The sequence below is a fragment of the Leptodactylus fuscus genome, chromosome 7 (genome assembly GCF_031893055.1).
Source record: "Leptodactylus fuscus isolate aLepFus1 chromosome 7, aLepFus1.hap2, whole genome shotgun sequence".
Lineage (NCBI taxonomy): Eukaryota > Metazoa > Chordata > Amphibia > Anura > Leptodactylidae > Leptodactylus > Leptodactylus fuscus.
Genome location: NC_134271.1, coordinates 50,124,628 through 50,265,643, shown reverse-complemented (window position 1 = coordinate 50,265,643; position 141,016 = coordinate 50,124,628). Strand labels below are relative to the sequence as shown.

The 141,016-nt window shown below is 49.5% G+C and overlaps 5 protein-coding genes across 8 annotated transcripts in view; 3 read left to right on the top strand and 2 right to left on the bottom strand.

Moving 5' to 3' along the window:
• The first annotated feature begins 1,388 nt into the window (after positions 1-1,388).
• On the top strand, positions 1,389-28,606 carry CETP (cholesteryl ester transfer protein). Its single transcript, XM_075280584.1, has 16 exons — positions 1,389-1,521; positions 7,749-7,863; positions 9,146-9,277; positions 11,906-11,976; positions 12,322-12,409; positions 12,919-12,988; positions 14,309-14,369; positions 16,149-16,240; positions 16,857-17,036; positions 18,201-18,251; positions 19,989-20,141; positions 21,598-21,665; positions 23,666-23,708; positions 24,765-24,834; positions 26,996-27,081; positions 28,439-28,606. The coding sequence occupies exons 1-16, from the start codon at positions 1,398-1,400 to the stop codon at positions 28,511-28,513; spliced, it is 1,479 nt and encodes a 492-aa protein (XP_075136685.1). The 5' UTR covers positions 1,389-1,397; the 3' UTR covers positions 28,514-28,606.
• Positions 28,607-37,687: 9,081 nt separating this feature from the next.
• LOC142213313 (carbohydrate sulfotransferase 5-like) lies at positions 37,688-38,833 on the top strand. The gene has a single exon (XM_075281630.1). The coding sequence runs from the start codon at positions 37,688-37,690 to the stop codon at positions 38,831-38,833; it is 1,146 nt and encodes a 381-aa protein (XP_075137731.1).
• Positions 38,834-44,200: 5,367 nt separating this feature from the next.
• PSME3IP1 (proteasome activator subunit 3 interacting protein 1) lies at positions 44,201-52,522 on the bottom strand. The gene is made up of 7 exons (XM_075280583.1): positions 52,431-52,522; positions 51,068-51,200; positions 49,920-50,018; positions 47,688-47,809; positions 45,349-45,485; positions 44,770-44,831; positions 44,201-44,600 (listed from the first exon to the last, which is right to left on the bottom strand). The coding sequence occupies exons 2-7, from the start codon at positions 51,189-51,191 to the stop codon at positions 44,386-44,388; spliced, it is 759 nt and encodes a 252-aa protein (XP_075136684.1). The 5' UTR covers positions 51,192-51,200; positions 52,431-52,522; the 3' UTR covers positions 44,201-44,385.
• Positions 52,523-52,666: 144 nt separating this feature from the next.
• RSPRY1 (ring finger and SPRY domain containing 1) lies at positions 52,667-78,352 on the top strand. Of its 2 annotated transcripts, none has more exons than XM_075281873.1 (16): positions 52,667-52,766; positions 52,915-52,976; positions 56,830-57,310; positions 60,478-60,530; positions 62,074-62,186; positions 64,362-64,488; positions 66,317-66,375; positions 68,060-68,126; positions 68,214-68,345; positions 68,455-68,570; positions 68,686-68,829; positions 69,176-69,287; positions 70,340-70,442; positions 71,990-72,142; positions 72,740-72,844; positions 77,143-78,352. In XM_075281873.1, exons 3-16 carry the CDS (start codon positions 56,964-56,966, stop codon positions 77,237-77,239), a joined length of 1,728 nt encoding a protein of 575 aa, XP_075137974.1. In that variant the 5' UTR covers positions 52,667-52,766; positions 52,915-52,976; positions 56,830-56,963; the 3' UTR covers positions 77,240-78,352. The 2 variants fall into 2 exon arrangements, with proteins under 2 accessions (XP_075137974.1, XP_075137975.1); XM_075281874.1 differs by having other exon boundaries at positions 52,682-52,766; positions 52,918-52,976.
• Positions 78,353-131,571: 53,219 nt separating this feature from the next.
• ARL2BP (ARF like GTPase 2 binding protein) overlaps positions 131,572-141,016 on the bottom strand; it is a 12,966-nt gene continuing 3,521 nt past the window's right edge. For 2 of the 3 annotated variants that reach the window (XM_075280579.1, XM_075280580.1), the window contains exons 2-7: positions 140,101-140,150; positions 137,469-137,530; positions 137,029-137,135; positions 136,106-136,191; positions 135,014-135,110; positions 131,572-133,477 (exon numbers count right to left, since the gene is read on the bottom strand). In XM_075280579.1, coding sequence (XP_075136680.1) covers positions 133,397-133,477; positions 135,014-135,110; positions 136,106-136,191; positions 137,029-137,135; positions 137,469-137,530; positions 140,101-140,138 — 471 coding nt within the window. In that variant the 5' untranslated portion in view covers positions 140,139-140,150 and the 3' untranslated portion in view covers positions 131,572-133,396. Of the gene's footprint in view, positions 133,478-135,013; positions 135,111-136,105; positions 136,192-137,028; positions 137,136-137,468; positions 137,531-140,100; positions 140,151-140,856; positions 140,878-141,016 lie in introns of those variants that run through there. The other variant, XM_075280582.1, reaches the window with a different exon arrangement.

Here is a 141,016-nt window from a genome sequence, read left to right as displayed (position 1 = left end):
TGAAAGGTTGTATTTCTGCTTTTTAATGGTATCAGCCCAATAGGATTTAGATGTAACTGTTACTGGATATGAGAGATCACCTATTTGTGCCTTGATATGGTGTTACATGTTATTGCGCTAGGTTCACACTAGCATTGAAGTTTCTGTCCTTCAGGTCCGCACGGTGACCCAAAAGATGGAAACCCTGTCCACTTAAAAAGTGGTTACATGTGGAAACCCGTGGACCGCATAGACTATAATGGGGACTGCCAAGTTTCTACAGAAAACCAGAAGAATCCTCCTTGCAGGACCTATCCCCCTTCTCAATTTTAAGCAAAATCTCATACAAATACTCCAATTCAAATGTGAACTAAGCCTTAATAATCCTAGTACACCTTGTACAAGCCACTTAAGTCACCGGCAGCCAACCTTATTTGGTTAACAAACCAAAATGTTCTGGATGAGCAGCCTGAGGCCTGGTTCACATCTTTGTTCAGTATTCTGTTCGGGAAGTCCACTTGAGGACCCCCCCAAACAGAATACTGAGCGCATTGACAAGCGGTGAGTTTATGAAAGCATAGACTAGATTATAGTCTATAATGGGGTCCACACAGAATATGTGGAGAGGAAAGTACTTCATGAACTATTTTTCTCTCCACGTGTTCTGTGCGGACAGCGTACAGAAAACACGCGAACCCCATTATAATCTATGAGGTCCATGTGCTTTCATAAACTCACCGCTTGTGAATGCGTTCGGTATTCTGTTCAGGGGAGGGGTGAAACCCAAACGGACTTCCCGAACAGAATGCAGATGTGAACCAGGCCTTAGCGAACTTAACCATCTAATATGACTGCATAGTTCTGAAAGGTGCATACGATGGTGGGACCCATCACTGCATAACTAGACAGGATGGAAAAGTTTGGAACAACTCCTCAATGCTATTACCCCTTACTTCCAAGGAAATGTCCTCTAGACATTTATTACCTTATGAAACATGCCACACAGTCACCAATACAATTCTGGGATATTTTAGATAACCCTTGTGTTTGGCGCAGTACTAACCATTGAATAGGAATGTAATTCCCTGTCCCGTGCCATAGTTCTGAGAATACCTTTCAATGAACTTTCTTAGAGAGAAATTCCTCTGATCCTAAATGGCCTGTCATCATAATCCCAGTTCTTGTTATTTGGTTGTTAACCTTTAGTGAACTGTGCAGATGTGTAAGGTCTTTCTATCTTACTTTGCATTCATTTCCAGCTATTGTAAGTGGATAACCCTGTGCCACTGTCTAAACAGAGAGGAAGCTGGGGATACTGAGAGAAGCAGAATACGGCTTCCTGTGCTTTTGGGATATATGTAACATTTTGAAGTGCAAGAATTAGATTTCACTAGGGTTTTCGGTACAGAAGCATCACCATGTGGCCAGTGATCCTCTTCTCCATCTACTTTCTGAGAATTTCATCAGCCTGTGAGTTTACGCCATCATCCTCCCAAGAGACTGGTATAGTCTGCAGGGTGACAAAGCCAGCAGCGTTAGTGTGTAAGTTATTGCTTCATCTATGGAAACCTTTTCATGTTCCACTTTATAAATTGCTGATTGTTCTTAAAGGGATTTTCCAGGCCCAAATTGATTTTTCATACTGATGACCTATCGGAGTCTAATACCCAAACCCTGCACAGATCAGCTGTTTCAGCAGCCTCTGGGTGTTGGAAGGTGCTAGCGGACAGGGTGTGCATGCAGGACTGCTCACATTCAAGTAGTAGGAGAGGTATAGCAACCCGGACCCCCACAGATCATATAGTGATTGACCAATACTGTGGACAGGTCATCAGCATTGAAAACGATTTGGAGACAGAACACCCCTTTAATGTATAAGTAATGGTATCTATAGTATATTTGGAAAGCTAGAGGATTTTGTAAGACTAAGTATATTAGTAAATGCATTTAGAGATTTATATAGGTTTTTCATTACACTATTTGGCTATAGTTTGATGGCTGCTTTTACGCTGTGTTAGTTGCAATTAGAGCAGATTTGTTGCAGAAATTTCTGCAAAATCATAAATCATATTTTTATTCCAAGAACGTATGGATTAAACATTTCCATACATGAACATATTTTTAACTGTTTCCCACGCATGTCGTACATTTATAGCATAGGGAACGTTCCCTAAAGATCTATGCTGTAATTGTACAACACAGTCATGACATTGGCTCAGGAGTATTAGCTGTAAAGTACAGAGAACTCAGATTCCAGATGCCTTTAACCACTAAGATGCGGCAAACAAAAGTAACTATGGCATCTAAGAGGCTTTATACAATGGTTTACCACCAGTCCAGTCTTCTGCAGGACTAAAAGAACACTAATGACAGCAGTGAATCCAGAATGTCCCATTGACTATAATGGAGTGATCTGATGTCCAATATTTTTTCACAGACATAACCAGACAAAAAAAGTTGATCTATTATGACTTTGAGATTTCTGCTAGGCTCTGAACTGGAGTCTCTGTTACACTATATTCACTTTTTCTGTTTTTACATAGCATAACACAAGCAGTGATCAATTTTTCATAATACTACTACTACTAATAATAATAATACATTTCATTTATATAGCGCAAACATATAAATTGTAGGGTATACAGACACAGAAATTATAGCGTAGCAAATCAATTCACACAATGGGACTGAGCACCCTGCTTGTAAGAGGTTATGAGGTAGAGGGGGTGACACAAGAGGTAGCAGGGACACCATAGGAGGTAGCATTGCTTATACAGTGGTCCAGCCATTTTTGTGATAAAGGTTATTCATATGTTGAATTAGCCGTTACTAGTCAGGTTGCTTTTATGTGCAGATGGAGCCTGTACATATAAAGTTACAGTCCGATACAGCATCATATCCTGTGGAATAACATGGGATCATGAACATAGAAGGATTTGTTTTAGAGATTCTAACTGTGGAAGGCTTTACATTAGGATTTGTGGTAGGCCTGTCTGAAAAGATGTGTCTTTAGTTTGCACTTAAAGCTGTAGAAGTTGGGAGTTAATCTGATTGTCCAAGGTAGCGCATTCCAGAGAAGTGGTGCAACTCGAGAGAGGTCTTGGGTACAGTAGTAGGAGGTTCTGATAATAGAGGATGTAAGTCTTAGTTCAATGAGTGAATGGAGAGCAGGGGTTGGGAGATAGACAGGGTTGAGGGAGGAATTGTAGGGAGGTGCAGTATTATGGAGAGTTTTGTGGATGAGGGTGATAAGTTTATATTGTATTCTGTATTGAATAGGCCAATGTAGTGACTGGCAAATACAGGAGGCATCACTGTAGCGTCTAGATCAGTGGTTCTTAACCGGGGTTCGATCGAACCCTAGGCCATATGTACGATTCATTTTGTGTACCAGTGAAAAAACATACATCTATGTCTTGAATTTGGAAATAAATCATATTTGATTTATCACTAAAGAAGGGTTCGGTGAATGTGTATATGAAACTGGTGGGTTCGGTACCTCAAACAAGGTTGAGAACCACTGGTCCAGACTGATAGATGATTGAATTAGGATGACAATAAGGGTCTTTAATGTATCTCTGGTAAGGAAGGGGAGGATATTAGAGATGTTTTGGAGGTGGAAATGACACAAGCATGTGAGTGATTGTATATGGGGGTGAGTCTTTGAGAGATTCAGTTTTAGATAAAGCAAAGAAATATTGAGACAGCAGAGAGACAGTCACTGGTGTTCTGTGTGGGGGTGATGTCACGGGATGAGGTATAAAGTTGGGTGTCGTCAGCATAAAATATGTCATATTTTTCCATCTTATCCAAATGTAATAGGTCTTATAGTTACCATGGTAACCAATCATAGTGCAGGCACAAGTCAGACAAACTGGTTGTATTTAATGTTTATCGTAAAACGTCCCAAGGACCAAGCCTTCTGGTACCAGCATGCCTTCGCAATGATCCTCTATGAGAAAATGTTCTCCATTATACCTAAAGGTCTAGGTCTGTTGGACTAGAACAGGGGTAGGGAACCTTTGGCTCTCCAGCTGCTGTGAAACTACCACTTCCAGCATGCTCCATTCACTTCCATGGGAGTTCCCAGAATAGCAGAGCCAGTATGCATGCTTGGGAGTTGTTGTTTTGCAACAGCTGGAGAGCCGTACGTTCCCTACCCCTGGACTAGAACATATCCCATGTTATAATCTTCAGCTTGGCCCTTCTGCAGAAGAAGACGTTTATGAGGGTTGTGCAGGACTCTGAAACACAGCTGCTTTCTTCTTCTCAGGAAGTGACCTCATGTCCATTGGTCACATGGCAATGCCACATCTCCATTCCTTTAAAATGATTGGGACTGAGCTGCAGCATGGCCATGTGACCAACAGACATGGTGTCACTTCCTGAGAAGAAGAAAGCAGCCATGTTTTCGAAGTCCTGTGCAACCCCATTAATCAGTGAGCGTGCCCTATGCACATACTCTACTTTGAGTCATAGGTGTGGTGTAGCAGGGCTGTAGAGTCACAGAATTAGCAATGCAACCAGGGACCTATTAAAACTTTTGCAATGGGGCTGAGGGGATTCAAGAGACATCTCTGGGCTATAATGCCACTTTTTTTTTATGCTTGACATCCTCCTATTCTATTGACGTCAGTGCTAGCAGCTATAATATCCATGTAGCTATCACTCAGTATGTAATAACCAAGGAGGACGCCTACTTACAGCCTTGACTCTATGACTGTAGCCCTAGTATACCACTGCAGTGACTCCAGGTATGCTATCTGCATATGGAGTACTCAAACATTTTCTTCAATAAGGCCACGCCGAAGATTTTAACATGGGTATGATCAGAGGTGAACCATGGCCCCCGGAGGGCGGGGCCGAGCGGAGCTATCGTCTTTAGCAGGCAGAGAGCAGGCAGGGAGAGGACTTGCTCTCTGTCTGAGCGTGAGGGGTGGGCGCTGGAGCAGTGCTGCTCCCCAATACACCGCTCAGTGACGGTGACTGGCTTAGGTCAGCAAAAAGCCGCCCTCCCTGTGGCCCTGGCATAGCGCCGCCTGAAGCGGTTGCTTCAGGTCGCCTCATGGTAGGTGCGGCACTGGGTATGATTGGAATACTCTCTAATAAAGAGCGCTATGCTCTCCATTTTGTGGTCTACAAACTGATGACAGGTTACCTTTATTATTTTGTGCCTGATGGACAGACCTTTTCAGCTATTTTGTATTTGTGCTGGTTAAGCATACATATACAGTATGTCAATTGATCGGTGCCAGCAGCTCCAAGGTTATCCAAATAGTCGAAATAGAGATTGCAACACTCCCTTGAATAAAAACTGTGTGCTATTGTGTGGACTGAAATGTCGCTGCACATAAGATAACAAACACAGCTTGTTTTCACTGGACTGCTGTTAGATTCATTGTTGCATCACATTTTCCAGCTAGATGGGGCTTTATTTTTAAAATTTTTACAGTCGTCTTATTTTGGATTTACAGAGTGTGACAAAGTGAAAACAATTAAAGGGGTTTTCCCAAAAAAGACGATGCATGTCCACAAGATATACCACAAATGTTTGATAGATAAGGGTCCTATCTCTGGGACCTGTACGTACCTCTAAAATGAGCCTCTATACTCCACGGCGACCAAACCTGTTTCAGTAACTCCCATAGAAGTGAATGACCGTTACGGAAATGGTGTAGCTCAGAGCTACAATATTCCTGTAAAGCCCGACCATCTGCAGAGTTATGGCAGATGACCCGTCAATCTAAAAAGTATCTTGTGTTACGATGTCAACTGGGAGCATCAGGGGACCACAGGTGCGGGCTTAAAACCCCCTTTTTCCCTGCCTTACCTGTCTATTTTTCCTTCACCGTTTATTTGTGTTGTCAGTAAGTGTGACTCTTCTCAACCTTGTCTTTTGTCTAATGGCCAATTCTAAAGGAATCTTTGGGCCAGTCAAACTGTTCAACTTAGGGACCATAACGGTTTCCCATGTGTTCAGGATAGTGTTACGATAGACTATTTTATACTCACGGCACTTGTTATCTATGTCCTCCAAATTTGTATGATGGTAATAGTAGCCTATACATTAGATCTGTGCAATGTATCCTTGAGCCTACTAATAAAGACAGATGCAGTGTCATATATATATATATATATATATATATATATATATATATATATATATATACTTGTTCGCAAATTCCTAAAACTGTGTCACCAATAACTTTGCTTGCCTAGTCCTTGTCTTAAAGGGGCTCTATCATTGGGAAAAGTCATTATTAACTAATCACATCCTTGCACAGCCTTTAGAAATGCTATTCCACACCTACCTTTTGTATGTAGATTGCCTCAGTGGTTTTTGAATGAGCCAGTTTTTATTCATATGCTAATGAGCTTCCAGCCAGCACAGGAAGTTCCCAGCAGCACTCGTCTCTGCTATTATCTGCTATGTGTGTGTGCAAGCAGGAAGCTGAGTCATTATCAGCAGCAGCAGCAGCCTGTGCTGTACAGGCACATAGGAAACAATAGCACAGAGGGTGCACGATGAGACTTCCGGGGTGCACCAAGAGGCTAATTAGCATATGAATAAAAACAGTCTCATGTAAAAACCTCTGAGGCTATTTACATACAAAAGGTAAGTGCGGAATAGCATTTCTAAAGCCTATGCAAGGATGTGATTAGTTAAAAATGACTTTTCCCAATGATAGAGCCCCTTTAATCTAGGGCCCTTTTAATTCTATGAAATAGGAATACCCAGTCATACAACAGCATGTCTTAGGCCGCAGCAACACGACTGGTGTTAGTGGCCCCTGCAGCATTATTGAAAAGGTGGGCGCAGAAAGGGAAGATACTGCCCCCTCTGTGCGTAACTGTCATCTAAGATTATACATGATAATAAACTGGTTAAAGGGGTTGGCCACTTTCAGACCAATATTGACAAACAAATGTACAATAGAAAGATATATCATTTTACAATACACTTTCTCTATCAATTCCTCTAGATCTCTGCTTGCTGTCATTCATTCTGTTACTTCTAGAGGATAAAACTCCGACCATGGTCATGTGTCTTACGTTCCATGGTCATGTGATGAGCACACAGGTGCACAGCTGATTACCAGGCAGATGTCTGATTACTGTGCTGTGACTGTAACGAGCGGCACCTGTGTACTCATCACATGACCATGGACTGTAAATCACATGACCATGGACTGTAAATCACATGACCATGGACCGTAAATCACATGACCATGGTCGGAGTTTTATCCTCTAGAAGTAACAGAATGAATGACAACAAGCCGAAATCTAGAAAACCGTGAGGAATTGATACAGAAAGTATATTGGAAAATTGTATATCTTTTTATTGTACATTTGTTTGTCAATATTGGTCTGAAAGTGGCCAACCCCTTTAAATCTACCCAGTTACTTATATGTATCAGTATGTAGGACAGTGAGTTGTACAGTGAGTCATGCTCTCAAGGGGTGAGGGGACTGCTCTTGGGCCCAGCAGAGATTCACACATATACGCACCATGTGACCCCTGGTATTTATTTAACAACAGCGTAACATGGCATCCATGAGTAGGAATGATAGGGATCCTTTTTTGTCTCTCTGTGAACTAATGGATTGTGCTGCTGAAATTGAACGTCTTCAGTTGAGGGAAAGGTGTAAGGATCCCATTCACATTAGGTGGTCGGCTTTAGATTAGCTAAACTGTAAAGTGTATACTTTCATCCCAGTGTATACTATCATTATAAATAATCTGACCTCTGTATCATATCTTTTTCCAGTGAATGAGAAGACGTCTGAAGTTATCCAGGCTGCCTTCAGGCATGCATCATTTCCTAACATCACTGGAGAAAAATCTGTCCGTTTTCTGGGGACAGTGACATATGGTTTAACAAAGTGAGAACCCGTTTGACAATATTTAATGATGCTGAAGATGCAACAAAATAACACAGATCCAACCTTTGTAGAGGGATCTCTGTATATGGTTATTATACTGTAAAGACCCATGCCAAAAGCATTCCAATTTGTGTATAAAAGTTCTAAAGTTTTTTTTTCATAATACACAGCTTCTCTATAGAGAAGATCTAATAATTTTGTGTTTTGGTGATGCTATATAAGATTCAGGCCTTCCCAGTGTAGAGGTTAAAGGGGTACTCCATTTATAACAAGTTGCCTCCTATCCACAAGATATGGGATAACTTGTTGACTGGTAAGTGTCTGATCGCTGGGACCCCCACGATCTTGAAAACCGAGGTGCTGTGCACCCCATTTACAACCTGGGAGCCTCGTCCTACAGTGTGTGCTGCTCCATTCATTTGAATAGTGACTGCCGGAGACCGCCAAGTAAGCATTCGGCTAAGGAAGTGGTCCCCATTCAAATGCATGGAAGGGTGCAAAACTGTATGTCCAGATGTATTGTTTGTAACTCTGGTGCAAAACACCCCAGTAAGTTACCATCAGCAAGTTACCCCATATCCTTTGCATACAGGGTAAGTTTTTGTAACAGGAGTATCCCTTTAATGCTCTAGTCTATATCTAAGATTGATTGCACTACACTGCCACCTAGTGGAAGATGCAGATAACTGACATTATAGCTTTGAAACCTGTCCAGATAGTTCATAGTCTATAGATCCTACAGCTGTGGGCTATAGCTTGTCCGAGGAATTGGTTTCCATAAATTAACAGGTGAAGGGTAGCAACTTGCAAACTTCAGAACTTTAGGTTTTACACTTCTTTGGTTTTTACCAACTTCAGGGTATGTTTTATATGTTCCAGTGGCCAGAATTGACATGCACTGTACCAAAATTTAAAATAGATCAATATGTCTCAGAATTTACTATATAAAGTTATAGGATCTTGAAGGGGTGTGATCTGACTGAAATTGAGCCATTTTGATACCCACTTAGTACCAGTCTAAAATGTTGTTTTCCTATCCGATTTCCTTGGACAGTCCTATGTTTCCTCTGTTTATCTTTGTTATTGCAGTATTATTTTGGAAGATCCAGAGGTGACGGTAAGAATCATCCATTGAATATTAGATATACCATAGCTGAGTTTGTCCTTTTAGGCTGAGTTCACATCAGTTAAATTCAATCCGCTATAGGAACAGAACAATGGACTGAAAAAGGAACACATTCTCTCTGTACTAAGAATTCTAACTATCGTGTATATGTTTCAGTATCCAGGTCAGTAATTTGTCTATAGAAAACAGTGAAGTGGAACTTAAGGAGGATGACGCTGTTGAAATCATGATCAAAAACGTGAGCGCATCTTTCAAAGGAACGCTGAACTATGGATATGGGACTTGGTTGTAAGTGGATACATGGCTTGTATAAGACTAATATATAACACTACATTTATCTCAAAGAATTTACATTAGAATAATTGTCAGATTACTGGGAGTCCGACCACTGGAAACCCTAATGATCAGAACTAAAAGTTCCCCTATATGTTCTTTGTCAATGAGGAGCTGGTGCACTTGTGTGTTCAAAGCTCCATTCACATCTGTGGGCCTGTTGGAGGTCAACTACTGGGCACTGAGGTGCACTAGCCCTTCTTTCATATGTAGCATACAGGGGGACTTTCAACTTTTTTAAAAAAGCTTAGCATATTTTACCTGTAGACTTATGTGGGGGAGGCAAAAAACCTCAGAAACATAGTTAAAAATGCATTCTATTCTATGATCAGGTCACGTGATAAGCCTGACCAAACAGATGTGATTTTAGGGCAGTTTTAAAGCTGCTGTAGTTGGGGATTAATCGCATTGTCCAGGATAAAGCATTCCAGAGCACCGTTGCAGCTTGAGAAAAGTCTTAGAGATGGGACTGGGATGTTCGGATATCAGAGGATGCAAGTCTAAGATCATTGGCAGAACTGAAAAGGACGGTTAGGGTGGTAGACAGTAATGAGAGAGGAGATATATGGGGGCGCAGTTCTATGGATGGATTTGTGGGTGAGTGTGAGAATTTTATAATATCAACTGACACAAGGTAGATGCGTCTGTGTACCAGTTTGACAGAAAGATGAGTCTGGCAGCTGCATTCAGGGCACATTGTAGTGGGGGGAGTTTAGTAAGAGGAAGCCCAATTAGAAGAAAATTGCAATAGTGAAAATGAGAGATACTCAGAGTGACAATAAGGGGTTTTGATGTTTCCATGGTGAGAAAAGGGCAAATTCTAGGGATGTTTTTGAGGTGCAGGAGGGAAGAGTGTGCAAGTGTCTGAATAGATGGGGTAAAGGTGAGATCTAAATCAAATGCAACCCCCAGACAGCGGACATGCTGCCTTGATGTAATAGTTAGGGCACAGACAGAATTGGCAATATCAGGGTTAGGTCGGTTAGTGGATGGAGGGGGCACAAGAAGTTGTTTTTATAAGATTCAATATCAGATAAAGAGAAGACATGATGTTAGAGACAACAGAGAGACAGTCACTGGTGTTCTGTATTAGTGCAGGGGTGATGTCACGGGTTGAGGTATATAGTTGGGTATCATCATCATAAAGATGGTATTGAAAGCCAAATCTACTGATGGTTTGTCCAATTGGGACTGTGTACAGAGAGAAGAAGAGGGAGTCTAGACTGACCCCCAAGGAACTCCAACAGCAAGGGGAAGAGTAGAAGAGATCACAGTAGCAAATGATACACTAAATGTGTGGTCAGAGAGATAGGAAGAAAACCGAGAGAGAGTGGTGCCCCTAAGGAGGAGTTGGAGGTCTACAGTGTCAAATGCAGCAGAGAGATCCAGAAGAACAAGTAGTGAATAGTTCCCTTTAGATTTAGCCATCAAGAGACTTTTGAGAGCGCCATTTCTGTACAGTGTAATGCACGAAAATCTGATATTAAGGGGTCTAGAAGAGAGTTAGCAGAGAGATAGAGGATTATGCGGAAATAGACCAAGTGTTCCAGGAGTTTAGAGATGATGGGGAGGTTAGAGACAGGTCGGTAGTTTACCAGCACAGCAGGGTTTTTTTTTTTTTTTCAGTACTGGGGTTATAAGAGCATATTTGAAGGAGGAGGGGAAGATTCCATCTTGAGCGTCGCTGAAGAAAACATGTTTTAGGTGTGTGCCAAGGTTGCCAGTTTCTGTATTGGGATTCTCCGACGGTCAATGGTGCTATTTCATACAGGGTGGTTTTGAGACTCTCATTGTAGTGTTTTGTGGCCAGTTCAGAACAGGACAGAGAAGAGATGGGAGACAGTGATGACTATACTGTGTCTGAGAGGTCCTGTGTGTTTCCAGCCCATAGATTTCTGTATGTGCAGTAGGTCAGTGTTTTGTGAAAAACAAGAGCCTTTGATGGTAAAAGAAAGAAGGTTGTGGTCAGAAATTGGTAGGTGAGCGTTAGTAAAGTCAGAGACAGAACAGAGCCGTAGGAATAGCAGATCAAAGTTATTATTAGAACCTAGCACAAGTTACAGATGTGTCTAACAAACTTGTTGACTGTTTCCAGTAGCAATATCACAATTGCCACTAACAAAATAGAATTGTTAAAGAGTTTATCCCCCTTTGCAATGTTGGTGGCCTGTCCCTAGGATAGGCCATCAATGTTAGATCTGGGATCCCTGGAGATCACCTGTGCAATGTCTGGCAGTAGCTATAGGCCCCATTGATCAGCACTGCAGTACCTAAAGTCATTTCTACACTTTGTGCACCAAGTTAGTAGCGTGTCTACCGGCATACAAACACATTACCAGGAGCCATACTGGAACTGCTGATCTATAAGGATAAGACCATCAAAATTATAAAGATGGCTAACCCCTTTTATATATTTACAAAGTTACGCACCTTTTTAGATAGCTGACATATGAACTGTAAAATAATGTTCAAAGGCAAATTCATCCTTGTTATCTAAATTGTACAGAATATTAGATTTGGAACAATTTTCTAAATATAAGAGATGTTTTTGATATAAAATGTGTTGCTGTCTTTCATTTCTAGTGTTAGTGTAGAACAAGCCATTGACTTTGAAATCTTTTCGTCTACTGATTTACAACTGAACACCAAACTCAGTAAGTGAAGACGATGCAAATACCTTATAATGCCTTATTATTAATGCCATAAAATTGGAAAAATATTTTAGAAGATGTAAATATATATATTTATATATTTATCTGTATATATTCTTTACGTCACCAAAGATTTGTTGAGTTTTACATAATATAAAAGGTACAAACCCTTAACATAAAGGAGTTGGAAGAAACTCTCAGTCAAGGTGAAAGAGGCAGTGGGAAATACTGTATTTTTATCTATACCCTGTAGATGTTTGGGTGGATGATATTACTATATTATCTCCTACAATCTGTGACTGTTGCATTATTAAACTTTGTATTACACTTTAAATTTATGTATTACAGCCTGTGGGAATAACCGCGTTGCTGCGGATACGTCCGACTGTTACCTGACGTTTCATAAACTGGTTTTACACCTTCATGGAAACAAGGAGTAAGCTAAACCACCCCATTCACATGCTGCATGAAAAACCCACAACATGGAATTTATTGCTGCAGGTTTAACCACAGATTTCAATATAGAAAAATGTAAAGGTTGAAAGCCATGGATGGACGCTGAGGCGTTTTACAGCGAATCACATTGACTCATTGCAAAAAAATTGTGCAGTGGATATGTTGTGTGAATTATACCTACAAAAACACAGGCATTTTCCTGTAGGTATAACTGAATCCGAAAGTCCACAGAGGAAACCTTTGCAGACTTTCTATGAAAAGTGCTACAGGAAAAAACTGCAATGTGTTTTCGCCGCTGTTTTTCCCACGGGGCTTTTTTGATGTGGCCTGCATGGGACTGTAACTTCAAATTAGCTCTTGTAGTGTTTTCACTATGTTCAGCCTTACTTTAGTTTCGGGTCTTGGGAAATTATCATAGCTATCTATCTATCTATACATATATATATATGTTTATTAATTTTTTATTTTTTTTTACTTTTTATTTTGCAGGCCTGGTTGGTTTAAGCAGCTGTTCACAGATTTCATTTCATTCACCTTAAAACTTGTTCTTAAAAGTCAGGTGAGGATGACAATCATTGTATTATTTTAATTTGTATGGATGCAATTTTGCTTAACCCTTCGTTCACATCTGCATTCGGTATTCCATTCGGGGAGTCCTGAACGTAATACCGAACGCAACTGCAAGCACTGTGCAGTGAAAGCACATGGACCCCATAGACTATAATGGGGTCCGTGTTCTGGCCGTGTGCTGGCCGTGCACTGCCCGCACGAATCATGCGGACAGAAAATTAGATTGTGAACTATTTTCCTGTCTGAATGATCCCTTCGGAGATCTGGCAGCAAGCACACAGACCCCATTATAGTCTACAGGGTCCGTGTGCTATCACTGGCACGCACTTGCAGTTGCATTCGGTATTCCGTTCGGGGGTTCCTCATGCGGACTCCCCTGGACGGAATACCAACTCAGATGTGAACGAGTTTTGTTGCAGATTCTACTGAGGTTTTTTGAGCCAAAGTCAGGGGTGGATTGAGCAGAAGGTAGAAGTATAAGAACTTCCTATATATTTCACATTCCTCTTGTAGCCATTCTTGGCTTTTGCTCAATAACTACAGCAAAATTTGCAACAAAAAAGCTGCGTTTCTGCAGCAGCTATAAGGTGCAGGCTAGTAAATGTGAAAAAGTTGTTAAAAGCCATCAATAAGTTTAAAAAACGCCTCTTACACATCTGTTATTCACTGTTGTGTGCTTTCGGACCTCAAAGAAACTGGTCACACACTCCATCACACACAATCTCTATGCTCTTTTTAAGGGCTTATTCAGACATGGCTTGACTAAGTCCTAAATAAGGGGCATACCAAGAGGGAGATACCCCTCTATGACTTTTATGTGCCCTAACGCAGCACATTGCTTATTGTACCCCATTATTTTGTATAAAATCTGTTGTATTTCAGGTCAGCATGCAGCCCTAGTTTGACAGTCTACAATCTCATTGCCTCTTAATACAGCCAAACCCCCTCTAAAATTTTCATGAGGACTATGAGTCCATGTGAAAAAAATGACATCATGTCCTTTTCTGGTCCATTTCTCGAACCAGAATAGCTCATGTCAATGTGCTGTCTGAGATTTCCTTGGACTGCACACTCAATACACAATGATCTACACCCATTTTTAATAACTGCCCATGGTTTATGGAGGCTTTGTGAATAAGCCCTAAACTGATGTCTATATAAGCAGCTCTGTAACAGGACAAACCAGTAAGAAGACATCCGCATAGCGTTAATGCTGCGATTCTTGTACTGTATAGGTATAACTGAAATACTCTTTGGCTGTGACTCACTATATAAGGCCTTAGACTTAAATATTCTATATATTTTGCAGATCTGTAAAGAAATAAATTATGTGGCAAACCTACTTGCTGACTTCATCCAAGACAGAGCAGGTATATTTCACCGCCATGTCACTAATTATATTTAATGTATAGCTATGAGACAATAATTCAGGACATATGTACATGGTTTGTACATATCATGTGAAAATCATGAGACAAAATGACCACAATACCTGCATACACTTTTAACACTTACCATAATGTTGACGTATGACTGAGATGATCACATAATAAAATTCTGGGATGTATTAAGACAAGCATTGAATCTAGATCAAGAGAGGTCATTATTCCGCTGTACTCTTCCCTGGTCAGACCACACCTGGAATACTGTGTACAGTTCTGGACGCCTCAATTCAAGAAAGACATCGATATATTGGAGCAAGTCCAGAGAAGAGCAACCAAAATGGTGGAAGGTCTGCAAACCATGTCCTATGAGGAGCGACTAAAAGAACTGGGATTGTTTAGTTTGCAGAAGAGAAGGCTGAGGGGAGATTTAATAGCAGTCTACAAATATCTGAAAGGTAGTCACAGTGCAGAGGGATGTACCCTATTCTCATTAGCACATGGAAGTACAAGAAGCAATGGGATGAAACTAAAGGGAAAGAGATACAGATTAGACATTAGGAAAAACTTTCTGACAGTGAGGGTAGTGAGAGAGTGGAATAGGCTGCCACGGGAGGTGGTGGGCGCTCCATCAATGGAAATCTTCAAGCGGAATCTGGATAAACATATAGCTGGGATGATTTAGGAAAACCTGCACTCGCAGGGGGTTGGACCCGATGGCCCTTGAGGTCCCTTCCAACTCTACCATAAGAATAAGAATAAGACATTATAGGTGATGTGTTGTGTTACAGATTTTACATTGACACCTAGCAGTTTGGCCTTGTTAAGAGTACAGGATTTTTTTTCCACTGTCCATGAAGAAAATGATGGGCCTTTGATATTTTTTAATCTTTATAATTTGTTATGGTTTCTCAGTTTCTGAATTAAAAATATTGGCTACTAAAATCCCTGATAAAAACCATTGTCTACCCAGATGTGGAAGGTTTGTGAAGCTTACTCACAAAAGCAACATAGGATTCCATGGCTGCGGGTTTCAGAGATTGCTGACAGTGCTTTGTAGGGGATGTTACGCTGAGCTCTATGATAACTTTAGATAATCCAACATAAGCATCATTTCCTTGAAAAAGCTATTATTAGAAATGCCTGTCAGAGCCTCCGGGGTCTCCTTCTCCAGGATTGGATCGCTGCCCCTATACAACCTCTTCCTGTCCTACTGCTTTGATGCTGCTTGTCGATTTCCTGCACATGCACCCACTGTTTCCCCTTGGACACATGTACATTGCACTTGAGCCTTATTTGCACCTTGCTGAAAAAGGCTTTTACAAGGAAATGGTGCATTAGGTGTGATGGTGCTCAGCATAGTGTCCCCTACAATGCACAATACCGGGTTTGATGTTGCATTTCTTGCTGACCCGCTACCGCCTAAGACTGCTTTCACAGAAACAATCCATTTTGCAGGCTTTAAAAAAATCAGACCTTATATATTCTAGTGTATTATGTTTCAATCTATGTGCCATCCTTTTTCTTTCAGATACAGAGGAAAAAATAATGTCTCTCACAATTTTTTTCTGAATCTTTTGACTAGTAAAAAATCAGACGTGCGAATGGCTCCGTCACTATAATGGGTCTCTGTACTGCCCATTTTTTTCATGAGACAAAAAAATCATTACATAGAAAGGGCCTTTTGCCTAAGGGCCCGAGGCGTACAGGATAATTGTGTTATATACAGTAACTACTGCAGTCATGTCTTCTCAAATCTTCCTATAGAAAAGTTTCTGAGTCACGAAAATATTGGAGTCAATATTGATGTCACATCTTTTCCGGTTATAAAAGAAAACTACATGGAATCCTACCACAAGGTCAGTGATCAGGGGCATAGGCAAGATTTTTCAGTGAGGGGAATTTGGGGGTGGTGGTGGAAAGAGTATATTGCCCACTTTATTGGCCCCCCTATAATATAGTCGTACTTTCCCTTTTATTTGTCCCAACAGAGTATATTGCCCCTTTATTGGCCCTCATGCAGTATATTGACACCTTTACTGGCATTCATGTAGTATATTGTCCAACTTATTGACCTCCATGTAGTATATTGTCCCCTTTATTGATCTGTACATTTATTGATATGTACATATGTACATTGATATGTACATTTATTGGCTCCCACACAGTAATTATTGGACTATTCCAACAGGTAATGGCTGATATTTGTTAGTCACTGATCCCCACTCCCGTCTAAGCCTACCTCCACTTTGGCTTCAGCCAGCTGCCGGACACTGAACAAGGTTAGGATGTGACGTCCTGATGTTGTTCAGTGTTCAGTGGTTCTAGCCAAAGTCCTCAAGAGAACAGTTTTAATGGTCAAACCTGCTACTTGTGTGCGCCCCATCAGTGACAATACAAGGTCTTGATGGTTAAAGGATTTTGCAAACTACGGTATATCTCATGCAACATTGTATGTCTTCCTCTCTCCTGTAGGGTCACCTGGCCTATAAGAACCTCACTGTTTTCTACAATTCTTCCACATTTTCCCCTTCACTTCTAACAGACCACAGGATGCTCTACTTCTGGTTTTCAGAGCAGGTCTTGGACTCTCTGGTGCTGGGATATTACCTCGATCAGTATTTGCATCTGACTCTTACTGGAACTGAGCTAAAGGTAAAGTCCTTCACACCTAAAATAGTCATTTATCCTGAAATGTGGCAATTTTATACAACTAATAGATCTCACAGAATGATTATTAATATTAAGGGCTCTGGAGTCTGGAAATATTGACTAATATTCCTTGCAGGAGCTGTATTGGCATTTCTTTATTGCCAGATGCAGAAATGGCTGGTTATGACTTACAGAAACAACGATAGTTTTCTATGGCGTTTTTGTGACTAATGCAAAATTAAAGGGGTTGTCTACCCAGACATTTTCTATATTTTTTTTTTACATTTTTTTTATTATCAGAATGTACCCCTTTCTCCCATTACTGATGTGGTCATGTGATCACCAATAGTGGTTCCCGTGATGTCATATATACCTTCTCACATCCTAAGCTTTACTGTCTTGGCACAGCTTCAGCGCTCCTTGATGTGAAATGGCATAGCTCTGCCTTCCTCTACCGTTCTCGGAGCCGGTGTCTACTACGCATGCGTGTAATATCTGCTGTCCATATACAGGAAGAGCAGAGATTTGACCCGTGCAGTAGACTCTAGCACAATGAAGCAGCAACCCTACTGGATCAACACTGTAGGGGATTGTAGGGTTATAGGTTGGACTTGATGGACTAATGTCTTTATCCAACCTCATCTACTATGTAACTATGTAACCACAGGAGAGACGAAGGGGAAGGCATATGTTAATATTAGCCCTGCGGTATTTTGCAGAAACAAGATCTAGATATGGGTTTAGATACTAGTCATAGGTGACAGCAGTAATAGCTGATTTTAAATCTACTTCCATGACTACCTTGCAAGATTTTTTTTAAAGTTATTATTACGTTAAAGTTTGCTACATTTGTACATAATATAGGTTGACTGCAGTCATGATACTTGTTGCATATAACTAGTATATGTTATAAATGTCTGGTAGGTGGGGGACACACCGTATGAGGGAAGAAGGACACATGACACTTATTTAAAAATTCTGGTTGGGATGGCAGCAGTTAAGAAAGGGAGGATAGTAAGAGAGATGAAGAATTACAGTCTTTGGGGTTTTCAGGAACAGTCTAGCAAAGTTTTCAGAAAGTGAAAAACCGTAAAAAATAAATAGATTAAAGCTATTTCTGCAGTCCTATGGTAAATTAAACAAAATGCTTAACTTCCTTGTATTTAGGAAATTCTTCAGGATGATAATGCAAAGTCTCATCAAGAAATCCTACAAGAGGTGAGAGTATACACAGTTATTACAATGGCTATTTAAGACGTTTCCTAATATATATGTATTATCTAATATATATATATATATATGTATTATCTCATGATCGTAATTCACAATGGCTGTAAAATATATTCTACAACAGTGAATGCATTTAATTGGTATGTCTGTAGCTTTTAACTGAATTTAGGGCGGGCCAGTATCTTTACAAATAAATCCTGGTCATATGTCAAGGTCCACTGTGCCCGGATAGACTCAATTCACTCTATTATTTTGCTTACTTATATAACACCATCATATTCCTCAGCACTCACAAGCAGGGCTCACAATGTAAATTCCCTATCAGTAAGTCTTTGGAGTGTGGGGAGAAACTGAAGTGTCTCAAAATCCACTGCCAAAAAGGGCTCCCATTGACTTCAATGGGAGCCGCTTGCTTCTTTTTTCTGCTAGCTAGTAGTGGAAAAAAGATGCGACATGCCCCTTCTTCCCGCAGATTCCGCGGCTGACTCAGCTGCGGCATCCTCAGCGCAAGACTCCTTCCTGATTAGGCCCATTCATTTGGGCCTAATGCGGAGTGGAGTGCCGCAACGGAATACTGGTGTAGCCGCGCAGAATGTTCACACGCGGAATGCAAATTCTGCCGTGTGAACATACCCTAAACTTGCAAGGTAAAGAATGGGGAACATGGGACACTGGGACTCTATCACTAGGGACAATCTTTTTTGGAGGGTTAGTAGAACTTTAAGGGGGTTGTGCGGGACTCCCATGGCTGCTTTCTTTTTCTCAGTAAGTAACATCATGTTCATTGGTCATATAGCAATGCCATATTTCCATCCCAATAAAATGAATAAGATCTATTATTTATTAGCTAATATGGCATCAGTGCTATAACATCTTGAAAAGTTTTGGTGTTTCTGCTTTTCTTTCTATCTGTAATACCATTTTAGGACTGCTGCCTATGCCTCTCTAGTAACTAATTCATAGCAGTTGGTAGAAAAATGGCTTAAAATAATTACTTGCAGCTCCTTACATGAACCATGAGTTACTTTGTCGCAAGCCTCCCATGAATATGGAATAGGGTTATCTCTGTTTTTGTGCAGACAGTAGGTTATTCTCAGTACAGTTTCCAGCTTGTCATGACAACAAAAAATCGGTGAACAAGATCCAGCTCCACTCCAAGGTCTTTTCAAATAAAACTTAGCATTTATTGATGCACTGAATAAAATCCAATCAAAATTGAAGAAACATAAGCACCATTATGGTGTTTCCATTGTTACAGAAGACGCAACTGACGCGTTTCGAGGATTGTTCCTCTTAGTCGTAGCCTGTCATGACAACTGTTGGCCAGTACCGAAGTATATAGACAGAATACAGGGGTGGCCTGCTGAAGGATACGCGTGGATCCCATGTTCACTGGGGTGATGTAGGTGCTTTCACTTTGGGAAGGTTTTTGCTCAGAGCGTTACATTAAATAGCCACCTGCAATTTACTGCTAAAGTACATTTTCCTCTGTCTTGTTCCTCTGTCAATGCCGCCCCTGCTACCTCTTGTGTCACCCCCTCTACCTCATAGATTGTAAGCTCTTGCGAGCAGGACCCTCAGTCCCATTGTGTGAAATGACTTTTCTTGTAATGTATCTTTCTGTCTGTATTTGTACCTTACAAATTGTACAGCGCTGCGGAATATGATGGTGCTATATAAATAAAATTTATTATTATTATTATTATTATATTTTTTATTTTTTAGATCTTCCATAAACATCCAGAGGCCCAAACCACTGCAAAAATATGGAGTCTCACAGCACCGAGAATAAAAATTACACCAAAGGGGACTATTGTTACCGCCTCTGCTGCTGTCCATATTAGTATTCCTTCCTCAGCAGATTTATATTTTGAAACGGTGAGTATAAGAAGAAAGAAACCAATGAAGTTATACACAAGTAACTTAACCCAAGTAACACAATGCCTTTCTCCGAGTCAAATCAGTGCAAGATTGTAAGATACAGTAACCACATATATGGGTTTTCCTGGGTAAAAATATTGTTATAAATATCAGATCGATCAGGGTCTGACACCCAGAACCCCACCGGTCAGCTGTTTCTCTGGGGTAGCTGATGTACAGAGAATGGAGAAAGAAGCAGACTGCTCCATTCTCTATGTAGTAACTGAACCAAGTCACTACAGCTTATCGTCCATCTAAGTGAATGGGGGCCACAGGATAGAAATGGTCCAAAGTAAGGGCTAGGCTAATATTGAAAAAAGTGTGTTAATGCAATTTTACATATAGTGTATAGCGGGCCTCAGTTCTACTGGTGGACCTTAAGAACCATAGTCTGACACTGTCCACCTCCCCCACACTGCAGGAACGGGCCTTAAATAGTATGCCCTTTCCCATGATGGGTATCCCTGGCACCTCCCAGCATCAGTGGATGGCATCTCTAGAGAGCGACACACAACTTCTCCTGCAGTGCAACTCTTATGATCATCTCCCTTCTGCCTATTAAGGCTGTTTTTACACCATAATTAATTTCGGAATCATTTTTAGCTGGATGCAGCAAAAAAAAAAAAAAAAAAAAAATCTGTCGATTCATTTGCAGTTTGCATACGTTTTTGGAAGAAATAACTGAAGGGTTTTTTAGTTGGCTGGAAAGAACTGCAAATTGATGCATTGGATCAACAGATGTCTTTTATTGCGTCCAGCAAACGAATAAACTGATTCCATACATGTAACAAAAATCATGCTATGAACACAGCCTATAGCCATCAAGGACAGAGCAATGACCTGCGCCAGCCCAAGTGACATGTACCAAACAGCATAATACATAGTGCATGTATCAACATAATACAATATGCAATACAACCTGAGTATCAATGGCTCGAGTAAGCCAAGTCATGTTACACTGCAGAGTCCCTCCCCTGCCTATATCCACAACTGTTGTGCGGACTAAGCCAGCTAGTTAAGGTGCGTGTCCGTTCTACCTTACACTGGTATAGTTTGTATGAAACCCTTTACAACACCTTTCTATTCTACTCTATGTAATTGGGCTATAGGGCCTCAAGTCATCAGTGAGTGTCAGGTATGTAAGGAACCTGATGTGGCTAATGCTGGGGGAGTAAAGTATGGGCACCAGGACATTACTGGAGCAGGAGAGGATAAGGAGTTTAATTGTCTAGGTACCTGATACAGGTGGACATGTGGCCACTCCACTGGGACCAACCACTGGAACACAGCAACATGAATTACAGATTGAATTAATTCAGCAAAATACAATAATTTTCCTATTGTTGGCAAGAGGTGTTATCCCTGTAGAAAACTTGTAACATGGCATTTACAGCAGGGTTTATTTTTATTGCAGGAAACTGTTACTACCGTCCAGGCCTCATATGCAGACAAAAAACTCATCTTGCAGCCATCTGATCCTTTGTGAGTCGAATTTCAACCCATACAACCAATGTAACTCCTTATTACAGTATACCTCCATGCAACCATGTATCTAGTCTTGTAATATACAATTGCTTATTACTATGTCAGTAGAATTATGGGAGACTTAGTTAGAGTCTTTATGTCTCATTATCAGTTATTATAGCACCTCCTTATAAATAATAGTCCCTATTTATAAACAGTGCCCCATATCAGTAATAGTTCCCCCTTATCAGTAATAGCCCCCCTCATAAATAATAGATCACCTTATAAAATAATAGTCCATATTATCAGTATTAGCCCTCTTATAAATAGCCCCTTAAACAATACATAATAACACATAAATATAATGCCTGCCTTATTAATAGGCCTATTATAAATAGTTCTTACCTGATAAATAATAGCCCGCCTTATATACAATAAGTTCCTCTAATAGTAGCCCCCTTATAAATAGTTCCTTCCTTATACATAACAGCTCTCTTATAACAATCCACCTTACTGTATATATAATATTTCCTCTCCTATAATAGCACCTTTATATATTTAATAGTCACCACTTATGAATAAGTTTCCCATTTATATATAACAGACAGATAACGAAGACTCTCCCTGTAGTAGATGCACAGGTGGTGCGATGCAGTGACGTTATCACGCCACCTGCGCCATACCGTCCTGTGCGCTACTGGCGGTCCTCTATGGCAGAGCAGGGACCTTTCAGCTCCATGCCCTGTCATAGGATTAAACAGTATCGCCGCCCCCAACACCGGCCCTGGATATGGGAGGGAGATATCAGCTTATACAACAGCAACCTCTGATGCAGTATATACAGTATATATATATATATATTAGACCTGTTCATCTGTGATGAAACTTTATCTAAATGGAAATGCGGCAGGTGTTTTTGACTAGTACTTAGAGGCTCTTGCCTCTAGATGTTTAGATACAAGGCTAAGAATTCCTGTTGGGTGTAATCAACACTAAGCCACTACTCAACATTTATTATGTCTTATTAAGTCTCCACACACCTACATGGTGGTCTCTCCCTAAGGAGTGACAATATCCCCTTAACCTGGTCTAGAAGCCTCTCACCTCTGCCAAGTCAGTCTTCTCTGCGCTGGACTGAAGAGATCCAATGAGATCAAAACAACTGTCCTCGGCTGAGAGACTGACTTGGTAAAATCCCACATCATTGCAGCAAAGGCCTCTGGGAAGGTCGGGCATGATGTTAAAGGGAGCTCCCCCTAGTGGGCAGCCTGACTGAGGCACTGTCTCCCTTATTTACATCATGGGAGACAGATTTGCATATTCTTCCCACAGTCATAGGTTATGAATGTGATCTTTCACCCTGTACTACATGGTCTCAAGTTTAAAGGGGTTGTCCCATCACAGGGATCCTATCTATACTGCTAGTTTATGTGGCTTTAAGACTTTTCCTAAATGCATTGCTTTATCAAAACTGCTTTGTTTGGCTGCTATCTTAATTTATTCACTTCATTGTTTACACTCCGTTTCTATGGCCCTTGGGATTATCTGCTCATCTGTCAAGTGATGTAGCTGCCTTCTCTCAGAAGGGAGAGGGAGGGTCTGGGAGCAGCTCTGAACTGTTTGTGTCTGATAAGTAGCTGATCTTCTCAGAGAGCTCCGGAATTTCTGAGCTCTTATCAGTCGGTTTAATTGAATTCCAGAGATAGGGAGTCTGTTACCTCTGTATGTAATGCAAACTGACTCAAATCCAGCTCTGCTACATCAGCTTCACACTGTGGTAATTCATTTACAACCAATCCCGTGCAAGTGAAACCCCGCCCACCTATGTGCCGAGAAAAGCAGGAAGTGAAGACAGCACAACAGCCTACAGGTTAGTGAACAAGCGTCATGGGAATACCCCTTTAAACAAGGCTTGAACTGAAGTGGAAGAAGCATCAAAATAACAAAATTTACCCTGATGGTTAACTGATGGTTTAATGCAAATTCTGATATCACTTTTCTCTTTCTCTTGGCACTAGTGTTCATATTAAAAATGTCAGAAGCTCCCTGAAGGTTTCTATGGTGAGTATACTATAGAGAAAACTATATTGTTTCTACTAAGTTATATATAGTTACGGTATATACCCAAAAGTAGAAAGCTATCCTGTGATTTTTTATTTTTTTTTATGGGAATAGTATCTGAATCCCAAACACACAGTAAGAATTCAAGGGGTGATGTACATGATGATCTAACGTAAAGTAACTTAAGATAGTTATGTAGAATAGATTGCTCATTCTCGTTCTCTACTGTCAGGTGGGGGGTCATGGAGGAGCAGCCACGGAGGCATGATTCAGTGCAGTCAGTGCTGGACAGTGTCATGGTTCAGAATCATGGCCACTTGCCTCTTCCTACTTGAGACCACGCATTTGACATCAGAAACCTAAATAGCATATTGGGAACCCAAACTGACTGTACTGATAGTTTGAGTACATGGAGGGGGGGGGGATTGAGAAAATATTCCCACTGTGCTGGAATACGTGCCATGGTGCACATATAAAGAATGCCGAGAACTGAGTTGGTGAGGTGGTTAAAGGTCCTTTTTAAAGGCTATATGAAAACAAAGAATGTCTTGGTGTAAAGATTCAATTGAGAATATTCAGTTTACCAATCTAGTAAGCCCCCATCCACTTAGCAGCAGAGGTCACAGCTGACTACTCCGCCATTGGAGTTTCCACTCTGCTGATGTTATCTGTCAGTGTCTTATTCAATAAGTTTTTATTGTTTTATTAACATAGTACAATGTATACAATTAGCATTTGTTACATGTTATTTTAGCAAATTATTACAGCTGCTTGTACATTCTAATAACTGGAGGATTCTACTAATGACTAACAAACAAACTGAATAATGGATTAGGCAACTGGGAGGATCATGAGGATTAGAAGGAGTACTTTTGTGTATGAAACTTTTATCTTTCTAGAATGGAAGAGGAAACTAAAAGCTTCAGATTTTCCATTTGTGTCTTATTCTAAATGATGGTTTGGTTCAAGTGCCAGCTGCTAGGAAGAGTATTTGTTGATATTTCTTTTATCTAGTACCAAGGTTTAGGTTTTTTTAATGTATATCTATGACCACAGAATGAAGAACAGATGAATACATTTCTCGAAATTGTGGTGTCTGAGTTTGGGATTCCAGCTATAGTGAAACGTGAGTCTGAAGTAATAGTATTTGCATGACATATCCACAGAATATTGTAAATGTTTGGTAGATGGAGACCGAATAGAAGAGAAGTCCTTGGCTCTCTACAGTCTAGTCTATAGAATCGGAGACAACACTCCAAGTTTTATACCCACCTGCATTCGCCAATGCATTTAGCCTAAGGTTAAGTCCCAACATTGCTTTTTTTTGTTGCAGTTTTTTGTGCCAAAGCCAAGAACGGCTACAAAAGGATTGTGAAATATATAGGGGGTCCTTATACTTGTACCTTCGGCACAATTCCCTCCTGATTTTGGCTATAAAACGCCCAATATCTGCAGAAAAAAACCTGGATAGCACACTGATCATTTATATGGTCGTCTGCAAGGAGCTTAAGGCCAGGGTCCCACGTGGCATAAATGCCATTGCAGAAAACACATTGCATATAAATATGCACAAGGGAAATGCTGCAATTTCCAAAACGGAATGGTTTTGGAAATTGCAGCATGTCAATTATACTTAATTTAGTGCCGGTGGTTTCCCTATAGGTATAATTGAAGTGGAAACTTTGTGGACTTTCTATGAAAAGCACTGTGGGAAAATCACAGTTTTTCCCAAAGTGAGGGGCCTTAGCTTAAAAGAGCTTTTCTAAATCATTATAAGATAATGGTTCTATTTATAGATTAATATATCTTTGTACTGTATTAGCCAGTGGATATGAAATATAAAGATTGAGTCTCCAGTACTTGATACCTTTTTAATAGCTAACAAAAATGATAAAACAACACCAGTGGGTCTATGTCAAAATCAATTAAAACTTCAATACTTTATTGGGATAGTTTAAAACACATATATATATAGTGATATCACCAAATGTGAGGTGTTAACCCCCAAAGAAAATCATAGGGGCTGTGTATCAGCTCTCATAGAATATTCAAGATTGGTTTATTAGAGTATTTATTCCTGAGGGTTCCCATACGGATGTTTTTCTAAAGTCGCTCTTAGTGTTTTACCAGAGTGTCTTTATCCTCCACCTTTACTGGAATATCAGACCAGTTTAGGGTGGGTTTTGTTCACTTTAACTCCCTAGTCCACAGTTAAAGGGGCTCTATCACTGGGAAAAGTCATTTTTAACTAATCACATCCTTGCATAGGCTTTAGAAAGGCTATTCCACACCTACCTTTAGCATGTAGATTGCCTCAGTGGTTTCTAAAAAAGGTAACAACTACTGAAGACTCAATCTTTATAGATTAATATTAACCCTTTTAGGATAAAGCCCCATGTACTGAGTTGCAGTTGAAAAATTCTGCAGACAAGACTGCGGCGGAAACGCGTTGCGTTTTTTTTCCACCGTTTTTCACAGACTTCCTTACTCTATTATACCTAATGCCAGAAAATCCCTGATTTTTCGTAGGTATATTTGACATGCTGCGATTTACAAAAATGCTTGCATTTGCTTTCTGCTGCAGATTTTTTTTTTTTTTTGCAATGTGTGGATAAAATTAGCCAGAATCCCATATACTTTGCAGTAATGTAAAACGCAGTGGTTTTTTTGCGGCAGCATTACCACCGTGCCCAAAATGCTGCATTTTCACAAAGTGGGGCCCTGGCCTCAAATATTATGTGTAGAATAAGGCTCAGTCAATAAAAATGCAATGCAACATTATTTTTCCTCAATACATTTAGCTAATATATTGAACCACAAAATATATTTGGTTTTAATACAAAGGAATTTGTATTCCTATTGAAATTTGGATATGAGCTAATATATGTCCTAGGTTTGAACTTTCCCATCCTGTTTAGGCCACTTTTACATTTATGGCAACAAAACCATAGTTGGAAGATTTGTGGTTTCTGGTTTTTGTACCCATTCCTAGTTCTGGCTACAAACACAGATGAAAACAAATGTTGATCAAAATCCTGCTGTGTGCAAACCTTACTGTTGGATAATATCAGTCAGAAAAACATTTAGGGTGCAGTAATCCATTGGTCATATAAGTATTGAATATATTTATTAGACTTGTCGTCTTATTAACTTAGTAGCATTTGTAGTACTTGATAGTGATGGGGAGGCCGCACATTTGTATTGAGAAAGGGTGGTTGTCACCTTGTTGCTCTAGAATAAGATGTGCAGATTTTCCGGACTTTAATTTGCTAAGAGTGTTTTTGCAGGTTTGGAGCCAGCATTGACATCCTTGATGGACAGTGAAGGGTTACATCGATTTGAAATTATAAATCCTGAAGTTATACCCTACGAGGTAAGTGCAAAACAATACAGTATGTATTACAGGATACAAAAATGCTTTAGGCTAAGGCCCCATATAAGATAAGATAATCCTTTAATAGTCCCACATTGGGGAAATTTCAGCATGTTACTGCAGCATAGTAACACAGGTACAGGATAATACACAGTAATATAATACAGACGTAGGCACACATATACTGAGAAGAGAAGATATACTAGTAGTCCATAACAGCTAAGGAAAAAAACGGAAGAGAAAGAAGAAGACTCCATGGTCATCGTCATAATCATTAGTTCTCTCCGCGGAGTGATCTACGCGTGGTTTGATGTAGATTAAACAGCCTGGTCGCGGTTGGAAGGAAGGACCTGCGATAGCGCTCCTTCTCACACTTGGGGTGAAGCAGGCGGTCACTTACAGTGCTGCCAAGTGCCATCAGGGTCCCATACATGGGGTGGGATTTGTTCTCCCGCATGGAGGTCACCACAGACAGTATCCTTCTGTCACCCACCACCTGTACTGGGTCCAAGGGGCTCCCCAGGACAGAGCTGGCCCTTCTGATCAGCCTGTCAAGTCTATTTCTGTCCTTGGTTGATATACTGCTCCCCCAGCAGGCCACACCAAAAAAGATAGCTATAGCAACCACAGAGTTGAAGAAGGCCCTAAGTAGTTGCCCCTGGACTCCAAAGGCCCTCAGCCTCCTGAGCAGGTAGAGTCTGCTGTGGCCCTTTCTGTGCAGCGCCTCCAGGTGATCAGCCCAGTCTAGTTTATGATTGAGGATCACGCCCAGGTACTTATAGGTTCTGACTATCTCAATACATAGCCATATATAGCCATGGCGTTATAGCATACTGGCACAGTGGATGGGATTCTGGCTAATCCCATCCAAACGATGTATAAAAATATCCACAGCGGACATGCTGCATTTTCAAAAACATTGCGTTTTGGTAAATCGCAGCAAGTCAATTATACTTACAGAAACTCTGGTGGTTTCCCTACAGCTATAATGGAAACAGAAAGTCCGCAGAGGTTTCCTCTGAGGGATTCTCTATGGACTTTCTGTGAAAAGTGTAGCAGAAAAAAAAATATTTCCACCGCGTTTTTCCTGCAACACTTTTTTTCTGGAGCCTGCTACATGAGGCCTTAGCCTAAAGATTGATTCACTTTGATGCAGAGAATTCCATTCACACAGTCATGGTCAGTGTGAGACATGTGGCCCGGACATGGACATGTTTCCGGTACAGAACATGATTGTGATAAGGCTGAAGGGAGCGCACCATGTCAGTCAGCACATCATATACCATGAATTTTAGGGTAATGCCATTTTATAGAAGAATTATCAATCTCACATAAAGTTTTATTTCCTCTTTTCAAGGGTTATTTAATAGTTCAGCTGGATTTTGGGTTTCCTCATCATTTGCTGGTGGATTTCCTGAAAAAGACCTTATAGAAGATGAAACCAAGACCAGTCTTACCCAAGCATGAAAATGCTTCATCCATGCTCAGACTGTTACACAATGTTTTAAAGGCATAAATAAATAACAGAAAGAATTTGACTATTCCTGCAATTGCTTGAAGTTACACCAACTTCACACCACAGTTTTACAGTCCGACGTTTTTATGCATCGGGGATCAGAACATTGGACTGAAAAACTGACAGAATAACAGACAGAAAAGACATACTTTACATTTGTTAGCAGTGATCATTGATCACAGTGATAAAACAAAGACAGAAGGTTCTTTCCACCTGCAGAAAGGGATTCAGGTCCCCCCTTATTTTTGCAGATGTAACAGTTTAATATAATGAGCATCTCCAATACAGCGGGTCATGTGGGGGGTGTTTGTGGTATGGAGTGGTTAGTACCTATGTGGAGCATGAACAAACGTGGTTGGTCGGGAGAGCTACTGTAATTCAAAGGAAATTATAGCTCAAGTGAAATAGTTAATTCTGGCCATGATAAAAAGTTGTCAGAACAGTGACAAATGCATCTTAGTATCCTGCCCATGGAGCTGTATAGCCACAGATTACTTAGGCCAGTTGCAGATGACTGTGCTGCAACCAGCCTGCTGTAAATTAAAAGCACAGGCTACAAACGGGGATGTCCCCGTCTGCTGCCCTTGCACGCACCTTACTTCTATGCCTCCTTTCATTAAATGAATAGGAGCCACAGATTGTCAGCCCACACTTGCGACTGTGAAATTCACGCCCATGTATACGGGCCCATAGAAAAGAATGGGCCAGTGTGCTATCCGTGAAATACACAAATAGCACACTGACCCACACCACGATCGTCTGCAAGGGGCCTTAGAGTGTGTATGTTGCCTATAATGACCATGTGACCATCATATCTGGAGTAATGAAAGAAGCTGACCTGGTGTGATAATTCATTGTTTCCCCTTTAAGATCACAATAAACCTTTGAGGGTATTTTATAATTTTCTTTTCCTGATTTCCCCTATAACTGTGGTAGATTAGCCCCAATTACAGGAGGAATGCACCGTGTTACTATGAACCGCAGAGCTGATCTGGGTCCTCTAGGGCCAAACAAGGGGGAAGATGCTCATTGAGCAACTTATGTACAGATCAGGAGGGCAGGGGCGATAATAAAATTTAGGGTTTGGCTGAACCTGAAACGTTTGGAAAGTTTTTTTAACTAGAACTGGTTCATTTATCTATGTGAGGCAGCCCCAAATGATCTATATCAGCTGCAGCGGTTAATTTATTAGGACTGGCTGTTCTTCACCAGCCTTAAGCAAGTTCACAGCTGACAACAAGATGCACCTAAATTACTAAGAGGTTCCGGCTTATTAATTCAAGTGCACTCCCATGCACCAGTATTAAAATCTATGGCAACAGTCTGCATTGGGCACCGAGTGTTGGCGTCACAGGAGGCCCCAAAGAAGCATGGAGCAGAGTGTGGAGTGATGAATGCAGCCCACCACTCAGTCCCGGGGAGCCAGTAATGCAATGTACGTGTCCTTCAGTATTGGCCCAGATATACTATTGTGGTTATGACTAAACAGTTGTGTAAACTTGTTGTATCTATTTTGGACTAAAATTTTTCGACATACTAGACATGTGGGTGTGGATTTCAGTAAACAGGGGGTTCTTTAAATGAGCCACAATACGCCAAAGATGCACTAAAATAGTGCTGAAAAATTCTGGCTCAAAGTAAGCCAATAAGATATATCAGATTTATCATCCAGCATCAGCCACAGTGATAAATATAGCGAATTTGACACTTTCTAACGATTAGTAAATCTGGGCATGTGAAGGCCATTACAATAACAGATACAATGTTATATTACAATATATTAACAAAGTTAAGCGCGTCACACACAAGTTGGCTGTTGATCAAATAGTAGCTCAAATTGTCCATATAGAAACTTGCAGAATTTGTTTAAATAATAAAATTCTGCACAGTGTGACCCAATGCTATAAGATGCTATCAAGCTGTATTTCTATTGAAATATGCCCTGCAGACAGAACAAAGCCACTTGTTTGCTACTCTATATACAGCTACCGCCCCTTTCACCTGCTGCCATGTAGTCACAAACATAATCACACAGGTGAATTGGTTGCACCCGAAACATCAGCACTGCCCTCTCCTGCTGCCTAATGTGCCTGTCTATTCTATGTTCTGTGGCCATGGATTTCAGAGGATAGTATATATCTGGGGTCAAGAAGTGGGCAGCCTGAGAAATGATAAAGATCACACGAAGAGGATATTATTCAATGCATAAAAGGTGAGACGTTCAAAATATATTCCCAATTTTGTGCTCCTTATTTGGTTTGCATCCAGTGAGTGGATCTTCAAGGAACAATCTGTCACTCTTATTTATTCTCTTCTTATATTGTGTAATGCAGCTTTAAACAAGTGTCAGCTCTTGTCCATGGGCTATGCCTGGGGTTACAGTGAAAGGTGGAAGAGGTGTCACTTTCTCTTAAGAGGATTTTTAGGATTTAGTAAGTTGCATGACAAGTCAATTATCCTTGACATATAGTCGTGATTAGAGATGAGCGAACACTAAAATGTTCGAGGTTCGAAATTCGATTCGAACAGCCGCTCACTGTTCGAGTCTTCGAATGGGTTTCGAACCCCATTATAGTCTATGGGGAACATAAACTCGTGGGGGAAACCCAAATTCGTGTCTGGAGGGTCACCAAGTCCACTATGACACCCCAGGAAATGATACCAACACCCTGGAATGACACTGGGACAGCAGGGGAAGCATGTCTGGGGGCATAAAAGTCACTTTATTTCATGGAAATCCCTGTCAGTTTGCGATTTTCGCAAGCTAACTTTTCCCCATAGAAATGCATTGGCCAGTGCTGATTGGCCAGAGTACGGAACTCGACCAATCAGCGCTGGCTCTGCTGGAGGAGGCGGAGTCTAAGATCGCTCCACACCAGTCTCCATTCAGGTCCGACCTTAGACTCCGCCTCCTCCGGCAGAGCCAGCGCTGATTGGCCGAAGGCTGGCCAATGCATTCCTATGCGAATGCAGAGACTTAGCAGTGCTGAGTCAGTTTTGCTCAACTACACATCTGATGCACACTCGGCACTGCTACATCAGATGTAGCAATCTGATGTAGCAGAGCCGAGGGTGCACTAGAACCCCTGTGCAAACTCAGTTCACGCTAATAGAATGCATTGGCCAGCGCTGATTGGCCAATGCATTCTATTAGCCCGATGAAGTAGAGCTGAATGTGTGTGTTAAGCACACACATTCAGCACTGCTTCATCACGCCAATACAATGCATTAGCCAGTGCTGATTGGCCAGAGTACGGAATTCGGCCAATCAGCGCTGGCTCTGCTGGAGGAGGCGGAGTCTAAGGTCGGACCTGAATGGAGACTGGTGTGGAGCGATCTTAGACTCCGCCTCCTCCAGCAGAGCCAGCGCTGATTGGCCGAATTCCGTACTCTGGCCAATCAGCGCTGGCCAATGCATTCTATTAGCCCGATGAAGTAGAGCTGAATGTGTGTGCTTAGCACACACATTCAGCTCTACTTCATCGGGCTAATAGAATCAGCGCCAATCAGCGCTGGCCAATGCATTCTATTAGCCCGATGAAGTAGAGCTGAATGTGTGTGCTTAGCACACACATTCAGCTCTACTTCATCGGGCTAATAGAATGCATTGGCCAATCAGCGCTGGCCAATGCATTCTATTAGCTTGATGAAGCAGAGTGTGCACAAGGGTTCAAGCGCACCCTCGGCTCTGATGTAGCAGAGCCGAGGGTGCACAAGGGTTCAAGTGCACCCTCGGCTCTCCTACATCAGAGCCGAGGGTGCGCTTGAACCCTTGTGCAGCCTCGGCTCTGCTACATCAGAGCCGAGGGTGCGCTTGAACCCTTGTGCACACTCTGCTTCATCAAGCTAATAGAATGCATTGGCCAGCACTGATTGGCCAGAGTACGGAATTCGGCCAATCAGCGCTGGCCAATGCATCCCTATGGGAAAAAGTTTATCTCACAAAAATCACAATTACACACCCGATAGAGCCCCAAAAAGTTATTTTTAATAACATTCCCCCCTAAATAAAGGTTATCCCTAGCTATCGCTGCCTGTACAGCTATCCCTGTCTCATAGTCACAAAGTTCACATTCTCATATGACCCGGATTTGAAATCCACTATTCGTCTAAAATGGAGGTCACCTGATTTCGGCAGCCAATGACTTTTTCCAATTTTTTTCAATGCCCCCAGTGTCGTAGTTCCTGTCCCACCTCCCCTGCGCTGTTATTGGTGCAAAAAAGGCGCCAAGGAAGGTGGGAGGGGAATCGAATTTTGGCGCACTTTACCACGCGGTGTTCGATTCGAACATGGCGAACACCCTGATATCCGATCGAACATGTGTTCGATAGAACACTGTTCGCTCATCTCTAGTCGTGATGTGTGGAGTGCGACCAACAGAACTTCACCAATCCAGAAAACAAAGGGATTCAGATTCTGTTCTCACATTCTTTTAACTTAATAGGAAATAAGGAAAATCCAAATGATTGATCTTGTCCTTTTCTGTATTCACCATTCAGGGGTATTCCTCTCTAGCATGTATCTACCTTGGCAGAAGTGAAGCCCTGTTACTCTAGCATGCCTCCACCTTGGCAAACATGTATCCATGTTAATGTATCAATAAAATTCTGCCATTTATGATGTACAATATTGTTTTTGTGGCTTATACCATTTTGTGAATCAGTCAAAATGGCGTTGCAAGATCCTAGTATGTTCCAGCTTTGTGCTCTAATATCCACTGAGGAACTAGATTCTGAGTACGCTGCTCATCAAAATGGCTTACTTCTTTCCGAGCAGCAACAACAACCACAAGAACAGTGTTTTCTTGGCACCTCTCGTTGCACCGGAACAGTTAGCAGGCAATCAAAGCTTATGCGTCAGAATGATTATGAAAGTTTCCGTTGTAGCAAGTGCAAGAAGTGGAGGGCAGCCAAAAATGCTATAATTGAGGGAGAAATCCACGGCGCCTCACAGGAAGATCAGTTGCGTTCATTTTTTGCTACAGTCGCAGCAGATAGCAAGTCTCACACCAAAGTTTTGATCAAAGCTGCGCTTGCCATCATTTATCTTTGGGCTAAAAATCTCTCATAATGTGAAGTATGTCAACATCATAAATGGCCGGCCAAACTTATAATTCAGCATTATTGATAGGTGCCTACTGTTTATTATATAAAACAATAATGCATGTCGGCAAGATGGAGACATGCTAGAGTACTTTTGCCAACGTGGAGACATGCTAGAGCAGGGGTGCTCACACTTTGTCAGCATTTGAGCTACTTTATAACATGTCCAAGTCGAAAGATCTACTACCCACTTCTTGGGGGCCGGGCTGTGGGAGGGACCGGGCATGTGGGCGGGGCCGGGCAGATCGTGAGAGCAGGAGACAGCGGCGTTCTGTGGCCGCCCAGGGATCCCCAATGTCTGCTTGTTCACAGTGCAGGCTGAGAGTTATCTCTGGACACTGGCAGGCTGGAGCTGCGGCAGCCCCGCCTGCCAGTGTCCGTAGATGACTCTCAGCCTGTGCTATGAACAAGCAGCACCTCGGCCCCCTCCATCCCTAAGAGCGGCCTGCAAGTGTCCGGAGTGCTTGTTCACAGCGCAGGCTGAGAGTCGACTCTCAGCCTGCACTGTGAACAAGCAGACAGCGGGGATCCCTGGCTGCATCCCGCGATCGACCCATACGTCCATTGCGATCGACTGGTAGATCGCGATCGACGTATTGGGCACCCCTGTGCTAGAGTAATGGTGCTTCACTTTTGCCAAGATGGATACATGCTAGAGTAATACCCCATTCAGGTCAGTGACAATGTGACAACTTTTCTGGGACTTCTTGGAACAGGTGGGGCATCACTATAATTTATGCCAGAAAGTGGCATAGTGCCCCTACACACAGTGTAATGTTTCTAAAGTGCCCCACACAGTCAAATGCACACAAAAAGTAATACTCATTCACCCCATTCCCCTAGAGCTATGTATACAGTAGGTCTGTATATCAGTATTACATAATGCACACCAGAAGTCAAATGGCATATGAGTGCATATGGTTACATGTCTCAATGCCAACTCTATCTGCACCCTGAGGACATGGATACAATACAATACAATTGTGAACCATCCATTTCAACCATTCAAGCTGAGAGTAATGCTGGCTGTGGCTTGGTGCAGGCCTGTTGAATCAAGCCCAAGACAATACATGTGGGAGGAGAGCTGCAGAAAAGTTATAGGGGAGTGGAGAGCTTTTTTTACTTTTTTTATTTGTAAGGCACAACTTTTGTAGGGGTCACTAAGGGATTATACAGTATAGGGAACACTATGGGAACATGTTACAGTGTGGGGTCACTGGGAAACCTTTAGCTTTGACGTTGCATTCACACGATCTTAAACTGCATCAAAACTGCATAGTAAAAAAACCCTACCATTACATGCAGTTCTTCTGTCTGCTTGAGAAGTCGGACATCTTCACTTGCGGACAGGGAAGGACGGGCACGGAGTGCAAAAGAACGCACCCGATGCCCATTGAAATGAATGACAGGTGTCACGGACACAGCTAGTGTCCGCTCCTAATGTCTGTGACAGATTTTGACCGGACACTAGGAGCGGACACTACCTGTCGGACACCGACGGTAGTGTGAACGCTCCCTAACATATTTTATCTGGGCTAAAAACTATCAAATCTGCTATTATTATTATTATTATTATTATTATTATTATTTGGAACTATTTCTTTAGTAGGGGTGTCCAAGTCCGAAGGGACTGGATAATATCTTGCCATATATTGAACTATATCATTGGCCAGTATAGGGGATCGTTTACAAAGTATCATTGATGTTTTGTATGACGTATGAAAAAATACACTAACATGCCAGTTGTAACATGCAATTTCATTTAGTAAATGCCGTTTGTCTATAGGGAACATGGTAGACTCAGAGTGTGCGTTCTGAAAAAAAAAGTTGGGGACTTTCATGAAAAACTGTCTTTGTCACCATAGTGTTCTGTATTCTGCTGTTGAAAAAAAGGTGAAAACTGAGTTGTGACCGGTTGTCGCCTCATTGTATGTAGTGTTTTTTATAGTGTAGTATAGACCCAGTATGAGAAAACTTTAAAAAAATTCTGTTAAAAATACTGAAAAAATATCTTGATAAACAAAATGTTTTTCAGAGAAATGCAGTGTGAGAAACCAAACTTAAAACTATGGGGTTTATTTATGACGACGGTGCTTTCCACACAAGACTTGATCATCCCTCCCTCACCAGGGTTAGCAGCTAATGGGTTAGGTACACGCCATGTTATAAATTATGGGCATCCTCCAGGGTCTGTGTATATAAAGATATATCTATGACATGGATCAATGATAACTATGATGATATAGTTGAGGGGCCAGCAGCTCCACTACCACCATGCCCCATGTCTGCGTGCCCTTTTTGAAGAACGTGGTATGTGCCGCAGAACTTTGCACAAAAAGTGTAACTTTTTTAATGGTTTGTGTGCCAGTTTTCTGGCAATCTATGGTAAATCAGATCTTATATCTTTGATCAATGACTTATATCCTATGCTGTACTAAATGCTATGTTTGGGCAAAAAAATTTGACCCATTTGTAGACCATGAATGTCATTGACCAAAGTGTATAGTTAGGCAGGGAGTCTGATGTGTCAGATTTATAAGTGGTTTATACTGGATGAATACTGTTGCGTATTTTTGTTCCACCTATTAGTTGCCTTATTTTGGTCCTGTGTAAAAAAAATATGCAAATCTATTCTCCAGGATGTAATTAGGAGAACAGTGCACTCTGTGTGCCGCCCTCTAGAGGGCAGCATCCTTAACATCATGCATGACTCAGTTAAAAAGTCTAATTAATCATGATGCGGATTTAATTGCCAAATTAGTATTTCTATTCCAAAAGGAACAGATTCCCAGCTATGGACAGCGCTGTTTCTGCTTATTGGGCCTCCTCAGCATAGCGTAGGGATATTGATTTGGCAGAGTGAGAGACTATAGACCAGGGTCAGGGGATAATCGTACACATCAGGGAGAGTGTGTGCCTACAAAGGCAGTACGGAGACTTATAAGTCATTCCTGCTCCTCTAGGGATTCTGGGTAAAAAAAATATGCAAATCTATTCTCCAGGATGTAATTAGGAGAATAGTGCACTCTGTACGCCGCCCTCTAGAGGGCAGCATCCTTAACATTTTGGTCCAGAATTTTACAATAAAGTTGGTGCATATTGTCACATCTAAGCCAACCCCCTCTTTGAGTGACTATATGCCTATGGTCTCAAACTTATATATACCAAAATGCACCGAGACGATGGACATCATGCCAAGCCAACATTACGCTTACAACTTGGATTCAATGTATAGATAGATGATGAAAACCGCCAGGTGGAGTTCAGCCATGACTATACTCTACATACCAGTAAAAATTCAATGTTCTGTAAGGTAAAGTAATATTAATCATGTATTGTTAGGCTTGTTGTGCAGAGTTTATTGAAGCAGGTTTTGTTGTTGAAATAGACCATGAACATATTGTCTATCTGATGTCATGGTGACCTGGTTGACAGTTGTAGATGATGGCTATTGAGTACAGTCAGGATTCTACATGGTTCACAGCCAATGCAGATGAATCTACCAGCTCACATTTCACACTACTAGCATTGTAGCTTTAGTTTACACTTCATATTTATTTCAACACCACTTGAAGGTCTTACAGGAAGTTCACTGCTTCAGGTTTATCAGTAGATCCCACCTGCCCATAAGACGGAAGCTTTCATTTCATCATTCAGTAAGGGACAGTCTCCAGAGAAGACTATATAAAGGAACGAATAAAGTTGCAGGTAAACACAGACAGAACTAATTAATTTTTTCCATTATTATTAGATCACTGTTGACCATAGAAATAGTATTTGGCCACGATGTCTTCTGCTGAAGTCTATAGCCATCTCAATGGCAGATGTATCTAAAAAAACAGTTGTAGAGCATATTACAATAGTGATTCTCTAGAGTAATACAGTTCATAACCTATATTTATAGTCTGTGAGATATTATTGGTTGATGGATTTACTTTCTACGTGTTTTTATTTTTTATTTTTACAGTAAGAGGTAATTCGGAGACCATGGCCAGGATAAGGGTCATGGGCTCCGCCTTTGCAGTAGTGATACTCCTTCAAATCATTGTCTTGATTCATTTACATCAGAAACCAAATGTTGATCTTCCAACCACAAACGTTCAGTCAAAGAAGGTTCATCTTCTCATTCTTTCCACCTGGAGATCTGGATCATCTCTTGTTGGTCAATTCTTCAGCCAGCACCCTGATGTCTTCTACTTGATGGAGCCAGCTTGGCACGTGTGGAAATCTTTTTCACATTACAACGCCTATGTTCTTCATATGGCAGTAAGTGATATGGTCCGATCTGTCTTTAAATGTGATATGTCTGTGTTTGATACATACATAGAAGATAAGAAGAATGTTTCAGACCTGTTCCAATGGTTTTCCAGTAAGGCTCTCTGTTCACCTCCTGCATGCAATTCCTTTTCTCATTACATCACTAATGAAACTATTTGTAAGAAACTTTGTGGAGATTATCCGTTTAGTAATGTTGAAGAGACATGTGTCAAGTATACCCATATTGTTGTCAAAGAGGTTCGGTTCTTTGACATCACAATACTGTATCCTCTTCTCAAAGATCCTTCCTTAAATCTGAAAATTCTGCATTTGGTGCGTGACCCTCGAGCTGTTGGGAAGTCTCGTGGACAAACTCTGAAAGCCCTAGCCGGGGATAATGGCATTGTCCTAAATACAAACGGCACAAAAATAAATGACACAAACTACGAGGTATTAGGTAAAATTTGTTCGAGTCATGTTAAGATGTATAAGACAGCCATCTACAATCCTCCTCCGTTCCTGAAAGAAAAATACATGTTTGTCAGATACGAAGATTTGGTGCGAAATCCATTAAAAAAAGTGGAGGAGATGTATAAATTTGCAGATTTAAAGATGACTGAAGAGCTTGCTCAATGGATCCATAATTTAACTCATGGCGAAGGATCAAGCATAAGAGCCAAAGCCTTTGAAACTACTTCAAGAGATGCACTAAATGTGTCTGAAGTTTGGAGAAATGTCCTTCCCTTTCAGAAAGTCAGACAAATACAAGACGTGTGCAAGGAAGCTTTGGCTACTTTTAAGTACCAGTTTATGGATTCAGAGGCAGAGCAGAAGGATATGTCAAGAGATTTTCTACTGCCAATGGGGAGTAAATAACATATCAATAAAACAGGCAATATGCCTTTAAATGACAGGAGTGTAAATGGTGCCTGGAAGCGAGAACATATCAAACAAATGATTTATTCCGAAACAAAACTTGTGCTTGCCATTTCCTATATGGGATTTAGAAGCAGATATTTTTTGATTATTTCTGTAAGTCATGTTCATGGGGGAATTTTGTGACTTTGTCGGTACACCTTTTAAATATCTTTTATACAAATACATTTATATTTAGGTCTCATGTTCAAGGTCATACTATGGTGCAGTACAAATTTGTATGGAAAAAGTTCTATAACAGCGCCCATAGACAATTACCTGGTATCTTCACATGCCCTGATTTTCTATGAAGGTACAGAGACTTTGATAAAACCTCTGTAATATGGAGCCATGTGAGTTACTATTTTGATCTAAACACATAGATCTAAATACATAAAGATATTAATATTAATTTTTAAACATTTGCCTAGTTTCTATATGTACACAACACAGCTAAAGTGAAGCAGTGTTCAGAACTCTATAGCCCTCCGCTGCTTTCCATTTGCAATATACAGTATGTTCGAATGTTCAAAAATGGTATAAATTCGGTAGTACATAAATATACATAAATGACAATGTAAAGCAGATCAATAGTATCTATAGTGGAATCTGTTGGACTTTGTCTGCCCCATTAAATTGATCTGTTGTGATATACTTTAGAATGTTGTTTTCTATCATTCAAATGTATCCTCCCCTCGAGCAGGGGTTAAAAGCAGATGTGAACTTAGGGTGCATTCACATTCCAGTTGTCATGAGGAGTTTTCACTAATTTCTACTCCAAAACTTTAAGTTGTCATCAGTTTTTACCACAACGGTCCATGAAAAGGTAGCGTGGACACCGCAAACCCCATTCCTCCTTTTGCCCAGTCCCAATGCAAGTTAAACAAGCCTGTCACTAGGAGCTGACCTACTAAAAAAATAGTGCAGCTCAATCGGTATCAGAGTATACTAACATTCCTGCCAAGACCCCATTATGGAACAATCTGGGCCTGTTGGAGTTACTTGATTCACCAGGTGCCCAGTCCTGGTCGCAGTATGAGATTCCTTGTTCGGGTGATGGGCATGATCAGGGAACTTTGTGTCCTTTGAAAATCGGAGCTCCTCCCACAATATCCCACAAACTCAATTTTTTAGGTTTTTTTCAGATTAGTCCTCTCTTGACAGTTTCTCCCGGATCTCTAACCTCTTGCTGGGGTACCAGAAACCCCAAGGTCTGATTTCAGGTATCTCCCATCACTTGATTCAAGTCAGATCCTCCAGCCCTGGTGAGATGGTACACCTTTATCTCATGTTTAACAGATGAGGCATCCCAAAATTTTCTGACACCCTCCCACTTAGGGGGCGTTCACACTACCGTCGGTGTCCGACAGGTAGTGTCCGCTCCTAGTGTCCGCTCAAAATCTGGCACGGACATTAGGAGCGGACACTAGCTGTGTCCGTGACACCTGTCATTTATTTAAATGGGCATCGGGTGCGTTCTTTTGCACTCCGTGCCCTTCCTTCCCTGTCCGCATGTAAAAATGTCCGACTTCTCAAGCGCACAGAAAAACCCTACATGTCGGGTTTTTCTGTCCGCTTGAGAAGTCGGACATCTTCACTTGCGGACAGGGAAGGAAGGGCACGGAGTGCAAAAGAACGCACCCGATGCCCATTTAAATAAATGACAGGTGTCACGGACACAGCTAGTGTCCGCTCCTAATGTCCATGCCAGATTTTGAGCGGACACTAGGAGCGGACACTACCTGTCGGACACCGACGGTAGTGTGAACGCCCCCTTACGTAAGGTGGGGTATTTAACCCAGGGTGTCTTTGATGCTCATGAACTAATTCACACTTTGGCATATGCTATGGAACTGTGCAGTTACACAAAATTTTTGTAAAAGGTTGTAGATCTCCTATCTGAGGTTCTGGAGCACTGGTCCCCCTCTTTACGGAGATTTGTTTATTCGGAATACTATTCCAGCAAACTCTGCTTTTCAAACATCCAGTGTGGCCCCTTCCCTTCCATGCGCCCAATCATCAGTTTACACCCAGTTTTTGCACTCGGGAGAAATGGCATAACAAACTGTGAGATGCATTTTTTCCCGTTAACACCTTGAGAATATGTTAATTTTAAGGCTAAATAAATGTAGTACTGAATAAAAATTTTAAATAATAATAAATTTAAAAATATTGTTTTCATTTCCGTGAAATGCTTAAAGGATTAATCAACTTTCCAAATGCAGTTTTGAATTATTTGAGGGGTGCAGTTTTGAAGATGGATGATGAAAAGATGATGCCAATATAAAGCAGAGATAAGGTAGATATAATATTTATTCATGTATTTGGGTGGTGAGACTATGTCTGAAAAGCAGAGCATTTCACATTTCGAAAATTAAGAAATTTGGAAAAAAAAATCCCATTTCCCTTTTTTATAAATAAATACAAACATATTGATCAATGTTTAACACTAACATTAAGTTAAATGTGTCATGAAAAAAACTCTCAAAATCACTTGTGTAAGTTAAAGCATCTCAAAGTTATTGCCATATAAAGTGAAACGACGGTTTTGAAGAATGAAGCCTGGTCCTTAAGGGGTTAAAATAAAAAACCCAACAGAATAAGGAATTTTTGTGTTGGCTGAGAGCCCTGCACGGTATAAAACGTTCCCTGAAGTCTGTCTCTGTCTACAGATCTACTTAGACGGACTAGTCAAGCCTACCATGTTTGATTTAAATTGAGCTGTGGATGTTACTCCATTCCATGGTGAAAATCTGTGACGTTTTTACAATAGGTAGTTTGTGCTATGGATATCAAAATCTGCTGCAGTTTATTGTTTTTCACTCTGATAGATTTTAACAAATATGAAACTTGTTGCTGAAGAGGAAATAGCTAAAGAACCGTGTCAATGGTAAAACTGCAAGTGGTTCTCAGCTGTGCCACAAATAACGCTTCATTTTCACATACTGACACTCACTTGCTGTACAAAGGGTAGGGGCGACTTTAGGTTCTGCCGTGATGCCTCACTGAAGTGTATTGGACAGCAGTGCAGTACCTAAAGCTGCTGCATATCGTATGACAAATGAGCAGCATGGCTCCTGGCATGTAAAAATTACTGGGAGCTGCACTGTTGTAGACCAGATGATCTGCAGGGGTCCCAAGTATTGCACCTCTGAAGATTTAATACTGATGGCCTATCCTAGGGAAAGGCCATCAATATTAGAAAGTGTATAACCTCTTGACACGAAGGCCCCATGTTGCGAGCTACTGCCAAAAAGCACCGCAGGAAAAACTGCAATATTTATCAATGTTGCTCGGGCATGTGTCCCGGCCCTTTGGAAGTCCTCCAATCCCCCCCTACCTCCGCAACTGACTTTGCAAAGTGGAAGACATTAGGGTGATGGAAGACCTCACTGCGTCATTGCGAGATGCCCGAGAGGCCTACTTGGAGGCTTCGACCCCGTGGATTCTCTTTCAAGGTACCCGCATGTATAAAGACTTGGTTGGTTGATGTGCTTTTGTGACTGTTGGTTTCCTGGCCAGAGCTGCTCCCCAATCCCCCCATTTTTTCTTCTTCTTTCTTCCCTGTTCATCCTATGTTTGTCTTATCATAAGGTTTGTACCTATGTGCTTTTGCTCTTGTGCTAGGTGCATGTTCCGTCCATCTGGACAAGATAACATATACTCTGCTGTTACGGGCCGGTATATCTCGGCCCTGTTATACATTTGTTTTGTTTATTGCTTGTTTACCGCAACATTTTTCACAAAATCCACAGAGTTCTCCTCTGCAGATTTTCTACTTCAATCATAGCCATACAGAAAAGGCAGTATGTCCACTGTGGATATATTACTGAAATGTGTGGCTGGGATTAGCCAGGATTAGGCTAAGGCCCCACGGGACAATCCACAGCTGCCGAAAAAAAACGCAGCGGGAACGCATTGTGGTTCTTCCAATGGCACTTTAAACAGAAAGTTTCCGTCCGGTGGGACCCCGGCCTCAAAAGGTTATTCACAGCTCAGTCTTTCATTGCACAGTGTGCTGTGCCGTTCCAGCCTTCAGTTGTCCCTGTAGTTCCAACCTTGTGGTTGGGATAAAAACCATGTCTGGCTGAAATATATGTCCATTTTAACCTAGGTTGTTTGGAGATATTATTATAGGAATAGTTTTCAAAAGGAATGACTTTTGAAATATGGATGTGATATGTTAATGTAATAACTCCATATCATTTAGTGTCATTCTTTATACTATTAAGTATAGGCAGCTAATGTCTGGGCTCTTTGTATTCTGGCATAGGCACTCTGTGTGTTGCAGCATTTTGGGGTTATTGTCCAAGGGGAGAACAATTCGGTAATACAACGTCCAATGGAACTTGCCACAATAATTTTCTGACAGAATTATACAGAATCCAACAGACATTTCCTTCGCCTCTATATTAAACTGAAAAAACATTGATGAACAAATGGATATCAGAAGTCTTTGGGTTACATATTAAAGCTCTATACAGCAGAAATATTGGATGGGCCTGCAATCCACTCATATCTACGAGAACTAAGACTCAGAGGTGCCAAAGGGTTTCCTGTCATATTTTCAGTTTATTTTTGCCTATGGTCAGGATCATTGTGATAACAGGGTGAGATGTATCAGCAAGCTCCTTTGTACCATTACTGGAGGAGTATACAAGTTTTTTGAATGGTATACAATACACAGGACCTTTCACCAATTTGGGCACAGGCAGTTCTATATACTGTTGGAAAGCCGACAGTGCGCTGAATTCAGCGTACTGTCGGCTTTCCCAATCTGTGCCCTGGGTAAAGAGCTATCGGTCCCGGTATTGTAGTTCTTTACAGTCAGAAGGGCGTTTCTGACAGTCAGTCAGGTACGTCCTTCTCCGTAGCAGCGCCTATCGCGCTGTACAGCGTGAGCGGGGAGGAACGTCCCCTCTCCTCCTGATAATACTCGTTTATGGACGAGCACTGTGAGCAGAGGTAGGGGGCGTTCCTCCCCGCTCACACTGTACAGCGCGATAGGCACTGCTTTGAAGAAGGATGTACCTGACTGACTGTCAGGAACGCCCTTCTGACTGTAAAGAACTACAGTACCAGGACCGATAGCGCTTTACCCGGGGCACAGATCGGGAAAGCAGACAGTGCGCTGAATTCAGTGCACTGTCAGCTTTCCAGCAGTATATAGAACTGCTTGTGCCCAAATTGGTGAAAGGTCCTCTTTAAGATATTTGTGCCACATATCCTGTACAAAACTTTATGTACAATGAGAAATAGCATGGAGAAGAATTATAACAGTATCAGATGTGTATGACTGTAGAATCTGTTAAGATAAGCAGCTACACCTTGGTTTACCACGTTTAATGGCTTTACTAAGCTTTTAGGCTTAAAAACGCACTGCACAAAAGAAAAGGTCTGATTATGGGTAGTAAGGATTTATGTGCTGGATAGGAGTCCATGTACTACAGGTGAGTGGATGGTACCACTGCTAGGATTACGGAGATCAATTTTTCCTGGTTTACTGACGATTTTTAAGGTGCATCAAGGAAGGTTCCTGAGCGGAATACGGAGGATACAATCTTTCCCATGTTGTTTATTGTAGCTTCGCTGTCCGAACTGGATTCGGAGTCACTGCTTCCTGAATAGGCGCCTAGGCCCGGTAAGATTCCAATACAGACGGAGGCTGGAGGGCAATGAACTCGAGAACCAGGGATAGAGGAGCTTCCGACAGTGCTAGAATGACTCTCTAAAAACACAAAACACCATGGCAAGTATGAAGCATCTGACAATGCAGCCAACATCACATGAACATACAAAGAAACATAGAGACTACACAAAATATTGTGCCTAATGGCAAACCTGACATTGCTTTTTATTGGTGAAGCAATCTATGATATGAGACTAATAATGCATACCTTTTAACTTATCATGATCCTGTTCAAGCTTTAATTTCTTTGGCCCAGAACTTTCAGAATTACTGGAAAAAAAATATTTTACACTTGAATATAAAAACAAATATTTAAAAAACAAACAAACAAACAAAACTCAGCAATTTTATAGGGCAGTGAGGGTGAGGGCACAAGAGTGAACCTTCACCTGTATTTATGGCATATCATATGGGAATCTCTCTTTAAAGAGAAATATGAGCACTTTGGAGCAACAAGGGTGTCACTGTTGCTCTCATCTCATGGAAGAGTAAGGGTCCATTCACACGGAGGAAAATGGTAAGGAATTTGGTCTGGAATCCGCCTCACATTCAGCACTGAAAAAAGCTTTTTTTTTTTTTTCCACGCTGAAATTCCACACCATTTTCCTCCATGTAAATGGCCCCTTAAGCCTTCCAGCAGCCAATCCCAGTCTGGTATGACAGACAGGACCAGGCTATGTAGATCACCAAGACCTGAGCTCTTTTTGGCCATAAATTAGTGTGTAATTTAAAGTAGCTCAAACATGTGCCTTTATCTATGTGGAAATATCCTAAAGTGCTGCAATACCTCTTGTGCCGAACTGCTCCTGCCAGCAACTTTGACTGAGAAAATTTATTCTTGTTGTCGCAAGGTTTGGTCAGAGGTTTCTTCTCAGCGTCCCTCTTCTTATGCTCTGTAGATGTGGCAGCTACTGTCCGTGCATTGTAGGCCAAGATTATTAAGGATGTAACGGATTGTATAAGTGAACTTATACTTGTGAAGGATGCCAGCTTGTGCCTGTCTTCATCTTACATTCCTCTCTCGGGCGCTTCTCAGGGCTCATCCCCCTCCTTGCGGAAAACTTATTTATAATGAGATGAAACTTCTTGTTCATGCCTTATCCAATAGTTATATGCTAAACATTATGTAACAACTCTATACCTAATTATGTTTTGTTAATTATACCAATCGCACGCTTTGTCTATGCAATGTATAACCAAAACTACAATGAACAAAAAAAACTCACCATCCGCCATTAAATACCAGAATCCATATTGGTCATATAATCGTACCTTGTGGCTATGTGTGTTTCTCTTAGCTGGCTCATATACCATTTGTACTCATTTGAACTTCATTACAGTGATACTTAGAGTGGATTGCGCTCACATACCTGAACCCCTTCTGTAGATGTTCCCCAAAGCTCTGCCTCTCCTGTTGTTCATCTACACTCTCAGCCTTAGCCAACTCATACAATCTCACGGTTTTCAATTCCTTCGCTACGCCAATAACACTGAAATATAGCTCTCTGGACTAGATGTTACCACTAGAGATGAGCGAGTAGTGAAATATTCAATTCGAGTAGTCCTCAATACTCAACTATTTATTCAAATATCGAATCCCATTATAGTCTATTGGAAAAAAAAATAAATGCTCGTTTCAGAGAAATTAAAATTCAACTAATTGGAGTCACCAAGTCCACAATGACACCTCAGGAAATGATGCCAACTCCTCTGGAATGCAACTGGGACAGCAGGGGAAGCATGTCTGGGGGCATCTAACATGCCCAAGTCCCAGTATTATTATTATTGCTGCTGATTTAACCAGCCAATGACTGTATACGGGTTTTTTTTCCCCCCAATGCCTACCTTGTCCTGTCCCACCTCCCCTGCATAGTTATTGGTGTAAAAAAAAAAAAAAAAAAGCGCACCAGAGAAAATGGGAGGAGAATCGAATTTTTACTGTGTTTACCGCGTGGTATTCGACTGAGTACGAGTATTTCGAATACCATAGTATTCGATCGAATACTACTCGCTCATCTCTAGTTTCCATTCTGTTGTCCAGAGTATCTAGCAGCCATAGCTCATCATTTTTTGCTCCCCACCACACAGCCCCCTCTACCAGACCCATCTATCAAAGTTAGCGGGACCACATTTACCCTAGTCCCACAGGCCCCTCTACCTTGGGATAACCTTTGACTCTGACCTATCCTTCAAGCCACACATGCAAACTTTCAACATCTCCCGCCACTCCTTCCTCACCCAAGACTACAAAAATGCTAGTCCACGCCCTCATAATCTCCCGCTTAGACTACTTCAACACCTTACTCCATGGCCTCCCAGCAGATGTTCTTGCCACCCTCCAGTCCACCTTAAATTGTGCAGCTCACTTAATCTACCTCTCCCCCCGTTCTTCATCGCCTGCTCCCCTCTGCTAATCCCTTCACTGACTACCCATCACCCAGCGAATAGAGTTCAAAATGTTCACACCGACATACAAAGCCATCCACAACCTGTCCCCTCTATACATCTCTGACCTAATCTCCCACTACCTGCCCACGCGTAAACTCCGATCCTATCAAGGCCTCCTACTATGTTCTGCTCTTATCCGCTCTGCATACAAATGTCTCCAAGACTTCTCCTTAGTTCTACTTTGAGGCTAAGGCCTCGCATAGTGAAACGACCTTATAAAAAACCCATAACACACCACTGAAGAAAGAAAAAAAAAAAAAAAGGGGAGACATTTTTTCCACAGTATTTTCCATTGCACTTTTGCTCAGGTTTTTCTCTTTTTCTTCCCCTTTTATACCTATAGGTAAAACACCAGCTTTTCCACCTGTATAATTGGCATGCTGCGATTTTCAAAAACATGGTGGTTTTTAAAAATGCAGCTTTTCCGCAGCAGATTTTCTTCTGCAACTTGTGGTTGGAATTATCCAGAATCTTTGCAGGTACTGTAAAACGCAGTGTTTTTTGATGCGATGTTTCCACAGCGGCTAAAACGCTGCATCTTTGCGACATAAGGATTATAGCCTCAGGATGTTTTCTTCAGCGCTGTCAGTAGGCATATCTAAAAATTGCTCTGCAAATGCCTTATTCTCACTATATTGCAAATTGAGCCTGTCAACCATACAGCTTATGAAAGGATATTCTAAATTCATTTAACTCCTTATTTTCTTCATCTCTCCTTTGCTTTTCCAGCAACTCCTGTTTCCTTGAAACTTCATTAAGAAAGTCTGTTTCAGCCACGTCCAAGCCTCGGACCATATTTTCTTTAGAACAATACAAAAGTATGAGAGATTTATTATGTACATCATTGTGACTTATTAACTTTTCATATCCTATATACTCGAGTATAAGCCAAGGCCCCTAATTTTACCACAAAAAAAACTGGGAAAACTTATTAAATCGAGTATAAGCCTAGGGGAAAAAATGCAGCAGCTACTGGAAAATTTCAAAAATTAAAATAGATAGCAATAATATTACATTAACTGATCACTGATCTTTACATTAAAAATGACTTGATAGGGCTGCAAATGCAGATACATATAGGACAGGTATAGGACCTGCTCCATAAGTTCCAGCTCTTCAATTTGGCCCGGACACACAGCTGCAAAAGCGACGACATCTATGTGTACGGGCCCATTGAAATATAATAGTACAGAATTTTATCCACCATTGCAGATAAAAAGTCTGGTCATGTGTATTACAGTTTAGTAACTCCATGTACCTCAGGTTAATCGCAGTTAACCCCATCATGTCCCTCACATTACCCCCCTATGTGCCTCACATAAGAGTTAGGGTGCATTCACACGGAGTCTACGCTCAGCTGATTCTGAACGTAAAACATGTTCAGAATGAGCGTGTACAAAGCAGATCCCATTCATTTTGTATGGGAGCCGGCATACGTGCACTCCCCATAGAAATGAATGGGCTGCTTTTTTCCCCTATTGCTTTCAATGTGATACGCGCGTATCACATTGAAAGCAATAGGGAAAAAAGCAGCCCATTCATTTCTACGGGGAGCGCACGTATACCGGCTTCCATAGAAATGAATGGGATCTGCTTTGTACGCACTCATTCTGAACGTGTTTTACGTTCAGAATCAGCTGAGCGTAGACTCAGTGTGAATGCACCCTTAGGGTGCATTCACACTGAGTAAACGCTAGCTTATTTTGTAGAGTAAAATTACACTTGTAAATTTTGCTATTCCATTGACTTCAATGACATTTTACAGGCGTATTTTTACAGGCGTATTTTTTACAGGCGTATTTTTTACAGGCGTATTTTTACACTTGTAAAAAAATATCATTGAAGTCAATGGGATAGCAAAATTTACAAGTGTAATTTTACTCTACAAAATAAGCTAGCGTTTACTCAGTGTGAATGCACCCTTACTGATAGAGATGAGCAAGTAGTATTCAATTGAATACCTCGCCGCCATAGGAATGCGTGTAAGGTATGCGGACAGCAAGGGGTTAAGCGCATCGAATATTCGATGCGCTTAACCTCTTGGTGTTTGGCCGCTTAACCTCTTGGTGTTTGGCCGCTTACACATATTCCTATGGCGGCGAGGTATTCAATTGAATACTACTTGCTCATCTCTAGTTACTGACATGTGAGAGACATGGAGGTAGTAATTATTACATTAAACCTTATTAAGGCACTTTATCATTACCTCCATATGTCTGACATATCAGTAACCCTAATATGGGGCACACAGGGATTAATGTGAGGGACATGACGGAGTTAACTGCTATTAATGTGAGGCACAAGGAGGTACTGAAACTAAATTAAGAACCCCAAATGCCTGACATTACTAGGAATTGTAACCCCAGTATGCCACCTCCCGGGCACAGCACTGCAAGGACCTGCATAAATTAAGTGAGGGGGGAGTGTCCTATGTCCCCCTTCACTTAATTTATGCAGGTCCTTGCAGTCCTGTGCTGCCTGACTCGAGTATAAGCCGAGGGGGGCTTTTTCAGCATAAAAACTGTGCTGAAAAAGTCAGCTCATACTCGAGTATATACGGTAATTTGTCATGTTAATCATTGTGGATTGTGGAATGGCTTCTCATCTGCAGGCTGTCAGGGTATGCCCAAAGTTTTCCAGACCTCACTGATCAGAAGAACAGGGGGCGTCTTAGCTGAAGATGGCTGAAGTACAGCAGTTAGCCATCTCTGGCATTCCCAATGAAATGAATGGAGTAGTGCAAGCGCTGCCTGACAACTGCTCCATTCAAAACGCAGGTCAAAAGTTCCCTGTTCCTTAGTGTGTGTGTAGGTCTGAGTGGCTAGGCTCCCACTCATCTGCAAGTTTTCTCCTATCCTATGGATAGGGAACAAATTTCTTTCAAGGGAATACCAGCAAGACGGTTCTTACTGAATTTAAACTGCTCTTCATATTCCTGTTGTTTTGTCTCTTTCTGTTCCTGAAGCTTCTCATATAAAGACCGTGTGTCATGTACTTCCTCTGGGCACTCTGGCAAAAATATTGAAAACAGAAATACAAATAGTGCAAGATCAAATACAAGGAGAAATATCACAATAAATGTTATTTAACATCAACATTGTCATTTTGTTTTCATATTTGAGGAGTGTTACACTTTTTTTCCCTTTTATCCCAGGAGACTTAAAGGGGCTGGCCCAGGATAACTAGAAACTCCTACAATAATCTAAACACCCCCCTTCCTCCTACTTTCTAAATAACATAATTTATCAAAAATGGATAGTTACCCATATTTTCTGATTATTCGGTGACGATCCGTTTCCCCATTTCCAGAAACAAATCATTACTACTATGAACAGAGCATCACTACTCAGCTACTGCTTGGCCGACGTGTTTCTGTGCGGGCAAGGAGGAGTATTGATGACGTTCCGTTTCCAGAAACGGAATATCATTGGGAAATCAGAAAATGTGCTTGGGGCAGTCAAATGACCACCCTAGGTATATGGGAAATTATACATTTTCTTTAAAAAGGAGTACATTAGAAGTTAAGCAGTGGGAGGAGGTTTAGCTTAGAGGGCGTTCACAATACTTGCGCCCCTTATCCATCTGCCGTGTTAGATAGGGACAGCTTGGATAAGAGGACAGCTTACCGGTGGTCAGTTTTAAAACCTATTCATTTGAATGGATTTTAAAGCAAACCGCTGGTGTCCCGGGTGTGAATTTTTTTGTTTATCCCGGACAACCCCTATAACTTATGTATGTAATGGAGAGAGTTCTAATTTAGGATCTCCTAAATGAGCAAAGAAGTGCTGTAAGAGCTAAGAATAACTCTTCCTCACAGCTGGGTAAAACACGGTCGCCTATTGATTTAATTAGTTCTGCATGAGACATTTCACAGAATTATACAAGTGATGAAAAAACTTCACAGTGAGAGCTTCTTTATGGCAGGATTGCATGAGAAAGCAAACTAAACAAAAGGGGTCATTCCTTTAAAATCAAAATGAGAAGTCCAGTTTTGTTTTTACTCAGAGTCAGAGTACCCCTTTAATGTAAGCATCAGTTATTTTTCACTTTTTAAGTACCTTCTGGATCTTCTGGCTTCCGAACTTTTTCCCATTCTTCCTGTCGTTTCTTTCGTCGTTCCTCCAATTCTGATTCTGTCACAAACCTTTTGTTCATAACAAGGTCCCCTTCGTGTCTGTCCATTTTGAACACCTGCACGAAAAAAAACCCAAAACAAAACACAAGCTTGGTTTTTCCCTGGAACGGTCATGATTTGCCATGAAAATAAGAGCCATATCCATGGAAAAATTTACACTGTGTCTGAATATTTACAAGTATCATTTAGGGAGAAGGGCAAAACAGGAAGGGATAATATTAATTCCCTCAGGCTCGGTTCACATCTGTGTTGGGTATTCTGTTTGGGGAATAAGACTATAAACAGGTCCGTGTGTTTTCTGCATGGTCTCTGCACAAATCATGCATAGTTCATGAAGTACAGATGAAGATCAGTGCAAGTTTTGCTCTCAACTGTTTCTGCCAGTCCCGTAGTCTTTAAATGAAGAAGTAGTTTGTATATTCAAGCACTTTTCCAGATATCTCTTCACTGCGGTCTTGCTGTATGAAGGATCTGAAGACTTTTAGTTACTGGTGTGGCACTTATTTTTTTTGATCAATGATAATTTTGTATGTGTGTTTAAGGTATGTTCCCACTAACAACACGTGGACTGGAGCTTAGTGTCCGATCACGGGGATCCTAAATGATCAATGATCATGATAATAGATATCTGAAATCCCCTGGTGGCCATGCAATAGGGTGCTTGCATGGCCAACACTCCATTCACCTCTATGGGACTGTTGGAGTCAAGTCACAGGCGTATACTGAAGCTTGTGGGACTCCATACAAAATCTAGAACGGGGCTCCTTCCTATCTTGTTCCATTTAGAATAATGGTGTATTTTATGTGTCCCCTTCAGAGTTGAGAGCCTGGTAGCAAGTGCTACTGCTGCGCCCCCTATAGCTATGTACATAGCTCAGTCAGTTACATTGTAGTCACCATGCATGTGCCCTACCACTCCATTCACAAACATGGACCCCATTGTGATCCGATCTCTAGGTGGGAGCCCTCTCATCCTGACCCTCATCTATATATGGGTGATGGGGCTGGAAGTGGGAACCCCTTTCCCCTGTGTAACTAGCTGGGGTAGCTGCTCTCCATAGGAGTACACACACACTAAACACACAAAGAGGATAAAGTTCGTGTTCAACAAACTTTTCCAATCTTGATCTACTGGAACTTGTAGTTCTACATCGGCAGCCACAGGCTGACTACACACACAGGATCTGCAAGTACAACGGCACTTATTACCCCAAAACTCCCCAAGTCAATGTGCCGTACCCCGCAGCCCCTCACGAGCTCCCCTCCACAGACACCCCTTACCTTACCAATGCCTTTCTCTGCTCGGCTCACTCTCCAACACAGTCCACAGTATATCCGACAATCCTTCTAGCCAATTATCATAGGGCTTACTGCACTGCCCCAACCAATGAAAACCTTCCTTCCATTGCCCAAGAACCAACCAGAACTCACCTGTCTATAGACTCCAACCAATCACAGCACGTCTAAAGAAAAATGGCCGCTGCGGCTTCAGGAGGTGTGAGCATGCGCAGAAAATACAACTCACTTCCCGGCTTGTCGCGTCATGATTGGCCTTATTTTCAGCAACAGAGAGAGGAGAAGGAAACAGGAAGTGCGCGTTATAGTGCGAGAGCCTTATAACGGTAAGGGGGTTCTCTGTACATACGTATTGTGCTCGTATACATTCTAGTAATGGAGGGGAATGGACGTGTGAGCCGTAGGGGTTGGTGTGTGCAGCAGTACATGACATGTGCCCAGCCTATCATTGTGTCTACCTGCTTCTTTGTCCAGCAGATGCAGCGTGAGATGTGAGGAGAACAACGCCAGAGGTTCCCATTGCTACAGAAGACGTGGTGCGTGCACCTTATATGTCTGTCCTGTGTCTGCCGCCTGTGTGGATAGAACAGGTGCCATATTACACAGCACCTTGTATTGTATGCTGAGGATGGGCAACCTGTGGCTTCCACCTGTCATGTGCTTGTGACCTGGGCTGTGCTGCTCCTTCACTGACAAACTCTGACAGTGGCTTGAAGTCTAAGGTTGTCTCCTTGGTACCTTGATGCCCCATTTCTGATGGATGCCATTTTAAGGGCTAGTAATAATAGTGCCACATAGGGGCCCTTACTAAGAGCAGAGAGATCCCTTCATGGCCACAAACTGATAGGGCAATACAGAGCTAAGCATCATTATATGGATATGCAAAGCAGTCTTAATGAATTGGGGGTGGGGCCTGATCTGACAGGTAGGTGTGACACAGGTAGAAGCCATAAATGTCATTCACTACTACAAGGGCCATCATTGGGCGGCAGATTTAGAGCATTTGTTGCTAAGTAGGTGAATGGGGCAAATAATTCAGTTCCTCTTGCAGATCCATACACAGCACTGTTATTGATCTGAAACGCATCTGTGTGACCTGACAGACTCTATTAATGGGATAGAAACAGCTGATTAGTCTGTCTGAACAGTCATAGCCGACAGAATGACTAATGCAAATGGATCACCCTCTGTTTGCATTTGTCACCATTTGCTCTAATGTTTAAAGAAAAAAAAGGAAGTTTTTCTTTTGTCTTGTTTGTTATTGTATTAAGCAGAAAATAAAATTGTGTCCTGTGCGGTACGAGCCCTAGGCTAATACCATCTCTACTAAGATGCGGTCCATGTAGGTTAGCGCACCCATAATGAATTGTAGCTGACTGCGACTCTTTTATTTTAGTACGGTATATCTCTGATCTAATAATAAGGAAAGGGGCCCCTTTTTTAGAAGTTATGGCTTACTTTAAATTATAAGGCTACTTTAATTAAATGAATGTAAAAATCTGTGCAATATATCTTGTTAAAGAAATGTTTTCTTCATCATTTATTAAGCTACCCTCCGCCTTCTTATCTTCACTCGTTATCTGTATAACATCTGTAGCGTCACACAGAAGTCTATGGAGAGGGGATGATGAGAAGGTGACTACTTCTAGATGATTTCTAGCCTTATTCTGTTCCGTGGTAATGTGTTCTCTTGTGTTGAATTTCAGCGCTGAAAAAAAAAAAAGCCTCCTATTGACTTCAATGGGTTCTGCTAGCTTTTTATTCTGCTAGCAGAACCCATTGAAGTCAATGGGAGGCTTTTTTTTCAGCCCTGAAATTCCACACCAAATTCCTCACCATCTTCCTCTGTGTGAATGGACCCTTAAAGCTAGAACTATTTCACTCAGTGTAATGAAGAGAGCTATAAAGTTGACCTGGAGTTGTCCTTTCCCTTTAGAAAGTGATCATCACAAAGTATTAACTATGGGGCTGTCGCTGCCCTTTAACTTCCAATTCATTCCTATGGAATCTGACTGATCTGTGGAGCAGTTGACTATAGCAATCACTGAGATAGAGGTCTCCTTTCATAAATTTTTATGGAAAGAATAAAAGTTTTCATAAAGACTGTTTGCGTCATTAGAAAAATACACATGACTCTGTCAACCGTGCGTAGATTAAAGGTCAAAGAGTCAGGATTAAGCAACCCAACGTTTTGTCCAGTAACAAGTGATGCAAAATAAAAAAATAAAAACCATCAAGAATGACCTCAGTCTTCTAGCAGTACCCTTACCCACTACAACAGGTTATGGTTGGGTTCACATCTGTGGCGGAGACTCAGTCACAGTGTCTGCTGAAAATTGGCAGACGAAAAAGTTCAGTAAGTTTAACTCCTCTGTCTGGCAGTTTCAGTATAACTACAATGGGGACCATCTGTCACCATTAGTGTCCATTGTTTTAGTGTTCTGTGTGTCTGTTGTTCTGGTCCTCCAATAGACCAGAACAGCAGACACCCGGGTACAAATGTGAATATAGCCTAATTGGTATCAGAATTATAACGTGGATAAGACATGCAAGAGGGGATACAGATTAGATAAACAGAGGGATGAGAGAAGAAAGGATCCCTACATGTGGCTAGAAGACTCCAAGCTAATTAACTCTATGTTGCCAATCTACAGGGACCATACTGCTTCAGATTTAGAATCTGTTATAATGTTAGTTGTTCACCATAATCGATTTTAGCTTATTTTTGACCAGGCCTAAAGCCAGTGGCAAAACTTTCCATCTCCTTGCTATTACCAGTTTATCTGCCAGAAAAATATTATACCGTAGGTCAGTATTTTACTACCACTTTGCACATCTAAGATTGGAGAAGTATGAAGGGCTTGCTATGGGTTTTTAGTTAAATTAACACCGGTGACCGGTATAATGAAATGGTACACCTGTGTCCAGAATTGCCATACCATAGATCCCTCCTAGCAAATATAGTCCATGGACCCCCTTCCTATTCCCACATTTCCTAAAATATAGTGGGGATGCATTGGGGCACATATGAGACCACCTAGACAAGTACCAATGCAGGAGAACCTCCCAGACTGCCTCAAATATGGTCATGTTGATGGATATTCTGGCCATAGTTTCAACCATATGGGTCCAGTCAGATAAATAGTGTCCTACCCCCTCCCACTTGAGCATATATGGCAACTTGCCCAGGGAGACAGATGAGATGCCATTGATGGTCAAAATGAATGTGACTGAGCTGCAATATGGCCATTTCACCAACAGACACACCTTCACTTGCTGTGAAGAAGAAAGCCATCGTGTTTTCTAAGTCATGCACAACCTCTATTAGGATAGGCCCTTATTTTAGTAAAAGAGAACCACCCCTTTATTATCTAAAGGGAGATTCAGTCAGATAAATTATTCCTAAGAAGCGCTAGTATATTGTGCATTAAAAAAAGGTGGAATTTAATGAACATGGCCCTCAATAGAGTCAAACCTATGAGGGATCCATGAAAATGGGTGTCCCTTGGATGTACACTGGCATGAAAAATGTCCATTTTTATAGGTCTGATATTAATGAGCTATCCTAAGGATAGACCATGGATGTCTGATCTTGGACAACCCCTTTAATACATTAAAGGAGAATAAAAAAAAAAAAAACTTATAGGGGTTTCCAGGAAAGTAAATAATGACTTCTCCTTAGGATTAAAGATGAGCAGTTCCCCAAGCGATCAGCTGTTTGGTGAAGCTGTAGTGTCGGGTGGGCTCTGCAGCCTCTTCAGTACTTGTCAAGCACAGCACTGTATATTTGTGCAGCCACAGTGTTTATTTCATCTCGCCCTATTCACTTGAATGGGAGGTCACTGTGAGGTGGAAGCAGTGATCTGCCCCTGCAAGCAGCCGATCCTCGGGTGTTCTTTAGTTGATGGCTTATCCTAAGGATGGATCATCATAAAAATAATGGCCAGTCCCTGCGTAGTGGCTAGGTGCCTGGTCTGCAGCTCAGCTGTCATTAAAGTAAAAATAAAATCTGGACTATCCCTTATTTTTTTTTTTTTTCTATCTGAGAAGGTTCTAGTTTGACCACTAGCAAAAATGGCAGCCACCTTTTGTGTATAAGTCATTTGTCCTATACCAATGAGTGATGCCTTAGTTACCCAGTAGTAAAAAATTCCTTTTATTATGTGTTACTATGGCAATGGCATGTTTATTTTAGCTGATTCATAAGACTTGCCTTCGGGAGTCCTTTACAGAGTTATTCATTGATGTCATCACATCCAGTCAGAAATGGCAATGGTATGATACACTACATTCATGTACATGGCTGGACTTTGTAATAAATGATGCTTTATATATTATTGCACAGGGAATTCTTCTTCCACTTGGACTAACACTCTCTCATCTCTCCAGATCTGTATTGGGGACATGGATCCTTGTCTGAGATAATGTTGGGCACAGGACATCTCAGCACTTGAAGATTCCAGAGGAGGATGGAGAATAGTTGGATTCCAGATCATGCAGCTGCAATATGTACAGCGTTCTAGATGATTGTGCTTGCTTGGATTGCATTTTACGCTAGCAGAAGCCTTGTACAAGGTTTTCTGTCGCACTTTGGGCACCATACCGTTCATTTAAATGAACATTCTGGGACCAGTAACATGGGGAACAATTGTGTATGCAGAGAAGATAGTGAAGTGGAGGACAATGTAGACTCTCCAAGTCAACAAACTGAGAACCGTATTGCACCTGCTAGTGAATCTAGGAACCGTCCAAGAGACCCAGTAAGACCTCCTCGAAGAGGAAGGGGACCACATGAGCCACGGAGGAAAAAGCCGAATGTGGATGGCCTGGTGCTGGATACTTTGGCTGTCATTAGGACTCTTGTAGACAAGTAAGTTGGGGTTTGTCTCCTGGATCTTCCTTTTCTTTTCACATTCTGCTTATACTGATCAGGTCTTTGGAGTCAGATGGCTTATAACACCGCATTGTGTTTCTTTAATCAGTAATTCTAGATTTTCCGTCTTGCTGAAACTGGCGAATGAGATCATTATTCTTAAAGGGGTTGTCCACCTTTTCAATGTCTTATTATTAAAATAAGTCTTCAATGTTAGGTTGGTGGTGTCCAACTAGGGCTAGGGGTTTATTGGTTTGGGTTTTACTTGGCAGTTTCGGTTTGGAAGTGTTCAGTCTGAATAAAACTTCAAATATTGTAATAAGTGACGTGAACAAAGTCATGGAAACACCTGAAATCCCTTTTATTCTTTATGCAGGATAGGTGAATGGTGCTCTATAGGCATGCTGAAGCCTCCTAGCATGCCAATTTTTAGCTGTTCTTGCTGCCTTTCTCTTTTCAGCACTGCCGCCTTAGAACAAATATCATTGGTATTGAGGATTTAGAATTTGGCCTTTTGATATATTTAAAAAAAATGCATTTACCAATAATTACAGTTGTGGCTGTGCCCTCCCCAATACAGTCAAATCTATATGTTCAGTGATGATTAGTCTTATGGTATACTGTTCATGGGTGGGAGTCCTAAGGGGACGTAGTAACTATCCATACACTTGTGTTCACATCCCCAATTCCATAACCCTACTGAGGACAAGCCCTACATATCCTCATGCCAGATAAGCAGACAGTTGGCTGTGAAACATCTAAAATATTATTGCCAATACAGCAACATATATCCTAATTCGTTTTCCCAAAATAAATGTGATTTGGGGTCATCAGAGGACTTCGGCATTGGGAAATAATCTCTCAGAAATGTTGGCATCAAGCAAATTGATTACAAAGAACTAATTGAAAAAAAGGTAATGCTGACCAGGCCACCCAATGCAGTGGACTGGAGAGCGAGCAGTCAATGTCCTGCTGTAAAATGTAGCAGAGTTAACCCATCTATAGATGTATGGCATGCATGCCAGATCCAATGTGCGGCTAAGCATCCCTTCCATCCTATATCACACTGCCACTGCCCTGCCAGCAGGGGTCAGCAACCATCGGCACTCCAGCTGCTGTGAAACTACAACTCCCAATATGCTTCATTTACTTCCATGGGAGTTCTAAGAACAGCAGAGCAAGTATGTATGCTGGGAGTTCTACACTCACCGGCCACTTTATTAGGTACACCATGCTAGTAACGGGTTGGACCTCCTTTTGCCTTCAGAACTGCCTCAATTCTTCGTGGCATAGATTCAACAAGGTGCTGGAAGCATTCCTCAGAGATTTTGGTCCATATTGACATGATGGCATCACACAGTTGCCGCAGATTTGTCGGCTGCACATCCATGATGCGAATCTCCCGTTCCACCACATCCCAAAGATGCTCTATTGGATTGAGATCTGGTGACTGTGGAGGCCATTGGAGTACAGTGAACTCACTGTCATGTTCAAGAAACCAGTCTGAGATGATTCCAGCTTTATGACATGGCGCATTATCCTGCTGAAAGTAGCCATCAGATGTTGGGTACATTGTGGTCATAAAGGGATGGACATGGTCAGCAACAATACTCAGGTAGGCTTTGGCATTGCAACAATGCTCAATTGGTACCAAGGGGCCCAAAGAGTGCCAAGAAAATATTCCCCACACCATGACACCACCACCACCAGCCTGAACCGTTGATACAAGGCAGGATGGATCCATGCTTTCATGTTGTTGACGCCAAATTCTGACCCTACCATCCGAATGTCGCAGCAGAAATCGAGACTCATCAGACCAGGCAACGTTTTTCCAATCTTCCATTGTCCAATTTCGATGAGCTTGTGCAAATTGTAGCCTCAGTTTCCTGTTCTTAGCTGAAAGGAGTGGCACCCGGTGTGGTCTTCTGCTGCTGTAGCCCATCTGCCTCAAAGTTTGACGTACTGTGCGTTCAGAGATGCTCTTCTGGCTACCTTGGTTGTAACGGGTGGCTATTTGAGTCACTGTTGCCTTTCTATCAGCTCAAACCAGTCTGGCCATTCTCCTCTGACCTTTGGCATCAACAACGCATTTCCGCCCACAGAACTGCCGCTCACTGGATGTTTTTTTTCTTTTTCGGACCATTCTCTGTAAACCCTAGAGATGGTTGTGCGTGAAAATCCCAGTAGATCAGCAGTTTCTGAAATACTCAGACCAGCCCTTCTGGCACCAACAACCATGCCACATTCAAAGGCACTCAAATCACCTTTCTTCCCCATACTGATGCTCGGTTTGAACTGCAGGAGATTGTCTTGACCATGTCTACATGCCTAAATGCACTGAGTTGCTGCCATGTGATTGGCTGATTAGAAATTAAGTGTTAATGAGCAGTTGGACAGGTGTACCTAATAAAGTGGCCGGTGAGTGTAGTTCTACAACAGCTGGAGTGCCGAAGGTTGCCTACTCTTGGACTGAAGGATATGTCAACTGTACGCTATCCAGTCAGGTTTGTGAATGAGTGAAACAAAATTTACAGGGTTGACGTCGCCTATAAATAGGGGGTGTGGCATAAACAGGGGTGTGGCATAAAATGGTTCATTAACTGTAATCATGGTAAAACGTAGGGTTCGGCGATTATGACAGATATCAAAATCACAATTGATCAGACATTTTACTTTGATTACGATTAATGGACGTGCCCCTTTTCAGATATGTTTTGGCAAGAACTTGCAATTTTGTTTGGATGCATCCGAACCGGAACTGCTATTATACTCTAGGGTCTAGATTCACACGAATATGGTCCAAAATATTTGAAAAATATCTATTTTTTTTTGGTCATATGAATAGCCCCCGTTCACAATCAGGGAATTTAAATGCATCGATGTGTCTATTACTAAACTTTTATGCATGGCAAAACCATCCGAACCCTGTCCTACCATCCTGCTAACTCTTCATCTTTGGAAAAGTATAAAAACTTTTATGCAGCATCTGCTCCTGTCTGATCTCCAGAATATTTCTGATTCATCAACGTTGCGTTTGTCCAGAGACACCCCTAGTCCATGCCCCATTGACTTTTTGGTATTGATGAATCTTTAAGATACTGCATTTCCTTTCCGCATTTTGTTGACAAAAAACCAAATGAATGTTTGTAACCATTGCTTTTCAGTGACCAGGAGCCCCCATATTCTATGATCACTTTGCATGAAATGGCAGAAACAGGTACTTATTTTTCTGTTGTCGCATTTGTTTTTTATTAGTTACTTTTGGTTACCTGGCGTCTTAAAGGGGAATTCTAGCCAGATTAATTTTATGACCTGACATCTGCAGTGTCCTATAGAGAACTGCAGCCTATTCCGCACTGGTCAGAGAGAGCGCCATGTAAGTTGTACTGTCAGCACTGACTACCCAGTCTAACAGGATGTACAAATACATATATCATTTATTAATAATCACAATGGTTACAGATTAGAAATGAAGCCATTGATCGTAACACTGCAATGGATTTCATGCATGTTTTATTGCCTGCAAGAAGAAATTCATGACCTGTATGTGTATCTTCCCATATTACAGTTAATTCTCTTGCATGACACATTAGAAAGACTTTGAGTTGTTCATATTCAAACATTCTAGTACCATAAATGCACCAATTGTCATAAAGATTGTGATGTCAGTGGCCTATGTCCTGATGAAACATACGCTTTGCACTCCAGGCAAATTGATACCTTGTTATACCAAGGACAGGCCTAAGACTGTGGAGCGTGGCATAAGGATTCTGTGAACACCAAATAGAAGTTCCTTGTGTTTGTCCAGGATTTTCTGACCTATCCTATACCTGCACGATACGGGGCACAGAACTAACTGCTCTATGATCTGTGTTGTCACAGTACAGGTATCAAAGGCTGATCAGTACGGGTGCCGACTGTTGGCTTCCATCAATCAGATAATTAAGGCCTATACGAAATCCTAAATCCAAAATCCCTTTAACTGTTATCACTCAGTCCAGGTCGGGTTCAAAAACAGAAATGAATGTTATTTCCCCTTTTTAGGAGCCATTTGCTTGCAAATAAAGCCTTAGATCTGTACTATGTGAACTTAAGCTATTTATAGCATACCTCCAATTCTATTGAATAGCAAAGTGAATGTCAAATAAGCTTTGTTTTATATCTTATTGAAGGTAAATGCTACCTTCTCTTTTTAGCATGTTCTTTTCCTCCTACTCTTTACTTTGTCTGTTATTACTGTCTGTGTCGCCTTCACCCACCACCCTGCTCCATAGACTTTATTGCTAGAAGTAACTCCTCCATATCCACTTTCTGGATATATTGTATTAGTAATTGCATCTGAATGATAATAGAAACCTTTTTCTATAAAAATGTATAATACAGAGTTTCTAATATTAACCTGTAATGCTCATTTTTGGAAAGTTTCTGTATAATTGGAGGTATGCTTTAATAAAAATATATATATTGCTCCCATTGTTAAAAACCTAACTTAGTCTATTGCCTACCACAGAACATAACAGTTCTTTTTATTGGAATATACTTTAAAAAGTGCTCCTGTCCATGTACATTAGGGTTACGTGCTTGTTATGGTGCCACCTGAGTCCCTTTTGGAGCATTCACCTCCCTTTGTTGTATCCTGGGCACAGTGGGGTGGAGGAATTATAGCCTTGCTATATACTGTATATAAGCTGTATAATGTCTCTGCAGTGTTTGCTCCTCATTTGTGTTATTACTCTGAGCTCTTTGCTTTCCTATGACAGATAGTGGCTGGCTGGATGTGGTGCAGTCCCTCATTAGAGTCATTCCATTAGAAGATCCTTTGGGTCCAGCTGTCATTACATTGCTACTAGATGAATGTCCGCTGCCAACAAAAGTATGTGTCATCTCGTTATTGTCAGCCTTGAATAAATCATTGCTTGTACTTTAATGATAATAAAACCTGCTCGGGGACATGAGTGTGCCGTAATCGCTCTATAAAAACAAACCAGAATACTAGATGGGAGATGGAGGGGGAAATCTGGAACTTTTTAATATGGGTTTCACTTCCAGCTATTTATGTCCTAGAGACCTGATAAGTTTTGTTTTCATGTTATGATCGTTTTTGGGACTTTGTGTGTTTTTCAGTTTAAGGCTTATTTCCCTTTTGTAAAAAAAATGTGTTTTGCTTTCTTTGTAAGCTATTAATAATAATAATAATAATAATATTATATCCATTTCATGGACTTTGAACATTAAAAAAAATGGATGCGTGAATAGTTGCATTGAAATGAATGGGGGTGGGAGATTTAGGTTTAATCAGAGTTTATTAAGGGTTTTTCGCATATAACAATCGGGGGATTTATCAAGTCCAGCATATGGTAAAGCCCAGTGATCTGGCATAAATGTGTTGTAGAGAAGGCTATCCTACTCCTACCTTTCATTCTTTGCTTCTCCCACCGTTTCTGCAAAATTCAGTTTCTTCTCTTATGCAAATTAGGATCATGGAGCGTCGTGGACATTCCTCCAATGCTCTGAGCACCCCCCGCGTCATAACTCTACACCACCCCTTTTATGCTTCTGATCACTCCCCTCTTCCTCTTGGACAAAACTTCCGCCATTCACAGGCATCTGACACAGCACTGTTCCTATGTAAAATATCATGCATGCGCAATCTGCTCTACAACTTCAGGTTCAGGCAGAATTAACCGTGCATGCCTGAGTGTCCATTTTTTGGTGATCTGCCAAACACGTGTACTGTAGTTCTCTGGAGGACTGAGCATGCTAGGATGGCTTCACTTCACTTCTGGGTGTAGGGAGGTACTGAGCATGCAGGTGAAAGATTCCTCGTTCTCCTGTCCCTGGGAAGGAGGTGTACCATGGGTGTTTGTTCATTGAGCACCTTAGATCCTTAGATACTGTGGTGAATGTTGACCGCAGCACCTAAGTGGTTTTACACAGTGGGGAGGGGAGGAGTATAAGTAGACCAGGTTTTTTTGTTTGTTTTTTTCCTCCATTTTAATGGAGGGAAAATACACACTCTTGGTATTGCCACATCCTTAATAATCCCTAAAATAAACTTAGCACATTTATTGTACATAATAAACGCTATAAACCGTACAATTCAGATGCCAGATTTTATTTTTTTTGTTCATCTCTCCTCTCAAAACAAACAAACAAAAAGCCAGTAATAAAAACTGATCAGAAAGTCATATGTACCAAGAAAATGCAAGGTCTTATTGAAGTAAAATTTATAAAAGCTAGAATGCAGAGGGATAAGATGTTACTGGTTTAAGGCTACAGTTCTAGGTCAGTAGAACTAAGTTTTCTTAAATTGCTATAAAAGTACATTTTCAAAAAGCAATTGATAATAAATGATATAACTTTTATTTTGAAGCCAGAGTGGGTATGTTTTTACCAACTCCATCTCCAATGCCACCTGAACTCCAGATCCATGCTTTGCATGAAATGCTGGGGCTCTTGCTAACCTGGAGTGGGCTGACTTTTGCATTTTAGTAACCATAGTATATCAAGACCATTCTGTACAATCAATGGAGTATTCAATGGTTTCCTGTCACCTTCTGTCAGAGCTTTCCTGAAGCCTTCACCAGGCCTGACTGCCCAAATGGTATTGTCATGAGCATGTACAAATCTCGCAAGAAGCAAACCGTTTCAGGGTTATTTATATAGGGTATGGCTTAGGTGTGCCTGGTTTCCCAGTACAGACTGCAGTGGTGGAGGGCTTATACTGCAGCCAGCTATCTTACAGCCAGACAGGTCAGATCTGGGATAAGATTGCAGATGGCTGGTCTCCTGGGACATAGCTAAAAGATTGAAGATGGATTACAGGAATAGAGTAGATGAATAAAGGACTTCATGCTATTTTTCTTCTGTCTTTTGTGTTTCTCTTTAATGAGAATGTATTGTATCAGCAGCAGTGAGCCTTCATATCAAATCCATAGCCCTGTGATCTAGTTGCGGTCTACGTCCATAGTCTGAATCTTAGAAGTTGACTTGATGCTAAGAGACGCCACTTGTCTTACAATTTGTTAATGAGCCATATATTTTACAGGATGCCCTACAGAAGCTGACAGAGAAATTAAATCTAAGTGGGGCAACGGCGATCCAAGATGCCAGTAATCCTGCCAAACACCGGAACACAACTGCTGTATTAGGATGCTTGGCTGAGAAATTGGCAGGTGAGTGTTTATGTCCTTACTAAACCCAGAGAACACAACTTAATCTGCCCTTAATTCATCTTACTCCCCTGTCCTTACATGTCAGGAGATGGTTGGGCAGATACAGATGTTTCTTGTTGGCTATAAAGATTACAAAATCATTGCAAAATAAAAACACAACCCCCCCCCTGAAATCCTGAATGTATGTAACTTGCTAATTGCTATTAGCTAAAAGCTAATTGGTCGGTATTGATCACTAGGACCCCCAGTACCCTTGCACTCCCCCCCCCCCTTTCCTTCAAATGAATGTAGAAGCTTTATCCCAAAGCTTAAAGGGAAAGTCTCTAACATTGATGGCATATCCTGGGTGTCAGTGATTCTTAGTATTGTTTACATAACTTTAGCTGCACTGCTAACTTGATGTACAAACTGTAGCATAGTTTACTATAGAACAGCGGCTTGAACTATGTAAACCATATTAAGAGCCGTGCTGTTGGGGTCCTGGGTGTCAGACCCTCCCTCGCAGATATTATATAATGTATAACCTACTGCGGATAGGTCATCAATATTAGAAACTGGATCACTTCCTTTAACCGCATTTTTTTTTCTTCTTTTTATAGAATATTTTCTATTGACATGGCTGTATGAGGGCTTATTTTTTGAGCGTCAATCTGTATTTTTCAATGGCTTTTTAGGGATGCAAATAACTTATTGATAAACTTTCATTAACTCTATTTCTGCCATAGTTGTTTGCATTATAAATTTAGTGCCATTCACCATGCAGCATAAATACCTTTATATGGGTCAGTGTGATACATAAGGTTTTAAATATAGATGCAAATCCATCAGGTTCAACATGTCTTTGCTGTAGGTGTTATAAGAGGACATCAATTAATACCACGTTAGGGGACAATTCCTTTCAATTTCCAAATTTCATAATAATCTTTGGATCAGTCTTCTATCTCTCAAAATCTGTTTTCTGTAAAAATCGAAATGAGGATTAATTGTACAGTTTACCCTGATTACAAATAACGATAGTCCCCTTTGTACATTCCCCGCCCCCACGTATATGTCATGCCATGCCACTGAATTTTGTTTTCAGTTATTCTTATATCAGCAATCTTCATTAGATAATCTATAGTTAGTGACCTATCCCTTAGTCAGTGTGAGGATGTCATGGAGGCAAAATAATTGTAATTATCAATGTGAGCAAGTTCACACCCATTGAGCCGTCTTTCAGTTTTGGGTATTCTGTGATCATTTGCCCAGTTCAGTTTTAAGAAATCTATAGAGTTTTGTATCGGCAGCAAAGACTGACTTTACTTTTTTCCTATTCACAAGATTGAGACTAAGGAGAATTGGTCTTAACACCGATTCTTATGTTACCCCACTACTGATTTTAGCCTATTCTGAATATACTCTATGCTTTCTGGGTTTCTTTACCCATGTGTATGTATAATCCCCTAGTCCTCACATCTGTAGGTTTAGGATAAGGCTGTTGTGTGGTGCAGTATAAATACTTTTGCAAAATCTAGGTGTATCACATCAGCCACGTGACCAATATCTAGATTTGTACTTGTCTCCTCATAGAAACATTTCTGCAACAAATGATTATCTTGTGATACAATGTTAAAATATAATCTAAATCTATAGTTACCGTGTGACTACTATGCATGTAGGCTGCCTCCCCTGACTATCTGAAGCACTACTAGCTAGGGTTGTGCTGGATAAGCTTTATATCTTTAAGTTATGCTATAAATTTTAAATCTGTTGGCGCCATCAATTTTGAAAGGATGGATTACTCCTTTTAAAGTAAAACATAAATATATACTTTATTTATTTATTTTAGGTCCTGCTAGTATCTCTCTGCTTGGTCCTGGTATATTGGAATATTTGTTAGAAAGTCTGGTAAGTAAGCATGGATGCTAAGTGCAAGGATGTGATGACATGGTAGTGTAATGATTTGCATGCAGTGTTTGTCAGTGTTCTTGGTATAACTATTTCAGTGTCAAAGCACGTCTTCAAGTGAAGTCTTAGACTGACTCTTAGGACTGGTGCTTAAAGGGTACCTGATTTTTTTATGAAAAGTTGAAATATGTTCAGGGTCTTTCTAGGCAGTCTGTTCTATGACTGTATAAGGGCTAGTTCACACGGGGCAAGTGACCGCGTATTTTGGTCCTGATTTTGAAGCAGGAAGGCGTAGGCCCGAATGAATGGGTCTAGTCTGGAGGGTGCTGTCGTGAGGCGGTCAGCTGCGGAATCCGCCTGAAGAAAGGGCAGCTCGCTTCTTTTTTCCGTGAGCAGGAATCAACCGGTCATGGAAAAAAAGTTTAGCGGTCTGCATAGAACTCTATTGTGAGGGGGCGGATTTTGAGGTGGATTCGGCGTCAAAATCATCCCCCTCTTGCCCCGTGTGATCGAGCCCTAAGCCTTCACACATAAGTATCTTATCAGTTTTTCTGCTGCTAATCACTTCATGGCTGAAACACATTTTACATTTGTCTCTGAGGCTATTGGCATGTACAATAAGGGGCAGTCTGCCCCCCCATCCACTACGGATATTGTTCCACTATACTGACTAGAGTAACTATGAAATTGCCAACAAATACCTGAGAAAAGCCCAAGGGAAAAAGCTATGAGCACAGTCAGACTTGCTTGCTGTCTATGAGTAATATCCCATCTGTAACCACACAAGCAGCCAGATTCACATGCTTCATGAAATAAGATTAAAGAGGACCTTTCATCAAATCGGGCCCATGCAGTTTTATATACTGCTGGAAAGCTGACAGTGCGCTGAATTCAGCGCACTGTCGGCTTTCCCGATCCGTGCCTGGTGTAAAGCGCTATCGGTCCCGGTACCGTAGCGCTTTAGTGTCAGAAGGGCGTTTCTGACTGTTAGCCAGGAACGTCCTTCTGCCTCGCGGCGCCTATCGTGCTGTACTGTGGAGCGGGGAGGAACGCCCCCTCCCTCTGCTCACACAGCTCGTCCATAGACGAGTGTTATCAGGAGAGGGAGGGGGAAGTTCCTCCCCGCTCCACAGTACAGCACGATAGGCGCTGCTGGGCAGAAGGACGTTCCTGGCCAACAGTCAGAAACGCCCTTCTGACACTAAAGCGCTACGGTACCGGGACCGATAGCGCTTTACACCGGGCACGGATCGGGAAAGCCGACAGTGCGCTGAATTCAGCGCACTGTCAGCTTTCCAGCAGTATATAAAACTGCATGTGCCCGATCTGATGAAAGGTCCTCTTTAAGTAGTTTGAGAAGTTGGTGACCATTTAAAGCAGATGATGCTTAGTTCTCTGGGAACCAGCGTGCTGTAGTATTTCAGCTAGAAGTTACAAGGCATGGTAGAACAAAGTACTGTTGATGTGATAGAAAGCCCCTATTTCATTCCAGCACCTGTGATTCTGCTTCTCTCTCCCTTCCTCAGCCCCTATAAAATTCTATAGATATGTGTAATCAGATTCATATGTGACCATTTATATCTTATTCTAAAAAAGCTGGGTAATTGCCCATATGGCTGCTAGAAATTCAAGTATAAGATTCCTGTGACCTGGTTTGTTGAGTGTCTTGTTTTCTCTGCTCTAGAATTTCAGATTTCATCCCATGGTCATTCTGTTTGCACTTATTGCACTGGAGAAGTTTTCACAAACAAGTAAGACCTCTTCTATGACTAGGGGGGAATAAGTGGGGGTTATGACTTTTATATCATCATTGGTTAATTGCTGACTTATTCTTCTAGGTGAAAATAAAATGACTGTTTCCGAGTCTCATATAAGCGACCGTCTTCTCCTGCTTGAGACGTGGACAAATAACGGCGACTTCTTAAAGCGTCAGGTGGGCTTCTGTGCCCAGTGGAGTTTAGACAATTTGTGTAAGTGGGTTTGACGCCCTGTAATTCTCATATTGTAAATAATATTGAGGGAGTAACCAGTGTATGTTATTCCACCAATGAATCTGTCATTAATCTGGTTTTGTTTCAGTTCTAAAAGAAGGGAGACAACTGACGTATGAAAAAGCAGACTTGGCGCCTATTAATGCCATGCTGAACAGCAACGATGTGAGCGAGTACCTCAAGATTTCCCCGTATGGATTAGAAGTAAGGATTCTATTAGCGGTTGTAGAAAGAGTTGTAAGAAGAATAGTTTTCATGTTTTATTGTTGCATTAGCTGTCCCATATGCAGATGTCTTGTACTAATCCTTTTTCCTGCAGGCCCGGTGTGATGCTTCCTCCTTTGAGAGTGTTCGCTGCACGTTCTGTGTAGACTCTGGTGTTTGGTATTATGAAGTAACTGTCATTACCTCTGGAGTTATGCAGATAGGATGGGCGACCAAAGACAGCAAATTTCTCAATCACGTAAGTTGTTTTGCCGATGCAAAGGACACTTGGGTTCTTCACTGCAGCTCTATTCACTTTCTGCCTCCTCTACTCTATGGTTTAAGAACCATAGATGTTGGGTAAAATTGGGCAATGTTTTCTACTATAAACAAAAATAACCATATATGGGGCTACTAATAAAATTTGGAAATGCTAATTCATTGCAGAGCAGTTAAGTATTTCAGTTTACATGAAATTAAAGGGGTTTTGTGGCCCGGCTGCCAGAATGGGAAAGCGTTCTACATTGATGTCTGACTGAAGCTTGCAGCATTACTGGCTATATGGCTTCTAACCTTCTCCCACTCTGTTTTATGTGTTTATGTAGGAAGGTTACGGCATCGGGGATGATGAGTATTCATGTGCATATGATGGCTGCAGGCAGCTGATCTGGTATAACGCAAAAAGTAAAGCTCACCAACATCCCTGCTGGAAAGAAGGTAAATCTCCTGAAACAATACCTTGAAACATTTTACATGGCCTCCAAGCAGCAGAGATGGTGGTATGTGGAAAGGCCAGCAAGCTGGGGAGCCGAATACTGCAAATGATATGGGCACGTTTATTAAAAATACAGCTCTTGATGCCATGGGAGTTGCTCCGTGCGTAAATGTTACAGCTGCAACTAATGCCATACTATACATTCCCCCATGTATAAACTGAACTTGTCACATCACATAACCCATAAAGCTAAGGCCCCATGTTGCGGAAACACAACATTTTTTATTTATTTATTTATTTATTTATTTAGCAGATTTTTGAGCCAAAGCCAGGAGTGGGTTGAGCAGTAGGTAGAAGTAGCCATTCTTGGCTTTGGCTTATAAAAAAAAAAAAAAAAAACGCAGGAAAATCTGCAACAAATAAAAGCGGTCGCGGCTTTCCCCTCCTATGTCGGCTCAAATGAATGAGCCGACACAGGAGGGTGCTGCCGCTAGGTGGAACCCGCGGCCCAGAGCGCCACGGTTTCCGCCTGAAGATAGGACATGTCCCTGCTTTTCTCCGCTAGCAGCAGCCCGCCGCTAGCGGAAAAATGAAGCCCGGCGGTCTGCATAGACCACCATTGTAAGGGGGTGGATTTTGAAGCGAAATCTGCTGTCAAAATCCGCCCCTTTGCCCACGTGTGAACGAGCCCTTATTATATACCATTCTGACGTGGCATCCAGCTCCTGATCAGACCCGAATGAATGGGCCTAAACCAGAGCGTGTCTTGATCTGTGGATGCTGCGGAAAGATAGGTCATGTTGCTTCTTATTTTTGCTACTGGCTAACTGGGGGGGAAAAAAAGCATGCGTCTCCCATTGAAGTCAATGGGGGCCAGTATTACACTCGGATTCTGCGTCAAAATCTGCATGCAAAAAAACTGTGTGAACATATAGTCAATCTCCCCTTGTTTTTGCTCTATTGATGCAGCTGTATTGCTTATAAATTTACATCTTCATATTGTATACAGTATCTTTCTATTCCTTTATCCTCACATATGTGTTTTGTTTTGTAGGAGACACTGTTGGCTTTTTATTGGATTTACATAAAAAGTTAATGATCTTTTCTCTTAATGGGAACCAGCTTCCACCTGAGAAGCAAGTTTTCTCTTCCGCCACGTAAGTGCTTTGCTTTCTTCAGGATTCTCATATAGTCAAGTCACATTATCAGGAGTACTGGCTGTGTTCAGCACAGACAGTAGTTAGATGGGGCAGGGAGTGACTCAGTAAGGTGCTGGTAGGTTTTCTTGGGTATCTGGAGACATGCTGTCTGCAGTGCATCCCACATTTGTTGGTGGGTGTATGGGGGGAGGATCTATATAATGAACATTACAATCAAAGTGGTCCCAACTGGGTTCAACAAAAAAAAAAGAGAAACTCCGAGCAGCACATCGTGCAATATGGCCAAAAGGCCGCTCACCTTGTGGTGTTGTGAGATAGATCTAACTTGGCAGGCGAGTGAAGCAGCATTGCTGAAGCAATATATTTAGGAAAACTCTTGAATTTACATAAGCTAGCAGTATAGATGGGATTTTTGAGATGAAAATACCCCTTATACCCTGAAATGCTGGAACACCTGTGGGATCCCTCCTATTAGTGTGGGACAGTCTTAAGGTGATATCTGGACACAAACAAAAGGCTGGCCCGCAGATAGTAGGTGACAGGAAGTGGCTTAACGAGCTTAATCTGTTCTTCAATAGATTTGACTCCAAGCCAATGGTCCCTTCACCAGCATGTCAGTCAACCCCCCTCACCTCACACACCAAGACTCAACCCCCACCGACCTGCTGTCAACCGCAATCTGACTATCTGATCCTCAAGGAGTCTCAGGTGTGTAGGGAAATCAAGAGGGTTAAAGCAGACAAGGCCAGAGGACCTGATGGAATAAGCGCAAGAGTTCTTAAAATGTGTGGTGACCAGCTGGGTGGTATCATTACACACATGTACAATATGAGTCTAAAGCTGGGAGTGGTGCCTCAACTGTGGAAGACATCTTGTGTGGTACCAGTACCAAAGAAACCCAACCCGATCGACTACAATGACTACCGACCTGTAGCAGTGACATCCCACCTGAAGGTCCTAGAGAGACTGGTCCTGACACACCTACGCCCCTTAGTGAGCTCCGCTCTGGACCCCCTCCAGTTTTCCTATCGGCCGGGCATTTGGGTAGATGACGCCATCATCCACCTTCTGCACAGAGCTCTCTCTCACCTGGAGAAACCCGGGAACACTGTGAGAATAATGTTCTTTGATTTCTCCAGTGCGTTCAACACCATTCAGCCAGGGCTACTGAGGGAGATGCTGAACCTTGGTGGTGTGGACCATCACCTGTCCTACTGCTCTATATTACTGTCCCTCTGTCCCATTGCTTAGGGGCCTTTATCTAGAACAGACAGTGAAGCCCTGGCTAGAGATGAAATTCTCCTAAAGTCTTTTTCTGCCATATTGTAAAAGAATAAAACGCAAATATTTTCCTAAAGCTGGAGCTGTAATGCAGAATAAGACAAGCCGCCCTACAAGGTGCGGTGATTAGTTTGATACTGATTTTCCTGCGGTCAGACACCGTTATAAATAATATATGGAGTTCTGTTCTCCCATAGTGACTGCTATGTGCTCTATGTAATACAATTTGCATTGCTAAGCCTATTCTGTTCTCTTCTCCTTAGGTCTGGGTTTTTTGCAGCAGCAAGTTTCATGTCATATCAGCAGTGCGAGTTTAATTTTGGAGCCAAGCCCTTCAAATATCCACCCGCAAATAAATTTAGCACTTTTAATGAATATGCTGTGTTGGCTCCTGAGGAAAAGGTCATTTTGCCAAGGTAGTAATGTGTATTCATCCATGTAAATATTATACCAGGTCTACCATAAACATGCATTCTTGGGTGAGGGGAGAAGGGATTAACCTTATGGCGGTGGTCTCTCTCCAGCAGGGACAAAGGAATGGGCATGGTTACACTGGTACACATTAGCCTCTTCAGGACAGTTTTCACTTATGCTTACAGTGTTGCCATTCTAATTTAGGGGCAGTTCATTGCGGCAGCCAATCACAGAGCTCAATGGTGAACTCTACACAACCAACATGTCACAGTAGACTTCAGCAGTGGTGTTCCGTTTGTGTAGTGGGGACCATTGCCCTCAAATGGTGTATGAGACATCAGCATTGCCAGAGTGCTGGCACCAAAGCTTACCAGGCAGCCAATATGGGAATTGAAGGGTACGTTTGTTTGGTTGGTTTTTCCCACGTAGTCCAACACTTTGCTGTATTAAAGCAGTGTTTTAGATGACCTGGACACAACCATTAATGTTCAAACTGGATTATTTATTAAGGAGTTAAGAGCATGGTCTTCATAAGTAATGATAGATTCATTCCTTTTTTTCTTCTCCCTCCCCCCCCCCCCTCTTTTCTCTCTCCCCAGGCACAGACGCTTAGCACTGTTGAAACAAGTCAGCATTCGCGAGAACTGTTGTACCCTTTGCTGTGATGAAGTCGCAGACACAGAACTTAAGCCTTGTGGGCACAGGTCAGTCACTTCACCTGTGAGAGACCACATTGGTTGGAAACTGCCCGGCAGAGGTCCAAATTAAAGTGACAGTCATTACAAAGCTAATATTTTGAGAGCTGAGGGACAATAATCTACCAAATAATCATAGTTCAGCTTCAGAGGTAGGGGGTAAGATTGGCATTCCTCAGCTTGCCTTGCTGATACTTCAGACTGTTGGTCACATGACCAACTTTGCTCTACTCTGGACTTGCAGCTGATGTAGAGCAGAGTCTGTGACCTCATGAGGACTTCCAGACCTCCTTCTGTTCCCCTGTGCCCAGATTAGCTTTGCAGAGTTCAATAATCTATACACTAAGCATGGATACATTTTTGTATCCCCACATGATCCCTTTAAAGCAGGGGTCTCAAACTTGCGGGCCAACTGCGGCCCAAGGGACGATAGTTTGCGGCCCCTGCGCAGCTCCCTGCATGTCCCGCTATGTCCCTTTAGTCAGTGTTTTACTTAAAATTTCCTCCGATCACTCCCCCACTCTTATCATAGCAATAGAAAGTGATTGGTGGAAAGCTAGATGGAAGGGGGACATGAAAATGGGGGCAGATGAAGGGGGATATGAAATTGGGGGCAGATGAAGGGGGATATGAAATTGGGGCAGATGGAGGGGGGACATAAAAATGGGGTAAATGAAGGGGGATATCAAACTGGGGAAGAAATGGTGGGGAGAGATGAAACTGGGGGTAGATGAAGGGGGGCACTTAAACTGGGGACAACTGGAGGGGGCAGTAAAGCGTGAGAGTAGCTGGAGGGGGGACCTCCTCTGCCTCTAGTTGTCCCCAGTTTATTGTCACCATCCAGCTACCCCTACGGTTTAATGTCTGCTTCTAGCCTCCCGAGTTTACTGTCCCCCTCTAGTTGCCCCCAGTTTAATGTCCCACTTCAGCTGCCATTAATTTATTGCCCCCCCTCCAACTACCCCCCACTGTTTTATGTCCCCCTCCAGCTGCCCCAGTTTCATGTCCCCTCTAGTTTCCTCCAGTTTAAACTGGGGCACCAGGAGAGGGACTTAAAGGGGCTCTATCACTGGGAAAAGTCATTTTTAACTAATCACATCCTTGCATAGCCTTTAGAAAAGCGATTTCACACCTATCTTTAGTATGTAGATTGCCTCAGTGGTTTCTGAAGAAGTCCGTTTTTATTCATATGCTAATGAGCTTCCAGCCAGCTCAGGAAGTTCCCAGCAGCCTCCTCTCTCCTATTATCTCCTATGTGTGTGAGGCAAACAGGAAGCTGAGTCATCATCAACATCAGCAGTCTCCCATAGGAAACAGGAGAGGAGTGCACGATGTATCGTGCACCAGTCTAATTAGCATATGAATAAAAACAGACTTATTCAGAAACCACTGAGGCAATCTATATACTAAAGGTAGGGGTGGAATAGCCTTTCTAAAGGCTATGCAAGGATGTGATTAGTTAAAAAATGACTTTTCCTAGTGATAGAGCCCCTTTAATACTATGGGGCAGTTGGAAGGGAACATTATAATGTGGGGAGATATAATGTATGGGTGACTATAGGAGGATTATACTGTGTAGGGGCACATGAAAAATGAGTAAGAATGGGCGGAGAGATCATAAAATTGGGCGGCGCTAAATTTGCTGCGGCGAGCATAGCCTGTGGAAAACCTGATGCGGCCCAGCCTCACCCAGACTCTACCTCCAGCGGCCCCCGCGTAAATTGAGTTTCCGACCCCTGCTTTAAAGGAAGTGAAGGAAGCAGTATGGTTAACATAACCTTAAAATGTGCCCAGGACCAGACCGTATAGCGGACAGTAATACAGGCATTAGGAGAAGAAAACGGCAGTGAAATAGTAACATGAAGTAGTATTGTCTAGGACTAGAATACTTATATGTTACTATTTCACAGTTTGGTCTTTTGCTTCTAGATTCCGGCTCATTGTGCAGTGAGAAATGCTAAGGGTTAACAGGACTTCTGCTGTACAGATATACATATGATCAGTAACACATATAGCACCATAAGAAGCCTGTATTTGGCTCCTTATTATGCCAGCTGTCACTTTGATGATCCATATCCTCTTGTCTACACTTTGGGATCCACTGTCTCAAATGGTGACTTGATGTAACAAGCTGACATTTGTATACAGATTTTAAAAAACCCTCTAAATTGTATCGGTAGTCTGCATAAAATTATATATGTAAAACTTGTGATGGGGCATTTATATTGGGTCCATGAAGGAAATTGTAATATATGACCGGATTTGGGAATCACAAGAATACATCAGATTGAAATATAGATTGCAGAACAAAGGTTCCTGTGACCACAAGAGCTTGCCATGCAAGTAAAAATATGAAAGGTTCCAATGACTGATAGCACGCCTCTCTCCTCTGTGGGATTTTGGCCTTCAGGATGCAAAAGAAGGCCTGGAAGTAATACTATGGGAAAAGGCAAATGGTGTTTTGAGAAGACAGATCAAAACCATTCTTTGATCATTAATGGGGGACAACAGTTTCAGGGTACGTCGGGGAGGGAGACGAAAGTTGGGGTGATTTGGTGGTATATGAACATGTACCGTATTTTTCGGACTATAAGACGCACCAGGTTTTAGGTTTTTTAGGTTTTAGAGGAGGAAAATAGGGAAAAAAAAAATTGGAAGCAAAAAATGGTAAAATATTTAATATATGGGAGTTGTAGTTTTGCAACAGCTGCAAGGCCACATTGACAGGTGACCCTGCAGCTGTACGGGGACGCATAGAGTGGGTTTTTTTTTTGCGGGGCCAGAAGTACTTTTTAGTTTACCATTTTGGGGACTATCTATTGCTTAGATCACCTTGTATTGAAAAAAAACCCGGTGGTTTATGATATATGATTTTCTACTTTTATATATATATATTCTAGGGACAGGAGGTGATTTAGAACTTTTATTTATCTCATATTTTTATTATATATTTAAAAAAAAAAAAAAAAAAAAAAAAAAAAAAAGCTTTACTATTTTATTCCCCCCTGGGGGCTTGAACCTGCGGTCACTTGATTGCAAGTCCCATAGACGGCAATACAACTGTATTGCCGTCTATGGGACATTCTGTCTATTAGTATTACGGCTGGTCATAGACCCAGCCACAATACTAATATAGCAGTGACAGGCCCGGGAGCCTTATTAGGCTCCCGGCTGTCACCCGAACAGGTCAGCTCTTGCGATATCGCCGCACAGGAGCCGGCCTGCAACTTCACAGGTATGGGGCCGGTGGGGACCGGCCCCGGGGAAGAAGGGGCCGCTGATACAGACCCGGCATCCGCTGTACTAGAGAGGCGGATGCCGGCAAGGGATAGACTCCATCACAGGTGCTGGGGCCTGAGACATCGCTGCGCTCCCCTGCCCTGCATGAAGCCAACGGCGGGGGGACGGAGGAGCGGAATAGCATCGCCCCTGCTGGCTTCATGCAGGGCAGAGGAGCGCAGCGATGTCTCAGGCCCCGGCGTCTATCCCTTGCCGAAATCCGCCTCTCTATTACGGCGGGTGCCAGGCACCACATTCGGACTATAAGACGCACCCTTCTTTTCCCCCCAAATTTGGGGGAAAAAAAGTGCGTCTTATAGTCCGAAAAATACGGTAGGTTTGGGATCATGTGGTGGGAGCTGAAGGTCTAAGAACAAGAGGAGGTATGAGGGATCTATAAGCAGAAGTAGTCTGGGAGGTGTAGAGGGAGGAGGAAGGAACTCTGCATAGATGATAGATAATATAAAAATATATATTACTGGTCATGGCTTACTCCTTACCATTGTTTGTGTATGGGGGTGGTAGGAACGTTTTTATTGTCAGGGGTCTGTAGTGGCATGTGTTGTTGGGTGTGGGGAGTATGTTCAAAAGGCGGAAAGATTCAGCTTCCAATTTCTAAAGCTGAATTTTATCCGCTAGGAAAAATTCCACCATGCGAACATTTGGAACTTGCCAGGTGGAATTTTCCTTCTCCCATTCACTTCAGTGGGAATTCTCAGGTGGAATCTGGTGAACCAACATGACTCTTATTTATTTTATTCATTCTGCTAGAGGGAAAAGAAAAATAATTGGTGTCTGCCTCCCATTGAAATCAAAGAGGTGGAGTCCGCCTCAAATTCCAGTGTGAACATACCCTTATGGTTTGCTTAACGTCTTACTAAACGTTTCATTCTATCTATACTGTACTCTTCCCCGCCCTGTGCTTTTTTTTGTTTCCTGTCCCCCTTGAACCCACATGTGGGGATTATTTAACACCATAAAATTGTTAATATAGGAATCACTGAGTTTCTTTCTTTGTGTGTTTGCAGTGATCTTTGTATGGAATGTGCACTTCAGCTGGAAACTTGTCCATTGTGTCGACAAGAAATAAAGACTCGTGTCCGCCAAATTTCTCACATCTCTTGACCTCTGTGGCGTAAATATGGGATTTTTTTTTTTTTTTAAGGCACTGTCTAAAAGCAGGCATTTGCAAGTCTTTTGTATTCGCTTCAGAGGAGAGAAAATGGCCATATCTTACAGCTGTGTGTGAATGATGAAGAGCTCAGTACATAGACTGAAGTGCAACAGAAATTCTGCTGGTAACCGAACCCTGTAGAGCGTAACATATGGGATACATCTGGGCTTAGAGCAGTTGCACAATGATGGACAATGCATTCATCCCTTAAGGTACTTGTGGAACTGGACCATCACATCTGGGATATTTTCATCTATTTTGGCAGCAACTCCACCCATTCTAGGTTCAGATCATGACCTTGTTGGATAGCCACGGCCATTGCAGTAACATTATCTCGCCAGCAGGCACCTGAAATGCTATTTTGTCAATGTTTTGCTCCATTTAATTTTGGAAAAGGGTTTGCACTATAGTTATGCATCAATGTATTTGCAAAAACTGTAACTAATTGTACCATACTGCAAAATGTCTATTTTTGCCAGACAAAATACAGTATTTGACCATTGTTTTCTATTCATGTGGCCTTCTGCTGGTCAGTCATTTTCCTTATAAACTGTGGATTGTGAGTATTTGTGATTTATGTAAATCAACCTTTAGGGCTTAATTTATATTCCAAAGAATATTTGGTTAACTTACAGGATAATGCAATATGCAGGTGTAAATGTACAGAGTTTTGTAATGTGTGCACAGTAGTGAGTTAAAGAATTGGAAAGTCTTTTACTATATTTATAATTTGATATGACCAAGCGGACCATGTGACCAGTTCTGTCTAAGACAATGAACGTTTAGTATGCCAGCTGTTGCCAAACTACCGCCATCGGGCTACGTAAGTAGTTTGTCCACAGCTGGATTAACATTTCAGTCTGTCACCTGTTAATAAAGGAGAAAAGTTTGTATAAATGAATGTTCTGTAAATGAAGAATTACCAGAATTTAACAGTGTTGTAATCCAGTACATGTTGTACCAGAGCGTTTACGTTTGGCCCTGTTAATACACATAGGCGAATGTCAAGTAAAGATTTACAAAGTAAAGGTCTTCAAATAGTCCAAAGAACCATTATTTCTATAACCAACAAAAGTAGAAGTGCATTAACCCTAGCACACAAGGTTCTGTTTCCTCAAAGCCCTCGTGTTTTCCTGAAGCATTGCAAAAACCACCTCAGGCTAAGGCCCCACGTAGTGAAATCCATTTTATTTTTTTAATGTTCCTCTCACTTCCTGCTGTGCTGACATTTCACCAGAGTAGTAGTTTGAATTCGCTGTAGGACCTGGCATGACGTCATCCCAGCCCCATCAGCAGCTCACCTGGATGGGTGCCTCTTCTCTATGTGGGCGGAGCTATCGGCCAGCGTCCACAAGAACATGGCGGCTCTCAGAGCTCCAGAGCGTCCTGAACCAGCGCCTGTACTCTGGGGCAGCGAGAAGTATGTACGCTGCCCTGCCCGTGTGGGCTTACCACAGAACCGCAGTGCTCTGCCGTGGCCGGACAGGGGATCGCCTGCGCCGCGGTCTGGAACGCCGGTTCTGCCTGCTGTCCCGTGGTGGCTGCGGCCTCTGCGTGTCCATCGGGGATGTCTGCTCAGGGCTATCTACAGTGTCATTCGGCCGTGGGAGAAGGGTTGTGACGACAGGCGAGTTAGGGGACATTGAGAAGGGAGAGGGGTGGGTGTTGGGAGTGAAGAGGTTGCCGGTCCAGTGGGGGATGCGGGAATGGGGGGGCCTGGGCAGGTAAACCCGGGGGCCCCTGGAAGGGGGACAGGGCCGCCACAGCGCCCACAGATAGAATGGGGGCACATGGCTTGCCGCGGGAGGGGGCCCTCATAGGCACCCCTGTAACATCGGTGCACGGGGAGCCTGGGGTTTGGTGAGGCCGTGGGCATAGGTTGGTGGGGTTGGGGGAAAGGTGACAGTGTCTGGTGGGGTTGGGGGAAAGGTGACACGGTGTGGGGGGAGTTGGTGGGGTTGGGTGGAAAGGTGACACAGGGTCTGGGGGGGAGGTTGGTGGGGAAAGGTGACAGGGTCGAGGAGGTTGGTGGGGAAAGGTGACGGGGTCTGGGGGGGTTTGGTGGGGTTGGGGGGGAATAGTAACACAGGGTCTGGGGGATGATGGGAAAGGTGACACAGGGTCTGGAGGGGTTGGGGGGGAAAGGTGACAGGGTCTGGGGGGGTTTGGTGAGGTTCGGGGGGGGAAAGTGACACAGCGTCTGGGGGGGTTTGGTGAGGTTCGGGGGGGGAAAAGTGACACAGCGTCTGGGGGGGTTTGGTGAGGTTCGGGGGGGAAAAGTGACACAGCGTCTGGGGGGGTTTGGTGAGGTTCGGGGGGGAAAAGTGACACAGCGTCTGGGGGGGTTTGGTGAGGTTCGGGGGGGAAAAGTGACACAGCGTCTGGGGGGGTTTGGTGAGGTTCGGGGGGGAAAAGTGACACAGCGTCTGGGGGGGTTTGGTGAGGTTCGGGGGGGAAAAGTGACACAGCGTCTGGGGGGGTTTGGTGAGGTTCGGGGGGGAAAAGTGACACAGCGTCTGGGGGGGTTTGGTGAGGTTCGGGGGGGAAAAGTGACACAGCGTCTGGGGGGGTTTGGTGAGGTTCGGGGGGGAAAAGTGACACAGCGTCTGGGGGGGTTTGGTGAGGTTCGGGGGGGAAAAGTGACACAGCGTCTGGGGGGGTTTGGTGAGGTTCGGGGGGGAAAAGTGACACAGCGTCTGGGGGGGTTTGGTGAGGTTCGGGGGGGAAAAGTGACACAGCGTCTGGGGGGGTTTGGTGAGGTTCGGGGGGGAAAAGTGACACAGCGTCTGGGGGGGTTTGGTGAGGTTCGGGGGGGAAAAGTGACACAGCGTCTGGGGGGGTTTGGTGAGGTTCGGGGGGGAAAAGTGACACAGCGTCTGGGGGGGTTTGGTGAGGTTCGGGGGGGAAAAGTGACACAGCGTCTGGGGGGGTTTGGTGAGGTTCGGGGGGGAAAAGTGACACAGCGTCTGGGGGGGTTTGGTGAGGTTCGGGGGGGAAAAGTGACACAGCGTCTGGGGGGGTTTGGTGAGGTTCGGGGGGGAAAAGTGACACAGCGTCTGGGGGGGTTTGGTGAGGTTCGGGGGGGAAAAGTGACACAGCGTCTGGGGGGGTTTGGTGAGGTTCGGGGGGGAAAAGTGACACAGCGTCTGGGGGGTTTGGTGAGGTTCGGGGGGGAAAAGTGACACAGCGTCTGGGGGGGTTTGGTGAGGTTCGGGGGGGAAAAGTGACACAGCGTCTGCGGGGGTTTGGTGAGGTTCGGGGGGGGAAAAGTGACACAGCGTCTGGGGGGGTTTGGTGAGGTTCGGGGGGGAAAAGTGACACAGCGTCTGCGGGGGTTTGGTGAGGTTCGGGGGGGAAAAGTGACACAGCGTCTGCGGGGGTTTGGTGAGGTTCGGGGGGGAAAAGTGACACAGCGTCTGCGGGGGTTTGGTGAGGTTCGGGGGGGAAAAGTGACACAGCGTCTGCGGGGGTTTGGTGAGGTTCGGGGGGGAAAAGTGACACAGCGTCTGCGGGGGTTTGGTGAGGTTCGGGGGGGAAAAGTGACACAGCGTCTGCGGGGGTTTGGTGAGGTTCGGGGGGGAAAAGTGACACAGCGTCTGCGGGGGTTTGGTGAGGTTCGGGGGGGAAAAGTGACACAGCGTCTGCGGGGGTTTGGTGAGGTTCGGGGGGGAAAAGTGACACAGCGTCTGCGGGGGTTTGGTGAGGTTCGGGGGGGAAAAGTGACACAGCGTCTGCGGGGGTTTGGTGAGGTTCGGGGGGAAAAGTGACACAGCGTCTGCGGGGGTTTGGTGAGGTTCGGGGGGGAAAAGTGACACAGCGTCTGCGGGGGTTTGGTGAGGTTCGGGGGGGAAAAGTGACACAGCGTCTGCGGGGGTTTGGTGAGGTTCGGGGGGGAAAAGTGACACAGCGTCTGCGGGGGTTTGGTGAGGTTCGGGGGGGAAAAGTGACACAGCGTCTGCGGGGGTTTGGTGAGGTTCGGGGGGGAAAAGTGACACAGCGTCTGCGGGGGTTTGGTGAGGTTCGGGGGGGAAAAGTGACACAGCGTCTGCGGGGGTTTGGTGAGGTTCGGGGGGGAAAAGTGACACAGCGTCTGCGGGGGTTTGGTGAGGTTCGGGGGGGAAAAGTGACACAGCGTCTGCGGGGGTTTGGTGAGGTTCGGGGGGGAAAAGTGACACAGCGTCTGCGGGGGTTTGGTGAGGTTCGGGGGGGAAAAGTGACACAGCGTCTGCGGGGGTTTGGTGAGGTTCGGGGGGGAAAAGTGACACAGCGTCTGCGGGGGTTTGGTGAGGTTCGGGGGGGAAAAGTGACACAGCGTCTGCGGGGGTTTGGTGAGGTTCGGGGGGGAAAAGTGACACAGCGTCTGCGGGGGTTTGGTGAGGTTCGGGGGGGAAAAGTGACACAGCGTCTGCGGGGGTTTGGTGAGGTTCGGGGGGGAAAAGTGACACAGCGTCTGCGGGGGTTTGGTGAGGTTCGGGGGGGAAAAGTGACACAGCGTCTGCGGGGGTTTGGTGAGGTTCGGGGGGGAAAAGTGACACAGCGTCTGCGGGGGTTTGGTGAGGTTCGGGGGGGAAAAGTGACACAGCGTCTGCGGGGGTTTGGTGAGGTTCGGGGGGGAAAAGTGACACAGCGTCTGCGGGGGTTTGGTGAGGTTCGGGGGGGAAAAGTGACACAGCGTCTGCGGGGGTTTGGTGAGGTTCGGGGGGGAAAAGTGACACAGCGTCTGCGGGGGTTTGGTGAGGTTCGGGGGGGAAAAGTGACACAGCGTCTGCGGGGGTTTGGTGAGGTTCGGGGGGGAAAAGTGACACAGCGTCTGCGGGGGTTTGGTGAGGTTCGGGGGGGAAAAGTGACACAGCGTCTGCGGGGGTTTGGTGAGGTTCGGGGGGGAAAAGTGACACAGCGTCTGCGGGGGTTTGGTGAGGTTCGGGGGGGAAAAGTGACACAGCGTCTGCGGGGGTTTGGTGAGGTTCGGGGGGGAAAAGTGACACAGCGTCTGCGGGGGTTTGGTGAGGTTCGGGGGGGAAAAGTGACACAGCGTCTGCGGGGGTTTGGTGAGGTTCGGGGGGGAAAAGTGACACAGCGTCTGCGGGGGTTTGGTGAGGTTCGGGGGGGAAAAGTGACACAGCGTCTGCGGGGGTTTGGTGAGGTTCGGGGGGGAAAAGTGACACAGCGTCTGCGGGGGTTTGGTGAGGTTCGGGGGGGAAAAGTGACACAGCGTCTGCGGGGGTTTGGTGAGGTTCGGGGGGGAAAAGTGACACAGCGTCTGCGGGGGTTTGGTGAGGTTCGGGGGGGAAAAGTGACACAGCGTCTGCGGGGGTTTGGTGAGGTTCGGGGGGGAAAAGTGACACAGCGTCTGCGGGGGTTTGGTGAGGTTCGGGGGGGAAAAGTGACACAGCGTCTGCGGGGGTTTGGTGAGGTTCGGGGGGGAAAAGTGACACAGCGTCTGCGGGGGTTTGGTGAGGTTCGGGGGGGAAAAGTGACACAGCGTCTGCGGGGGTTTGGTGAGGTTCGGGGGGGAAAAGTGACACAGCGTCTGCGGGGGTTTGGTGAGGTTCGGGGGGGAAAAGTGACACAGCGTCTGCGGGGGTTTGGTGAGGTTCGGGGGGGAAAAGTGACACAGCGTCTGCGGGGGTTTGGTGAGGTTCGGGGGGGAAAAGTGACACAGCGTCTGCGGGGGTTTGGTGAGGTTCGGGGGGGAAAAGTGACACAGCGTCTGCGGGGGTTTGGTGAGGTTCGGGGGGGAAAAGTGACACAGCGTCTGCGGGGGTTTGGTGAGGTTCGGGGGGGAAAAGTGACACAGCGTCTGCGGGGGTTTGGTGAGGTTCGGGGGGGAAAAGTGACACAGCGTCTGCGGGGGTTTGGTGAGGTTCGGGGGGGAAAAGTGACACAGCGTCTGCGGGGGTTTGGTGAGGTTCGGGGGGGAAAAGTGACACAGCGTCTGCGGGGGTTTGGTGAGGTTCGGGGGGGAAAAGTGACACAGCGTCTGCGGGGGTTTGGTGAGGTTCGGGGGGGAAAAGTGACACAGCGTCTGCGGGGGTTTGGTGAGGTTCGGGGGGGAAAAGTGACACAGCGTCTGCGGGGGTTTGGTGAGGTTCGGGGGGGAAAAGTGACACAGCGTCTGCGGGGGTTTGGTGAGGTTCGGGGGGGAAAAGTGACACAGCGTCTGCGGGGGTTTGGTGAGGTTCGGGGGGGAAAAGTGACACAGCGTCTGCGGGGGTTTGGTGAGGTTCGGGGGGGAAAAGTGACACAGCGTCTGCGGGGGTTTGGTGAGGTTCGGGGGGGAAAAGTGACACAGCGTCTGCGGGGGTTTGGTGAGGTTCGGGGGGGAAAAGTGACACAGCGTCTGCGGGGGTTTGGTGAGGTTCGGGGGGGAAAAGTGACACAGCGTCTGCGGGGGTTTGGTGAGGTTCGGGGGGGAAAAGTGACACAGCGTCTGCGGGGGTTTGGTGAGGTTCGGGGGGGAAAAGTGACACAGCGTCTGCGGGGGTTTGGTGAGGTTCGGGGGGGGAAAAGTGACACAGCGTCTGCGGGGGTTTGGTGAGGTTCGGGGGGGAAAAGTGACACAGCGTCTGCGGGGGTTTGGTGAGGTTCGGGGGGGAAAAGTGACACAGCGTCTGCGGGGGTTTGGTGAGGTTCGGGGGGGAAAAGTGACACAGCGTCTGCGGGGGTTTGGTGAGGTTCGGGGGGGAAAAGTGACACAGCGTCTGCGGGGGTTTGGTGAGGTTCGGGGGGGAAAAGTGACACAGCGTCTGCGGGGGTTTGGTGAGGTTCGGGGGGGAAAAGTGACACAGCGTCTGCGGGGGTTTGGTGAGGTTCGGGGGGGAAAAGTGACACAGCGTCTGCGGGGGGTTTGGTGAGGTTCGGGGGGGAAAAGTGACACAGCGTCTGCGGGGGTTTGGTGAGGTTCGGGGGGGAAAAGTGACACAGCGTCTGCGGGGGTTTGGTGAGGTTCGGGGGGGAAAAGTGACACAGCGTCTGCGGGGGTTTGGTGAGGTTCGGGGGGGAAAAGTGACACAGCGTCTGCGGGGGTTTGGTGAGGTTCGGGGGGGAAAAGTGACACAGCGTCTGCGGGGGTTTGGTGAGGTTCGGGGGGGAAAAGTGACACAGCGTCTGCGGGGGTTTGGTGAGGTTCGGGGGGGAAAAGTGACACAGCGTCTGCGGGGGTTTGGTGAGGTTCGGGGGGAAAAGTGACACAGCGTCTGCGGGGGTTTGGTGAGGTTCGGGGGGGAAAAGTGACACAGCGTCTGCGGGGGTTTGGTGAGGTTCGGGGGGGAAAAGTGACACAGCGTCTGCGGGGGTTTGGTGAGGTTCGGGGGGGAAAAGTGACACAGCGTCTGCGGGGGTTTGGTGAGGTTCGGGGGGGAAAGTGACACAGCGTCTGCGGGGGTTTGGTGAGGTTCGGGGGGGAAAAGTGACACAGCGTCTGCGGGGGTTTGGTGAGGTTCGGGGGGGAAAAGTGACACAGCGTCTGCGGGGGTTTGGTGAGGTTCGGGGGGAAAAGTGACACAGCGTCTGCGGGGGTTTGGTGAGGTTCGGGGGGGAAAAGTGACACAGCGTCTGCGGGGGTTTGGTGAGGTTCGGGGGGGAAAAGTGACACAGCGTCTGCGGGGGTTTGGTGAGGTTCGGGGGGGGAAAAGTGACACAGCGTCTGCGGGGGTTTGGTGAGGTTCGGGGGGGAAAAGTGACACAGCGTCTGCGGGGGTTTGGTGAGGTTCGGGGGGGAAAAGTGACACAGCGTCTGCGGGGGTTTGGTGAGGTTCGGGGGGGAAAAGTGACACAGCGTCTGCGGGGGTTTGGTGAGGTTCGGGGGGGAAAAGTGACACAGCGTCTGCGGGGGTTTGGTGAGGTTCGGGGGGGAAAAGTGACACAGCGTCTGCGGGGGTTTGGTGAGGTTCGGGGGGGAAAAGTGACACAGCGTCTGCGGGGGTTTGGTGAGGTTCGGGGGGGAAAAGTGACACAGCGTCTGCGGGGGTTTGGTGAGGTTCGGGGGGGAAAAGTGACACAGCGTCTGCGGGGGTTTGGTGAGGTTCGGGGGGGAAAAGTGACACAGCGTCTGCGGGGGTTTGGTGAGGTTCGGGGGGGAAAAGTGACACAGCGTCTGCGGGGGTTTGGTGAGGTTCGGGGGGGAAAAGTGACACAGCGTCTGCGGGGGTTTGGTGAGGTTCGGGGGGGAAAAGTGACACAGCGTCTGCGGGGGTTTGGTGAGGTTCGGGGGGGAAAAGTGACACAGCGTCTGCGGGGGTTTGGTGAGGTTCGGGGGGGAAAAGTGACACAGCGTCTGCGGGGGTTTGGTGAGGTTCGGGGGGGAAAAGTGACACAGCGTCTGCGGGGGTTTGGTGAGGTTCGGGGGGGAAAAGTGACACAGCGTCTGCGGGGTTTGGTGAGGTTCGGGGGGGAAAAGTGACACAGCGTCTGCGGGGGTTTGGTGAGGTTCGGGGGGGAAAAGTGACACAGCGTCTGCGGGGGTTTGGTGAGGTTCGGGGGGGAAAAGTGACACAGCGTCTGCGGGGGTTTGGTGAGGTTCGGGGGGGAAAAGTGACACAGCGTCTGCGGGGGTTTGGTGAGGTTCGGGGGGGAAAAGTGACACAGCGTCTGCGGGGGTTTGGTGAGGTTCGGGGGGGAAAAGTGACACAGCGTCTGCGGGGGTTTGGTGAGGTTCGGGGGGGAAAAGTGACACAGCGTCTGCGGGGGTTTGGTGAGGTTCGGGGGGGAAAAGTGACACAGCGTCTGCGGGGGTTTGGTGAGGTTCGGGGGGGAAAAGTGACACAGCGTCTGCGGGGGTTTGGTGAGGTTCGGGGGGGAAAAGTGACACAGCGTCTGCGGGGGTTTGGTGAGGTTCGGGGGGGAAAAGTGACACAGCGTCTGCGGGGGTTTGGTGAGGTTCGGGGGGGAAAAGTGACACAGCGTCTGCGGGGGTTTGGTGAGGTTCGGGGGGGAAAAGTGACACAGCGTCTGCGGGGGTTTGGTGAGGTTCGGGGGGGAAAAGTGACACAGCGTCTGCGGGGGTTTGGTGAGGTTCGGGGGGGAAAAGTGACACAGCGTCTGCGGGGGTTTGGTGAGGTTCGGGGGGGAAAAGTGACACAGCGTCTGCGGGGGTTTGGTGAGGTTCGGGGGGGAAAAGTGACACAGCGTCTGCGGGGGTTTGGTGAGGTTCGGGGGGGAAAAGTGACACAGCGTCTGCGGGGGTTTGGTGAGGTTCGGGGGGGAAAAGTGACACAGCGTCTGCGGGGGTTTGGTGAGGTTCGGGGGGGAAAAGTGACACAGCGTCTGCGGGGGTTTGGTGAGGTTCGGGGGGAAAAGTGACACAGCGTCTGCGGGGGTTTGGTGAGGTTCGGGGGGGAAAAGTGACACAGCGTCTGCGGGGGTTTGGTGAGGTTCGGGGGGGAAAAGTGACACAGCGTCTGCGGGGGTTTGGTGAGGTTCGGGGGGGAAAAGTGACACAGCGTCTGCGGGGGTTTGGTGAGGTTCGGGGGGGAAAAGTGACACAGCGTCTGCGGGGGTTTGGTGAGGTTCGGGGGGGAAAAGTGACACAGCGTCTGCGGGGGTTTGGTGAGGTTCGGGGGGGAAAAGTGACACAGCGTCTGCGGGGGTTTGGTGAGGTTCGGGGGGGAAAAGTGACACAGCGTCTGCGGGGGTTTGGTGAGGTTCGGGGGGGGAAAAGTGACACAGCGTCTGCGGGGTTTGGTGAGGTTCGGGGGGGAAAAGTGACACAGCGTCTGCGGGGGTTTGGTGAGGTTCGGGGGGGAAAAGTGACACAGCGTCTGCGGGGGTTTGGTGAGGTTCGGGGGGGAAAAGTGACACAGCGTCTGCGGGGGTTTGGTGAGGTTCGGGGGGGAAAAGTGACACAGCGTCTGCGGGGGTTTGGTGAGGTTCGGGGGGGAAAAGTGACACAGCGTCTGCGGGGGTTTGGTGAGGTTCGGGGGGGAAAAGTGACACAGCGTCTGCGGGGGTTTGGTGAGGTTCGGGGGGGAAAAGTGACACAGCGTCTGCGGGGGTTTGGTGAGGTTCGGGGGGGAAAAGTGACACAGCGTCTGCGGGGGTTTGGTGAGGTTCGGGGGGGAAAAGTGACACAGCGTCTGCGGGGGTTTGGTGAGGTTCGGGGGGGAAAAGTGACACAGCGTCTGCGGGGGTTTGGTGAGGTTCGGGGGGGAAAAGTGACACAGCGTCTGCGGGGGTTTGGTGAGGTTCGGGGGGGAAAAGTGACACAGCGTCTGCGGGGGTTTGGTGAGGTTCGGGGGGGAAAAGTGACACAGCGTCTGCGGGGGTTTGGTGAGGTTCGGGGGGGAAAAGTGACACAGCGTCTGCGGGGGTTTGGTGAGGTTCGGGGGGGAAAAGTGACACAGCGTCTGCGGGGGTTTGGTGAGGTTCGGGGGGGAAAAGTGACACAGCGTCTGCGGGGGTTTGGTGAGGTTCGGGGGGGAAAAGTGACACAGCGTCTGCGGGGGTTTGGTGAGGTTCGGGGGGGAAAAGTGACACAGCGTCTGCGGGGGGTTTGGTGAGGTTCGGGGGGGAAAAGTGACACAGCGTCTGCGGGGGTTTGGTGAGGTTCGGGGGGGAAAAGTGACACAGCGTCTGCGGGGGTTTGGTGAGGTTCGGGGGGGAAAAGTGACACAGCGTCTGCGGGGGTTTGGTGAGGTTCGGGGGGGAAAAGTGACACAGCGTCTGCGGGGGTTTGGTGAGGTTCGGGGGGGAAAAGTGACACAGCGTCTGCGGGGGTTTGGTGAGGTTCGGGGGGGAAAAGTGACACAGCGTCTGCGGGGGTTTGGTGAGGTTCGGGGGGGAAAAGTGACACAGCGTCTGCGGGGGTTTGGTGAGGTTCGGGGGGGAAAAGTGACACAGCGTCTGCGGGGGTTTGGTGAGGTTCGGGGGGGAAAAGTGACACAGCGTCTGCGGGGGTTTGGTGAGGTTCGGGGGGGAAAAGTGACACAGCGTCTGCGGGGGTTTGGTGAGGTTCGGGGGGAAAAGTGACACAGCGTCTGCGGGGGTTTGGTGAGGTTCGGGGGGGAAAAGTGACACCGCGTCTGCGGGGGTTTGGTGAGGTTCGGGGGGGAAAAGTGACACCGCGTCTGCGGGGGTTTGGGGGAAAGGTGACACGGTCTGGGAGAGGTTGGTGGGGTTGGGAAAGGTGACACAGGGTCTGGGGGAGGTTGGTGGGGGGTTGGGGGGAAAGGTGACACAGGGTCTGGGGGGGGGGGGGTTGGGGGGAAAGGTGACACAGGGTCTGGGGGGGGGGGGTTGGGGGGAAAGGTGACACAGGGTCTGGGGGGGGGGGGTTGGGGGGAAAGGTGACACAGGGTCTGGGGGGGGGGGGTTCGTGGGGAAAGGTGACACAGGGTCTGGGGGGGTTCGTGGGGGGGGGGAGTGACAGGGTCTGGGGGGGAAAGTGACAGGGTCTCGGGGGGTTCGTGGGGTTGGGGGGGGGAAGTGACAGGGTCTGGGGGAGTTTAGTGGGGTTGGGGTGGAAAAGTGACAGGGTCTGGGGGAGGTTGGGGGGGGAAAAGTGACACAGGGTTGGGGGGGGTTTGGGGGAAAGGTGACACAGGGTTAGGGGGGTTGGTGGGGTTGGGGTGAAAGGTGACATGGACTGAGGGGTTTGTTGGGGTTGGGGGGAAAAGTGACAGGGTCTGGGGGGTTGGTGGAAAAGGTGACACGGTCTGGGGGGAAAGGTGACAGGGTCTGGGGGGGTTGGGTGTAAAGGTGACAGGGTCTGGGGGGGTTGGGTGTAAAGGTGACAGGGTCTGGGGGAGGTTGGGGGGAAAGGTGACACAGGGTTTGGGGGGGTTGGTGGGGCTAGGGGGAAAGGTGACAGGGTTTGGGGGGGGTTGGTGGGGTTGGGAAGAAAGGTGACACGAGGTTTAGGGGGGAAAGGTGACACGGGGTCTGGGGGGGTTGGTGGGGTTAGGGGGAAAGGTGACACGGGGATTGAGGGGTTGGGGGAAAGGTGACACGGGGATTGAGGGGTTGGGGGAAAGGTGACACAGGGTTTGGGGGGGGTTGGGGTGAAAGGTGACACAGGGTTTGGGGGGATTGGTGGGGTTGGTGGGAAAGGTGACATGGGGTCAGGGGGGGTTGGTGGGGCTAGGGGGAAAGGTGACACGGGGTCAGGGGGGGTTGGTGGGGCTAGGGGAAAGGTGACACGGGGTTTGGGGGGGGGTTGGGGTGAAAGGTGACACGGGGTCTGGGGGGGTTGGTGGGGTTGGGGGGAAAGGTGACGGGGTCTGGGGGGGTTGGTGGGGAAAGGTGACACGGTCAGGGGGGTTGGTGAGGTTAGGGGGAAAGTTGACACGGGGTCTGAGGGGGGTTGGTGGGGTTAGGGGGAAAGGTGACATGGGGATTGAGGGGTTGGGGGAAAGGTGACACGGGGATTGAGGGGTTGGGGGAAAGGTGACACGGGGATTGAGGGGTTGGGGGAAAGGTGACACGGGGATTGAGGGGTTGGGGGAAAGGTGACACGGGGATTGAGGGGTTGGGGGAAAGGTGACACGGGGTTTGGGGGGGTTGGGGTGAAAGGTGACACAGGGTTTGGGGGGATTGGTGGGGTTGGTGGGAAAGGTGACATGGGGTCAGGGGGGGTTGGTGGGGCTAGGGGGAAAGGTGACACGGGGTCAGGGGGGGTTGGTGGGGCTAGGGGAAAGGTGACACGGGGTTTGGGGGGGGTTGGGGTGAAAGGTGACACGGGGTCTGGGGGGGTTGGTGGGGTTGGGGGGAAAGGTGACGGGGTCTGGGGGGGTTGGTGGGGAAAGGTGACACGGTCAGGGGGGTTGGTGAGGTTAGGGGGAAAGTTGACACGGGGTCTGAGGGGGGTTGGTGGGGTTAGGGGGAAAGGTGACATGGGGGTCTGGGGGGGTTGGTAGGGTTGGGGGAAAGGTGACATGGGGGTCTGGGGGGGTTGGTAGGGTTGGGGGAAAGGTGACATGGGGGTCTGGGGGGGTTGGTAGGGTTGGGGGAAAGGTGACATGGGGTCTGAGGGGGGTTGGTGGGGTTAGGGGGAAAGGTGACATGGGGGTTGGGGGAAAGGTGACATGGGGTCTGAGGGGGGTTGGGGTTAGGGGGAAAGGTGACATGGGGGTTGGGGGAAAGGTGACATGGGGGTTGGGGGGGTTGGGGGAAAGGTGACACGGGGATTGAGGGGTTGGCAGAAAGGTGACATGGGGGTTGGGGGAAAGGTGACACGGGGATTGAGGGGTTGGCGGAAAGGTGACATGGGGATTGGGGGAAAGGTGACACGGGGATTGAGGGGTTGGCAGAAAGGTGACACGGGGTCTAGGGGGGAGTTGGGGTTAGGGGAAAGGTGACACGGGAAGTTTGGTGGGGTTGGGAAAGGTGACACGGGGTCTGGGGGGTTGGTGGGGTTGGGGTGAAAGGTGACACGGTCTGGGAGGGAGGTTGGTGGGGTTGTGGGGGAAAGGTGACACAGGGTCTGGGGAGGGGTTTGGTGGGGTTGGGGGGAAAGGTGACACAGGGTCTGGGGAGGGGTTTGGTGGGGTTGGGGGGAAAGGTGACACAGGGTCTGGGGAGGGGTTTGGTGGGGTTGGGGGGAAAGGTGACACAGGGTCTGGGGAGGGGTTTGGTGGGGTTGGGGGGAAAGGTGACACAGGGTCTGGGGAGGGGTTTGGTGGGGTTGGGGGGAAAGGTGACACGGTCTGGGGAGGGGTTTGGTGGGGAAAGTGACACGGTCTGGGGGGGGTGGGGGGAACGGTGACAGGTTCTGGGGGGATTGGTGGGGTTGGGGGGAAAAGAGACAGAGTCTGGGGGGTTGGTGGAAAGGTGACACAGGGTCTGGGGGGGTTGGTGGTGTTGGGGGGAAAGGTGACAGGGTCTAGGGGGTTGGGGGAAAAGTGACACAGGGTCTGGGGGGGTTTGGTGGGGTTGGGGGGGAAAAGTGACACAGGGTCTGGGGGGGGAAAGGTGACAGGGTCTGGGGGGGAAAGGTGACAGGGTCTGGGGGGTATGGTGGGGTTGGGGGGGAAAAGTGACAGGGTCTGGGGGGGAAAAGTGACAGGGTCTGGGGGGAAAAGTGACAGGGTCTGGGGGGGAAAAGTGACGGTCTGGGGGGGAAAAGTGACAGGGTCTGGTGGGGAAAAGTGACAGGGTCTGGGGGAGAAAAGTGACAGGGTCTGGGGGGGGGAAAAGTGACAAGGTCTGGGGGGGGAAAAGTGACAGGGTCTGGGGGGGGAAAAGTGACAGGGTCTGGGGGGGGAAAAGTGACAGGGTCTGGGGGGGGAAAAGTGACAGGGTCTGGGGGGGGAAAAGTGACAGGGTCTGGGGGGGGGGAAGTGACAGGGTCTGGGGGGTATGGTGGGGTTGGGGGGGAAAAGTGACAGGGTCTGGGGGGGTTGGGGGGGAAAAGTGACAGGGTCTGGGGGGGTTGGGGGGGAAAGGTGACAGGGTCTGGGGGGTATGGTGGGGTTGGGGGGGAAAAGTGACAGGGTCTGGGGGGGTTGGGGGGAAGGTGATAGGGTCTGGGGGGTTTGGGGGGAAAGGTGACACAGGGTGGGGTAGGGGGCAAAGGTGACAGGGTCTGGTGGGGAGGTTTGTGGAGTTGGGAAAAAGGTGACGGTCTGTGGGGGGGGGTTGGTGGAAAGGTGACAGGGTCTGGGGGGGTTGGGGGAAAGGTGACACAGGGTCTGGGGGGGTTGGGGGAAAGGTGACAAGGTTTGAGGGGGTTGGGAAAAGTGACAGGGTCTGGGGGGTTGGGGGGAAAGGTGACACAGGGTCTGGGGGGGTTGGGGGAAAGGTGACAAGGTCTGGGGGGGTTGGGGAAAAGGTGACAAGGTCTGGGGGGGTTGGGGGGAAAGGTGACACAAGGTCTGGGGGGGTTGGGGGAAAGGTGACAAGGTTTGGTGGGGTTGGGGGAAAGGTGACAGGGTCTGGGGGGTGTTGGGAGGAAAGGTGACACAGGGTCTGGGGGGGGTTGGTGGGGTTGGGAGGAAAGGTGACACAGGGTCTGGGGGGGGTTGGTGGGGTTGGGGGGAAAGGTGACAGGGTCTGGGGGGTGTTGGGAGGAAAGGTGACACAGGGTCTGGGGAGGGTTGGTGGGGTTGGGAGGAAAGGTGACACAGGGTCTGGGGGGGTTGGTGGGGTTGGGAGGAAAGGTGACACAGGGTCTGGGGGGGGTTGGTGGGGTTGGGAGGAAAGGTGACACAGGGTCTGGGGGGGTTGGTGGGGTTGGGGGGAAAGGTGACAGGGTCTAGGGGGATTGGTGGGGTTGGGGGAAAGGTGACAGGGTCTGGGGGGGGTTGGAGTTGGGGGGAAAGGTGACACAAGGTCTGGGGGGGTTGGTGAGGTTGGGGGAAAGGTGACAGGGTCTGGGGGGGGTTGGTGGAGTTGGGGGTAAAGGTGACACAGGGTCTGGGGGGTTGGGGGGAAAGGTGACAGGGTCTGGGGGGGGTTGGTGGAGTTGGGGGTAAAGGTGACACAGGGTCTGGGGGGTTGGGGAGAGTGACACAGGGTCTGGGGGGTTGGGGGGAAAGGTGACACAGGGTCTGGGGGGTTGGGGGGAAAGGTGACAGGGTCTGGGGGGATTGGTGGGGTTGGGGGGAAAGGTGACAGGGTCTGGTGGGGTTGGGGGGAAAGGTGACAGGGTCTGGGGGGGTTGGTGGAGTTGGGGGGAAAGGTGACAGGGTCTGGGGGGGTTGGTGGAGTTGGGGGGAAAGGTGACAGGGTCTGGGGGGGTTGGTGGAGTTGGGGGGAATGTGACACAGGGTCTGGGGGGTTGGGGGTGGAAAGGTGACGCAGGGTCTAGGGGGAGGTTGGTGGGGTTGGGGGGAATGTGACACAGGGTCTGGGGGGTTGGGGGTGGAAAGGTGACGCAGGGTCTAGGGGGAGGTTGGTGGGGTTGGGGGGAATGTGACACAGGGTCTGGGGGGTTGGGGGTGGAAAGGTGACACAGGATCTGGGGCGGAAAGGTGACAGGGTCTGGGGGGGGTTGGTGGGGTTGGGGGGGGAAAGTGACAGGGTCTGGGGGGGGAAAGTGACAGGGTCTGGGGGGGGTTTAGTGGGGTGTGGGTGGAAAAGTGACAGGGTCTGGGGGGGTTGGGGTGGAAAGGTGACACAGGGTCTGGGAGGGTTGGGGGGAAAGGTGACACGGGGTTTGGGGGGGAGTTGGTGCGGTTGGGGGAAAGGTGACAGGGTCTGGGAGGGGTTGGTGGGGTTGAGGGGAAAGGTGAAAATGGGTCTGGGGGAGTTGGTGGTGTAGGGGGAAAGGTGACACGGGTCTGGGAGGGTTGGTGGGAAAGGTGGCACGGGGTCTGGGGGGGTTGGTGGGGTTGGGGGGAAAGGTGACACTGAGTCTGGGGGGGTTGGTGGGGTTGGGGTGAAGGTGACACGGTCTGGGGGGGTTGGGAGGAAAGGTGACAGGGTCTGGGGGGCTTGGGGGGAAAGGTGACAGGGTCTGGGGGGGTTGGGGGGAAGGTGACACGGTCTGGGGGGGTTGGGGGAAAGGTGACAGGGTCTGGGGGGAAAGGTGACAGGGTCTGGGGGGAAAGGTGACACGGTCTGGGGGGTTGGTGGGAAAGGTGACTCGGGTTCTGGGGGGTTGGGGGAAAGGATACACGGGGTCTAGGGGGGTTGGTGGGGTTAGGGGGAAAGGTGACACGGGTCTGGGAGGGTTGGTGGGAAAGGTGGCACGGGGTCTGGAAGGGGGTTGGTGGGGTAGGGGGGAAAGGTGACACGGGGTTTGGGGGGAGTTGGTGGGGTTGGGGGAAAAGTGACAGGGTCTGGGAGGGGTTGTGGGGTTGGGAGGAAAGGTGACACGGGGTCTGGGGGGGTTGGTGGGGTTGGGGGGAAAGGTGACACGGGGTCTGGGGGGGTTGGTGGGGTTGGGGGGAAAGGTGACACGGGGTCTGGGGGGGTTGGTGGGGTTGGGGGGAAAGGTGACACGGGGTCTGGGGGGGTTGGGGGGAAAGGTGACACGGGGTCTGGGGGGGTTGGGGGGAAAGGTGACACAGAGTCTGGGGGGGTTGAGAGGAAAGGTGACAGGGTCTGGGGGGCTTGGGGGGAAAGGTGATAGGGTCGGGGGGGAGGTTGGGGGGAAGGTGACACAGGGTCGGGGGGGTTGGTGGGGTTGGGGTGAAAGGTGACACAGGGTCTGGGGGGGTTGGGGGAAAGGTGACACAGGGTCTGGGGGGTTGGTGGAAAGGTGACTCGGGGTCTGGGGGGGTTGGGGGAAAGGATACACAGGGTCTAGGGGGGTTGGTGGGGTTAGGGGGAATGGTGACACGGGGTCTGGGGGGATTGGTGGGGTTGGGGGGAAAGGTGACAGGGTCTGGGGGGAGGTTGGTGGGGTTGGTGGGGTTGTGGGGGAAAGGTGACACAGGGTCTGGGGGGGTTGGGGGGGATGGGGGAAAGGTGACACAGGGTCTGGGGGGGTTGGGGGGGAATGGTGACACAGGGTCTAGGGAGGAAGGGGTGACAGGGACTGGGGGGGTTCGTGGGGTTGGGGGGAAGTGACAGGGATTGGGGGGGTTTAGTTTGGTTGGGGTAGAAAAGTGACAGGGTCTGGGTGGGTTGGGTGGAAAGGTGACAGGGTCTGGGGGAGGTTGGTGGGGTTGGGGGGAAAGATAACACAGGGTCTGGGGGGTTGGTGGGAAAAGGTGACACAGGGTCTGGGGGGGTTGGGGTGGGAAGGTGACAAGGTCTGGGGGGGTTGGGGTGGGAAGGTGACAAGGTCTGGGGGGGTTAGGGGAGAAAAGTGACAGGGTCTGGGGGGTCTGGGCGGAAGGTGACAGGGTCTGGGGGGGTTGGGGGGGAAAGGTGACACAGGGTCTGGGGGGGTTTGGGGGGGAAAGGTGACAGGGTCGAGGGGTGGTTGGGGCGAAAGGTGACAGGGTCAGGGGGGTTGGGGGAAAGGTGACACGGTGGGGGGTTGGTGGGGATGGGGGGAAAGGTGACACAGGGTGGGGGGTTGGTGGGGATGGGGGGAAAGGTGACACAGGGTCTGGAGGATTGGTGGGGTTGGGGGGAAAGGTGACAGGGTCTGGGGGGGGGTTGGTGGAGTTGGGGGGAAAGGTGACACAGTCTGGGGAGGTTGGGGAAAGGTGACACAAGGCCTGGGGGAATTGGGGGAAAGGTGACACGGTCTGGGGGGGTTGATGGGGTTGGGGGGAAAGGTTACACGGACTGGGGGTGGTTGATGGGGTTGGGGGAAGGTGACAGAGGGTCTGGGGGGTTGGGGGGAAAGGTGACAGGGGGGTTGGGGGGGAAGGTGACAGGGTCGAGGAAAAAGGTGACAGGGTCGGGGGGGTTGGGGGAAAGGTGACACAGGGTCGGGGGAAAGGTGACACAGGGTCGGGGGGGTTGGGGGAAAGGTGACAAGGTCTGGGGGGGTTTGGTGGGGTTGGGGGGAAAGGTGACAGGGTCTGGGGGAATGTTTGGGAGGAAAGGTGACACAGGGTCTGGGGGGTTGGTGGGGTTGGGGGAAAGGTGACACAGGGTCTGGGCGGATTGGTGGGGTTGGGGGGGGGAAGTGACACGGTCTGGGGGGTTGGGGGAAAGGTGACAGTGTCTGAGGGAGGTTAGTAGGGTTGGGGGCAAAGTGAGAGGGTCTGGGGGGGTTGGGGGAAAGGTGACAGGGTCTGGTGGGGGGTTGGTGGGGTTGAAGGGAAAGGTGACACGGGGTTTGGAGGGAGTTGGGGTTGGGGGGAAAGGTTACAGGGTCTGGGGGGTTGGTGGGGTTGGGGGGAGAGGTGACACGGGGTTTGGGGGGAGTTGGTGGGGTTGGGGGAAAAGGTGACAGGGTCTGGGGGGGATGGGGGGGAAGGTGACAGGGTCTGGGGCGTTGGGGGTGGAAAGGTGACACAGGATCTGGTGGGGAAAGGTGACAGGGTCTTGGGGGGGGTTTGGTGGGGTTGGGGGGGGGGGAAGGTGACAGGGTCTGGCGGGGTTGGTGGGAAAGGTCACACAGGGTTTTGGGGGAAGGGTGACAGGGTCTGGGGAGGTTGGTGGGGTTGGGGGGAAAGGTGACACAAGGTCTGGGGGAGGTTGGTGGGGTTGGGGGGAAGGTGACACAGGGTCTGGAGGGGTTGGGTGGGAAAGGTAACAGGGTTTGGGGGGGTTGGGGGGAAAAGTGACAGGGTTTGGGGGGGTTTGGGGGGAAAGGTGACAGGGTTTGGTGGGGTTTGGGGGGAAAGGTCACACAGGGTCTTTGGCGGTTGGAAGAAAGGTCACACAGGGTCTGGGGGGGTAGGGGGGGTTGAGGGAAAGGTGACACAGGGTCTGGGGGGGTTAGTGGGGTTGGGGGAAAGGTGACACAGGGTCTGGGGGGGTTGGGAGAAAGGTCACAGGGTCTGGGGGGGTTGAAGGAAAGGTGACACGGTCTGGGGGGGGTTTGGTGGGTTTGGGGGGGAGAGGGTGACACGGTCTGGGGGGGTTTGGGGGGGAAAGGTGACACGGTCTGGGGGGGGTTGGGGAAAGGTGACAGTGTCTGGGGGGTGGGGGGAAAGGTGACAGGGTCTGGGTGGGTTGGGTGGAAGGTGACAGGGGTCTCGGGGAGGTTGGTGGGGTTGGGGGGAAAGATAACACAGGGTCTGGGGGGGTTGGTGGGAAAAGGTGACAGGGTCTGGGGGGGTTGGGGGGGAAGGTGACAAGGTCTGGGGGGGTTGGGGGAGAAAAGTGACAGGGTCTGGGGGTTCTGGGGGAAAGGTGACAGGGTCTGGGGGGGTTGGGGGGGAAAGGTGACACAGGGCCGGGGGGGGGGGGGGGTGTTTGGGGGGGGAAGGTGACAGGGTCGAGGGGTGGTTGGGGCGAAAGGCGACAGGGTCAGGGGGGTTGGGGGGAAAGGTGACACAGGGTGGGGGGGTTGGTGGGGATGGGGGGAAAGGTGACACAGGGTCTGGATGATTGGTGGGGTTGGGGGGAAAGGTGACAGGGTCTGGGGGGTTGGTGAGTTGGGGGGAAAGGTGACACAGTCTGGGGAGGTTGAGGAAAGTTGACACAAGGCCTGGGGGAAAGGTGACACAAGTTCTGGGGGGTTGGTGGGGTTGGGGAAGGTGACACGGTTTGGGGGGGTTGGGGTAAAGGTGACACAGGGTCTGGGGGGGTGGGTAGGGTGACACAGGGTCGGGGGGTAGGGGGGAAAGGTGACAGGGTCTGGGGGGGTTGGGGGAAAGGTGACACAGGGTCTGAGGGGGTTGGGGGGGGAAGATGATACGGGGTCTGGGGGGCAGTTGGTGGGGTTGGGGGGGGGAGTGACAGGGTCTGGGGGGGTTGAGGGAAAGGTGAAAGGGTCTGGGGGAGGTTGGTGGCGTTGGGGGGGAAAGTTGACAGTCTGGGGGGGTTAGGGGAAATTTGACACGGGTCTGGGGGGGGGTTGGGAGGAAAGGTGACAGGGTCTGGGGGGGTTTGGGGGGAATGGTGACACAGGGTCTGGGGGGAGTTTGGGGGGAATGGTGACACAGGGTCTGGGGGGTTTGGAGGGAAAGGTGACAGGGTCTGGGGGCGTTGGGGGAAAGGTGACAGGGTCTGGTGGGGGGTTGGTGGAGTTGGGGGAAAGGTGACAGGGTCTGTTTGGGGGTTGGTGGGGTTGGGGGAAAGGTGACACGGTCTGGGGGGGTTGGGGTAAAGGTGACACAGGGTCTGGGGGGATTGGGAGAAAGGTGACAAGGTCTGGGGGAGTTGGTGGAAAGGTGACAAGGTCTGGGGGGGTTGGTTGGGTTGGGGAAAGGTGACGGTCTTGGGGGGGTTGGGTGGAAAGGTGACACAGGGTCTGGGGGTGTTGGTGGTGTTGGGGGAAAGGTGACAGGGTCTGGGGGGGTTGGGGGGAAAGGTGACAGGGTCTGGGGGGGTTGGGGGGAAAGGTGACACAGGGTCTGGGGGAAGTTGGGGGGAAAGGTGACACTGTCGGGGGGGGGGGGGGGGTTGGTGGGGTGGGGGGGAAAGGTGACAGGGTCTGGGGGGTTGGGGGAAAGGTGACACGGGGTTTGGGGGAAAGGTGACATGGTCTGGGGGGTTGGGGGAAAAGGAGACAGGGACTGGGGGCAAAGGTGAAACAGGGTCTGGGGGGTTGGGAGGAAAGGTGACAGGGTCTGTGGGGGGTTGGGGGAAAAGGTGACAGGGTCTGGGGGAGGTTGGTGGGGTTTGGTAGAAAGGTGACACAGGGTCTGGGGGAGTTGGGGGAAAGGTGACACAGGGTCTGGGGGGGTTGGGGAGAAAGGTGACACAGGGTCTGGGGGGGTTGGTGGGAAAGGTGATAGGGTCTGGGGGGTTTGGTTGGAAAAGTGACAGGGTCTGAGGGTTTGATGGGAAAGGTGAAACAGGGTCTGTGGGGGGTTGGGGGAAAGGTGACAGGGTCTGGGGGGGTTGGTGGGAAAGGTGACACAGGGTCTGGGTGGGTTGGGGGAGAGGTGACAGGGTCTGGGAGGGGGGTTGGAGAAATGGTAACGGTCTGGTGGGTGTTGGTGGGAAAGGTGACAGGGTCTGAGGGGAGGTTGGGGGGAAAGGTGACACAGGGTTTGGGGTGGTAGGTGACGGTCTGGGGGGATTGGGGGAAAAGTGACAGGGCCTGGGGGGGTTGGGGAGAAAGGTGACATAGGGTCTGGGGGGGTTGGGGAAAAGGTGACAGGGTCTGGGGGGTTGGGGGGAAAGGTGACACAGGGTCTGGGGGGGTTGGTGGGAAAGGTGACAGGGTCTGGGGGGGTTGGGGGGAAAGGTGACAGGGTCTGGGAGGGAGGTTGGTGGGGTTGGGGGAAAAGGTGACAGGGTCTTGGGGGTTGTTGGAAAAGGTGACACAGGGTCTGGGGGGGTTGGGGGAAAGGTGACAGGGTCTGGTGGGGTTGGTGGGGTTGGGGGAAAAGTGACACAGGGTCTGGGGGGGTTGAGGGAGAGGTGACACAGGGTCTGGGAGGAGGGTTGGAGAAAAGGTAACGGTCTGGTGGGTGTTGGTGGGAAAGGTGACAGGGTCTGAGGGGAGGTTGGGGGGAAAGGTGACACAGGGTTTGGGGTGGTAGGTGACGGTCTGGGGGGATTGGGGGAAAAGTGACAGGGCCTGGGGGGGTTGTGGAGAAAGGTGACATAGGGTCTAAGGGGGTTGGGGAAAAGGTGACAGGGTCTGGGGGGTTGGGGGGAAAGGTGACACAGGGTCTGGGGGGGTTGGTGGGAAAGGTGACACAGGGTCTGGGGGGGTTGGGGGGAAAGGTGACAGGGTCTGGGAGGGAGGTTGGTGGGGTTGGGGGAAAAGGTGACAGGGTCTTGGGGGTTGTTGGAAAAGGTGACACAGGGTCTGGGGGGGTTGGGGGAAAAGGTGACTGGGCGGGTTGGGAGGAAAGGTGACAGGGTCTGGGGGGGTTGGGGGAAAGGTGACACGGTCTGGGCGGAGGTTGGTGGGGAAAGGTGACGGTCTTGGGGGGTTTGGTGGGGCTGGGGGGGAAAAGTGACACAGGGTCTTGGGGGGTTGAGGGGAAAGGTGACAGGGTCGGGGGGGTTGGTGGGGAAAAGTGACAGGGTCTGGGGGGGTTGAGGGAAAAGGTGACAGGGTCTGGGGGAGGTTGGTGGGGTTTGCGGGAAAGGTGACATAGGGTCTGGGGAAGGTTGGTGGGGTTGGGGGGGAAAGGTGACAGGGTCTGGGGGGGAGGTTGGTGGGGAAAGGTGACACAGGGTCTGGGGGGGAGGTTGGTGGGGAAAGGTGACACAGGGTCTGGGGGGGTTTGGATGCGGCTGGGGGAAAAGTGACACAGGGTCTGGGGGGGTTGGTGGGGTTGAGGGGAAAGGTGACACAGGGTCGGGGGGTAAGGCGACGGGGTCTGGGGGGCGGGGTTTAGTGAGGTTGGGGGGAGAAAATGACAGGGTCTGGGGGGGTTGAGGGGAAAGGTGACAGGGTCTGGGGGAGGTTGGGGGGAAAGATGACATAGGGTCTGGGGGGTTGGGGGAAAAGGTGACACAGGGTCTGGGGGAGGCGTTGGTGGAGTTGGGGGAAAAGGTGACAGGGTCTGGGGGGGCGTTGGTGGAGTTGGGGGAATGATGACAGGGTCTGGGGGGGTTGGGGGAAAGGTGACAGGGTCTGGGGGGGTTGGGGGGAAAGGTGACGGGGTCCGGGGGGTTGGGGGGGGAAGGTGTCACAGGGTCGGGGGAGTTGGTGAGGTTGGGGGGAATGGTGACACAGGGTCAGGAGGGAAAGGTGACACAGGGTCTTGGGGGGGGGGGTTGGGGGGAAAGGTGACACAGGGTTCAGGGGGGTTGGGGGAAAGGTGATGCAGGGTCTGGGGGGGTTGGGGGGGAAAGGTGACGCAGGGTCTGGGGGGTTGGGGGGAAAGGTGACAGGGTCTGGGGGGGTTGGGGGGAATGGTGACAGGGTCTGGGGGGTTGGGGGGAATGGTGACAAGGTCTGGGGGGTTAGTGGAACGGTGACACAGGGTCTGGGGGGGTTGGGGGGAAAGGTGACAGGGTCTGGGGGGGCGTTGGTGGAGTTGGGGGAATGATGACAGGGTCTGGGGGGGTTGGGGGAAAGGTGACAAGGTCTGGGGGGTTGGGGGAAAGGTGACAAGGTCTGGGGGGTTGGTGGAACGATGACACAGGGTCTGGGGGGGTTGGGGGGAAAGGTGACAGGGTCTGGGGGGTTGGGTGGAAAGGTGACACAGGGTCTGGGGGGGTTGGGGGAAAAGGTGACACAGGGTCTGGGGGAAGTTGGGGGAAAGGTGACACTGTCGAGGGGGGTTGGTGAGGTGGGAAAGGTGACAGGGTCTGGGGGGTTGGGGGAAAGGTGACACGGGGGTTGGGGGAAAGGTGACATGGTCTGGGGGGTTGGGGAGAAAGGTGACAGGGTCTGGGGGGGTTGGGGGAAAAGGAGACAGGGACTGGGGGCAAAGGTGAAACAGGGTCTGGGGGGGTTGGGAGGAAAGGTGACAGGGTCTGGGGGGGTTTGGGGGGAAAGGTGACAGGGTCTGGGGGGTTTGGGGGGAAAGGTGACAGGGTCTGGGGGGGTTGGGGGAAAGGTGACACAGGGTCTGGGGGAGTTGGGGGAAAGGTGAGACACGGTCTGGTGGAGGTTGGTGGGGTTGGGGAAAAGGTGACACAGGGTTCAGGGGGGTTGGGGGAAAGGTGATGCAGGGTCTGGGGGGGTTGGGGGGAAAGGTGACGCAGGGTCTGGGGGGTTGGGGGGAAAGATGACAGGGTCTGGGGGGGTTGGGGGGAAAGGTGACAGGGTCTGGGGGGTTGGGTGGAAAGGTGACAGGGTCTGGGGGGGTTGGGGGGAATGGTGACACAAGGTCTGGGGGGTTTGGGGGAACGAGGACAACGGGTCTGGGGGGTTAGGGGGAATGGTGACAGGGTCTGGGGGGTTGGAGGGAAAGGTGACAGGGTCTGGGGGGTTGGGTGGAAAGGTGACACAGGGTCTGGGGGTGTTGGTGGTGTTGGGGGAAAGGTGACACAAGGTCTGTGGGGGTTGGTGGGAAAGGTGACAGGGTCTGGGGGGGTTGGGGGAAAGGTGACACAGGGTCTGGGGGGGTTGGGAGGAAAGGTGACAAGTTCTGGGGGGGTTGGGGTTGGGGGGGAAAGGTGACAGGGTCTGGGGGGTTGGTGGAAAAGGTGACAGGGTCTGGGGGGGTTGGGGGAAAAGGTGACAGGGTCTGGAGGGTTGGGGGAAAGGTGACAGGGTCTGGGGGTTTAGGGGGAATGGTGACAGGGTCTCGGGGGGTTGGAGGGAAAGGTGACAGGGTCTGGGGGGTTGGGTGGAAAGGTGACACAGGGTCTGGGCGTGTTGGTGGTGTTGGGGGAAAGGTGACACATGGTCTGTGGGGGTTGGTGGGAAAGGTGACAGGGTCTGGGGGGGTTGGGGGAAAGGTGACACAGGGTCTGGGGGGGTTGGGAGGAAAGGTGACAGGTTCTGGGGGGGGTTGGGGGGAAAGGTGACACGGTCTGGTGGAGGTTGGTGGGGTTGGGGAAAAGGTGACAAAGGGTCTGAGGGGGTTGGGGGGAAAGGTGACAGTGTCTGGGGGGGTTGGGGGGAAAGGTGACACAGGGTTTGGGGGGGTTGGGAGGAAAGGTGACAGGTTCTGGGGGGGTTGGGGTTGGGGGGAAAGGTGACAGTGTCTGGGGGGGTTGGGGGGAAAGGTGACAGGGTCTGGAGGGTTGGGGGAAAGGTGACACAGGGTCTGGGGGAGTTGGGGGAAAGGTGACACAGGGTCTGGGGGTTTGGTGGGAAAGGTGACACAGGGTCTGCGGGGGGTTGGGGGAAAAGGTGACAGGGTCTGGGGGAGGTTGGTGAGGTTTGGTAGAAAGGTGACAGGGTCTGGGGGGGTTGGGGGAAAGGTGACAGGGTCTGGGGGTTTGGTGGGGTTGGGGGGAAAGGTGACACAGAGTCTGGGGGGGTTGAGGGAGAGGTGACACAGGGCCTGGGAGGGGGGTTGGTGGGAAAGGTGACACAGGGTCTGCGGGGGGTTGGGGGAAAAGGTGACAGGGTCTGGGGGAGGTTGGTGAGGTTTGGTAGAAAGGTGACAGGGTCTGGGGGGGTTGGGGGAAAGGTGACAGGGTTTGGGGGTTTGGTGGGGTTGGTGGGAAAGGTGACACAGGGTCTGCGGGGGGTTGGGGGGGAAAGGTGACAGGGTCTGGGGTGGTAGGTGACAGGGTCTGGGGGGGTTGGGGGGAAAGTGACAGGGCCTGGGGGGGTTGGGGGGAAAGGTGACAGGCTCTGGGGTGGTAGGTGACAGGGTCTGGGGGGTTGGGGGGAAAGTGACAGGGCCTGGGCGGTTGGGGGAAAAGGTGACACAGGGTCTGGGGGGGTTGGGAGGAAAGGTGACACAGGGTCTGGGGGGTTGGTGGGGTTGGGGGGAAAGGTGACACAGGGTCTGAGGGGGTTGGGGGAAAGGTGACAGGGTCTGGGGGGGTTGGGGGGAAAGGTGACAGGGTCTGGGGGGGAGGTTGGGGTTGGGGGGGAAAGGTGACAGGGTCTGGGGGGTTGGTGGAAAAGGTGACAGGGTCTGGGGGGGTTGGGGGAAAAGGTGACTGGGCGGGTTGGGGGGAAAGGTGACAGGGTCTTGGGGGGCGGGGTTTGGTGAGGTTGGGGGGAAAGTGACAGGGTCTGGGGGGGTTGAGGGGAAAGGTGACAGGGTCTGGGTGGGTTGGGGAGAAAGGTGACAGGGTCTGGGGGGGTTGAGGGGAAAGGTGACAGGGTCTGGGGGGAGGTTGGTGGGGAAAGGTGACACAGGGTCTGGGGGGGTTTGGTGGGGCTGGGGGGAAAAGTGACACAGGGTCTGGGGGGTTGGGGGGGTCGAGGGGAAAGGTGACAGGGTCTGGGGGAGGTTGGTGGGGTTGGGGGGAAAGATGACATAGGGTCTGGGAGGGTTGGGGGAAAAGGTGACACAGGGTCGGGGGGGCGTTGGTGGAGTTGGGGGAAAAGGTGACAGGGTCTGGGGGGCGTTGATGGAGTTGTGGGAATGGTGACAGGGTCTGGGGGGTTGGGGGGAAAGGTGACAGGGTCTGGGGGGGTTGGGGGAAAGGTGACAGGGTCTGGGGGTTTGGTGGGGCTGGGGGGGGAAAGTGACACAGGGTCTGGGGTGGTTGGGGGGGTTGAGGGAAAAGGTGACAGGGTCTTGTGGGGCGGGGTTTGGTGAGGTTGGGGGGGAAAGTGACAGGGTCTGGGGGGTTGGGGAGAAAGGTGACAGGGTCTCGGGGGGTTGAGGGGAAAGGTGACAGGGTCTGGGGGGAGGTTGGTGGGAAAAGTTGACACAGGGTCTGGGGGGGTTTGGTGGGGCTGGGGGGAAAAGTGACAGGGTCTGAGGGGGTTGGGGGGGTCGAGGGGAAAGGTGACACAGGGTCGGGGGGGTAAGTTGACAGGGTCTGGGGGGCGGGGTTTGGTGAGGTTGGGGGGAGAAAGTGACAGGGTCTGGGGGGGTTGAGGGGAAAGGTGACAGGGTCTGGGGGAGGTTGGTGGGGTTGGGGGGAAAGATGACATAGGGTCTGGGAGGGTTGGGGGAAAAGGTGACACAGGGTCGGGGGGGCGTTGGTGAAGTTCGGAGAAAAGGTGACAGGGTCTGGGGGGCGTTGATGGAGTTGTGGGAATGGTGACAGGGTCTGGGGGGTTGGGGGGAAAGGTGACAGGGTCTGGGGGGGTTGGGGGAAAGGTGACAAGGTCTGGGGGGTTGGGGGAAAGGTGACAAGGTCTGGGGGGGTTGGTGGAACGGTGACACAGGGTCTGGGGGGTTTGGGGGGAAAGGTGACAGGGTTCGGGGGGTTGGGGGGGAAAGGCGACACAGGGTCGGGGGAGTTGGTGGGGTTGGGGGGAATGGTGACAGGGTCTTGGGGGGAAAGGTGATACAGGGTCTTGGGGGGGTTGGTGGGAATTGTGACAGGGTCTGGGGTGGGGGGGTTGGTGGGAAATTTGACACAGGGTTCAGGGGGGTTGGGGGAAAGGTGATGCAGGGTCTGAAGGGGTTGGGGGGAAAGGTGGCGGTCTGGGGGGTTGGGGGGAATGGTGACAGGGTCTGGGGAGGTTAGAGGGAAAGGTGACAGGGTCTGGGGGGTTGGGTGGAAAGGTGACACAGGGTCTGGGGGTGTTGGTGGTGTTGGGCAAAAGGTGACACAAGGTCTGTGGGGGTTGGTGGGAAAGGTGACAGGTTCTGGGGGGGTTGGGGGAAAGGTGACACGGTCTGGTGGAGGTTGGTGGGGTTGGGGAAAAGGTGACACAGGGTCTGAGGGGATTGGGGGGAAAGGTGACAGTGTCTGGGGGGTTGGGGGGAAAGGTGACAGGGTCTGGGGGGTTGGGGGAAAGGTGACACAGGGTCTGGGGGAGTTGGGGGAAAGGTGACACAGGATCTGGGGGGGTTGGTGGGGTTGGGGAGAAAGGTGACACAGGGTCTGGGGGGGTTGGTGGGAAAGGTGACAGGGTCTGGGGGGGAAAGGTGACAGAGTCTGGGGAGGTTGGTGGGAAAGGTGACAGAGTCTGGGGGGGTTGGTGGGAAAGGTGACAGGGTCTGTGGGGGTTGGGGGAAAGGTGACACAGGGTCTGGGGGGGTTGGGGAAAAGGTGACACAGGGTCTGGGGGAAGTTGGGGGAAAGGTGACACTGTCGAGGGGGGTTGGTGAGGTGGGAAAGGTGACAGGGTCTGGGGGGTTGGGTGGAAAGGTGACACAGGGTCTGGTGGTGTTGGTGGGATTGGGGGAAAGGTGACAGGGTCTGGGGGGTTTGGGGGAAAAGGTGACACAGGGTCTGGGGGAAGTTGGGGGAAAGGTGACACTGTCGAGGGGGGTTGGTGAGGTGGGAAAGGTGACAGGGTCTGGGGGGTTGGGGGAAAGGTGACACGGGGGTTGGGGGAAAGGTGACATGGTCTGGGGGGTTGGCGAGAAAGGTGACAGGGTCTGGGGGGGTTGGGGGAAACGGAGACAGGGACTGGGGGCAAAGGTGAAACAGGGTCTGGGGGGGTTGGGAGGAAAGGTGACAGGGTCTGGGGGGGTTTGGGGGGAAAGGTGACAGGGTCTGGGGGGTTTGGGGGAAAAGGTGACAGGGTCTGGGGGGTTGGGGGAAAGGTGACACAGGGTCTGGGGGAGTTGGGGGAAAGGTGAGACACGGTCTGGTGGAGGTTGGTGGGGTTGGGGAAAAGGTGACACAGGGTTCAGGGGGGTTGGGGGAAAGGTGATGCAGGGTCTGGGGGGGGTTGGAGGGGAAAGGTGACGCAGGGTCTGGGGGGTTGGGGGGAAAGATGACAGGGTCTGGGGGGGTTGGGGGGAAAGGTGACAGGGTCTGGGGGGTTGGGTGTAAAGGTGACACAGGGTCTGGGGGGGTTGGGGGGGAATGGTGACACAAGGTCTGGGGGGTTTGGGGGAACGAGGACAACGGGTCCGGGGGGTTAGGGGGAATGGTGACAGGGTCTGGGGGGTTGGAGGGAAAGGTGACAGGGTCTGGGGGGTTGGGTGGAAAGGTGACACAGGGTCTGGGGGTGTTGGTGGTGTTGGGGGAAAGGTGACACAAGGTCTGTGGGGGTTGGTGGGAAAGGTGACAGGGTCTGGGGGGGTTGGGGGGAATGGTGACACAAGGTCTGGGGGGTTTGGGGGAACGAGGACAACGGGTCTGGGGGGTTAGGGGGAATGGTGACAGGGTCTGGGGGGGTTGAAGGGAAAGGTGACAGGGTCTGGGGGGTTGGGTGGAAAGGTGACACAGGGTCTGGGGGTGTTGGTGGTGTTGGGGGAAAGGTGACACAAGGTCTGTGGGGGTTGGTGGGAAAGGTGACAGGGTCTGGGAGGGTTGGGGGAAAGGTGACACAGGGTCTGGGGGGGTTGGGAGGAAAGGTGACAGGTTCTGGGGGGGGTTGGGGGGAAAGGTGACACGGTCTGGTGGAGGTTGGTGGGGTTGGGGAAAAGGTGACAAAGGGTCTGAGGGGGTTGGGGGGAAAGGTGACAGTGTCTGGGGGGGTTGGGGGGAAAGGTGACAGGGTCTGGGGGGTTGGGGGAAAGGTGACACAGGGTCTGGGGGAGTTGGGGGAAAGGTGACACAGGGTCTGGGGGGTTTGGTGGGAAAGGTGACACAGGGTCTGCGGGGGGTTGGGGGAAAAGGTGACAGGGTCTGGGGAGGTTGGTGAGGTTTGGTAGAAAGGTGACAGGGTCTGGGGGGGTTGGGGGAGAGGTGACAGGGTCTGGGGGTTTGGTGGGGTTGGGGGGAAAGGTGACACAGGGTCTGGTGGGGTTGAGGGAGAGGTGACACAGGGTCTGGGAGGGGGGTTGGAGAAAAGGTAACGGTCTGGTGGGTGTTGGTGGGAAAGGTGACAGGGTGTGAGGGGGGGTTGGGGGGGAAAGTTGACAGGGTCTGGGGTGGTAGGTGACAGGGTCTGGGGGGGTTGGGGGGAAAGTGACAGGGCCTGGGGGGGTTGGGGGGAAAGGTGACACAGGGTCTGGGGGGGTTGGAGGGAAAGGTGACAGGGTCTGGGGGGGTTGGGGGAAAGGTGACACAGGGTCTGGGGGGGAGGTTGGGGTTGGGGGGGAAAGGTGACACAGGGTCTGGGGGGGAGGTTGGGGTTGGGGGGGAAAGGTGACAGGGTCTGGGGGGTTGGTGGAAAAGGTGACAGGGTCTGGGGGGGTTGGGGGAAAAGGTGACTGGGCGGGTTGGGGGGAAAGGTGACAGGGTCTGGGGGGAGGTTGGTGGGAAAAGGTGACAGGGTCTGGGGGTTTGGTGGGGCTGGGGGGGGAAAGTGACAGGGTCTGGGGTGGTTGGGGGGGTTGAGGGGAAAGGTGACAGGGTCTTGGGGGGCGGGGTTTGGTGAGGTTGGGGGGAAAAGTGACAGGGTCTGGGGGGTTGAGGGGAAAGGTGACAGGGTCTGCGGGGGTTGGGGAGAAAGGTGACAGGGTCTGGGGGGGTTGAGGGGAAAGGTGACACAGGGTCTGGGGGGGTTGGGGGAAAAGGTGACACAGGGTCTGGGGGAAGTTGGGGGAAAGGTGACACTGTCGAGGGGGGTTGGTGAGGTGGGAAAGGTGACAGGGTCTGGGGGGTTGGGTGGAAAGGTGACACAGGGTCTGGTGGTGTTGGTGGGATTGTGGGAAAGGTGACAGGGTCTGGGGGGTTTGGGGGAAAAGGTGACACAGGGTCTGGGGGAAATTGGGGGAAAGGTGACACTGTTGAGGGGGGTTGGTGAGGTGGGAAAGGTGACAGGGTCTGGGGGGTTGGGGGAAAGGTGACACGGGGGTTGGGGGAAAGGTGACATGGTCTGGGGGGTTGGGGAGAAAGGTGACAGGGTCTGGGGGGGTTGGGGGAAAAGGAGACAGGGACTGGGGGCAAAGGTGAAACAGGGTCTGGGGGGGTTGGGAGGAAAGGTGACAGGGTCTGGGGGGGTTTGGGGGGAAAGGTGACAGGGTCTGGGGGGTTTGGGGGGAAAGGTGACAGGGTCTGGGGGGGTTGGGGGAAAGGTGACACAGGGTCTGGGGGAGTTGGGGGAAAGGTGAGACACGGTCTGGTGGAGGTTGGTGGGGTTGGGGAAAAGGTGACACAGGGTTCAGGGGAGTTGGGGGAAAGGTGATGCAGGGTCTGGGGGGGTTGGGGGGAAGGTGACGCAGGGTCTGGGGGGTTGGGGGGAAAGATGACAGGGTCTGGGGGGGTTGGGGGGAAAGGTGACAGGGTCTGGGGGGTTGGGTGGAAAGGTGACACAGGGTCTGGGGGGGTTGGGGGGAATGGTGACACAAGGTCTGGGGGGTTTGGGGGAACGAGGACAACGGGTCTGGGGGGTTAGGGGGAATGGTGACAGGGTCTGGGGGGGTTGGAGGGAAAAGTGACAGGGTCTGGGGGGTTGGGTGGAAAGGTGACACAGGGTCTGGGGGTGTTGGTGGTGTTGGGGGAAAGGTGACACAAGGTCTGTGGGGGTTGGTGGGAAAGGTGACAGGGTCTGGGGGGGTTGGGGGAAAGGTGACACAGGGTCTGGGGGGGTTGGGAGGAAAGGTGATAGGTTCTGGGGGGGGCTTGGGGGGAAAGGTGACACGGTCTGGTGGAGGTTGGTGGGGTTGGGGAAAAGGTGACAAAGGGTCTGAGGGGGTTGGGGGGAAAGGTGACAGTGTCTGGGGGGGTTGGGGGGAAAGGTGACAGGGTCTGGGGGGGTTGGGGGAAAGGTGACACAGGGTCTGGGGGAGTTGGGGGAAAGGTGACACAGGGTCTGGGGGGTTTGGTGGGAAAGGTGACATAGGGTCTGCGGGGGGGTTGGGGGAAAAGGTGACAGGGTCTGGGGGAGGTTGGTGAGGTTTGGTAGAAAGGTGACAGGGTCTGGGGGGGTTGGGGGAAAGGTGACAGGGTCTGGGGGTTTGGTGGGGTTGGGGGGAAAGGTGACACAGGGTCTGGGGGGGTTGAGGGAGAGGTGACACAGGGTCTGGGAGGGGGGTTGGAGAAAAGGTAACGGTCTGGTGGGTGTTGGTGGGAAAGGTGACAGGGTGTGAGGGGGGGTTGGGGGGGGAAAGGTGACAGGGTCTGGGGTGGTAGGTGACAGGGTCTGGGGGGGTTGGGGGGAATGGTGACAGGGTCTGGGGGGTTGGGGGGAATGGTGACAAGGTCTGGGGGGTTGGTGGAACGGTGACACAGGGTCTGGGGGGGTTGGGGGGAAAGGTGACAGGGTCTGGGGGGGCGTTGGTGGAGTTGGGGGAATGATGACAGGGTCTGGGGGGGTTGGGGGAAAGGTGACAAGGTCTGGGGGGTTGGGGGAAAGGTGACAAGGTCTGGGGGGTTGGTGGAACGATGACACAGGGTCTGGGGGGGTTGGGGGGAAAGGTGACAGGGTCTGGGGGGTTGGGTGGAAAGGTGACACAGGGTCTGGGGGGGTTGGGGGAAAAGGTGACACAGGGTCTGGGGGAAGTTGGGGGAAAGGTGACACTGTCGAGGGGGGTTGGTTAGGTGGGAAAGGTGACAGGGTCTGGGGGGTTGGGGGAAAGGTGACACGGGGGTTGGGGAAAGGTGACATGGTCTGGGGGGTTGGGGAGAAAGGTGACAGGGTCTGGGGGGGTTGGGGGAAAAGGAGACAGGGACTGGGGGCAAAGGTGAAACAGGGTCTGGGGGGGTTGGGAGGAAAGGTGACAGGGTCTGGGGGGGTTTGGGGGGAAAGGTGACAGGGTCTGGGGGGGTTTGGGGGGGAAAGGTGACAGGGTCTGGGGGGGTTGGGGGAAAGGTGACACAGGGTCTGGGGGAGTTGGGGGAAAGGTGAGACACGGTCTGGTGGAGGTTGGTGGGGTTGGGGAAAAGGTGACACAGGGTTCAGGGGGGTTGGGGGAAAGGTGATGCAGGGTCTGGGGGGGTTGGGGGGGAAAGGTGACGCAGGGTCTGGGGGGTTGGGGGGAAAGATGACAGGGTCTGGGGGGGTTGGGGGGAAAGGTGACAGGGTCTGGGGGGTTGGGTGGAAAGGTGACACAGGGTCTGGGGGGGTTGGGGGGACTGGTGACACAAGGTCTGGGGGGTTTGGGGGAACGAGGACAACGGGTCTGGGGGGTTAGGGGGAATGGTGACAGGGTCTGGGGGGTTGGAGGGAAAGGTGACAGGGTCTGGGGGGTTGGGTGGAAAGGTGACACAGGGTCTGGGGGTGTTGGTGGTGTTGGGGGAAAGGTGACACAAGGTCTGTGGGGGTTGGTGGGAAAGGTGACAGGGTCTGGGGGGGTTGGGGGAAAGGTGACACAGGGTCTGGGGGGGTTGGGAGGATAGGTGACAAGTTCTGGGGGGGTTGGGGTTGGGGGGGAAAGGTGACAGGGTCTGGGGGGTTGGTGGAAAAGGTGACAGGGTCTGGGGGGGTTGGGGGAAAAGGTGACAGGGTCTGGAGGGTTGGGGGAAAGGTGACAGGGTCTGGGGGTTTAGGGGGAATGGTGACAGGGTCTGGGGGGGTTGGAGGGAAAGGTGACAGGGTCTGGGGGGTTGGGTGGAAAGGTGACACAGGGTCTGGGGGTGTTGGTGGTGTTGGGGGAAAGGTGACACATGGTCTGTGGGGGTTGGTGGGAAAGGTGACAGGGTCTGGGGGGGTTGGGGGAAAGGTGACACAGGGTCTGGGGGGGTTGGGAGGAAAGGTGACAGGTTCTGGGGGGGGTTGGGGGGAAAGGTGACACGGTCTGGTGGAGGTTGGTGGGGTTGGGGAAAAGGTGACAAAGGGTCTGAGGGGGGTTGGGGGGAAAGGTGACAGTGTCTGGGGGGGTTGGGGGGAAAGGTGACACAGGGTTTGGGGGGGTTGGGAGGAAAGGTGACAGGTTCTGGGGGGGTTGGGGTTGGGGGGAAAGGTGACAGTGTCTGGGGGGGTTGGGGGAAAGGTGACAGGGTCTGGAGGGTTGGGGGAAAGGTGACACAGGGTCTGGGGGAGTTGGGGGAAAGGTGACACAGGGTCTGGGGGTTTGGTGGGAAAGGTGACACAGGGTCTGCGGGGGGTTGGGGGAAAAGGTGACAGGGTCTGGGGGAGGTTGGTGAGGTTTGGTAGAAAGGTGACAGGGTCTGGGGGGGTTGGGGGAAAGGTGACAGGGTCTGGGGGTTTGGTGGGGTTGGGGGGAAAGGTGACACAGAGTCTGGGGGGGTTGAGGGAGAGGTGACACAGGGCCTGGGAGGGGGGTTGGTGGGAAAGGTGACACAGGGTCTGCGGGGGGTTGGGGGAAAAGGTGACAGGGTCTGGGGGAGGTTGGTGAGGTTTGGTAGAAAGGTGACAGGGTCTGGGGGGGTTGGGGGAAAGGTGACAGGGTCTGGGGGTTTGGTGGGGTTGGTGGGAAAGGTGACACAGGGTCTGCGGGGGGTTGGGGGGGAAAGGTGACAGGGTCTGGGGTGGTAGGTGACAGGGTCTGGGGGGGTTGGGGGGAAAGTGACAGGGCCTGGGGGGGTTGGGGGGAAAGGTGACAGGCTCTGGGGTGGTAGGTGACAGGGTCTGGGGGGTTGGGGGGAAAGTGACAGGGCCTGGGGGGTTGGGGGAAAAGGTGACACAGGGTCTGGGGGGGTTGGGAGGAAAGGTGACACAGGGTCTGGGGGGTTGGTGGGGTTGGGGGGAAAGGTGACACAGGGTCTGGGGGGGTTGGGGGAAAGGTGACAGGGTCTGGGGGGGTTGGGGGGAAAGGTGACAGGGTCTGGGGGGGAGGTTGGGGTTGGGGGGGAAAGGTGACAGGGTCTGGGGGGTTGGTGGAAAAGGTGACAGGGTCTGGGGGGGTTGGGGAAAAGGTGACTGGGCGGGTTGGGGGAAAAGGTGACTGGGCGGGTTGGGGGGAAAGGTGACAGGGTCTTGGGGGGCGGGGTTTGGTGAGGTTGGGGGGGAAAGTGACAGGGTCTGGGGGGGTTGAGGGGAAAGGTGACAGGGTCTGGGGGGTTGGGGAGAAAGGTGACAGGGTCTGGGGGGAGGTTGGTGGGGAAAGGTGACACAGGGTCTGGGGGGGTTTGGTGGGGCTGGGGGGAAAAGTGACACAGGGTCTGGGGGGTTGGGGGGGTCGAGGGGAAAGGTGACAGGGTCTGGGGGAGGTTGGTGGGGTTGGGGGGAAAGATGACATAGGGTCTGGGAGGGTTGGGGGAAAAGGTGACACAGGGTCGGGGGGGCGTTGGTGGAGTTGGGGGAAAAGGTGACAGGGTCTGGGGGGCGTTGATGGAGTTGTGGGAATGGTGACAGGGTCTGGGGGGTTGGGGGGAAAGGTGACAGGGTCTGGGGGGGTTGGGGGAAAGGTGACAGGGTCTGGGGGTTTGGTGGGGCTGGGGGGGGAAAGTGACACAGGGTCTGGGGTGGTTGGGGGGGTTGAGGGAAAAGGTGACAGGGTCTTGTGGGGCGGGGTTTGGTGAGGTTGGGGGGGAAAGTGACAGGGTCTGGGGGGGTTGGGGAGAAAGGTGACAGGGTCTCGGGGGGTTGAGGGGAAAGGTGACAGGGTCTGGGGGGAGGTTGGTGGGAAAAGGTGACACAGGGTCTGGGGGGGGTTTGGTGGGGCTGGGGGGAAAAGTGACAGGGTCTGGGGGGGTTGGAGGGGTCGAGGGGAAAGGTGACACAGGGTCGGGGGGGGTAAGGTGACAGGGTCTGGGGGGCGGGGTTTGGTGAGGTTGGGGGGGAGAAAGTGACAGGGTCTGGGGGGGTTGAGGGGAAAGGTGACAGGGTCTGGGGGAGGTTGGTGGGGTTGGGGGGAAAGATGACATAGGGTCTGGGAGGGTTGGGGGAAAAGGTGACACAGGGTCGGGGGGGCGTTGGTGGAGTTCGGAGAAAAGGTGACAGGGTCTGGGGGGCGTTGATGGAGTTGTGGGAATGGTGACAGGGTCTGGGGGGTTGGGGGGAAAGGTGACAGGGTCTGGGGGGGTTGGGGGAAAGGTGACAAGGTCTGGGGGGTTGGGGGAAAGGTGACAAGGTCTGGGGGGGTTGGTGGAACGGTGACACAGGGTCTGGGGGGTTTGGGGGGAAAGGTGACAGGGTTCGGGGGGTTGGGGGGGAAAGGCGACACAGGGTCGGGGGAGTTGGTGGGGTTGGGGGGAATGGTGACAGGGTCTTGGGGGGAAAGGTGATACAGGGTCTTGGGGGGGTTGGTGGGAATTGTGACAGGGTCTGGGGTGGGGGGGTTGGTGGGAAATTTGACACAGGGTTCAGGGGGGTTGGGGGAAAGGTGATGCAGGGTCTGAAGGGGTTGGGGGGGAAAGGTGACGCAGGGTCTGGGGGGTTGGGGGGAAAGGTGGCGGTCTGGGGGGTTGGGGGGAATGGTGACAGGGTCTGGGGAGGTTAGAGGGAAAGGTGACAGGGTCTGGGGGGTTGGGTGGAAAGGTGACACAGGGTCTGGGGGTGTTGGTGGTGTTGGGCAAAAGGTGACACAAGGTCTGTGGGGGTTGGTGGGAAAGGTGACAGGTTCTGGGGGGGTTGGGGGAAAGGTGACACGGTCTGGTGGAGGTTGGTGGGGTTGGGGAAAAGGTGACACAGGGTCTGAGGGGATTGGGGGGAAAGGTGACAGTGTCTGGGGGGTTGGGGGGAAAGGTGACAGGGTCTGGGGGGTTGGGGGAAAGGTGACACAGGGTCTGGGGGAGTTGGGGGAAAGGTGACACAGGGTCTGGGGGAGTTGGGGGAAAGGTGACACAGGATCTGGGGGGGTTGGTGGGGTTGGGGAGAAAGGTGACACAGGGTCTGGGGGGGTTGGTGGGAAAGGTGACAGGGTCTGGGGGGGAAAGGTGACAGAGTCTGGGGAGGTTGGTGGGAAAGGTGACAGAGTCTGGGGGGGTTGGTGGGAAAGGTGACAGGGTCTGTGGGGGTTGGGGGAAAGGTGACACAGGGTCTGGGGGGGGTTGGGGGAAAAGGTGACACAGGGTCTGGGGGAGTTGGGGGAAAGGTGACACTGTCGAGGGGGGTTGGTGAGGTGGGAAAGGTGACAGGGTCTGGGGGGTTGGGTGGAAAGGTGACACAGGGTCTGGTGGTGTTGGTGGGATTGGGGGAAAGGTGACAGGGTCTGGGGGGTTTGGGGGAAAAGGTGACACAGGGTCTGGGGGAAGTTGGGGGAAAGGTGACACTGTCGAGGGGGGTTGGTGAGGTGGGAAAGGTGACAGGGTCTGGGGGGTTGGGGGAAAGGTGACACGGGGGTTGGGGGAAAGGTGACATGGTCTGGGGGGTTGGCGAGAAAGGTGACAGGGTCTGGGGGGGTTGGGGGAAACGGAGACAGGGACTGGGGGCAAAGGTGAAACAGGGTCTGGGGGGGTTGGGAGGAAAGGTGACAGGGTCTGGGGGGGTTTTGGGGGAAAGGTGACAGGGTCTGGGGGGTTTGGGGGAAAAGGTGACAGGGTCTGGGGGGTTGGGGGAAAGGTGACACAGGGTCTGGGGGAGTTGGGGGAAAGGTGAGACACGGTCTGGTGGAGGTTGGTGGGGTTGGGGAAAAGGTGACACAGGGTTCAGGGGGGTTGGGGGAAAGGTGATGCAGGGTCTGGGGGGGTTGGAGGGGAAAGGTGACGCAGGGTCTGGGGGGTTGGGGGGAAAGATGACAGGGTCTGGGGGGGTTGGGGGGAAAGGTGACAGGGTCTGGGGGGTTGGGTGTAAAGGTGACACAGGGTCTGGGGGGGTTGGGGGGAATGGTGACACAAGGTCTGGGGGGTTTGGGGGAACGAGGACAACGGGTCTGGGGGGTTAGGGGGAATGGTGACAGGGTCTGGGGGGGTTGGAGGGAAAGGTGACAGGGTCTGGGGGGTTGGGTGGAAAGGTGACACAGGGTCTGGGGGTGTTGGTGGTGTTGGGGGAAAGGTGACACAAGGTCTGTGGGGGTTGGTGGGAAAGGTGACAGGGTCTGGGAGGGTTGGGGGAAAGGTGACACAGGGTCTGGGGGGGTTGGGAGGAAAGGTGACAGGTTCTGGGGGGGGTTGGGGGGAAAGGTGACACGGTCTGGTGGAGGTTGGTGGGGTTGGGGAAAAGGTGACAAAGGGTCTGAGGGGGTTGGGGGGAAAGGTGACAGTGTCTGGGGGGGTTGGGGGGAAAGGTGACAGGGTCTGGGGGGTTGGGGGAAAGGTGACACAGGGTCTGGGGGAGTTGGGGGAAAGGTGACACAGGGTCTGGGGGGTTTGGTGGGAAAGGTGACACAGGGTCTGCGGGGGGTTGGGGGAAAAGGTGACAGGGTCTGGGGGAGGTTGGTGAGGTTTGGTAGAAAGGTGACAGGGTCTGGGGGGGTTGGGGGAGAGGTGACAGGGTCTGGGGGTTTGGTGGGGTTGGGGGGAAAGGTGACACAGGGTCTGGGGGGGTTGAGGGAGAGGTGACACAGGGTCTGGGAGGGGGGTTGGAGAAAAGGTAACGGTCTGGTGGGTGTTGGTGGGAAAGGTGACAGGGTGTGAGGGGGGGTTGGGGGGGAAAGTTGACAGGGTCTGGGGTGGTAGGTGACAGGGTCTGGGGGGGTTGGGGGGAAAGTGACAGGGCCTGGGGGGGTTGGGGGAAAGGTGACACAGGGTCTGGGGGGGTTGGAGGGAAAGGTGACAGGGTCTGGGGGGGTTGGGGGAAAGGTGACACAGGGTCTGGGGGGGAGGTTGGGGTTGGGGGGGGAAAGGTGACACAGGGTCTGGGGGGGAGGTTGGGGTTGGGGGGGAAAGGTGACAGGGTCTGGGGGGTTGGTGGAAAAGGTGACAGGGTCTGGGGGGGTTGGGGGAAAAGGTGACTGGGCGGGTTGGGGGGAAAGGTGACAGGGTCTGGGGGGAGGTTGGTGGGAAAAGGTGACAGGGTCTGGGGGTTTGGTGGGGCTGGGGGGGGAAAGTGACAGGGTCTGGGGTGGTTGGGGGGGTTGAGGGGAAAGGTGACAGGGTCTTGGGGGGCGGGGTTTGGTGAGGTTGGGGGGAAAAGTGACAGGGTCTGGGGGGGTTGAGGGGAAAGGTGACAGGGTCTGCGGGGGTTGGGGAGAAAGGTGACAGGGTCTGGGGGGGTTGAGGGGAAAGGTGACACAGGGTCTGGGGGGGTTGGGGGAAAAGGTGACACAGGGTCTGGGGGAAGTTGGGGGAAAGGTGACACTGTCGAGGGGGGTTGGTGAGGTGGGAAAGGTGACAGGGTCTGGGGGGTTGGGTGGAAAGGTGACACAGGGTCTGGTGGTGTTGGTGGGATTGGGGGAAAGGTGACAGGGTCTGGGGGGTTTGGGGGAAAAGGTGACACAGGGTCTGGGGGAAATTGGGGGAAAGGTGACACTGTTGAGGGGGGTTGGTGAGGTGGGAAAGGTGACAGGGTCTGGGGGGTTGGGGGAAAGGTGACACGGGGGTTGGGGGAAAGGTGACATGGTCTGGGGGGTTGGGGAGAAAGGTGACAGGGTCTGGGGGGGTTGGGGGAAAAGGAGACAGGGACTGGGGGCAAAGGTGAAACAGGGTCTGGGGGGGTTGGGAGGAAAGGTGACAGGGTCTGGGGGGGTTTGGGGGGAAAGGTGACAGGGTCTGGGGGGTTTGGGGGGAAAGGTGACAGGGTCTGGGGGGGTTGGGGGAAAGGTGACACAGGGTCTGGGGGAGTTGGGGGAAAGGTGAGACACGGTCTGGTGGAGGTTGGTGGGGTTGGGGAAAAGGTGACACAGGGTTCAGGGGAGTTGGGGGAAAGGTGATGCAGGGTCTGGGGGGGTTGGGGGGAAGGTGACGCAGGGTCTGGGGGGTTGGGGGGAAAGATGACAGGGTCTGGGGGGGTTGGGGGGAAAGGTGACAGGGTCTGGGGGGTTGGGTGGAAAGGTGACACAGGGTCTGGGGGGGTTGGGGGGAATGGTGACACAAGGTCTGGGGGGTTTGGGGGAACGAGGACAACGGGTCTGGGGGGTTAGGGGGAATGGTGACAGGGTCTGGGGGGGTTGGAGGGAAAAGTGACAGGGTCTGGGGGGTTGGGTGGAAAGGTGACACAGGGTCTGGGGGTGTTGGTGGTGTTGGGGGAAAGGTGACACAAGGTCTGTGGGGGTTGGTGGGAAAGGTGACAGGGTCTGGGGGGGTTGGGGGAAAGGTGACACAGGGTCTGGGGGGGTTGGGAGGAAAGGTGACAGGTTCTGGGGGGGGCTTGGGGGGAAAGGTGACACGGTCTGGTGGAGGTTGGTGGGGTTGGGGAAAAGGTGACAAAGGGTCTGAGGGGGTTGGGGGGAAAGGTGACAGTGTCTGGGGGGGGTTGGGGGGAAAGGTGACAGGGTCTGGGGGGTTGGGGGAAAGGTGACACAGGGTCTGGGGGAGTTGGGGGAAAGGTGACACAGGGTCTGGGGGGTTTGGTGGGAAAGGTGACATAGGGTCTGCGGGGGGTTGGGGGAAAAGGTGACAGGGTCTGGGGGAGGTTGGTGAGGTTTGGTAGAAAGGTGACAGGGTCTGGGGGGGTTGGGGGAAAGGTGACAGGGTCTGGGGGTTTGGTGGGGTTGGGGGGAAAGGTGACACAGGGTCTGGGGGGGTTGAGGGAGAGGTGACACAGGGTCTGGGAGGGGGGTTGGAGAAAAGGTAACGGTCTGGTGGGTGTTGGTGGGAAAGGTGACAGGGTGTGAGGGGGGGTTGGGGGGGAAAGGTGACAGGGTCTGGGGTGGTAGGTGACAGGGTCTGGGGGGGTTGGGGGGAAAGTGACAGGGCCTGGGGGGGTTGGGGGGAAAGGTGACACAGGGTCTGGGGTGGTAGGTGACAGGGTCTGGGGGGTTGGGGGAAAAGGTGACAGGGTCTGGGGGGGTTGGAGGGAAAGGTGACAGGGTCTGGGGGGGTTGGGGGGAAAGGTGACACAGGGTCTGGGGGGTTGGTGGGGTTCGGGGGAAAGGTGACACAGGGTCTGGGGGGGTTGGGGGAAAGGTGACAGGGTCTGGGGGGGAGGTTGGGGTTGGGGGGGAAAGGTGACAGGGTCTGGGGGGGTTGGGGGAAAACGTGACTGGGCGGGTTGGGGGGAAAGGTGACAGGGTCTGGGGGGAGGTTGGTGGGAAAAGGTGACAGGGTCTGGGGGTTTGGTGGGGCTGGGGGGGAAAAGTGACACAGGGTCTGGGGTGGTTGAGGGGAAAGGTGACAGGGTCTTGGGGGGCGGGGTTTGGTGAGGTTGGGGGAAAAGGTGACTGGGCGGGTTGGGGGGAAAGGTGACAGGTCTGGGGTGGTTGAGGGGAAAGGTGACAGGGTCTTGGGGGGCGGGGTCTGGGGGGGTTGGGGGAAAAGGTGACTGGGCGGGTTGGGGGGAAAGGTGACAGGGTCTGGGGGGAGGTTGGTGGGAAAAGGTGACAGGGTCTGGGGGTTTGGTGGGGCTGGGGGGGAAAAGTGACACAGGGTCTGGGGGGGTTGGGGGAAAAGGTGACTGGGCGGGTTGGGGGGAAAGGTGACAGGGTCTGGGGGGAGGTTGGTGGGAAAAGGTGACAGGGTCTGGGGGTTTGGTGGGGCTGGGGGGGAAAAGTGACACAGGGTCTGGGGGGGTTGAGGGGAAAGGTGACAGGGTCTGGGGGGGTTGGGGAGAAAGGTGACAGGGTCTGGGGGGGTTGAGGGGAAAGGTGACAGGGTCTGGGGGGAGGTTGGTGGGGAAAGGTGACACAGGGTCTGGGGGGGTTTGGTGGGGCTGGGGGGAAAAGTGACACAGGGTCTGGGGGGGTTGGGGGGGTCGAGGGGAAAGGTGACAGGGTCTGGGGGAGGTTGGTGGGGTTGGGGGGAAAGATGACATAGGGTCTGGGAGGGTTGGGGGAAAAGGTGACACAGGGTCGGGGGGGCGTTGGTGGAGTTGGGGGAAAAGGTGACAGGGTCTGGGGGGCGTTGATGGAGTTGTGGGAATGGTGACAGGGTCTGGGGGGTTGGGGGGAAAGGTGACAGGGTCTGGGGGGGTTGGGGGAAAGGTGACAAGGTCTGGGGGGTTGGGGGAAAGGTGACAAGGTCTGGGGGGGTTGGTGGAACGGTGACACAGGGTCTGGGGGGTTTGGGGGGAAAGGTGACAGGGTTCGGGGGGTTGGGGGGGGGAAAGGCGACACAGGGTCGGGGGAGTTGGTGGGGTTGGGGGGAATGGTGACAGGGTCTTGGGGGGAAAGGTGATACAGGGTCTTGGGGGGGTTGGTGGGAATTGTGACAGGGTCTGGGGTGGGGGGGTTGGTGGGAAAGGTGACACAGGGTTCAGGGGGGTTGGGGGAAAGGTGATGCAGGGTCTGAAGGGGTTGGGGGGGAAAGGTGACGCAGGGTCTGGGGGGTTGGGGGGAAAGGTGGCGGTCTGGGGGGTTGGGGGGAATGGTGACAAGGTCTGGGGGAACGAGGACACAGGGTCTGGGGGGTTAGGGGGAATGGTGACAGGGTCTGGGGAGGTTGGAGGGAAAGGTGACAGGGTCTGGGGGGTTGGGGAAAAGGTGACACAGGGTCTGAGGGGATTGGGGGGAAAGGTGACAGTGTCTGGGGGGGTTGGGGGGAAAGGTGACAGGGTCTGGGGGGTTGGGGGAAAGGTGACACAGGGTCTGGGGGAGTTGGGGGAAAGGTGACACAGGGTCTGGGGGAGTTGGGGGAAAGGTGACACAGGGTCTGGGGGGGTTGGTGGGGTTGGGGAGAAAGGTGAGAGAGTCTGGGGAGGTTGGTGGGAAAGGTGACAGAGTCTGGGGGGGTTGGTGGGAAAGGTGACACAGGGTCTGTGGGGGTTGGGGGAAAGGTGACACAGGGTCTGGGGGGGTTGGGGGAAATGGTGACACAGGGTCTGGGGGAAGTTGGGGGAAAGGTGACACTGTCGAGGGGGGTTGGTGAGGTGGGAAAGGTGACAGGGTCTGGGGGGTTGGGTGGAAAGGTGACACAGGGTCTGGTGGTGTTGGTGGGATTGGGGGAAAGGTGACAGGGTCTGGGGGGTTTGGGGGAAAAGGTGACAGGGTCTGGGGGAAGTTGGGGGAAAGGTGACACTGTCGAGGGGGGTTGTTGAGGTGGGAAAGGTGACAGGGTCTGGGGGGTTGGGGGAAAGGTGACACGGGGGTTGGGGGAAAGGTGACATGGTCTGGGGGGTTGGGGAGAAAGGTGACAGGGTCTGGGGGGGTTGGGGGAAAAGGAGACAGGGACTGGGGGCAAAGGTGAAACAGGGTCTGGGGGGTTGGGAGGAAAGGTGACAGGGTCTGGGGGGTTTGGGGGGAAAGGTGACAGGGTCTGGGGGGTTTGGGGGGAAAGGTGACACAGGGTCTGGGGGAGTTGGGGGAAAGGTGAGACACGGTCTGGTGGAGGTTGGTGGGGTTGGGGAAAAGGTGACACAGGGTTCAGGGGGGTTGGGGGAAAGGTGATGCAGGGTCTGGGGGGGTTGGGAGGAAAGGTGACAGGGTCTGGGGGGGGTTTGGGGGGAAAGGTGACAGGGTCTGGGGGGTTTGGGGGGAAAGGTGACAGGGTCTGGGGGGGTTGGGGGAAAGGTGACACAGGGTCTGGGGGAGTTGGGGGAAAGGTGAGACACGGTCTGGTGGAGGTTGGTGGGGTTGGGGAAAAGGTGACACAGGGTTCAGGGGGGTTGGGGGAAAGGTGATGCAGGGTCTGGGGGGGTTGGGGGGAAAGATGACAGGGTCTGGGGGGGTTGGGGGGAAAGGTGACAGGGTCTGGGGGGTTGGGTGGAAAGGTGACACAGGGTCTGAGGGGGTTGGGGGGAATGGTGACACAAGGTCTGGGGGCTTTGGGGGAACAAGGACAACGGGTCTGGGGGGTTAGGGGGAATGGTGACAGGGTCTGGGGGGTTGGAGGGAAAGGTGACAGGGTCTGGGGGGTTGGGTGGAAAGGTGACACAGGGTCTGGGGGTGTTGGTGGTGTTGGGGGAAAGGTGACACAAGGTCTGTGGGGGTTGGTGGGAAAGGTGACAGGGTGTGGGGGGGTTGGGGGAAAGGTGACACAGGGTCTGGGGGGGTTGGGAGGAAAGGTGACAGGTTCTGGGGGGGGTTGGGGGAAAGGTGACACGGTCTGGTGGAGGTTGGTGGGGTTGGGGAAAAGGTGACAAAGGGTCTGAGGGGGTTGGGGGGAAAGGTGACAGTGTCTGGGGGGGTTGGGGGGAAAGGTGACAGGGTCTGGGGGGTTGGTGGAAAAGGTGACAGGGTCTGGGGGGGTTGGGGGAAAAGGTAACTGGGCGGGTTGGGGGGAAAGGTGACAGGGTCTGGGGGGAGGTTGGTGGGAAAAGGTGACAGGGTCTGGGGGTTTGGTGGGGCTGGGGGGGAAAGTGACACAGGGTCTGGGGTGGTTGGGGGGGTTGAGGGGAAAGGTGACAGGGTCTTGGGGGGCGGGGTTTGGTGAGGTTGGGGGGGAAAGTGACAGGGTCTGGGGGGGTTGAGGGGAAAGGTGACAGGGTCTGGGGGGGTTGGGGAGAAAGGTGACAGGGTCTGGGGGGGTTGAGGGGAAAGGTGACAGGGTCTGGGGGGAGGTTGGTGGGGAAAGGTGACACAGGGTCTGGGGGGGTTTGGTGGGGCTGGGGGGAAAAGTGACACAGGGTCTGGGGTGGTTGGGGGGGTCGAGGGGAAAGGTGACAGGGTCGGGGGGGTAAGGTGACAGGGTCTGGGGGGCGGGGTTTGGTGAGGTTGGGGGGAGAAAGTGACAGGGTCTGGGGGGGTTGAGGGGAAAGGTGACAGGGTCTGGGGGAGGTTGGTGGGGTTGGGGGGAAAGATGACATAGGGTCTGGGAGGGTTGGGGGAAAAGGTGACACAGGGTCGGGGGGGCGTTGGTGGAGTTGGGGGAAAAGGTGACAGGGTCTGGGGGGCATTGATGGAGTTGTGGGAATGGTGACAGGGTCTGGGGGGTTGGGGGGAAAGGTGACAGGGTCTGGGGGGGTTGGGGGAAAGGTGACAAGGTCTGGGGGGGTTGGTGGAACGGTGACACAGGGTCTGGGGGGTTTGGGGGGAAAGGTGACAGGGTTCGGGGAGTTGGGGGGGGAAAGGCGACACAGGGTCGGGGGAGTTGGTGGGGTTGGGGGGAATGGTGACAGGGTCTTGAGGGGAAAGGTGATACAGGGTCTTGGGGGGGTTGGTGGGAATTGTGACAGGGTCTGGGGTGGGGGGGTTGGTGGGAAAGGTGACACAGGGTTCAGGGGGGTTGGGGGAGGAAAGGTGATTTAGGGTCTGAAGGGGTTGGGGGGAAAGGTGACGCAGGGTCTGGGGGGTTGGGGGGAAAGGTGGCGGTCTGGGGGAACGAGGACACAGGGTCTGGGGGGTTAGGGGGAATGGTGACAGGGTCTAGGGAGGTTGGAGGGAAAGGTGACAGGGTCTGGGGGGTTGGGTGGAAAGGTGACACAGGGTCTGGGGGTGTTGGTGGTGTTGGGCAAAAGGTGACACAAGGTCTGTGGGGGTTGGTGGGAAAGGTGACAGGTTCTGGGGGGGGTTGGGGGAAAGGTGACACGGTGTGGTGGAGGTTGGTGGGGTTGGGGAAAAGGTGACACAGGGTCTGAGGGGATTGGGGGGAAAGGTGACAGTGTCTGGGGGGGTTGGGGGGAAAGGTGACAGGGTCTGGGGGGTTGGGGGAAAGGTGACACGGTCTGGGGGAGTTGGGGGAAAGGTGACACAGGGTCTGGGGTGGTTGGGGAGAAAGGTGACACAGGGTCTGGGGGGGTTGGTGGGAAAGGTGACAGGGTCTGGGGGGGTTGGGGGGAAAGGTGACAGTGTCTGGGGGGGTTGGGGGGAAAGGTGACAGGGTCTGGGGGGTTGGGGGAAAGGTGACACAGGGTCTGGGGGAGTTGGGGGAAAGGTGACACAGGGTCTGGGGGGTTTGGTGGGAAAGGTGACACAGGGTCTGCGGGGGGTTGGGGGAAAAGGTGACAGGGTCTGGGGGAGGTTGGTGAGGTTTGGTAGAAAGGTGACAGGGTCTGGGGGGGTTGGGGGAGAGGTGACAGGGTCTGGGGGTTTGGGGGGAAAGGTGACACAGGGTCTGGGGGGGTTGAGGGAGAGGTGACACAGGGTCTGGGAGGGGGGTTGGAGAAAAGGTAACGGTCTGGTGGGTGTTGGTGGGAAAGGTGACAGGGTGTGAGGGGGGGTTGGGGGGGAAAGGTGACAGGGTCTCGGGTGGTAGGTGACAGGGTATGGGGGGGTTGGGGGGAAAGTGACAGGGCCTGCGGGGGTTGGGGGGAAAAGTGACACAGGGTCTGGGGGGGTTGGAGGGAAAGGTGACAGGGTCTGGGGGGGTTGGGGGAAAGGTGACACAGGGTCTGGGGGGGAGGTTGGGGTTGGGGGGGAAAGGTGACAGGGTCTGGGGGGTTGGTGGAAAAGGTGACAGGGTCTGGGGGGGTCGGGGGAAAAGGTGACTGGGCGGGTTGGGGGGAAAGGTGACAGGGTCTGGGGGGAGGTTGGTGGGAAAAGGTGACAGGGTCTGGGGGTTTGGTGGGGCTGGGGGGGGAAAGTGACAGGGTCTGGGGTGGTTGGGGGGGTTGAGGGGAAAGGTGACAGGGTCTTGGGGGGCGGGGTTTGGTGAGGTTGGGGGGGAAAGTGACAGGGTCTGGGGGGGTTGAGGGGAAAGGTGACAGGGTCTGCGGGGGTTGGGGAGAAAGGTGACAGGGTCTGGGGGGGTTGAGGGGAAAGGTGACACAGGGTCTGGGGGGGTTGGGGGGAAAAGGTGACACAGGGTCTGGGGGAAGTTGGGGGAAAGGTGACACTGTCGAGGGGGGTTGGTGAGGTGGGAAAGGTGACAGGGTCTGGGGGGTTGGGTGGAAAGGTGACAGGGTCTGGTGGTGTTGGTGGGATTGGGGGAAAGGTGACAGGGTCTGGGGGTTTGGGGGAAAAGGTGACACAGGGTCTGGGGGAAATTGGGGGAAAGGTGACACTGTCGAGGGGGGTTGGTGAGGTGGGAAAGGTGACAGGGTCTGGGGGGTTGGGGGAAAGGTGACACGGGGGTTGGGGGAAAGGTGACATGGTCTGGGGGGTTGGGGAGAAAGGTGACAGGGTCTGGGGGGGTTGGGGGAAAAGGAGACAGGGACTGGGGGCAAAGGTGAAACAGGGTCTGGGGGGGTTGGGAGGAAAGGTGACAGGGTCTGGGGGGGTTTGGGGGGAAAGGTGACAGGGTCTGGGGGGTTTGGGGGGAAAGGTGACAGGGTCTGGGGGGGTTGGGGGAAAGGTGACACAGGGTCTGGGGGAGTTGGGGGAAAGGTTACACAGGGTCTGGGGGAGTTGGGGGAAAGGTGAGACACGGTCTGGTGGAGGTTGGTGGGGTTGGGGAAAAGGTGACACAGGGTTCAGGGGAGTTGGGGGAAAGGTGATGCAGGGTCTGGGGGGGTTGGGGGGAAGGTGACGCAGGGTCTGGGGGGTTGGGGGGAAAGATGACAGGGTCTGGGGGGGTTGGGGGGAAAGGTGACAGGGTCTGGGGGGTTGGGTGGAAAGGTGACACAGGGTCTGGGGGGGTTGGGGGGAATGGTGACACAAGGTCTGGGGGGTTTGGGGGAACGAGGACAACGGGTCTGGGGGGTTAGGGGGAATGGTGACAGGGTCTGGGGGGGTTGGAGGGAAAAGTGACAGGGTCTGGGGGGTTGGGTGGAAAGGTGACACAGGGTCTGGGGGTGTTGGTGGTGTTGGGGGAAAGGTGACACAAGGTCTGTGGGGGTTGGTGGGAAAGGTGACACAGGGTCTGGGGGGGTTGGGAGGAAAGGTGACAGGTTCTGGGGGGGGGCTTGGGGGGAAAGGTGACACGGTCTGGTGGAGGTTGGTGGGGTTGGGGAAAAGGTGACAAAGGGTCTGAGGGGGTTGGGGGGAAAGGTGACAGTGTCTGGGGGGGTTGGGGGGAAAGGTGACAGGGTCTGGGGGGTTGGGGGAAAGGTGACACAGGGTCTGGGGGAGTTGGGGGAAAGGTGACACAGGGTCTGGGGGGTTTGGTGGGAAAGGTGACATAGGGTCTGCGGGGGGTTGGGGGAAAAGGTGACAGGGTCTGGGGGAGGTTGGTGAGGTTTGGTAGAAAGGTGACAGGGTCTGGGGGGGTTGGGGGAAAGGTGACAGGGTCTGGGGGTTTGGTGGGGTTGGGGGGAAAGGTGACACAGGGTCTGGGGGGGTTGAGGGAGAGGTGACACAGGGTCTGGGAGGGGGGTTGGAGAAAAGGTAACGGTCTGGTGGGTGTTGGTGGGAAAGGTGACAGGGTGTGAGGGGGGGTTGGGGGGGAAAGGTGACAGGGTCTGGGGTGGTAGGTGACAGGGTCTGGGGGGGTTGGGGGGAAAGTGACAGGGCCTGGGGGGGTTGGGGGGAAAGGTGACACAGGGTCTGGGGTGGTAGGTGACAGGGTCTGGGGGGGTTGGGGGAAAAGGTGACAGGGTCTGGGGGGGTTGGAGGGAAAGGTGACAGGGTCTGGGGGGGTTGGGGGGAAAGGTGACACAGGGTCTGGGGGGTTGGTGGGGTTGGGGGGAAAGGTGACACAGGGTCTGGGGGGGTTGGGGGAAAGGTGACAGGGTCTGGGGGGGAGGTTGGGGTTGGGGGGGAAAGGTGACAGGGTCTGGGGGGGTTGGGGGAAAAGGTGACTGGGCGGGTTGGGGGGAAAGGTGACAGGGTCTGGGGGTTTGGTGGGGCTGGGGGGGAAAAGTGACACAGGGTCTGGGGTGGTTGAGGGGAAAGGTGACAGGGTCTTGGGGGGCGGGGTTTGGTGAGGTTGGAGGGGAAAGTGACAGGGTCTGGGGGGGTTGATGGGAAAGGTGACAGGGTCTGGGGGGGTTGGGGAGAAAGGTGACAGGGTCTGGGGGGGTTGAGGGGAAAGGTGACAGGGTCTGGGGGGAGGTTGGTGGGGAAAGGTGACAGGGTCTGGGGGGGTTTGGTGGGGCTGGGGGGAAAAGTGACACAGGGTCTGGGGGGTCTGGGGGAGGTCGAGGGGAAAGGTGACAGGGTCTGGGGGAGGTTGGTGGGGTTGGGGGGAAAGATGACATAGGGTCTGGGAGGGTTGGGGGAAAAGGTGACACAGGGTCGGGGGGGCGTTGGTGGAGTTGGGGGAAAAGGTGACAGGGTCTGGGGGGCGTTGATGGAGTTGTGGGAATGGTGACAGGGTCTGGGGGGTTGGGGGGAAAGGTGACAGGGTCTGGGGGGGTTGGGGGAAAGGTGACAAGGTCTGGGGGGTTGGGGGAAAGGTGACAAGGTCTGGGGGGGTTGGTGGAACGGTGACACAGGGTCTGGGGGGTTTGGGGGGAAAGGTGACAGGGTTCGGGGGGTTGGGGGGGGAAAGGCGACACAGGGTCGGGGGAGTTGGTGGGGTTGGGGGGAATGGTGACAGGGTCTTGGGGGGAAAGGTGATACAGGGTCTTGGGGGGGTTGGTGGGAATTGTGACAGGGTCTGGGGTGGGGGGGTTGGTGGGAAAGGTGACACAGGGTTCAGGGGGGTTGGAGGAAAGGTGATGCAGGGTCTGAAGGGGTTGGGGGGGAAAGGTGACGCAGGGTCTGGGGGGTTGGGGGGAAAGGTGGCGGTCTGGGGGGTTGGGGGGAATGGTGACAAGGTCTGGGGGAACGAGGACACAGGGTCTGGGGGGTTAGGGGGAATGGTGACAGGGTCTGGGGAGGTTGGAGGGAAAGGTGACAGGGTCTGGGGGGTTGGGGAAAAGGTGACACAGGGTCTGAGGGGATTGGGGGGAAAGGTGACAGTGTCTGGGGGGGTTGGGGGGAAAGGTGACAGGGTCTGGGGGGTTGGGGGAAAGGTGACACAGGGTCTGGGGGAGTTGGGGGAAAGGTGACACAGGGTCTGGGGGAGTTGGGGGAAAGGTGACACAGGGTCTGGGGGGGTTGGTGGGGTTGGGGAGAAAGGTGAGAGAGTCTGGGGAGGTTGGTGGGAAAGGTGACAGAGTCTGGGGGGGTTGGTGGGAAAGGTGACACAGGGTCTGTGGGGGTTGGGGGAAAGGTGACACAGGGTCTGGGGGGGTTGGGGGAAAAGGTGACACGGTCTGGGGGAAGTTGGGGGAAAGGTGACACTGTCGAGGGGGGTTGGTGAGGTGGGAAAGGTGACAGGGTCTGGGGGGTTGGGTGGAAAGGTGACACAGGGTCTGGTGGTGTTGGTGGGATTGGGGGAAAGGTGACAGGGTCTGGGGGGTTTGGGGGAAAAGGTGACAGGGTCTGGGGGAAGTTGGGGGAAAGGTGACACTGTCGAGGGGGGTTGTTGAGGTGGGAAAGGTGACAGGGTCTGGGGGGTTGGGGGAAAGGTGACACGGGGGTTGGGGGAAAGGTGACATGGTCTGGGGGGTTGGGGAGAAAGGTGACAGGGTCTGGGGGGGTTGGGGGAAAAGGAGACAGGGACTGGGGGCAAAGGTGAAACAGGGTCTGGGGGGTTGGGAGGAAAGGTGACAGGGTCTGGGGGGGTTTGGGGGGAAAGGTGACAGGGTCTGGGGGGTTTGGGGGGAAAGGTGACACAGGGTCTGGGGGAGTTGGGGGAAAGGTGAGACACGGTCTGGTGGAGGTTGGTGGGGTTGGGGAAAAGGTGACACAGGGTTCAGGTGGGTTGGGGGAAAGGTGATGCAGGGTCTGGGGGGGTTGGGAGGAAAGGTGACAGGGTCTGGGGGGGTTTGGGGGGAAAGGTGACAGGGTCTGGGGGGTTTGGGGGGAAAGGTGACAGGGTCTGGGGGGGTTGGGGGAAAGGTGACACAGGGTCTGGGGGAGTTGGGGGAAAGGTGAGACACGGTCTGGTGGAGGTTGGTGGGGTTGGGGAAAAGGTGACACAGGGTTCAGGGGGGTTGGGGGAAAGGTGATGCAGGGTCTGGGGGGGGTTGGGGGGAAAGATGACAGGGTCTGGGGGGGTTGGGGGTAAAGGTGACAGGGTCTGGGGGGTTGGGTGGAAAGGTGACACAGGGTCTGAGGGGGTTGGGGGGAATGGTGACAAGGTCTGGGGGCTTTGGGGGAACAAGGACAACGGGTCTGGGGGGTTAGGGGGAATGGTGACAGGGTCTGGGGGGTTGGAGGGAAAGGTGACAGGGTCTGGGGGGTTGGGTGGAAAGGTGACACAGGGTCTGGGGGTGTTGGTGGTGTTGGGGGAAAGGTGACACAAGGTCTGTGGGGGTTGGTGGGAAAGGTGACAGGGTGTGGGGGGGTTGGGGGAAAGGTGACACAGGGTCTGGGGGGGTTGGGAGGAAAGGTGACAGGTTCTGGGGGGGTTGGGGGAAAGGTGACACGGTCTGGTGGAGGTTGGTGGGGTTGGGGAAAAGGTGACAAAGGGTCTGAGGGGGTTGGGAGGAAAGGTGACAGTGTCTGGGGGGGTTGGGGGGAAAGGTGACAGGGTCTGGGGGGTTGGTGGAAAAGGTGACAGGGTCTGGGGGGGTTGGGGGAAAAGGTAACTGGGCGGGTTGGGGGGAAAGGTGACAGGGTCTGGGGGGAGGTTGGTGGGAAAAGGTGACAGGGTCTGGGGGTTTGGTGGGGCTGGGGGGGAAAGTGACACAGGGTCTGGGGTGGTTGGGGGGGTTGAGGGGAAAGTTGACAGGGTCTTGGGGGGCGGGGTTTGGTGAGGTTGGGGGGGAAAGTGACAGGGTCTGGGGGGGTTGAGGGGAAAGGTGACAGGGTCTGGGGGGGTTGGGGAGAAAGGTGACAGGGTCTGGGGGGGTTGAGGGGAAAGGTGACAGGGTCTGGGGGGAGGTTGGTGGGGAAAGGTGACACAGGGTCTGGGGGGGTTTGGTGGGGCTGGGGGGAAAAGTGACAGGGTCTGGGGTGGTTGGGGGGGTCGAGGGGAAAGGTGACAGGGTCGGGGGGGTAAGGTGACAGGGTCTGGGGGGCGGGGTTTGGTGAGGTTGGGGGGAGAAAGTGACAGGGTCTGGGGGGGTTGAGGGGAAAGGTGACAGGGTCTGGGGGAGGTTGGTGGGGTTGGGGGGAAAGATGACATAGGGTCTGGGAGGGTTGGGGGAAAAGGTGACACAGGGTCGGGGGGGCGTTGGTGGAGTTGGGGGAAAAGGTGACAGGGTCTGGGGGGCATTGATGGAGTTGTGGGAATGGTGACAGGGTCTGGGGGGTTGGGGGGAAAGGTGACAGGGTCTGGGGGGGTTGGGGGAAAGGTGACAAGGTCTAGGGGGGTTGGTGGAACGGTGACACAGGGTCTGGGGGGTTTGGGGGGAAAGGTGACAGGGTTCGGGGAGTTGGGGGGGGAAAGGCGACACAGGGTCGGGGGAGTTGGTGGGGTTGGGGGGAATGGTGACAGGGTCTTGAGGGGAAAGGTGATACAGGGTCTTGGGGGGGTTGGTGGGAATTGTGACAGGGTCTGGGGTGGGGGGGGTTGGTGGGAAAGGTGACACAGGGTTCAGGGGGGTTGGGGGAAAGGTGATGCAGGGTCTGAAGGGGTTGGGGGGAAAGGTGACGCAGGGTCTGGGGGGTTGGGGGGAAAGGTGGCGGTCTGGGGGAACGAGGACACAGGGTCTAGGGGGTTAGGGGGAATGGTGACAGGGTCTGGGGAGGTTGGAGGGAAAGGTGACAGGGTCTGGGGGGTTGGGTGGAAAGGTGACACAGGGTCTGGGGGTGTTGGTGGTGTTGGGCAAAAGGTGACACAAGGTCTGTGGGGGTTGGTGGGAAAGGTGACAGGTTCTGGGGGGGGTTGGGGGAAAGGTGACACGGTCTGGTGGAGGTTGGTGGGGTTGGGGAAAAGGTGACACAGGGTCTGAGGGGATTGGGGGGAAAGGTGACAGTGTCTGGGGGGGTTGGGGTGAAAGGTGACAGGGTCTGGGGGGTTGGGGGAAAGGTGACACGGTCTGGGGGAGTTGGGGGAAAGGTGACACAGGGTCTGGGGTGGTTGGGGAGAAAGGTGACACAGGGTCTGGGGGGGTTGGTGGGAAAGGTGACAGGGTCTGGGGGGGAAAGGTGACAGAGTCTGGGGAGGTTGGTGGGAAAGGTGACAGAGTCTGGGGGGGTTGGTGGGAAAGGTGACACAGGGTCTGGGGGGGTTGGGGGAAAGGTGACAGGGTCTGGGGGGGAGGTTGGTGGGGAAAGGTGACAGGGTCTGGGGGGTTAGTGGAAAAGGTGACACAGGGTCTGGGGGGGTTGGGGGAAAAGGCGACTGGGCGGGTTGGGGGTAAAGGTGACAGGGTCTGGGGGGGGTTGGGGGAAAGGTGACACGGTCTGGGGGAGGTTGGTGGGGAAAGGTGACAGGGTCTGAGGGGTTGGGGGAAAAGTGACACAGGGTCTGGGGGGGTTGAGGGGAAAGGTGACAGGGTCTGGGGGGGGAAAGGTGACAGGGTCTGGGGGAGGTTGGGGGGAAAGGTGACGGTCTGGGGGGGTGGGGAGAAAGGTGACAGGGTTTAGAGGGAGGTTGGTGGGGAAAGGTGACAGGGTCTGGGGAGGTTTGGTGGGGCTGGGGGGGGAAGTGACAGGGTCTGGGGGGGTTGAGGGGAAAGGTGACACAGGGTCGGGGGGTAAGGTGACAGGGTCTGGGGGGCGGGGTTTGGTGAGGTTGGGGGGAGAAAGTGACAGGGTCTGGGGGGTTGAGGGGAAAGGTGACAGGGTCTGGGGGAGGTTGGTGGGGTTGGGGGGAAAGATGACATAGGGTCTGGGGGGGTTGGGGGAAAAGGTGACACAGGGTCTGGGGGGGCGTTGGTGGAGTTGGGGGAAAGGTGACAAGGTCTGGGGGGGTTGGTGGAACAATCGAAAAGGGGATTCATCAGAGAAAATGACTTTACCCCAGTCCTCAGCAGTCCACTTCCCTGTACCTTTTGCAGAATATCAGTCTGTCCCTGATGTTTTTTCTGGAGAAGTGGCTTCTTCGCTGCCCTCCTTGGGACCAGGCCTTGCTCCAAGAGTCTCCGCCTCACAGTGCGTGAAGATGCACTCACACCTGCCTGCTGCCATTCCTGAGCAAGCTCTGCACTTCTGGTAGCCCGATCCCGCAGCTGAAACACTTTTAAGAGAGGTCCTGGCACTTGCTGGTCTTTCTTGGGCGCCCTGGAGCCTTTTTGCCAACAATGGACCCTCTCTCCTTGAAGTTCTTGACGATGCGATAGATTGTTGACTGAGGTGCAATCTTTCTAGCTGCGATACTCTTCCCTGTTAGGCCATTTTTGTGCAGTGCAATGATGACTGCACGTGTTTCTTTACAGATAACCATGGTTAACAGAAGAGAAACAATGATGCCAATCACCAGCCTCCTTTTAAAGTGTCCAGTGATGTCATTCTTACTTAATCATGACAGATTGATCTCCAGCCCTGTCCTCAACACCTGTCAACACCTACACCTGTGTTAATGGAGAAATCACTGAAACGATGTTAGCTGGTCCTTTTAAGGCAGGGCCGCAATGATGTTGAAATGTGTTTTGGGGGATAAAGTTCATTTTCTAGGCAAATATTGACTTTGCAAGTAATTGCTGTTAAGCTGATCACTCTTTATAACATTCTGGAGTATATGCAAATTGCCATTAGAAAAACTGAAGCAGTAGACTTTGTAAAAATTTATATTTGTATCATTCTCAAAACTTTTGGCCATGACTGTACTTGTAACTCTGATATGGGAAGGAACATTGTAGCTCACTGTGCTTCACTGTTACTGTAGCTTCTGAGCACCTGAGGGTGGTCATGAAAGGGTGAGATGAGAATACCACTTCAAGAAAGGAGGAAAAAGGATTGGAGAAAAGAACAGGAATAAGGTCTGGCCTAAAGTCCCACACCGCAGTGAAAACATCATCCAATACATCCTTTAACGTGATCATTTATTTATAAAACAAACATACATCATAAATATGACAATACACAACAAGTTGATCTAATTCAGAATATGTAGACTGTGGATGTGAGGATGGTGTGATGGACACTGAAATGTACTCCTATTGACAGGTTATATGAGCTGGCCAGCGCTTTTATTTTCTAGAAACGTTGAAATGACATTCGTTTACATACCCGATGCACAGGATTGGAGAAGTGTCAGATTAGCAAATACTCTGAATTAGCATACCTTGTAAAGAGATCTGCTCACTGCTCCCTCACCCTCTAACATGGACATCCCGAGTCATGGGACCTGCCGTCCTCCCCCCACCACCAATACAGCAGGGATTTTCGGAGTGAAAGTCATTTTGTAGAGGTTGGGGGGGGGGGGGGCAGGGAAATAGCATGCTAAAGCAAAATGAGGCATTTTCCTCTAATAAGAGCCATTATTGTTTCTTCTAATTAACTCTAGAATTTGTTATGCAGAGCCTGTTGATAAACAGTTGGGGACTAGATAAAAAAGGGTTTTAAAGAAAAAAAGGAAAAAAAAAAAATTTGTAGCTCCACCTTCTGCCTCTTACAAACAGGATCACTTTTGTCCATGGGCTATGTCTGACACCAAAGGAAAGGGACTGAACTACAAAACCATACAGAAAAGTGGACATATCTACTCTGATATAAATCCCTAATACAGGGATCCGGGCACAGAGGAAATAGTTTGTCCCTGCCTTTTCCGAGCACAGGAGAGATAATGGGGTGTTGTTCTGAGCTCTGCCACTGCCAATTGGCCCCCCTTGCCCAAGCCCACCCACCAGTACAGCGACTAAATTACCATATCAGGCACTAAAATTGCACTGACTGCAAAGGTGGGAGCTAAAAAGGTGGAGTGGAATGGCACCTATTGAATGGTGCAAAGAACAATACTCCAATTTAAGGGAGGGAGTTGTAGGGGATTTGAAATATCCACTGCAACCCTTTTGGTTTTGTAACTCGGTCCCATTCACTTACAGCTGAGCTGCAATATCACATTCAGTTTTAGGGTTTTATTTTAAAATGGGGGGGGGGGGGGTGTAGTTTAATATATAGTTTAATATAACATTTATGGTGCCTGATTAGCCTATTCACGCATATGTGGGGCTCTATCAGCATGATTTTGCTGATAGAGCCCCTTTAAGGACAGAAGAGGGGGTGGGGTATCATTTATTTTTCCCTAATCTCTTTCAAGTTCTTCCAATATTCACTAACATTTCCGCAATAAACTGCATAATAAGTAGTAAAAGATGTTCTAATAACTCTCATCAGAGGAAAATGCCTCAGACTGTTCCATGGTTCCCCCTCCCTCATATTTGGATTGCAGATGACATGAATCAGATTACACATACTGTACTAGGAGTTGTGCAAAGTTCATTGAATGGACAGGTGTACGTTAAGATTATCAATATACTGCCTAGATATTTGTGTATAGTCTCAGAAGCCATATCCAATAGTGGGCAGATCACTCAATGATCATTTCCCATGTCATGGCTATGCCTGGCTTAATACAATTTACACACTGGAGGAATTTGATGCGAATAACAAACCTATACTATATTGGACAATATGTACAAACACAACGGCAACTGACTGTGTAACATTCTCTGAAAGTTATAAAAAAAAAAAAAAGGTTTCGAAATTCTGGGTACATTGTAATGCTTTTAATACTTCATATGCTGACGGTATCGGGTTCCTGGTAAACTTTAGGAAAAACAGTTGAAATGGTGAAAAAAGGTAACTGGTGATATAAAAAGCATATAAATATAACAGAGCACATAATGGATTCTCTCTCTACGATGAAGATACTGAAGAGTTGTATAATGGAGTCACCACTAAGCCGCCGCTGAGATCAAGGCCTCGCCCTTCTTTTTCCTTAATGGAGAGAAGAACAAAAATACTAAGTTAGTGGCTGGGCTTTCAAGTGGTAACAATATTTCTATTTACTGGTGGTTATCCTATGTAGCAGGTGAAGTATTAGCAGCTTATGTAATGTATACAAGAACTGATAGTTATAGCAAACTGCTATTTATTTTCACCACTTCAGTGTGTGTTATTACTATAATGCATACCTGGGAACAGTCAATAAAGTTTGATAAAGAAAGCAGAAGATTTGCCCATAATAATTTATGTCGTTCATGAACTCTGATCTTGGGGGCAGAACAAAAAGCAGATAAATTAGATATGTTAAAATTATTTAATAACTGTGTCACTTTAGTAATGACGTCTTCTGGAAGCATAGAGCTGAGTGCAGCTAAAACTACATCCAGGTACATAGTGTGTGACCTCCTCAGTAATGAGATATAGCCTGGAAGTAATCAGTCACTTATCACTTGTTTATTAGTGATGGCTTCTGTGACCCCAGAACTGAGTGCAGCTAAACTTACATCCAGGTATATAGTGTGTGACCTCCTCAGTAATGAGAAATAACCTGGAATTAATGAGTGGATCACTTAATTATTAGTGATGGCTCCTGTGGCTCCAGAACTGAAAGCAGTTACAACTACATCCAGGTACTGACATCATCCTTACTGCGCTGTCAATAACAAGAAATAGCCTGTTATTAGTGTTCCACTTAAAAGGGTTGTCCAGGAAAAAATGGACAACCCTTTTGACGTTTAAATCAGCTGCGGGCAATGAGAAAAAAAAAAAAATCTATTTATCTGATTGGCCCCAGCAAAACTCAGGAAGAGACCCCGTAGATGCCGCTGGAGCAGAAGAAACGTGACTCGCAAGTCACACTGCTCCGGTGTACTCTCGTGAGTCACATTTCTTCTGCTCTGGAGGCATCTCCGGGGTCTCTTCCTGAGGGCAATCAGCATCCTCAGGAAGTGGACCTGTGATGCCACAGGTAGTGACATTGCAGGCCCTTTGCTGACTGGCCTCAGCGGTCACGTGACTGCTAAGGCCAATCAGTGGCTTCAGTGGAAATCCGGAAGAGACCCAGGAGATGCCGCTGGAGCAGAAGAACTGGGACCTGCTGAAGGACACCGGAATATCGGGGAAAAGGCGAGTATATTTTTCACTGCCCCCAGCTGGTCTAAACGTTAAAAGGGTTGTCCATCTTTGATTGGATAACCCCTTTAAAAGGGTTTTCTGGGACTGAGATATTGAGCTCCACTTCCTCTTCTTAGGCAATGACATCATGTCCATCAGTCACATGCAACCCTGCAGCTCAATCCCATTCAAAAACGAATGGGGATGAGCTGCTATACCACGCCCAGCCACTATACAATATACGGTGCCATGCTTGGAAAGCAGTAAAGAGGCCACAGCAATCACTAGAATAGTCCTGGAAAATCCTTTTAAATGAAAGCACTAGTGGCTCCAACACTGAATTTAGCTTTGGCCACCTTTGGAACACCTTGCTGCAGTAACAATATAGTACTTACAGATGACAATTGTACTTACTGCTTTGTAGTCAAGGAGCATCTCCTTGAAAGCCAGAAAATCTGTGAAAGTTAGTAATATATCAAATATGTCTCCTGCCATTTCCTGACGATGAGACCTGCCAAGACACCAGTAAAATTACTTTAAATGCAACAATCAAGGAACAATAAGAGAAGAGCATGACTTCAAAACATAGTTCAAATTATAAAGTGCACGTGAAGCTATGGCCTTAAAAATAAAATGCTCTGGGTGATGCTTAAAGGGGATATCCACATTTGTAATATTGATGGTCTATCCTTAGGTGCTACATGCACTTCAGTGGGGCAGCACTGCAGGACCTAAAGCCACCACTACACTTCACACAGTGAGCGAGCAACACGGATCCTGGCATGTAAACCTTACTCGGAGTTGCACTGTCCTGAAACAGCTGCTCCATGGGGGCCAGGGCTGTCATACACCCTAATATTGATGGCCAATCCTAAGGCTTATAATAGGCTATCGCTATTACAACGTTAGGTAACCTCCTTAAAAAATATTTTATTTGCTCTACTTTTTGATTCTCGTCTCTTCTCCATTAGGGTACTGTCCTGAACAGTAGTCTAAACTCCACTTTGGGCTACAATGTCCTTCCCACATGTTTTACACTGCAGCTACACCTTTTCAGACTATCATACTTCACACTGTAGCAGGTTCAGAAGATGACCACGTAGTGTGTGGTTGGGAAAGGCACCATATGCAATATTCAGTAGCTTGATCAAACATCCAGAGTATTGTCCAAGACAAGATATTGATGGTTTATCCTTAGAATAGGTTATCAATGACACCCAGACCCCTCACAAATTAACCACCAAATCTGTACAGTGTGGAGTATCTCAGTATAGTGTCCAGGCCATCAAGTAAATAGGAACTGAGTGGCAGTACCCTGGCATAGCAACTGCACAGGGTACAAAGCAGTCTGCTCCCAGTGGCCATGGCAGATGACTGGTGGCCTATCCTGTATTTTACAAATCTTACCAGAAAGACCTACACACCTTATTACATTATATGAAGATGGAAAATAAATGAGTCAAAGTCACCTGTCAAGATTTTACACATTATCTACAGAAGACTTACTGTAGTGAAGAGATGAAGGTGCTCATGTTAAATGTTGGGATTCGCGCCATCAACTGTTCTTCAATAAATCTTTCCACTAAACTGATCTACACAAAGAAAAAAAAATTAGACATGTGCACTACAAATGTATTTACTGAAAGAGGTCAGTGTACTAGACATGGAAAGCATACAAATCCTGCCAGCTCAGAGCCAAAGTTTATAGTCATGTACTGAATTCCTGTAAGTCAAAACAGGAAAAAACAAAATGGTGTAACAAGGCATAATAAATCTGCCCCATGGTCTCCACATCACCAGGAAAGGGGGTTGTCACTTTTGTGGGGTGCTAAATGGACTATAACGGACAACCATTAAGTTTCTGTGGAATACCAGAAGACGAAATAGCAGAGCACAACTGCAATTCATTCTGTGCACATGGTCTGCCTCCGTCTCCTTTCATTTTAATGTGAAAAGCAAGACAGAAGCTTTCTTCCATCTTGTCTTTTTTTCAATGGAAGAAACTCTTACACAAAGGACTTATTTTTCCATCTTGTTTTTTAATGTTATAGTGAATGGAGATGGATGCAGATAAAGGCTTCATACTGGTCAGTTTACCAATTCTCAGTTCTGATTGAATGACCGGTCAGAACAACGGACACGAATGACGGCCATGTAAATGTACCCTAAGGCCAATCTAAAGCAAAGTTTGGATTTAGTCAATCTGTGACTACCTGAAAGCACTTACTCATACCATCAAAAGATTGCACTACATACATGTATGTCCACTGTCCTCACCAACATAATCACACGTGTTCTCAACATCATACCACGGATGACAGACCATATATGCAAAAAAATTAATCCAAGCACAGAAGCATCCTCCTACTGTACACATGATTTTAAGCAAAATGTGCCCAGATATTAGGCAGACTACATCATTTACTTACATATTCATTAAATATTGGTGTGTATGTAAGCTTATTTTCTTCAGTGTCCTCAAATTCTTGGTAATACTTTTCCATAAAATTTCTCTGTAGTACTTGGAACTCATCATCTATACATAAAATATAAATTAATGGCATCAATACCAGAATTTATTCTTTGCAGTTACTTCTATTACCCTCCTATTACTATTCATTCTTATGATGGACCTCAATCTTTTACAATTCAATACCTGGATTTTTTTTTTCTTTGAAATTCCTGGGCCCATGCGGACCAAAACAAACAAAGCAGGTTAAATATCGAAATAAATGCCTTTTTAGGGCAAATACTTTCTTTTTATGGTATAAGAAGAAATTCTCTTAATATGCCATTGCATTAAAGCATCCAGCATCTAAACCTCCAAGCTGTTATGTACATGGTAAATATTGGATATTTGCATATTTACCCATTATGATATCCTCCAAGTGTCCAACCACACAATCAAATTCTGCATCCTTGGGGGATGATCTAAAACGGAGAGAAAAAGTTTCCAGACTATTAGCTTTAGGAGTACAATGTCATAAGTCACTTCTATACGAGTTTTAGGCTACCACCAGCTGAAATGGAAATTAAGTTTGCTGCGGAATACCCTAGGTTGTCTTTAATACTGAATTTTTGTGAATTTGATCCTATGCATTGCAAATGATAAAATTAATAGAATATACAGGCTACAACTTCACAACTATTAATAGGCTCTGCTCCACTCTGCAGTTGAAATTTTTTCTCTAACCCCCACCATTCCTGAACAATCAATGCTGTTAGCTTTGGTTCTTGAAATGCTACTTGGGCTCTCTACTGTCAGGTGGGTGAAGTTAGGCAGCAGCAGGCAAGGGGAACGTGATGCAGAGCTCCAATGAGGAGCAGACAGTAACCAGACTCAGAATCACCTTCCTTACCGACTCCTGCCTGGCACTGCTTTCCTGACAATACAGAGTCTACCTAGCATATAAGACACGAACAATAACGAGAACAGCGCTCATTGCTCGGAAACAGTGGAAGTTAGAGAAAAAATTCCAACTACAGCAGAATGAGAGGAGCAGAGCCAATTAAATGAAGAGCTAAACCTGGCAGAAATGGTGAAAGGTCCTTCTAAAATCCTTGCAGAAATTGACACATGATGCAGATTTATTTCTCTGCAGTATAAAATTTGCAATAGCGCTATTCACTATGATAAAACCGTAATATGCTGCAAATTTTGTCTGCAACCACACTAAGAATCTAGAGCATAAATGGTACATGTGAGCCTACCCCAAGAGCGTTCTAGGATTGTGTGTCTACGTTGTGCAATCTCTCTATTATTACTCCTATTACAGTATGAATAAAATGATAGGTAGGTGGTGCCAGTTAGCAGAGTGCTCCGGTACTGTCAGACTGTGCAGGGTACATCACTTAGACAACTGGGTTTTATTGTTATTGTTATCTTTGTCGATTTATTCAAAAATTCCTAGCAGGCATAACAGAGGAATAGGCGTTCATACTATAGCAGGGATAGTTGTATCAGGCTTGTGTGATGTAAGATGAGCAGTAATTTATTTAAGTATTGTTCTGGTCTGGTCAGTCAGGCCACATTCTAGTATTAATGGTCTGGTCAATCCACATTCTAGTTTTAATGGTCTGGTCAGTAAATTCACATTCTAATGTAATTGTTTTACTTAATGTAAAAATGTTGATTTTTTTTCTTTAAATCTGCATTTATAGAAGAGAATTTGCATAACCTTCCTGTAGTGTCTGAACATGGATTGGGATCCCACTCCTTCATAATAGAGAAAAGAAAAAAAAATCCAGCACTCAATAAAAAAGTTTACTATTAATGAGTGATGTTTTACTGGATTTACAGTCCTTAGTGATGCTTCGGGCCAACTTAGACCTTCCACGTATAGATTGCTACAGGCAGCAGTTTATTAGCAAGGTAAAAACACTAGTGGAGTGCAGCATATGCCTGCTTTGAGTTTTTAATCTGCAGACCAAAAAATAAAAATCATAATTTGATGCCCAAATTTTTGAGCCTTAGGAGCCACTAGTCAAAGTGGTTTGTTTTTTATTTATTTATTTTTTAAACACTGCCACTCTTTTCTACTTTTTGATTATTTTGTATGATATTATAAAATACAAATACCAACATTTTATTCTACAACATACATAATACTTTTACATGCTAGCATACCCTAAATACACATATAATTAGTAGGACATAACTATTCATGCCCTCAGAACAGGCAATATGGTCAGACATCTCTGCAGCACTACCATAGTATGGGACACCGTATGCCAGAAATTGCTTAGGTAATCCTTTCCAGTAGAGATGAGCGAACACTGTTCGGATCAGCCGATCCAAACAGCACGCACCCATAGAAATGAATGGAAGCACCTGTGACGCTGACTTTGCCGGTGGCCGGCATCACAGGTGCTTCCATTCATTTCTATGGGTGCGTGCTGCTCGGATTGGCTGATCCGAACAGTGTTCGCTCATCTCTACTTTCCAGTCATAAATGTATTTGCGTGCCGTTATGGGCACATGATCGGTACCTGTGATTTTAGCAGCAGTACCCACATCAGAGCAGAGGGAACCAATTATGCTATGTAGTCAATATCCAGCTGCAAGACAAGACCAATCTTGTCCATTTAATCTCCAAGATTCAGCATACAATAGCGACTGTACCTTTTGGCATTCCGGTTGTTGTAAAACTACAACTCAATGCATATCCCATTAGCTTTCTGGGAGTCACAACAATAAAGAAGATCAGGTATACATGCTGGGAGTTGTAGTTCTCACAACAGCTTGAGAACTCTAAGGAAGGTTGGTCAAGTGAAGGGACTCCCTCCATCACTACAATACAGAGTAAGGGACAGTTATCCCATGGGGAAGGGATGACTTATGCTTGGTGTCTGGTTCTCCAGAGTTCAGGCCAAGAAATGTGGCCAATATATGGTACAGATTTTCTGGACCATAATGGGCCATGTGCAGGAGGCCTAAGTTATTCCCCATATCCTGGTCACTACAAAATATCAAAATAGTACCTCTCCCTATTTGTTCTTACATTGACAGGTTAAAATTTTCTTCTTCTAGGTCCTCCATATTAAACCAAATCTGCAAAAATGAAAAGAAAAAAGAATTAATACACATTTCATATCTGATTCTATATAACCTACACTAATGGCTTAGACTAGATGCGCGGACCTGCAACATAACATAACACATTACACACACCTGATGATTGGCACAACCATATTTACCATTACTAGCTGCAACTAGCAGAGCAACATTTGCGATCTTAACGCTCTGGTCTCTGTGTAACCCTGAACTACAAGTGCATCTCAATAAATTAGAATATCATCAAAAAGTTATTTATTTTTGGTTTTTAGTAATTCAACTAAAAAAGTGATACGCGTATATTATATTGAGTCACTACAAACAGAGTAAACCTTTCCAAGTGTTTATTTCTGTTAATGTTGAGGATTATGGCTTACAAGGAAAACCCAAAAGTCATTATCTCAGAAAACTAGAATATTATATAAGACCATTGCCCTCAATACTTGGTGGGGGTTCCTTTTGAATGAATGACTGCATCAGTGCGGCAATCAGCCTGTTCTTAAAGTATTTGTTCACCACTTAAAGGGACTGTCCCATCTCAAGGATCCTATCTACACCGGTATGTAAATTGAAGACCTTTCCTAAATATATTGATTTAGAAATGCTGCTTTGTTTGCCTGCTATGTGACCTTATTATTACCATTGTTTACACAGCGCTATCATAACCACAGACTTGTGAGATAGGACAAGTGACGTCACTCACTGCTTTGCTGGCAGGACAATCAATTCAGAAGAAAAATTGTAGTTTGTTGATAAAGCCGAGTCTGTTATCGATCTATGTAAACACATAGATAACACTGAGTCCATTCTGTACAAGCAACTGCATATTAATCTGATCTACATAAGTACTGTGATCCTTCTCA

Bases quoted from the DNA above. Each gene is read 5' to 3' on its own strand.
- LOC142213313 (XM_075281630.1), top strand. From the start codon at position 37,688: ATGGCCAGGATAAGGGTCATGGGCTCCGCCTTTGCAGTAGTGATACTC.
- CETP (XM_075280584.1), top strand. From the start codon at position 1,398: ATGTGGCCAGTGATCCTCTTCTCCATCTACTTTCTGAGAATTTCATCA. The intron at 9,278-11,905 runs GTAAGTGGATAC...TTTCATTTCTAG, and splicing joins TATGGATATGGGACTTGGTT to TGTTAGTGTAGAACAAGCCA. The intron at 23,709-24,764 runs GTGAGTATACTA...CTATGACCACAG, and splicing joins GCTCCCTGAAGGTTTCTATG to AATGAAGAACAGATGAATAC.
- RSPRY1 (XM_075281873.1), top strand. From the start codon at position 56,964: ATGATTGTGCTTGCTTGGATTGCATTTTACGCTAGCAGAAGCCTTGTA. The intron at 66,376-68,059 runs GTAAGTAAGCAT...TCTCTGCTCTAG, and splicing joins AATATTTGTTAGAAAGTCTG to AATTTCAGATTTCATCCCAT. The intron at 68,127-68,213 runs GTAAGACCTCTT...TTATTCTTCTAG, and splicing joins GGAGAAGTTTTCACAAACAA to GTGAAAATAAAATGACTGTT.
- PSME3IP1 (XM_075280583.1), bottom strand. From the start codon at position 51,191: ATGGACAGACACGAAGGGGACCTTGTTATGAACAAAAGGTTTGTGACA. The intron at 50,019-51,067 runs GTACTTAAAAAG...TATTTTTGCCAG, and splicing joins GAAGCCAGAAGATCCAGAAG to AGTGCCCAGAGGAAGTACAT. The intron at 44,832-45,348 runs GTATTGCAGCAC...TTTTTTTTCCAG, and splicing joins GGAGCAGTTCGGCACAAGAG to TAATTCTGAAAGTTCTGGGC.